We start from the raw sequence: 144,179 nt of genomic DNA, 5'->3' as shown, positions 1-144,179 counted from the left end.
TTGTTAAGAAAAGGTAAAGGAGTTTTTTAGATTTTTACTCAAAGTTATATGCTAGTGAAAGTATACAAGTTTCTGATATAGAAAAGTATTTACAGGCAGCACACTTTCCTAGACTTTCAAATGATCAACGAGATGAGATGAATTGTTCAATTACTTCTGAGGAGATCATTTGGGCAATTAAGCAATTAAAGGTTGGCAAGGCTCTGGGTACAGATGGATTAACAGCAATTTATTATAAAATGTTACCTGAAGAAATGATAGAACCATTGAAGGAACTTTTTAGCAGTATTTTGTTGGGAGCAGAGGTACCTCTGTCTTGGAGAAGGACTTTTATATTGTTGATTCCAAAGAAGGATCAAGATTTGACTCAACCTAAAAATTATAGACCTATATCTCTTTTGAATACAGATTATAAGATTTTCTCTAAGATATTGGCAAATAGATTAATGCAGGTTTTGAAGCAATTGATTCATAGTGATCAATCTGGATTTATAACTGGAAGATATATGAAATATAATGTAAGACAAATTGTTAATTTAATTGAGTATTTGGACAATAATAATCAAATCCCTGCGGCTTTGATATTTTTGGATGCTGAAAAAGCTTTTGATCAATTAGATTGGCAATTTTTATTGAGAGTTGTAGAGAAAATGAATTTTGGGGATAAAATTTTGTATGCTCTTAAGGCTATATATCAACAACAATCGGCACAAATTATAATTAATGGGGGATTAAGAGAAACATTTAATATTGAAAAGGGTACTAGACAGGGATTCCTTTATCCCCATTGTTATTTGTTTTAAAAATGGAGATTTTACTTATTAAAATTTGAGAATCATCTAGAATAAAAGGAATAAAAATAAATAAGGATGACTACAGGTTGAGAGCTTTTGCTGATGATTTGGTTGTGACATTATCTCAACCGACAGAGTCGGTAAGGAATTTGGTTGAAATTATAACTCAGTATGGGAAAGTTTTTGGTTTTAAGGTAAATAACAATAAGACTAAACTATTATCGAAAAATATGTCTATGAAGGAAAAGGATATTTTGGCTAAATTAACAGGTTTTGAAATAGTGAGAAAGGTTAAATATTTGGGAGTGTATATTACAGCTTCTAATGTCAAATTGTATAAAAATAATTATGAGACATTATGGGCAAAAGTGCAAAAGGATTTAAATGATTGGAAAAAATAACAGTTATCTTTGCTGGGAAGAATCTCAGCAGTAAAAATGAATATACTTCCAAAGTTTCTTTTTTTGTTCCAAATGATACCTATTTTGAAAAAAGATGCCAACTTGGAGGAATGGCAGAAGGGATTAATAAGTTTATTTGGGCAGGGAAAAACCAAGAGTTAAGTTTAAGATTATACAAGATGTAAGGGAAAGAGGAGGACTTAAGGCGCCTAATTTAAAATTGTATTATGATGCAGTGACTTTAACATTGATTAGTGATTGGCTTAATTTAACAAATAAAAATATCCTTTCTCTTGAGGGATGGGATTTATTATATGGATGGCATGCATATTTAATTTATAATAAAAAGGTAGATCAGGTTTTTAAATCTCATATTTTAAGAAATGCTTTATTACGTGTCTGGAAGAAGTATTATTATAGGTTAAATTATAAAATCCCAATTTGGGGGATTCCTGGTCACGCGATAGAGGGAGTATCTAGGGGAGTGAATTTGGATAGGATTTCTTATAAGGAATTACTTAGTTTGGTAGGGCAGAATTGGCAATTAAAGTCTTTAGCTGAGCTGAAGCAAAAAATATTGTATATTCTTGGTTTCAGTACAATCAATTGTTAGTGAGGTGGAGTATAGATCAAAAGTTTGGTATTACTTTAGAGGATGTGAATTTGGTAAACAGATTAAAGATCAAACTCGAGCCCATATAAAAATAATTTATAATGTTCTAATAGAATTGGATTCTGAAACGGAGTTAGTTAAAGATTGTATGGTAAAATGGGCTCAGAATATTCAAGAGCCGATTCTATTGGATACTTGGGAGACAATTTGGGTTAGAAATGTAAAATTTACTCAAGCTCAAAATTTAAGAGAAAATTTTTATAAGATGTTTTATAGGTGGCATTTGGATCCTCAAAAGGTGTTCTGTATGTATCCTAATTTACAGCCTAAATGTTGGAGATGTGGAAGCTTACAGTAGATGCAACCTATTTTCATATTTGGTGGACTTGTAAAGATATAAAAGCTTTTTGGATTAAGATTTGGTGGAATATTCAAAATATTTTTAAGAGAAAGATAAAGTTCACGCCGCAATTATTTTTGTTGGGTGTTATTGTAGATTTTGATGTTAAAGAAATTAATTTGATGTTGAATCGTATAACAGCTGCAAGATTACTGGTGGGGCAATATTGGAAGAAAAATATTTTGCCTAGTATGGAAAAATGGATACTTAAGGTGTCTAATTTAGCAGAAATGACAAAAATCTCCCCTTATTTAAAGGACCATTCACAAGAAAAATATATTTCGGTTTGGAGAAGATGGATTGATTATATTCAAAAGAAATATCAGACTGAAAAATATTATCTTGCTTATGAGTAATTTTTAGATTATTATTAATAGTTTAATATGATTGAATTTATATTACTTTATTTTATGTAATATTTTATATTATGTTATTTGTAGTATTATGGTTTAATTATATAATCTTAGAATCATATAATTATTTTTGTTTTCAATTTGTTAATATTTATTTTGAAGAGGAGTTAAAGTATGTTATGGATTTGATTAATAGTATAGTTGGGTAATGTTATTTAGATTATGTTTGTTTATTTGTAACCCTGTAATCAGCTCTGGGAAGTGGGGGGGAGGGGTGGGAGGGATTGGGGATATATATTGTGTGAAATTTTTAAAACTTTTAATAATAAAAAAAGAAAAGGTAGGAGGGATCCTAAGTTGTTAGACTTCTCCAGGGCTTAAGACTAACATTGAACAATGTATATATTGACCCAAATGTCATCAGAAATATGTTGCATGTCCCATTTCTCCTTCTTGTTTTTTCTAAATTAGTTGAAATCACTCTGATGTTCATAGACAGAAGATTCACGTATTTGTGAATTTTGGGATAATTAATCAGTAGGAGGAAAAAATGTTTTAAAATTAAAATCTGGCACATGTCTAAAGAAAAAACTGATTAATGAAGCAGCAGGGCACTAAGACCTCCTGCTAGTATTAATAAATTTAAGTTTCTGTAGCTATCACCATTCTGAGAGGCAAACTGATCATATGCTGTCGTCTTGTGAACACTTTAATTTGAAACTAAGGATTCATTAAATATTTATGGAAATTTAGAATAGTCCTGAGTGGAAACCTTCCTTCATAATAAAAAAAGAACATGCAAATTGACTTTGTTTATAACCAGATATAGGAGGTACAGCAGTGGAAGGAGACAGATTTATAACAGTAGGACAGTGTGTTAATACTAGTTTTCTTATCAAAATAACAGCCCAATAATTTCTTAAAATAAAGGTAGAAACTGACTATCTGATTTTAGGAAGAAAAGCAGGTAATCTATTAATTCATTTGAAACATTTATTTACATTTAATTTTCAATTTATTCTGCACAAGTTCCCAAGGGCTCCATAAGGACAGGTTTATGAATTTAATTTTGACTAGCTACCAGCAGTTGGCATATATTTGCAACAGTAAATAAGGAAGTATAGTCATCTAGTCCTATCAGCATTCTTATAAAATCAACTAAAAACCTCTTTCACCATTCAAGGTTCTCTGCATTTGTTACCATCTTATTAAAGGTTCCCTTGTGAGAATTGGAAAATGGTAAACTATTAATCAGAAAACTCCTATGATAACAAAGGAGAAATTGAGGATATAACAAATGTAACTGCAGCATGCTAATATTCACAGGAGACCCATTCCCCTCCACAAAAAAGGACTCTAGGTCCATATGACACTGGTGATAGTTGGAGAATTGTTAGAAACAACAAAAAGTTTAAACAGAAGCTTTTTATCATAGAAGTGTAATTCCGTAAAAGGTTGCCTCCAATACATTTTTGCATATTTTCTTCAAGCAGGAGTGGAGAACTCTTGGCCCTCTAGCTGTTGCTGAGCTATAAGCAATTCTGCATTATAGGGAGGATGCTGAAAGTGGTTTAGAAACATTTGGAAAGCCACAATTCCCTATCCTATTTGAAAGATGAAGTTAATGGCCTCCATCTTGGATCCCATAATCAAAACATAAGGTGACCAACTCCTTTTGTAAGTTCTGTCCTCCCTCAAAAAGTGTCCTCCTTCATGTCCTCCTTTTCGATATTTGAAGACTAATTTGCATGGCTTTTTTTCCCCTCATAGAGTGCTCAGAACGGCATTCTGGTACCTTTTTTTAAATTTTTATTAAATAACAAAAGAAAAGAAAAAGTTTAAAAACATTGAACATGGTAAACCAGACTTGACCAACATCTCAGTTCATTCCTATTCATAATTAATTAAACTCTATACAAAAACATCACTCTAAACTCAATCTTAACTTATCTCATCACAGTGACCTCCAAATTTTTTCCCCTACCATTTATAAAATTTATTCCATATTTGGTAAAAATCCATAACATCCTGATTTTTGAGTCTTTTAGTTAACCTATCTAATTCTGCGCAATGCATAATTTTATAAATTAAAATTTCCTCACTAGGTACAGCTGTATTTTTCCAATTCTGAGCGAATACTATTCTTGCCACTGTAACCACATGAATAAATAAATACATATCCTCTTTACTAACATTTTATTTATTTATTTATTTATTTATGAGACTTATATACCGCTTTAAGTGCAAGCACTCTCTAAGCGGTGTACACCAGTAAGCAATGTGTGTATATATATATATATATATATATATATATATATATTTACATTGCCCCCAACAATCTGGGTTCTCATTTTACCTACCCCGGAAGGATGGAAGGCTGAGTCAACCTTGAGCCGGTGAGATTTGAACCACTGACCTGCTGAACACAGTCAGCTAAAGTGGCCTGCAGTACTGCACTTTAACTGCTGCGCCACCTCGGCTCATTTTCTTCAACAATTCCTAACAAAAATATCTCAGGCTTATATTGAATATTTTGTATGCTCATTTCTGTTACCCATTTCCAAACCATACGCCAATACCCCTGTGTTTCCTTACATGACCACCACACGTGAAAAAAAGTGCCCCTTTCTTTTTTACATTTCCAACATAAGGCTGAGTATCCTTTATATATTTTGGCTAGTCTTGCTGGAGGGAGATGCCATCTATAAATCATCTTACATGAATTTTCTTTATAGGATGATGCCAATGTAATTTTATTGTTTCGCATCCATACCTGTTGCCATTGATCCAAATTAATATTATGTCCTAAATCCATTGCCCATGTCACCATTGTTTCTTTAACTTGTTCTTCAAATAACCTATATTCCAATAAATGTTTATAAATATTCTTTATTTGTTTTTTCTTCGGACCAAGCAAAATTTTATCTAGTCCCGTATCTTGTCTATAAATACCCCAATCATGTTTATCTTTCGAATATCTTGCTTGGATCTGGAGATAAGACCACCACTCTATCTCTATTCTTTGTTGTCTTAACTCTTGTCTAGATTTTAAAAGACCCTCTTCCATCAAAATATCTTTGTATCTAATAACCTTATCTTTCCTAAGCAAGTTGGGGTGTATAACTGCCTCTGATGGAGAAAACCAAATCGGGATCTTTGTATAGTATTGTGATTTAACTGTATTCCAACTTTTAATTAACCCTTGCCGCACTTTGTGCTTTAAAAAAAATTGATAGTTTCTGCTTTGCTGAGCATGCTTTGATGAGCATGCCACCCCTGTTGAAGATCAAAACCCTCTAGCTGTATACATCTATGATTCTCTAAAGTTATCCAATCACTAGTCCAAGATAAGGCCGCAGCTAGGTAATATAATTCCCAGTCAGGGAAGTCTAGACCTCCCCTTTCCTTAGTGTCTTGTAGTGCCTTCAATTTTATTCTAGCCTTCTGACCAGACCATACAAATTCTAAAGTTATTTTATTTAACTCTTTAAAAAATTTCTTATCCAAATAAATTGGAATATTCTGGAACAGAAATATAATTTAGGTAGAATATTCGTTTTTATAGCAGCAATTCTCCCCAGTAATGAAAGATGTAAATTTCTCCAACACTCTAAATCAACTTTAATTTTTTGTATTAATTTAACATAATTATCTTCTTTGATTGAAGAGCAACGTGCAGAAATAACTATCCCTAAATATTTAAATTTAGAAACTATTTGTATATCTAATTTATTCTCGAGAGATCCTTTTTGTATATTAGTCATATTTTTAGTAATAATCTTTGTTTTATTTTTATTTATTTTTAAACCTGCATATTCTCCATAAACTTCCAAAATTTCAAATAATTTCTGCCCGGAATATTCTGGGTCTTCCATAATAAATACTAGATCATCTGCATAAGCCTGAAGTTTATATGTTTCTCTCTTAATCTTAAATCCTCTAATCTGTTCTTCTTGCCTTACTGCTCTAGCAAGAATTTCTAGAGTATAAATAAACAGCAATGGCGAGAGGGGACACCCCTGTCTAGTACCTTTCTGTATATTAAATCTATCAGTGGCCACCCCGTTCACTATAATCTGCATGTGTTGTTCGAAATTTATTGCATTTATTACATTTAAAAAATTCCCTCTGGCTTCCATTATTTTTAATTGTTGTATCATAAATTGCCAATTAACATTATCAAAAGCCTTCTGTGCATCAAGGAACAGTAGTGCCACTTGCCGATCATTGTGAAATTCATAAAATTCAAAGATATCTAAGATTGTTCTCATATTCTGTTTAATTTGCCTGTTTGGTAAAAAGCCATTTTGATCCGGGTGCATAAAATCAATTAGATACTTTTTGAATCTCTCCACCATTATTGAAGCAAAAATTTTATAATCCGAATTCAATAAAGATATGGGTCTATAATTTTGTACCCATATTTTTTCTGCGTCTGCCTTGGGGATCAATATTATATTTGCTTCTAACCAAGATTTAGGTATTTTAGCTTCAGTAAGTATTGCATTAAAGATCTCTAACAGGTATTGATTAAACACATTTTGTAACTCTTTATATAATTCTGCAGGTATTCCATCTGGACCTGTCGCCTTATTAGTTTTTTGTCTATTTATAGCCTTAGTTAATTCAAGCATGCTTATTTCCTCATTTAGCTTAGATTTTATTTCCTCCTGTATCTTTGGCAACTCTGCCTTTGCTAAATATTCTATTATCTGTTCCATGCTTTTTCCCTCATTACTTTTATATAAATTTTCATAGTATCATTGAGTGGGATACCCCTTTTTATGGTCTCCTCCTCCTGAATTTCTCCATTTTCATCTACCAAGTTTGTAATCCATGATTTCTCTTTCTTTTTTCTTAATTTGTATGCTAACCACCGTCCCGATTTGTTTGCATGCTCAAAGTAATTTTGATTTGCTGCTTTTAATTTTTGTGCATATTTCTCGATTCTTCTAGATTAAGTTTATGTTTAATTAAATCCATTTTTATTTTCAATCTTTTATTTCCAGGGTCTCTCTGAAGCAATCTTTCAGCCTGTTTATAATTTGTCCCGAGTCTCATCTTATATTGCTGTTTCTCTTTATTTGTCTTAGCCGTATACGCAATAACAACCCCCCTTAGATATACCTTAGCTGTGTCCCAAAGGTTCTGCAAGGATGTATCCTCATTATCATTCAATTGGAAGAACAAAAACATTTCTTTCTCTATGCTTTCTCTAAATTCTTTATCTTTAAGAATCCCTCTTTGGAAAGTCCATCTTGGCCTATATCTTTGGCCTTTCAAGCTAAAACTTATCGGATTATGATCGGCCCAAAGACTAGGTTCTATATCTATTTCGTTTATTTCTGAGGCTAATTCTTTAGAGCACCAAAGCATATCTATCCTAGTCCATGATCTGTGTCTGCCAGAATAATACGTATATTCCCTCTTTTCCAAATTCCTCTCCCTCCAAACATCCTGTAAGCTAAAATCTGTACACATCTCGAAAAAAAATTTTGGAAGTATTTTTTTTATGTACTTTCCTTACCTCTGTACATTTATGGTCCTTAGTTTTATCTACAATCGCACTGAAATCTCCGATTATACAGAAACCATCTCCCTCCATATCAGCCTGCTGTATAAGTTTTTTTAAAAGGATACTTGAGCGTCATTTGGAGCATATATTACAACAAAAATTATATTTTTTTTGTTAAGCTTAACTTCAACAATCAAAATTCTACTCTCTTTATCATTATAAATTTGGTTCAAAACTATCTTCTGGTTAACATACAAAGCCACACCTCTTTTTTTTCCGATCGAGTAAAACATATAGTCGACCTAATTTAGGTCTTTCTAATAGAAATTCCTGGCCAAGTTTTATATGAACTTCCTGTAAAGCTATGATATCCACATTCAATTTAAGAAGATTACTAAAAACCTTCCTACGTTTTGCTGGAGCATTCAACCCTCTAATATTTGTTGACCAAATCTTATACTCCTCTCCCGTTATTCAGTTTCTGCCGTGCCTTTGTACTTCTGGTAATTCTTATTTCTTTCGCTTCAACTAAACTTCTCCCCAGTTCTAACCTATCTTGACCATTACCCATGTTTATTTCTTCCCTACTCTGTTATATCCCTCTTTTCTCCAATGTTTGTTCAACCTCTCTTCTTTTTACATCCATAACTCTTCCTTCTCCAGAATCTCTCAAGTCTTCCTCTGAGGTACAATATTGCCAATAAAAATCTTCCACTTTCTCAACTGTATCTAACCTGAACCTCTTCTCTTGCCATGTCACAATAATCCCTTCAGGTGTTAACAACTTAAAATTAACATTGCTTTGGTGCAACCTAGATGTCAAAAAGAGGTAATTTTTCTGTAGGTCTCTCATCCTCTTAGATACCTGCTTTAATACAATAATTTGTTTCCCTCCATATTCTATCTGATCATCACGTGTTCTGTATAATAATTCATCCCTAATCTTCCTTCTTAAAAATTTAACATGGACCTCTCTAGGAAGGTTATGGCGTCTTCCATAATATGTCTGCACTCTATAAGTTTCATCTATTTCAGCAATCATATCTTCTTTTTCCATCTCTAAAGCTCCTGCTAACAATCCAGCCATCTTATCTGGAAGATCTTCTCCTCTTTCTTCAGTAACATTTTGGAACCTAAGATATTGTGATGCCTTCTCCACTTCCAATAATATCACTGCTATCATTAACTCTTTGTCAGCTTCCATTAAAATTTTCCCCATCTCTTCCACTTTCTTTTCTTCATCCTTCAATCTTTCCTCCACCGCCACCAATTTCTGTTCATTTTTAATGATTTGCTGTTGAAAAACTTCAAGCCTACCATCCATCGCCTGGATCTTCTCTCTCATTTCTCCAGTAACATTCCTGACTGCTTCCAGTTCCGTTTTTATTTCTTCATGATTCTTCATCATGACTTCCTGGATAGCCTGCATCATTGCTTTCAGTTCCTTAAGTGGATTAGAGGATTCTTTTTGAAGCATAACATCCAATGGTCTTTGAATCATAGGACTGGAGCCTTGAACTGTATTTTTTTCCCTCCTCCAATCTTAGCTAAGTTTGGGTTACTTGCCATGCTAAATAAACTCTCTCACCACCTATTCTTCTCCCAAAATGTCCACTTCCCGCTTCCTTCTTTTCATTCTTCCACTTTCCCCCCCCCTTTACGTTATTTTCTTTCCAAGTATTTAACCATCTATAAAATACTATCAATATAATCAATATAATATTAAACAAATACAAACTCTGGCAAATACATTGAAAGAGTTACCATCAATCAAATCAGTAACGTTTCCAAAAGCTAAAAGTCTTTGTAGCATTCCCATTGCATTCTATCATGGAGTTCTATTTCTTTCCGGGGGGGGGGGGAGGAAGCTTCAGACAGGAGATTGTCCCTTTTAAATCAATTAAACCACTCAGCGGGTAGATCAAAGCCCAAAGACAAACAGAGTTCTTAATTAATAAAAGTTAGTTCCAGTTCTTTTTGGTGGTTTAAAGTGCCAAGTCTTTTAATCCACGGCAGCCTGGCTCCTTCATGTCAAGCCCTTCTGGGCATTCTTCACTCACCGCTGTCTTTTCACTCCTTCAGCTTTCTCTCTTTCCAGGCTTTCCCTTTCCGCTGTTCTCTTTTATCGCGTCTAAGATACACAAATCGCCAAATTCTGGGAAATCAATTGAATCAAGTCCGATTTACCGTTGTTCAGCTATTTCCTCGCTTATTTTGTCCAGCTGGCAACTTCAGCGGCCATTAAGGCCGTCTTCTTCCCAATCCGCTTGGTGCTGAGTTTTCTCCAGCGCCTCTTGCCAATCGCCACTGACGAGAGAGCAACAGATCACTCAAACCTTTCGTCACCTCAACAAGGCTTCTTTGGCTCAGACGAGCCCTGCAGACCAAGGACAAGTGTTCGACGGCTGGCACCTTTTTTTGATAGTTTTTTTTTTCAACTTTTGCATGAGCTGTGCTACTCCCACTATTGGCTTTCGAAAGCCAATAGGAATGGCTGCTGAGCATGCCAAAAACCTGACTGGCAAACTTTGCACATGCAAGTTGTCTGTATTATTGTTGCAATGAATAAAATGTTTCTTTTATATACGATATTTTTTTCTTCAATTTATTTGTGTCCTCCTTTTCATTGTAAAAAAGTTGGTCACCTTACAAAACAGGGAGAACACATTCAAACCTCTTATATACGGAATAACAAGGATAACCCTCTGCCTTCTATTCAAGTCAAAATCTATATTGGTAAGGGCGACAGGAGAGAAAGGTATGATACTTGCCTTGGCCAAAACGAATACATTTATTTCAATGAAATTCTTATTGGCATGCCAGTTGTCGGCACAAAGGATTTGTTGTGTTTGAAAATGCCAAAGGTCAGTGTCTTCACTGCTGCACTCTATCTTTGATTCAGAATGGAAATGTTGCATTTACCTCTGTGAACAGGGACTGCAGAGGGAAAAAAAGCTGCTGTTTTTATTTATTTTTCTTTAAAGTAGCAGGTAGTTGACTATAATGTCTTCACTGCTTTTGGTAATGTCCCCAAGGAGCTGGTGCATTTCTTAGGGAAAATCTTCAGGTAAAAAAGAGAAAATACTAAGTTGAGAACTTGTGCAGTTTTCCAACCTCCTAAGTTATGAAAACAGAGGGCTTGTCTCAATATAGATTTCATCAGAAATTGAAATTATTCTTTCTATTTTTCTGTTTCCTATGAAAATGCTTTTATAATGCTACTCCAGGGGACACCAAGAAGTCAATTTCATAGGTAATGGACATGGAACATAGAGAGATGAAAATTCATTTTTTAAAAAAACATTTTTCTAAATTAAGACTTCTGTTTTTTGCATTTCATCAAATAGTTTCATCTCTTTGTTATGATTAAAAAATGAAACTGATTTTAAAAAGAAATTGTTTATCCCCTTGAATAATTTTTATGTTGCTCAAAGGAGGCATATTTTCTTTTAAAAGAAAATTATATTTTTAAAATTAAAATCCTTTTTCCGGTGTATTTTTCCATATATTCTCAAAGAGAATTTTTTTAAAAAATAAATCTAATTACTCTCTTTATTCTTTTTTTCCTGTTCCTATTGTATTTTATTGTTGTTATATTGTGAACTGTTGGAGTCATCAGGATATAGGGAGTGTCTAAATTGAATAAATTAAATGTGTTATATATTCTGCAATATATTAATTTAATGATCAGCAATCAATAGGTTACTAGATATGCCAGAGTAAACTATATATTATACCTGTGAAGCATGCATCTTCAGCCCTTGATATATTTTTACACATGACACTGAGATATTTTGTTCTGAACTTATACCTCCAGGCCATATATTAAGCCATCTCTCTGAGTTACAAACAACCATTAGCAGCCCCTTATAGCTTTGTCAGATATTGGAAGATTTCAGTAGTTGTATTGTTTACCATTATTTCACAGCCATTAGGCTTAACAGTTCACTCCCCACATAATATTCTTCTCTTTTCAGGTGATACCTAGGAATGAATATTTCCAAAAGTGGTGATTTTATTACTTTTTTTAAAAAAAAATGTGTTAAACTGTTAATGATTTAGATTCTGCCATTAAAGATAATAAGAAACTACCTACCTGTTTTCTGATGGCCACCTGATCATATTAATAAACTGCTCAGTAGGCAAAGTCTGCAGGATCCCTGCGATTCTGTGTGTTAAACTTTTGTGGCCTAGGTTTTTATATGGCTTCGGCCTGCAAGGTTTCCCTGAATACTATAAATATCCATTCATTGATATGAGCATGTCTAGTTGGTCTATGACTTTGTCTTAAGCTGAGAGACACACATCATTCTACGATAAATGAGGAACATTGAGACAAGACAAAGTCAATAGTCAGGGGTGAAAATAAGTAAAAAGCAAACCCAGAAATCATGATCAAATAGGTCTCATGACTGAAACTTACAGAATATTCTCTTCTTTTGTTCCACTGTTATCTGAAGTTCATGAGAACAATAAGGTTTGAAAGAAGGCTAACCAATTTTCTTCTCCCTCTCTCCACAATTCAGAATTTAAAATCAACTAGGAGTAAGCTGATTTTAATACTGAATCTATTATATTAATTTTAAATTTTAGGACTGCCCCAATTTGGTCAGTTAAAAAAATGGATTGTGCTATGTGATTGGAACATATATTAAAACAGCTTTGTCCATTCTATTGGCTACAATAAGAGGGGGGAGTTGTAACTGTTGTGTCCTGGGCCTGCTAAGAAAACTCAGCAGGCCCAGAAATGTTGCAAATGGTCCCGGGCAACCTAAAAGCTGCTCGGAACCAGACTGGTTGGTGCAAGGCACGAATAAAGGGGATTTATGATTGGATGTTGGGAAAACTATAAATGGCCTGCGAGCCTGTTGGGTTATTGAGTGGTAATGTGGAACGAATAAAGAAGAACTTGGTTAACAACTTGTGTGTCGCTTCAATGCCACGAACCCCAATACATAAAAGTGGCGACGAGGGTGGGATCACTGCAAAGAAGAAGACAACTCAAAGAATCTAGCCTCTACAAAAAAGAGCTGGAAGATGGGAAGTCGGCACCCAGATCTGCACTCACCTGCCAGTACGCAAATGCTGGAGGTGGGCTTGGCAAACGGGCCTCTTCCCAGCCTGAGTTGCAGCGAGGCTAAGAGAAGCTAGCAACGTCGAAGATCAGCCAGCTGTTGAATTCAACGTATCTCACCCAGAGTGTTGGAATTCTTACGTGGCCCAGGTGGAAAACTACCTGCGAGTTAACCAGGTTCGAGAAGACAGTTTGAAGGCAGCAACCCTGCTGTGCGTCTGCGGGCAGGACACTTTTGATGTGGCCAAAAATTTAGTAGCTCCTGCACCGCTCAAGAAGTGCAGGACCTGGATCCAGAAGAAGAGGTGGACAGACTTCACCAGCCTGAAGTACAAAGGCCGTGAGAGAAGCAAGTCAAGACCTTGGCAGCCTTTCAGTGCCTCGAATGTGGAAGACGCCACAAGCGCTCAGACTGCCGGTTCTGCTCCGCCATTTGTCGGGCGTGTGGTAGGCAAGGTCACATTGCCATTGTCTATTTGGGTTGCCAGCAGGTGTAACCTCGAGAAGAATTGCTTCAGAAAGATACCAGGGTCCCCAGCCAACACAGGGTGAGTTTCTGCACATCACGCAAGAGTATTCTGAGGACAGGGGCACACAAACCCCTTAAGAAAAAACTTCACATTGACATGAAGTAGCAAGGGGTTCCCTTATCGATGGAGTTGGACACAGGGTCCGCTCTATCAATCATTTCACTTGACATCTTCAAACGATTTGCAGTAGTAGTGGCCTTCGAGTCAGACTCAGGCCATCGAATTTAATCCTCACTGACTTCCAGAATTCCAAAGCCAGTGTGAAAGAGGAGGCTACACTCAAGGTGCAGCATAAGGCTTTTGAGGGATTCCTAGATGTGGTGGTAGTTGGGGGTGAACGCACGAGTCTTATTGGACTCGATTGGTTGAGGCCCATGGAATCCAAGTAACTGGGCTTCACAGCTTGCAGATGTTGGGTCTTGCAGAAGTTTGCAAGGAGTTTGCTGATGTGTTCAGCTCAGAGTTTGGCTCCTACAAGGGGCCTTCCATTGCATTACGTTTAGACCCAACTATCACGCCCATCAGGATCAAGCCTAGAAGGGTGCCTTTTGCCCTCAAAAGCAAGGTAGATGCAGACCTGGACAAACTGCTCTAGCAGGGCATCTTAGAACCTGTGGACCAGTGGTTCTCAACCTTTTTAATGCTGTGACCCCCAACCGGTCGTAAGTCGAGGACTACTCAACTGGTGCAGCACCATTAGCAGAATGGGACTTTTGGCGGGCTCAGCAGGGCAGAGACAGCCTGGACAATTTCTATTGGCTTTTGAAAGCCAATAGAATTAGACTCTATTCAAGAGAGTCTATTCTATTGGCTTTCAAAAGCCAATAGAATAAAAGGGAGTAGCACAGCTAAGGAAAAGGGGGAAAAAATGGCGGACTGTGTTGTTTGGCGACCCCCGTGAAATGGTCGTTCGACCCCAAATGGGGTCCCGACCCACAGGTTGAGAACCACTGCTGTGGACTCTAGTCCATGGGAAACCCCCATAGTAACACCTTTAAAGGCTAATGGAGAAGTCCGCATATGCGCAGACTATAAGTGTACACTGAATAAAGTGTTGCAACAGCACGCATATCCAGTGCCTGTGGTGAGCCACATTCTGGCCTCCCTCAAAGGGGGCACCTTTTTGCAAAACTTGATTTGGCACAGGCCTATCAACAGCTACCTGTTGATGAAGCAACTGCAGAGGCCCAAATGATTGTAACACGTAGAGGGGCCTTTAAGGTTAAAAGACTGCAGTTTGGGGTTAATGTAGTCCCTGGCATATTTCAAAGTGTCATGGAATGCACACTTCGTGGTATTCCTGGGGTCTATCCCTACTTCGATGATGTCCTCATTGCTGGAAAGTCATCTCAAAATCTAGCATAAAGATTAAGGGTTGTCTTGCTTCATTTCTGCCAAGCAGGACTTAAATTGAAGCAAGACAAATACAAAATAGGAGTCACTTCCACTGATTTCCTCAGGATTCAGGATTGATGCTCAAGGCATCCACCCTGTTGAATCCAAGTTTCAAGCGATTCAGTAGGCCCCAAGTCCCAAGTCCAAAAGTGAGCTGCAAGCTTTCTTGGGGCTCCTAAATTTCTATCACACATTTCTACCACATAAGGCACAGTGGCAGAGCCGTTACACAGGCTCTTAGACAAGCAGGCTCCATGGCAGTGGACCTCATTGAAAGGAGTTTCAATGAGGTTAAGGCCTTGCTCTCTTCAAATGCTGTTTTAACACATTTCAATGAGCAACTGCCTGTGTGCATCGCATGCGATGCATCTCCTTATGGGGTGGGAGCAGTACTTAGCCACCTGAAGGCTGATGGGACACAAGTCCCTGTAGCCTACTATTCAAGGACTCTGTCATCTGCAGAGCGGAATTACGCTCAGATTGACAAGGAAACTTTGGCCATAGTGGCTGGCATAAAGAAATTCCATGATTTCTTATATGGTCACCATTTCACGGTCTACACAGATCACAAGCCTCTACTGGGGTTGTTTACTACTAACAAACAGACACCACACATTATTTCCCCACGTATGCTGAAATTGTTGATTTTCCTATCAGCATATGATTATACACTCATTCACAAACCTGGAAAAGAGATGGGCCATGCAGACGGCCTCAGCAGGTTACCTCTCAAACAAATAGAGGCAGATCCTGCTCCTACTATTCACATTCTCTCCATTCAGGAGTTACCTGAATCTCCCCTCAATGCTAGGGACGTGACTGCAGAAACTGCCATTGATCACACGCTCACATGCTTGCTGACATGGGTCTTGTCAGGATGGCCTGACACTGTGTCCAGATGCTGTGTTTCAAAGTTTCTGGCAAAGAGGCATGAACTGTCTACATTTAAGGGATGCCTGTTATGGGGTAGTCAAGTAATTATCCTAGCCAAACTGAGGTATAGAATCTTGTCCTCTCTGCATGAGGGACATCTGAGCATTGTGCGCATGAAAGCGCTTGCACACAGCCATATTTGGTGGCCTGGGCTTGATAAAAATATCGAGGCCCAGGTGCACGGGTGCCAACAGTCATGGCATGAAATGCCTCAGGCCCCTATACACAGGTGGGAGGAGACACAAACTCCTTGGTCAAGGGTACATTTAGATTATGCTGGGCCCTTTCAGGGGCAATTCTTCTGTATCCTGGTGGATAGTCATTCTAAGTGGCTAGAGGTTGTACCTGTCTCCTCCACTACCACTGCTAGGACCATCCAGGTGTTGAGAATGTTAGTTCAAGATATCCATTTGCAGACCTTCTGGTGGAAAAATAATATTTTTCAGCTGAGACACCTTCTTTTAGTTTTATCTCTTTTAAGCAGCAACCATGGTACTCAGTGGTCATCTACACCAGTGGTTCTCAACCTTTCTAATGCTGCGACCCCATAATACAGTTCCCCATGTTGTGGTGACCCCCAACCACTTATACATCACCGGGTGCCAGGGGCGTGGCCAAAGAAAAGGGGGAAAAAATGGCAGACAGCCTTGTTTGGCGACCCCCATGAAATGGTCGTTCGACCCCAAATGGGGTCCCGACCCACAAGTTGAGAACCACTGATCTACACAATTGACCAGTATATAAATTCTAATGTTTAACTTATTTGTACAATTAATCATAGTGGATGTCACTGCAAAACTAAGAAACATTTGCTCTTCATGCTCATGTACGTCATGTTTAAATATTGAATTCTGCCCAGAACAAAATTCTCTCCATTAAGGTTCCCCTTTAGTTTATACAGAGACATTAATTACGAGTTTGTTTGCTATAGTTCTATCAGCTGTGGCTCCAACTACTAGTATTAGGAGCTATGGTGATGCAGTGGTTATTACAGGCTAACTCTGCCCATAGCAGAGGAATTCAATCCTGACCGCTCAAGGTTGATTCAGCCTTCCATCCTTCTGAAGTCAATAAAATGAAGATCCAGGTTGTTAAGAGCAATATGTTGGCATTTGTAAACCGCTCAGAAAGTGCTTAAAGAACTTGGGATGGTATATAAGTCTAAGTGCTATTGCTATTTTCTATGCTCCCCAAAAAGGAATACTGTATATGCTGGCATACAAGGCGACCCGGCGTATAAGACAATCCCCGTCTTTGTCGCCGAGCTGCATTCCTAGAACCTTGTCTTATACGCCGGAAACTACCAGTATTTCTGGCGTATAAGACGACTTGGCTTATAAGACAACCCCCGTCTTTGGTGCCAATTTTAGCGCTTGTGGAAGTCGCCTTATACGCCGGCATATACGGTATATGGAATTCCTGCAAGGCAATTAAATAGATTGACATGGCATGATTTTTTTTCTTCATAAATTATGACTAGCTTCTAGTATTTAAAACATTCTTTTTCAGATGCTTAGAGAAAAAATTACAACTGATCAACTGTTTTTCAAAAATTATTTTCACTCTAATAAGGACTAAACCTAATTGAATATTTATGTACCTAAGCCATACCTGATGACTACTCAAATAACTCTAATATCTATAACATCCTTCAGTATTTTGAGATGCAATTCACCTGGTCTTCCAATACCCTGGAGTATAATTTATCTATTATCATCAATACATTTACAGTTTGTTTAATTATGTTTTGCTTTACCTGCATTTGATGTATAGTCTTCCTTATATTGTACGTTATTTTTCACATTTTCAAACTAAAAATAGCTCTTCTTATACCAAACAATTAAGACTAAATATGAGTTTGAGAAATTCTGCTTTCAGTTTGCTCCATAGTCCATTAAAAATTTATCACATTCTTCAAGTAGTGAGCAACTTATTCTTGTCTTTCATAAAGACTCAATTCACTCTTCTAACCAAATCTTTATTGGTTGCAACCAGGGCTACCTCAGTCTGGTGTGCAAACTATGTACCACATGAAGGCACTGCATGAGAGGCATCATTGCAGGTAAAAAAAAAGATAGAAAAGGAGATGCAATATCATAATACAGGTTCATTGACTTGCACGTACACCTATGTGACTCAATAGGTTATTTTTCTTATCTAATTATATTTAGTATATTTTTAATATTAAAATATTATTTTGTTGGAACTAAGTGGAATTCTGCATCCTTGTATGACAGTAACAGCCCTATTAGCAATTTGTCATTTCTGGTTGTATACTTCATTTTTTATCATAAATATATTTTGAAGAGGTAATTTATAAGAATACAGTGGTAGCCACAATGGTTTCTTCTGAAATTTTCCATTTGACATCCTCAATGGCAAGTTTTGCAGCTGTCTGTTCAGTATTTCTTTTGCCAGAATCTTCTATTTCTTTAATTCCTCTTTTTTTATAATCTTGTCCAACTTTTGAGACATTCTGAAAATGACTTTCCTAAAGTGCAGGTTAGATGTTCAATCATGACCATTTTCATGTTCCTGAAATTTTTTACTTCAGCAATTAGTTCTTAGCAGTTTGATGGGAGTCATTATTCCTTCTTCTGACAGATAAACTAAACAGAAAATAAACAAAACATAAAACATGATTTAATTTCTTATTCTTATCAGAGATGTATCTGAAAAAAGCTTACCCTTTGAAAATATTATGGTGTGCTACAAGAAGCAATAATCTATTCCAGGGAACTGTAGATCTGTAGTGCAATGCCAGTTTTATGGGACTTGAACTGCTGCCATTATCTAAATACTGTATGGTCAAGTCCCTACAATGTTTTGCTGCTTCCTTTATCAAGCACAGTCCTGTCTTAAATATTTGACTTAGTACTTAGTTCTACAGTTTTGTTTTCCTTCCTGCAACCTACAGGATTTAAATTAAAGCCTTTCTTGATTAGATTTGCAAGGCACCTTCACTGTTATAAAAAGTTTGCCTTATCTCTTTCTCAAAAGTCTGTTGAATTTGTAACAAAGAAAGGTACCAAGGCAAAAAGTTAGAAAATTATCTGGGATTATTGCCAGATCTAGCCATCAAGACAGATTGGTGAAAAATGCTCTTTTTGTTAATATGCCCCAAACTATGGTTTCTTGTGATGACATCTGATGAAAGTCAGAAAGGACAAGTTTACTTTTAAATGTAATGAGCTGTGTTACCAAAAAATTAATTATAGATTTCAGAGACTCAGAAGTGTGACACAATTTAATACAATATTCCAGCTAGTGTATTGCTGATTTGTGCATTAATATGATATATTAGCCACTAGTGAGCACAATGATTCAAAAAATTACAGGTCTCTACTGGAGTAGCTAAAATCAAGGCAGAAATATACATCATATTTAGGAAATGATTATTGCAATATGTCAGTTTATCAGAAAATCTAACTCATTGTACATAGTTTTAAGAATTGCAATAATCAGAAAAATGATGTCACAAAGAGGTGTGCTACCATTACTAACAAGATACTGCCAAATGGATTTGCAGATAATTAACAAAATATTCAGGAAAAAACCATCATTGGCTTCCACACTTAACAAGTAAAGCAGGACTAATCTTTTTATAATAAAAATGTTTCTTCAGAACTTCAAAGACAATAATTTGTACTTCACAACACAACACTGGAATTCATGATTATCTTAACTGGATGAAGAACTAACATGATACATCAAATGTCCAAGATTTCCTATTTGCCCACATTATTTATAAATTTGATGCAACAACTCATCTTGTTCTTCTTCAGAATTCGCGATCTGCTAGTGCTGAGATATTGAACGTTTCAGCTATTGAAATTGGGTGTCTGATAGAAAATACTTTTTTGGTAATTTGAATGAAAAGTTTCCTTGTCTATATTCAGAAATCTCTTGGAAAGGCAAAAACATATATTGCCTCCTCCGATGGATTTTCTTTGACTGAAGCACATACCCTAATCAATAGTTCAATACAACCATTAGAACACAGGTGTCAACTCGATCGTGTCACACGACACATCGTGATGTATCATGATGTTTTTTGCCTTTGTAGAGCTGGGGTGGACGTGGCCTGCGTATGATGCATCCGCCCTGCGGCCCGCCATTTTGACACCCCTGCATTAAAGCAAAGGGGAAAAAACCCTCTGCTAAAGTTCCTTCATTTTAATTAAGCATCCAATTTATATATTATATAGTGCATAACAGAATTATAATTTTAATCAATTGAATCAATAAAGTTTTAATTGATTCATTGGAGGGGCAAATTTTACCAGTGAAAAAAAGCACTGAAGATAAATTTTACATCTACAGGTACTTTTGGTTCCTGGTATATTACTGAAATAGGGAATGAATTTTAAAAGTTCCCTTTAAAAATTAACTGTAGCTTTTGCTTATTGCACAGCTAACTTCTGTCACACTTCAGTCTCTCAAAAGGACATTATTACCAAGGTTTAGGAAATATGCAAATATGCTCAAATGTAATTCAGAGATCAATTAATGAATCAAATGACAGGTGATTAATCAACTGAAATTATTTAATCAGTTGACAGCTCTAAGATAATAATATGAAATAGTGTATTCTCTTGCAGTCCCCAGGTTTTCCCATGAATGCCTTCATTTAAATTGAAAAGTTTTTGTAGGGAGTTTAAGGTATTAAATCATGCCTGTAAACCTCAAATGAGAATTTTGAAGCAGGGTCAATTTGTAAGGTTGTATTGGGGGGGGGCTAGCATCTATTGTTAGCTTCCTTATGACTTATCTGCTTTGTTGTGATTACAGTAAACTGATTTATACTAACCATGATAGTTAAAGTTTGGCCCAGCCAACAATTCTACCTACTAAATCAGGGGTTCTCAATCTTGGCAACTTTAAGACTTGTGGACTTCAACTCCCAGAATTCCTCAGGCAGCTTTGCTGGCTAAGAAATTCTGGGAATTGAAGTCCACAAGTCTTAAAGTTGCCAAGGTTGAGAATCCCTGTAACTAGTTAAGCAAATAAATTAGACTAAATCATAACGTGCAGATAAAAGCAATATTAATGATCTATCTACAGGAATATATCTATACAGAGACAGCTGACAGAATACACTTAAAATGGCAGCATCTTGTTTTGATATACTGTTCATCTAGTCCCCTTTGGTGACATGTTAGCATGAATGAGGGCAGGTTGTATGGAATAGGGTCTTTCCATTAAAGGAACACAAGACAGCCCCCCCCCATTTTGCTAGACACCTATTCTTCTCATCAATGATAGAGTAGGATGGGATTTCCAGGTAAATCAAGAGTAGGAAGTCTCCATTCCCCCCCCCCCCGACTGGTTTCTGACAAATACCTAAATCAACCATTCTAGCCATTGGTCAAAAACCCATGTCCCACATAAGGAGAGTTATTGATGGAAGTTTGCCCACAAATCATGAAATCCTGGCTCTTCTCCCAAGCCTTAGAGCAAATTGGTGGTTTGTTGTTGATAAGAAAGGTTTGCCTTCAAGACATGTCTGTTTCCTTTTTTATTGATCGTACTTTTTAAAATTTAAATATCCAGCATTATCTCGAGTTCAGTTTAACAGTCTGTAAATTGTATTAAATAAATAAATAAAATTCATCCATCACAATCCTTCATCTTTTCCCTTAGTAAATTCTTAGAAGGGTTTCATTCTCCAGCCTCACTGCAGAGTAGAGGGTAGAAAATAAAGATGAGCTATGAAGACAGAGCAACTGTCAGGTGTGCCCTCTGAAAGAGATTTTTCCTCACTGGATTGGTCACTATCTTTGGTCCTACAATTTCTATGTATGCTGTCTAAAGGCTTCCTACCTAGGTACCTTTCTAGATGAGAGCTCTCACACTACTTTCTAATGTACTCTATTGTGATAAAATATTTGGCTGATGAGTTGCTAGGTGAATAGCACTAATAAAGTCACTTCTGTCTGCACTAGCTTGAGCTGATGTTTTAGAAAGCACTCTGGCATTCTTGTGACTCTGCCCATTGCCAAGAGTTCAATCCTGACCGGCTCAAGATTGACTCAGCCTTCCATCCTTCTGAGGTTGGTAAAATGAGGATCCAGATTGTTGGGGCAATAGGCAGACTCTGTAAACCACTTAGAGAACACTGTAAAGCACTATGAAATGGTATATAAGTCTATGTGCTATTGCTATTAGTCATGCATTAATGTTGAGTTAATGTCACTATTCTCTTGAGTTGAACCAGCAAGAGAATGGGAAAATGGCTCATTTAGCAACATCTAATACATCTTCTATGCTTGTGTGTTGTGTTTTCACAGCATATTGATAATATTCCTGGTTCAAGTTGAGTATGGAATTGTTCTGTTCTGGATGAAAACAAAGATTATCAATTCTTGGACATTTAAAAATATTACTTAAGGGCTCAGTATTTTTACATTTAAATGTTCTCATTTAATATAAATTAAAATTGTTACTTGGAATATTTTAGATTAACATGATAACTTGATTACTGCCACTTAACTAGTTTTCATCATGATTTTTCAGCTGCTTGATGGGTGATCTAATATTCCAGCCTTGAGAACAATGGAATGCCTACAATTCAGTTTTAAATAATCCATGATTTGTAAGGCTGTTGTATTTGACAAGAAGGAAAAAAGTACATGCAGTACACCATTAATAAGACTATTCTCTAATTAACCATTAAAATTTAAGTAATGCTCTTATACCCTAAACAGTAGTATACATACATCCCCTTTTATGAATACAGCCAGCATGTGTATAAAAACTTCTAGTCAAGAATGAGAAAGAATGAACTCATCCCAAAATATGAACCAGGATTTTATAATATCCCCAGGAATAACAACCAGATGTATTCCTAGAACCCATTAAATTCTCAGAACTTTCTTCTAGACTGTAGTAAGTCTTGAAGTATTTAGAGGATGCATTCTTTTGTTTCAATAAAGGAAAGCAAGAAAGAAAGATAGAAGCTACAATTGTCTGTAAACCACTGAGAGGAGTGATAGGTTTAATGCAACAAAAAATAAGTAGAAGAGTACGTTTGGTGTAGTGGTTAAGATGTTGGCCTAGAAACCATGGGACTATGAGTTATAGTCCCCCCCCCAAGCATAAAAATCAAACTGAGTGACTTTGGGCCAGTCACACTATCACAGCCCTACTCTCCTCACAGGGTTGTTGTTGTGTGAAAATAGGAGGAGGAAGAGGAAGAATATTGGCATGTTTGAATGAACTGTATATGAAAAAAGGCAGGGTTAGGGTTCAAATTAAAAAAAATGTTGTAAGCATTTATAGCAGGATAAGAAAAGAACTGCCACAAAGCAAAGAACAGGGTAGTGAAAATGCTGCTCAGTGGCCTAAGCACTTAAAATCAAACCAAAATTAAGCCAAAACTAGACAATCAAATATTCAAATAATGGAATCAGAGATCAGATGAACAGACAGTGGAGGACTGCCTGTTGTTATTATTACATAGTTGCTTATATTGGATTGAGGAAAAAACAGAAGAGCTAAAGTGCTCTACAACACCAGAATGAACTTAATATTAAGATTTCTATGCTGATTTTAGTATTCTTAGCTTGAGATTCAAACTAAAAATGACATCAGAAATGTATTCCTATCTCTCATACACTGTGTAATAACATGAGAATTTCCTCTCCTCCAAGAAAGGATATGTAGAAATCATGTAAAACCTTGTATATGGGGCATGACATAATGTAACATCTGTAACATTGTCTCTGAAAGCTTAAGTTTAAGAATCTTTCTGATAGATTCTATATCATGTCAACAATTTTTAACAAGAGTAAAAAAGTGGCCTTAGGGGAGGGTTATTAAAATAATGGAATGGAATGGAATGGAACGGAACAAAATGAATAGAATAGAATAGAATAGAATAGAATAGAATAGAATAGAATAGAATAGAATAGAATAGAATAGAATAGAATAGAGTAGAGTAGAGTAGAGTAGAGTAGAGTAGAGTAGAGTAGAATAGAATAGAATAGAATAGAATAGAATAGAATAGAATAGAATAGAATAGAATAGAATAGAATAGAATAGAATAGAATAGCAGAATTTGAAGGGATCTTGGAGGTCTTCTGGTCCAACCCCTGCTCAGGCAGGAAACCCTATACCATTTCAGACAAATAGCAGTCCAGGCTCTTCTTAAAAACTTCCAGTGTTGGAACATTCACAACTTCTGGAGGCAGGTTGTTCCACTGATTGCTTCTTGTCTTGCCTTCAGGTGCTTTGGAGAATAGCTTGACTCCCTCTTCTCAGTGGCAACCCCTGAGATATTGGAACACTGCTATTGTGTCATCTTAGTCCTTCTCTTCATTAACTAGACATACCCACCTCCAGCAAACATTCTTTATATGTTTTAGCCTCCATTCCCCTGATCATCTTTGTTTATTTATTTATTCAATCATTCATTTCAAACATTTGTATACTGCCCATCACAAAAACTCCAAGTGGTTTGCAAGAACAAAATATTAACAATATCAGATTACAACATCTCTTAATCATAAACATCTTAAACATCCATATCATTCATTAACTTAAAAGCATATACCTTGAATTAAAATCCAACCAAATCAATACTGCCACTAGTCCAATAGAACTATTTTTATGTTTTTATAAAAAGCCACCAGGATCAAACTAACTGACTGTTGGGGAAAACTTTTCTGCAGTGTCAGGATCTTTACAGAAAAGTTTTCCTCCGAGCCTCCATCCCTTAAGCATTCACTTCCAGGAGGATCACATAGGCTGGTTAGGTTTGGACCAGCTGGGTTTCCAGGGGGTCTTCAAAGACAGCTCTGTATAAAACGTGGGAGTAATCTAGTTGCATGATAAGAACATGAGCCACTGTCACAAGGGCAGTAGATATTTGGCAGGAACTCTTTTGCTATATTCCCCTTTCATTTTGAAAGTCTCAACTCAGCGAGCTAGCACTAACTATATGCTGCCATTTTCCACAGCTAGCACTGCTGCTGATTTCTCTCAGAGAATTAACACATAAACATAATAACCCCTTTGTCTTCATTATTTCCCTTCCCTGTTGCTTTTAGCAACCACTAGAAGACATTGGGAGATCCATTTTCACATCTCTAATGCCATGTCTCTGACTCTGAATGTGACTATTAAGCTAAAATCAATGCCTGCAAATTTCCTTGAATATATTAAGCTTCCTTCTATTGTTTCTCCCTCCTCCCCCCAATATCCCCACCCCCCACCATCTACACACCAATTCCATAGATTTATGTAATCATTAATCATCTTGACAAATAAGAGTTTGGTCACCCGCATTCTTCCTGTTGGGTCCCCGAGGCAGTAACAAATTGACCAAGCTTGTACAAGAACCATAAACAATAAGCTGCCATCTCCCACAGCAGGAGAGTAATTTAATAGTTTCTTCATATAAGATAATTTTAGAAGTGACCTGCATGGAAGTTCATGATGGGAGAAATGGGAGCTAGGAGCTGAAACTGAAAGCAATGTATCTACAATAGTTTAAAATTACATGAGAATACAATGTTTTTATGTAGAAAATATCCAGACTTAAAGTATCTATTTGAAGGAATGTTTCAGATAAGCTTTGGAAATGAAGCAGAGAGATAGAATCGAGATGACCTGAAGTGTTAGTAGCACTGTATAATGCCTTGGTAAGACCACACTTGAAATATTGCATCCAGTTTGGGTCACCATGATATAAAAAAGATGTTCTGGAAAGAGTGCAGAGAAGAGCAACAAAGGTGATTAGAAGACTGGAGGCTAAAGACTGGAGGTATAAAGAACTGTTGCAGAAATTGGATATGTCTAGTTTAAGATAGAAAAGGACTAGAGGTGACATGACAGGAGTATTCCAATATCTAAGGGGCTGCCACAAAGAAGAGGCTGATCAACCTTTTCTCCAAAGCACCACAGTGCTGGACAAGAAGCAATTGATGGAAACTAATCAAACAGAGAACCAACCTAGAACTACAGAGAAATTTCTTGACAGAATAATTAATCAGTGGAATGACTTGCCTCCAGAAGTTGTGGGTGCTCTAGCAATGGAGGTTTTTAAGAAGAGTTTGGACAGATATTTATCTGAAATGGTATAGGGTCTCCTGCTTGAGCAGAGGGTTGGACTAGAAGATCTCCAAGGTCCCTTCAAATTCTGTTTATTCTGTTATTCTAATGACCTCAGACTGAATCAGGCTGATCTAATGCAATGACAGAATCCAAAGTAAGATTTAGAAAGCAGAGCATCATTCCCTCCCTTCACTTCTCACATGGAAATGCACAACCAACTCTAAACCTTTTGACTTTGTAACTCATCTAAATAATTCTTTTTAGATTAGACATTTGTGAAGGAATGAAGCCATGTAATTTCATCTGAAGAGATGTAAGAGCTTTCAAAATCCATATACTTATTTATTCTGATTTTTCTTTAACTTTCACAAAGGGAGGTATCTGTCATTTTACTCTTTGAGAACCAAATTCAATTAAAAAACAGTAGTAACCCCTTCTGTTGGAGACAGCCACAGTCCATTCCAGACAGAGAAGCAGAGAGTTTTTAGAATAAAGGAAGTACATCCTAACTGCAGCAGAAAAGGAGAGAAGAATTCCCTGAAGAGACAATAGTCAACTTAAAAAAAAGAAAAGTTGAACAGAAAAGGGATCAAACAAACAATTAGTCTAAATGTTTAAATGGTGAAGTTGTAGAAAAGACTAAAGGAGTAAATACAAATATCATAAAGTATTCAGTTAAGATGCAGTCACAAGCTAAAAGCTATGAACACAAACTTAGGAAGTATTAATGATAAAATATATTAATGAAGAATATATCTTAAATTTAAAAATTCCATTTGAAGCAAATGATAATAATCTCATCCAACTCACGAATTCCAGTGACTAACAGGTTATGATGACATAATAGCTCAGGATGTTTTGTTTTTAAAAAGCCTTGCTATCAATACATTTCTTTTGTTCATTGTATCTCTAATTTGGCATTTTCCAAAGGAATAAAAGTTTTTTTTTTAATTGACACAACTGTTTAAGCAGTCAAGATGCCCAAGCTATGTTAAGTATACAAATTTCACTTCTTCAGGGATTTTGTCCACATATTCAGAATAAAAAAATCTGACAGATTTATGAAAGCCTAACCAGAAAGATTTAATCTCTGACCTGGAAATGTTCATTTATAGCATTCTTGAAAAACGATGCCAGTCAGGGAAGAAATTGTTTTATTAGTTTCCCCATTTTTGCAGTTTTGCAGTTGCAATTGCAATTTTGCAGATTACTGTACTTTTCTTCAATTCTGACATCTCTGCCAAGTGTTGCGAAGCAAATATGATCTTCAAATTTATTATCATCATTAACAGAGTACCAGAGTACTAATATGGACCATTGTGGAGAGTTATCACCTTAAGTCTTCCATCACTTGGACTCTTCATTCCTAGCTTCTCAAAAGGCTACAGAAACAACCACATTATAATCTTGCTCTATTGCTTGTTCTAAAATTTAAAAGACCTACAGGGTTAGGGTTAGAGTTAAGATTCAGATACTTCAAATCTACCCAGATCTAAAACCTTTGAGAGATGGTGACCAATTGAAATAATCTTTAAATTATAGGGAGAATATCTGATGCCATGAAGTTAAGCATGGCCATAAAATGTTCTATTTCTAACACTAGAAGGCCATTTCATTTGGCCCAGCTTTTTTTTCTGTATTTTGCAGCGGAAAGAAAACTCACATCCTTAAAATATGTATGCCATTTTGAAGTTCAAAACTTTTGTGGTCAATTTGACTGCACTTACTTCAACCAATCCATAGTGATAGCATTGCATTACAAAGCAATATAATTTTAAACTGAATATATACCACTCAGTCCTTTTGGATCATAGTTGATACTTCAGATCAACCATTTTATTTCTTGGAATTGCCAGTCAACATTATTTGATCCTTAGTGCCCTCATAACTGAAAAAAAAAGAGAAAGAACAACTGGTAGAATCTGCAGGCTTAGTTGGGGGGGGGGGGGGTGAGGACCCTACTGGATTCTTTTACTACATTTCACCCTTTGACTAATCCATAGCTTTCTTTGCTGCTCTTGGACCAACTGCACTATTAAATTTGCATTAATTTTGGCTGCTGCTTCTGTTGAATCATTTCTGCTTTATTGCTTTTATTGCTGGCTGCTTTTCTGACTTGTTGAAATACTTGTTTTAGTTTTGCATTTAAGGTATTTTGTTTCTATAGAAATGCTTCATTTTCTTTAACTAAAATGAAGATCTAATACAAGAAACAAAAAAAGTATATTGTAAGACAGAAACAATAATGGAAAAAAAGCTGATGGAAAGTTACTGGTAGGAAGTTACCCTTGGGTTTTTTTTTCTGCAAAAGTGAATGCATAATTTTTTTTACTGTTTATGTATCTATTAATTCTACTTGTTTAAAAATCTCCTTTTTTACAACCCTGTAATCTCTTAATTTGGGATAGAGTCAGGGCAATTGAATGGAAGTGAGCTTTTACTAGCTGAATGCCCTTCCTGATGCCAATGCAGAGTTCACAGCAGAAATTTTTTCTTTGCACTCTAGGAGAGAAATATCTGCCGCTATCTAGGACTGAACCCTCAACCTTCTGAGTGGGAGGAGAGCATCTTCGCTACTAGGCCACAATGCCACTCTAATTTATTCTACTAGTTATATTTAGTAATTATGTGTGCTTGTTTATCTATTCAAAATAAAAAAAACAGTATGCACACTATGTGGAATTTACATCACTAGAAATAATTGAATTAGAAACACAGAATAAATATTAATATATAATTAAAGTACTAAATAATAATAATAATAATAATAATAATAGTAATAATAATAATAGTAATAATAAAGTTGGAAGGGACCTTGGAGGTCATCAAGTCCAACCCCCTGCTCAGGCAGGTAACCCTATACCATTTTGGACAAATGGCTGTCCAGTTTCTTCTTAAAAACTTCCAGTGTTGGAGCATTCACCACTTCTGGAGGCAGGTTGTTCCACTGGTTAATTGTTCTAACTGCCAGGAAGTTTCTCCTTAGTTCTAGGTTGCTTTTCTCCTTGCTTAGTTTCCATCTGTTGCTTCTTGTCCTGCCTTCAGGCGCTTTGGAAAATAGCTTGACTCCCTCTTCTTTGTGGCAGCCCCTGAGATATTTCTTCCTGATTAATGGCCATTTTGTCTGTGATTAAATGTTACCTTTATTCCACCACAATAATTACTATCTGCAAAAATGTTACACTTAAAATGTCATGTTATGTAATAGTTGATGGAATGAGCATTTTATACCTATTCTAAGTGGGGATAGCAATATCATGTTATAACTATGATTATGATTATTAGTTCTATGTTTTATTAACAGTGACACCTGCAGGATCTTTCTTCCTTGCAATGCTACACTGCTGCTTTCATTATGAGCCCTCCCTCCAGAGGTGATTCTTCCTGGTACCGGATGGAAGAATGCAAATTTTTCACAGATTAGAAATAAAAAAAGTAATAGATTGCTTGTAAAATACATTCTTCTACTCTGCCAACATAATAGGTTCCTTTGTGCTGGTAAGAGAGAACCACTTATTTATTGCAGGCTGCCTCAATCACCAGAATAACTGCAGAAGGCTTAGGCAATAGGGTTTCCAAAGAGAAAAATAAGAATAATTAAAGAAAGCAAGAACCAAAGAAGCAATCTTGCATACAGCACACCGAAGAAAGAGCAAACCAAATTCAATCACAAGGTGCTTCCACAGGCCTATTCTTGTGAGTAATAATAGTACCATAATGCATATTCATTGTATTTTGAAATGATTTCTTGGAAGGCATTACATAAAAACATAGTTGACATCCAACCAGCATATTTTTTCAGGGATATTCTAAGGATAGATTCCTCAAATAACTCTTCAGAATCTCTCAAGCAAGCATGTTTTCATATTCCAGCATTGGAGGGAAGAATAGACCTCTTCAAAGGAGTGAAGCCTGCTCTGGAATTGTGTTGAAGCTGAATATCTGGGGGAGAATATCTTCATCCCTGAGTGAGTGTTAAATAGCTACAAATGGTACAATAGCAAAAACAAATTCATCAACATTTATTTTTAATAGTATCTGCTTCAAGAGAAACAAACATAGGGCTATATGGGAAGGTATGGAGTACGTGGTGACTTATTTATTGTGTACCACAGATAGTTCTCAACTTATGACCACAATTGAGCCTAAAATTCCTGTTCCTGAGTGAGATAGTTGTTAAGTGAATTTTGCCTCATTTTATGACCTGTTTTGCCACAGATGTTAAATGAATCACTGCAGTTGTTAAGTTAGTAAGGACTTCCGGTTTGCCAGGTGGCCGCCATGGATGGCTGGGAGACTTGCTCTCTCTCCCCCATTCAGTTTCGCATCACTGGGGGGCCCTGAAAAGGGCTGAAAGTCACCCCAAAGAGGCGACCAGCAAGAAGGGGATCGCGGGAGAGCAGCAATTCTCCCGTTAGAACAGGTGATCCCTCCAAACCGGCAGACAAAAGGACCAGCCATAGAAATATGGCTTGTCCCTAGGCTGCTAACAGCCAAAGTCACACTTACCATCTAGCAACTTCAAAGCAGCATGGGAAGGACTGGGTAAGAACTACCTCTCTTACATCCTAATTACTTAATTACCAGCATAAGCTACTAAAATACTTTCCCCCTGTGGAGAGGGAAGGGGGATTTTAGCCCTCCCTCCAGAAACAGCGGCAATTGAATACACAGGGGAGCTTTTTTGAAAACGTTGAAAAAATAAATGGATCTCAATTGGAACTTTATTTCCTAAAGCTTGTGGATTAAAAGATTTTTGATTATCTACTTTTTACTTTTAATTTTTATTCGAAAGTCTGGGTTTTCCTCTTAAAATAGAAGAACCCCCCCCCCAAAAAAAGGATTACAATAACTTTGAGATTTAAAGGAATTCCTTAAACAGTGGGGTGACATCTTGTGGCTAAACCTGAAATTGCAATTTATTATTCTTAAAGAAAAGAGACCTGGCTGACAGTTTAGAAAAGAAGATAAGATTTATCTGGTAAGCTTGAACACCAGCTGTGAGAGTTTTAGCTCTGTTTCTTATTTACTGGGAGGGGGGGGGAACTGTGAAAGTTTTCAATTCAACTCATCACTATGGAAGTCCAGGAACAGACTTTTCCTATGGAAGAAATGCAAAAACATTTTTTTTTGCTATGTTGGAAATAACTTACCAAACTTACCAAAGTCTTCTTAAAGCTGGTGATGAAATAAGAGCTTTCTGGAAAAAACCAGAAAGTGTCTTAGATATGCAAACTCAAACTTTGACTATAACTAAAAACCTATCTATACAGAATACAATAGGAAAAATCAAACAATTAAATACTATGACAGAAGACCTAACTGTCCAACAAATAAAGACAATAGAAATTTCAGAAAAAAAATCTGACAATATGGATGGAGGAAAAAAACCTGCTATATAAATCAGAAGGAATTTGAAGATCAAGAAGAGAAACAGATGGAAGAAAAGATAAGCAATTCAGGACAACTATGTCAAGAGGAGAAAATAAAGAGATGATCTGGTAGTCCTGCCAGATCCCTCAGCCTTCCAAAAATGGCGACTGGATGGTCATCTCAATATGATATAATATATACAATAATACAAGAAATCTTTGAGGATCCTGAAGCAAGGACATGGAAGATGATTTGGAAAAGAAAAAAAGCCAGAATAAGATTGAAGAAGAACAGAGTATGGGCATATTTAGGAGGTTTGAAATAGAATATACTTAAGTAGACAAGACCCGTATTTTGAATATGAGATATTGTTATGATGTGAAGATAAAGAAAAAAGTTGGCTAATTAAAACCTATATGCATAAATATCAACAGTTAAATTGAAATATTGAATTGTTTATAAAGGTTAGATAAAGATGATTAAGACATATATATGTTAAGAGTGATATAACGTAATTAACATGTTTTGATGTAGTGATAAGAATAAAAATTATAAGCTTAAATATGAGAAAGCGGATATAAGGAAGAATGCTGAAATGGGAGAAATTTTGGTTATTGAATTTATAATATTTGGAAATTATAATGAAAATAAGAATGTTATATTGTATTACTAATTTGTTGATATAGAAGTGAGATAGATAAGATATATATTTGGAATATTTGATGTTGGGGGGAATTGTGACAAAGGGAATTGGGGTCATTTAAAAATTTGGAAATAATAAATATTAAATGTTTAATTTAAATATCAACACAAAATTAAAGCTGGGAAAATTCATAAGGTTATTGATGGTCCAAAATATGGAATGTTAAAATAAATATTGATAAAATAAAATAAAATTATTGATAAATGTAAGAAAGCTATTAAGTAGCTGATGGATAGAATAAGAAGTATACTAATTTAAACAAGAGACAGTATGTATTAAGGGAAAAAAGAGAGGAAATATTGGCTATAATAGTTGGAGATTTGTATTAATAATACTTGTATGTAATGGAACTATTGTAACTCAGACACCACGTTGCTTTTCAAAGATATAATTGTAACATTGGAAAATTAATAAAAAGTTTTTTAAAAAGATGGTTGTTAAGTAAATCTGTCTTCCCCATTGGTTTTGCTTGTCAGAAGGTCGCAAAAGGTGATCACATGACCCCGGGATACTACAACTGCAGTTGACAAGCATCCAAATTTTGATCATATGACCAAAAGGATGCTGCAATGGTCTTAAGTGTGATAAATGGTCATAAGTCACATTTTCAGTGCCATTGTAACTTTGAATGGCCATTAAATGAACTGTTGTAAGTAGAGGACCACCTGTACTAATAAATTCAGAAGTATGGTATTTTTTTATAGAATCAGAAAAGTTTCTTCCTACTTTTCTTTAAAGACCAGTACTCCCTTGTGACTATTTATATTAATTTCTATCATATATTGCTAACAGAAGCCCCATACAAATGTTGCCAAAATAAAAAATTCATTCCAATTCCTTGTAGGCCCTTTACATACTTGAAATGAAATTCACTTTTCTGAGACACAAAATAACATTCTGATATATTAGAACAGTTACACTTACATGATTGACAGCTCAGTGATTTTTTTATCATAAAACAAATCAAGTTGTTCATAGATTTAATTTGTGTATTCTGTTTTTATATTAAGGTATGAAATTTAAGAGGTTTTGCCTATTTTTATGTGCCTGTCATTGACAGCATCCTCTTTAGCCCAGTGGGGGAAAAACCATAATGAAAAATGTGAAAAAAATGTAAGCTGACAGGATAAAAAGCTCAACAAGTTGCAATTAGCAACAACTGAGTCATAATATTTATTTTGTAACACTGATCATACTGTATTTGTTCCTGAGGCATTGAGTTACAGAACTGAATCAAAGAGGTAGCTGACTATTTTCAATACCAGCAATTGGAAAGTTATCCTCTATGCACTTGAAAACAGAAAACTAGCTTAGTTAAGGTATTATGTCATGAACACTCTTTTTTATTGAAAATTTTCAAATTTTACAAAGCAATTCCCTTCCCCAACCCCCCCCAGCCCTCCCATACCCTCCCCCACCTCCCCAAACCTCCCATACCCTCCCCCAACATTCCCAGAGCTGAGTACAGGCTTAATTAAATTTTTTCAAAAAAACTTAAAAGACATATAAATCCTAAGCAAATCTAAATACATTAAATTAAACAAGTTATCTTCTCTTAAAAATAATAATTACAATCATTAAACATATTGTAATATACTCTAAACATTTTCTAATATCATACTTATATTATTATCCATCATTCTTTATAAACTCCCTCCAAGACACAAATTTAAACATTACTTAGAACATTAAAATTCCCTTATACGTATTTAAAGCAAAATGTTCCTTTAAATACTCCTTAGATATCTATATATACAATATAAAATCTAATCTCTCCCTCTTTCTTTATCCTAAGACACAAAAATAAACATATAAACATTCATTATACCATTAAGACTAAATACTCTTTTGAATAGTCCTTAAGTTGCTAAACTTAAACTTCTTATCTAAAATTTTTCATTCGATCTCCATAATCTTCTCTCCTATCAAAAAAAAACTTAAAACACATATAAATCCTAAACAAATCTAAATACATTAAATTAAACAAGTTATCTTCTCTTAAAAATAATAATAATATAAAAAAACCAAAAAAATGTTTTTATAATTACAATCATTAAACACATTGTAATATACTCTAAACATTTTCTAATATCATAGTTATATTATTATCCATCATTCTTTATAAACTCCCTCCAAAACACAAATTTAAACATTACTTAAAACATTAAAATTCCCTTATACATATTTAAATCTTTACCAATAACCAATTCCATCCACAATAATCAATCTCTCTTATCCATAAACCTCGAAAGAAGTGCTTTAAAATCTGCCCTTAAAGGTTGCTCCAAAAAGTTTATAAATCTTGCTTCTCCCACAGACTCAGGAACCAATACTTGTGAAGCTTTCTTAACCTCCTTCTTCTGTTGCTCCTTTTCTTTACGTTTATATGTTGCACGAGTTGTCCTCTGCTCCTTCATCTCAGCTTGTTGAGGCCCTTCTCCCACAGCTTCAGAAACCAATACTTGTGAGGCTTCCTTAACCTCCTTCTTCTGTTGCTCCTTTTCTTTACAGTTATATGTTGCACAGGTTATCCTCTGCTCCACCATCTCAACTTGTTGAGGCCCCTCAAACTGAGATTTCCCAATTTTCATAAGTATAGGCTCTTCAGACTGCAATTCTACCTTCTTCTCTTCCAAAGCTTTAAACGTAATAGATGGCGATGAACATACTCCCAGGACCGAAGTGTAAAAGTCTTTTGCTTTAAAAACAGTATTAAGTCTATAACGTATCCCCAGGTAACTCACCACCATTCCAGTCGGAGCATCCCATCTGAACAAGATTCGTCTCTTTTTAAGTTCATCTGCTAAAAAAGCAAACTCCTTTCTTCTTCTTAAAATTTTAGATGGGATCTCCTTTAAAATTATAACATCTTGTGAAGCAATTTGAAACTTCTTCTTATAAAAAGCTTGTATAATTTCATTGCGCAGGGATCTTTTCCCAAAGTAAATTACCACATCTCTTGGCAAATTCTTCTTGTTTACTCTACAGTCTATTCTATTTTTTTTCCTAGATAGAAATGCTGTCTTCCTATAGATTTTAAATAGATTAGACTATATATTCAACCATTAAATTGATTTTTGATTCCCAATGAATGGGAATATGCATTACAGTTTAGAATAGATTAGATAAAGAGTTATTGTTAGTTATGGGCATAAACCTAAATTAGATTACAAATAGAGCTTTATTACTAAGCAATATTTCTGATTCTGTTATCCTAAACTCAGCCATACTTAATAAGCTGTTCAGTTTGTTTGAAATGGATTTAAGCTATCTTTTCGGTCTGAAACTTATATATCATTCTATGGGATGGTTGCTGGATGATTGCTTCAAGCAGGAGTGTAGATTGTTTATAATTCTGAATTCTCAGTACTGTTTAGGAAATAACCTATAGTAAATCTTTTAGGCTACTATGTTTCAGTGACTCATTCCAAGAACATAATGCTTAGAAAACTACTTTTTCTCCCCATTATTATTGGCTTATCGAACATCACAGAAACAATCAAATAAAATGATCTAAGCAAAAATAACATTAGTGTGTTAATGAAATACTTGTTTTCTTCTAATTCTAGGGAGATAATGGAAAATGAAGTGTTCAGATGAAGAAATAGGAGGTTTATATGTAAAAACAATAACAAACCAAAATAAGTAAAAATACTGTAATATGGAGGGTGAAGATGCAATTTATCTGAAAGCCCAACATGTTTAGTATCAATGATCTAGCACTAATTTTAAATGTACTATTTATGCCGTTTCATAAGGAAAGTAGCCACAATGAATCACTAACATTTCAGATTAGATTTTTGTACTCTGGTTTAGATGTGTCTGGGCTTTAAAGCATTCACATGCCACCAAAATGCATAATATCAGCTTTAATTGAATTATTCTGGTCAGATATTTTTACTCAGACTTACATTTAAAATGTAGTAATTTTAATGTGCTATAAAATCTAAGATTTGTGTTTCCCAGGACTATAAAATGCTGTTCAGATTCTTCCACCACAAAAGTGTTAGGACTGTAAGCCTTAATCTGGTATTAGTTAAGAGCAAACTGAGAGTTAGAAATAAAGATTAGATAGTGTTGTTGAGCAATCCTATATATGTAGTCTTTGATTTACAATAGTTCATTTAGTGATTGTTTGAAGTTACATTTGTACTGAAAAAAGTGACTTATGACTGTTTTTCACACTTACAACTGTTGCTGCATCCCCATAGTCATGTGATCAAAATTTGGATGCTTGGCAACTGACTCATATTTATGATGGTTGCAGTATCCTGAGGTCATGTGGTCACCTTTTACAACTTTCTGACAAGCAAAGTTAATGGTGAAGCAAGGTTCACTTTACAACCGTGTTACTAACTTAACAACTTCAATGATTTATTTAACAGCTATGGCAAGAGAGGCCATATAATGAAGGGCAAAACTCATTTAAAAAATGTCTCATTTAGCAACAGAAATTTTAGATCAATTGTGGTCATACTCGAGGACTAGCTGTATATCACTCTTGTAATACATCAATATTCTTATTCAGAATTCAGAGTGATGTTTTTGTCTATTTGTAATTATAATTTACAATTATAAATTAATTAGATTGTAATTGTGAGAGCTGAGTGCAAGATAAGAAGTAACAGAAGAATCTAATCTAAAACTAAGGACAAATTTCCTGACAGTGAGAACAATTAATCAGTGAAAAGGCTTACCTCTGGAAGCTGTGGGAGCTCCATCACTGGAGGTTATCATGAAGAGATTAGACAACCATTTGTCTGGTATAAGGTCTCCTCTAAGGTCTCTTCCTATTATTCTATGTACTACTGTGTTTCCCCGGTGGGCCTAATATAAGCACTATCGCAAAAATAAGCCCTAGTTTTGAGGTGAAGTGCACACCTAAAAATCAAGCTAGGGTGGGGTTGGGGGTATGGAGCTGTCCCATATGCCCCGCACCCACTTACCTTGCAGCCAGGCCTCTCCTCACCGGCCCACTTCTTCTGCTGCATCTTCTGCAGCCAGGCCCGCATTTCTCAGTCACAGGCCTTTGCAGAAGGCCACTGCAGCTGAGAACTGAGCTATGGATTGAATCCATAGCGCTGTACTCAGCTGCATAGGCCTTTTGGAAAGACCTGACTGTGAAATGCAGGCCAGAATGCAGTTGCAGAACTTGAAGCTGTTTCTTCACCCAGAAGAAGTAGACCAGCTGAGCAGGGCTGTCAGTGCCAGAGGTGAGTATAAAAGACATCCCCTGAAAATAAGACCTGGTGCCTGTTTTGGAGGGGGGGAAAAAAGACCTGGTCTTATTTTCAAGAAAATAAGTTCTCTCATAGTATAATATCAGCAGTATGTTGCCCAATATGTTTAATTTCTCAAGTGGATAATCATTCGTATGTATGAAGCATCAATTGCAAATCAGCAATGGCTTTGCTGGAAATATATCAAACTGAGATCAAGCAGCTGTTTATTGTTAAAAACTGCTAGATATTGGTTGAATATGTTGTACTTCCTGCAAGGAACTAGACATTAGTTAAGAATAACACCCACTTCCTTGGACCAGATGGGAGAAAGAAATGTTAGAGCAAGAGAGCTTTGTAAAAGCTTTACTTAAATAAAATTCACAGTTGGTTTAGAGTTTGTCTGAAGCTATAATTAATGCCACAGTATCTATATGTGTATATGTGGGTTATATATGTGTATGATTAGATATATACTTTCTTTTGAGAGCATATAACAAAATCTCATTTTTAATGTGGGGCTCACAGTAAAAAATGACAATTAAGGTTGCCTTGTCTTGTCTTGTCTTCACTTATTTAGTTTACCTTAGCTTAGCTTAGTTTAATTAAAAAAAGAAAGAAAACTTCAAAATTGCTTTGGATCTTCTAATTAAAGATGGAAAATTACAGATTTCCAGTACCAACCATGTAGTTTACTAACAGTGATTTTTAAAACAGAAACACTATTTTTGTACATATTTTATTAATTTTCTAATTTTAACAATCATGAGTATTTAATAAATAATGTGTTGTCTAGGTCCATTGGTAATTCAGTGGTACATATTAACTTTCTCAGTCTAGTTCCAATACTACACCATCCAGTGCTTCCTTGATCCTCTTTTTTTCCAGTGGTATGCATTTTTCACACTGGGCAAATACAATTCTTGTTACTGTTAATATATATACAATTAAATATAGAAATCTTTATCACATTTTTCTGTATTATACATAATATCGATAGTGTCCGTTTATAATATCTTTTCTAGCCAGAACATATCTCAATTGCATTTGCACTTAAAATCCATTTGTTCAATCAATATCCTGTTTTTCCTGCTTTTTTTAAAAAAATTAATTTCCCATCAATGTTCAAAATATCTTTATTGCTTATAATTTTCTCATAATAAACTATATTTGGGTAACCAAAAGCTTCCCTTATTCAAACCCTTTTAGAATTTTCATATTTCCCATCTCATAACAAAGTATAATATTCTAGTTACAAATCCTATCCTTCTAATTATAATAATACTTTTATTTCTAATAGTTATCTATTTTCTTGATGATATTCAAACATCTGTTTAATAGTATAATGTCCCATCTAATAGGTCAAAACCTCTATTTTCTTCAGTTTTACTCTAGCTTTATTTCTTTGCCAAATAACTTTCCAGGTCAGTGCATTTGAATCATCAGGTAATTCTTCCTCTGTTTTTTGTATATATTGTTTGGAATGAGGAAGAAAATTTGATTGAAGTATTTTTGGAAGAATGCTCAACCCATTTATATTCATTAAGCACCCTCCATCCTTCTACTTCAGTTTTTCTTTTCATTTCTTGTTTGTCAATATTCAGCATTTCTCCTAACAGCTTTTTCATCCATTCAATCAGCTCTTCTTCCTTATCCTCAAATGTGCTTTGAGATCTTGACAAGTAAGGTATCTTTTCCATTTCTGGAGTTATCACTGCATCTTTTAATTTTTCATTTGTCTGTATCTGTCTATTAATTCCTTCCTTAGGTCCTCCATCTTTAGTTCTGTTTCTTCTAATTTTCCTTCTGTTTTCTGAGTTACTAGTTCCTTCTTTGTAGTCATTGTCTGAATTTGTAAATTTAGGTTAGAAAGTTGTTCTTTTATCTCATTTGCATTATTTTTAGTCTTATCCTGAAATAAAACAATTGTCTCTTGGATTGATTTCAACATAGAAAGAATTTCTTTTTGAGATTCATTAACATTTTCTTGTTGGTATATCAACCTGGGGACTTCAGAGACAAGTGTTAAATATATTTTTTTACCATTTGAGGCTAAGTATAAAACACCCATTTTTGTTTCTGTATGTAGTCTTTATAGTCCAATAGGGTCACCAACACAGATAAGAAGCCCAAAAGCTTTTTTTCCCCTTTTCCCAGCTGCAATCTGCAAAAGTGAAAATTTCCAGGAACAACAAAGAGTCTTATCTAAGTGCAGGTTTCAAGCCAAGTTTCCTTTAAGCATAATAAATTGTAGTGCCATGTTTCGCCACTAGATGTCATTGACATCATCTTCCAGCTTTCCAAATCCAAGCCTATTTTACAGACTTTCAAATATCTTTTCTAAAAAAAAATTCTCAAAGATATTTTAGTCTCCAAATTTCAAAGCTATATATCTGTATTAATTCCAAATTGATCTTGTAGTTTTTTCTATTTCCCCCAAGCAATTAATTCACAGCTTTGCTTTTCTCAGGGAGCAGGACAAAAATTTCCTTTCCCTCTCTCATAGGGAGGATTTTTTGCTTTGGGCACTTTTTTTCCAGGACAGTAGTATTAAGGTCATAAAAAGAGGATAAAGTCTCACCCAGTTCCATCCACTTTGCTCAAAAATTGCTAGTTAGTGCTTATCTTCAGTTGTCAGCACCTTCTGACTGGCCACACAAATGTAGCCAGTCTTTTCCCTGCCGGTTTGGAGGGCTTCCTTATATCCAGAGGAAGGGCTTCCACCACTCCGTGATCGATGAGGGTCCCCTCCTTCTTTGTTGCCTCTCTGGGGTGACTTTTGACCCTTTTTAGGGTCCTTAGCAGGGCAAAATTGAATGTGGAAGACAGAGCCCCGTCTTTCTGAGCCCATTACGCTGCAACACCTAACCAGAAGTTAGAAACACTATTTTTTTGAAGCTCAGAAGTCTGAAAAAAGTCAGGCATGAGTAAGAGAGAACAGCTATATTTGCATTCATGCAACATCTAAAGCACATCTTCTGAACCATTTCCAGAGTCTGCACACTCCTGCTATGCCATGCCTTGCAAATCATTATTTCCAACCTCTAATTTCCTGATATGAAAGGAAGTGTTTTAGAAAATGGATTCAGATTAGAAAAGTCCAGATTCAAACCCACACGCAGTTCTGAAATTGCACAGAATGTCTTTGAATCAATCAAAATTGCTTGATTGAAATAGATCAGTCTCTGAGTGGGTCTGTAAAACCTCATAAGCTGCAGTGGGATTGGCTACTTCGTAGTTCAATATACATTACAGTCCAAATTCATACAACTGAATTAATTCACTAAAACATATTTGTCATGCATTAGCATTTTATGAACACATCCACAATTTTACAAGACTATTTCAGAGAAACTTGCAGGATAATAGCACTTTGTTCCTGAAGGAAAAAAGCAATATAATTTGAATGTCTGTATGTATAAATGATATTGCTATCATCATCATCATCATCATCATCATCAAAAATTAATAATGCTTAATCCTTTCAATCAACATCGATTCTATTTTCAAAAAGCTGTCTCCAAACTCATTTACCTTAGAAATAAGCTGGTGGGTGAGTGGGTGGAGAATTAATAATAATTGTTAAAAACCTAGAAGCTCTGTTAGGAAAACTGGTGATCCATGTAATAATTGTTTGGGAATAGTTAAAATATTTCTGTGTTGCAAAAAGAAATTGAAATTACTTGTAAAGTTTATAAAGCTAAATATCTACCGTAATTAGAGAACTTGGTAGGAAATAATTGCTTATTAATATCTACTGTATCTTGTGAAATTTTAGATTTAGTTTTACCATTAAAAAAAAATAAAATTTATTACTTATACTGTAAGAATATTAAATGCAGGACAGTACTGCAGCACCTAAGACTCCTACCAAACAAGTGAAGTTAATCTTCTCTACAATTTCTGTACAAACGTACATTTACGCAGCACTTTCTAAATGGTATGTGGTGACAATATGGAAATATGTTGCATGATTAATTAGTGATAACAGAAAAATTTCAGACTCAAGTTCAAGAACTAACACTTCACAAAGCTGAAATAAGACACTTTTCAAATTTGGGTTTCAAGAAAGCTGGACTACCATCTAGTATTGCAAAAATCTACAAGACCACTAGATGGGAGCATGGGTCAAGATTTCTTGCAACCCATTGGTTACCATCTAGTAATCATCTCTATTTCTGCAGCCCAGAACTCTTGTAGGCTATATGTGGCTAAAGTCTCTCCTCTCTCTCTCTCTCTCTCTCTCTCTCTCTCTGTGTGTGTGTGTGTGTGTTTGTGTGTGTGTTTGTGTGTGTGTGTGTGTGTAAGATATATATATCTTATAGGCCCAATTAAAATAACTGAATACAAGTGGGTTTTAATCAATGATCTTGGGTTAGTACTCACTAATATAATAATGCTAAGCAACATTGCTGTATTAGCGGGAATACCAACCTTGTAGAATCAAATCACATTTTTAATAAGATTTTTTTTTTTTTTTTAGATTAGCACACAATGTCAATAAAATCATTTGTGGGAAGGATGCCTTTAAGTCAGTCTCAGTTCCTGATGACCACTTAGACAAATCCCTGCTGTTTTCTTGGAAAGATTTCAGAAGCAGTTTGACACTGTTTACTAGGACTAAAAGAATATTAATGGTCCAAGGTCACCTAGCTGGCTTTGTACCTATAACAGAACTAGAACTTACTGGTATCTAGCCTGATACCTTAACCACTACACTAAACTGAATCTCCATAGCTTCACAGACAATGGTAAATGTCATCATGTTATTTACATAGCCTGAATATTCATCCATTTTCTTCTCAACAGGCTTCAGGATTGATGAAATTAGATGGTGGTGTCTTCTGTCTTGTAGGACCTTTCCCTATGTATAGAGGTTATGCCATATGCAACTAATTAATAAGGAAGTAATTTACATTAAAATTACTAATGAAGGTCACCCTCTTTAGAGAGATTGAAACCCATTAGTGATGTCATTGTCTTCATTTTATGGATTTTTTTTCTTCCAAGCATTACAGTTTCATCCCTCATTTCTTTTGTTTCATTTCACATCTCCTCTTATGGCTGCTGCAATATGCTTAATCTCCAATATCTCACTTGAATAGCTCCAGTTCACTTAATATAGCAGTTAGCTCAGAGTTTCTAAGACTCTGTCACCTGTAGCGGAGACTTTTAACATAGTTTGTGTGAATATGCAAGGAATGGCAATGGACATATCAACGGAGAACATAATATGGTAATTGTACTGCAAGTGAACAGATAACATTATTTGTTGGCTTTGATCTTAACCCCAAAACCACAATTGTTTCACATATAGTTCATGAATTATTAAACAATGGCTTATTTTAACTATGATTTGCTGAATAATTCATAATTTATAGATTCACATAATTCCTTAAACCAAAAGCAAACTGAACCAAATTTGATTCAATGGAGTAATGGTTTAGGGCAAGGGTATCAAACTGCCGGCACACAGGCCGGTTTCATCATACCGAAGCCACACCTACCCCATTGCCGGCAAAAAGAGTCACGATACGTCACGACACAATACATCGCAACACGTCACGTAACATGGTGAGTTTGACACCGTGGCTTAGGGTGTATATGCTCAGAGTCACAGTCAGATTATTTGACCACTTTGAGTTTTTGGTATTGTCTCTCAAAAAGGAGTCTTTTTTAGCCATATTTTAAAATGCTAGGTGCTGAATCTGACATTGATTGTGCATACAAAATATACTACTTCCATTCTTGCATCCATTTTGTGGCCTTCTATGTCTTCTTTTGACACAAAATATAGCAAATAATTCAAATCATTTATTATTTTTCATAAACGTCTTTGATCCATCTTTGGGCCTGTCCTTACATCCATTCTCATCTGTTAGAGGGCTTGTATTACCTTGTTCCTTACATAAACATTATATCCAGTGGTGGGATTCAAATATGTGAACAACCGGTTCTCTGGGTAGATGCTGCTTCCAGAAGTCCATTTTGGGCCTGGAAAAACAAAAAATTAGCTACTGGTTCTGCCGAAGTGGTGCGAACCATCTGAATCCCACCACTGATTATATCACCTTTTGTCTTTTTTTTTTTTTTTTTGAAAAGATAAAAAGAAAAAAGCATTCACAAAATAGCAGCACCAGAAGAGAAAACTCCTTCATCCACGCACCATAGTACTAATGTCATTATGACAGCCAACTAGAATTGGATAGAGAAAAGTGATTTGTATGGGTGGCTTTTCTGAAAGTTGAAACCTTTCAAAAAAATCCATGCATAAATGCTTTATTAACAAATTCAGTTTACCACTTCAGATCCTCCTTCAGACAATTTAAGTGAGCCCACTGTCCTTCCTTCTAACTCAGGGTCCCCAGTCCCTGGGTGGCAGTCCACTACCAGACTGTGTCTTATTCAGAACCAGGCCGCACAAGCAGCAGGCAAATGTACACAGTGGATGCTTGTGCTCGCGCACCCAGCTCCACTTTCCCAAATGTGCATAAAGCTCCATTTACACAAAGGGAGCTACGAGTGGTTGTATATGTGCCTGCCATTCACACAGAGCCATTCCCTCTTCCCTCTACTGGGCTGCCAAGCCAGAAAGGTTGGGGAACCACTGTTCTAATTGCACAATTTGTTAATGTGATTTTTTTTCTCTCTCTCTCTCAGTAAAAAGAAAAAATAATTAAATATGAATGTGCACTCCTCTATTTTTAAAGAATCTATACTTGCAATCAGAAGATATATATTAAGATTTTAAGAATTATTTCTACAATGAAAAGACAAAGACACTGGATTCTTTTGCAGTATATGATTTTGTTATCCTTTCTGCATACGGCAGCTTCCTCTTTTCTTATTTTAACAACCTGTATAAACATTTGTGAAATTAAATGTGTTCATCCTTTATTAATTGCACTCAGGTAATGTCAAGATTACCCATTTTTCTATCCATCCTGATATCAAATTGTGATGTCGATTTTTTTAAATTATTTTTTAATTCTCTAAATATTCCATTCTGTTTAGAAAATGATATATACACTTTGGCAACAAATCTACTGCTTGTAATCTATTTTTAATGAAAAATCGTTAGGAGGTTGCATTTTTTCTTAGATAATTTGAAACAAGGAGCATTAAGAAAAGACAAGCAGCTTTGGAACAAAAGCAAAAGCAGTCAATAATGTCTAACACAAGTGTTATTTTTCACAAATGCCCCCCCCCCACATTCCAAAAAGTCTTTTCTCATTAAAATGGTTACAGCTCACAGAAAAAAATACAGAGAAGTTGACATTTGCAGGGAAAGGAATAAAAAGGGTCTAGACAATCTTCTGAAGAATAGTCCTTGATGTACAACAGTTCATTTAGTGACCATTCAAAGTTACAATGGCACTGAAGACAGTGACTTATGACAAGTTTTCACACTTACAACCATTACAGCATCCCCATGGTCACATGATCAAAATTCAGATGCTTGAAAACAGGTTCATATTTATGACGGTCACAGTATTCCAGGGTCACCTGATCTCCTTTTGCGACCTTCTGACAAGCAAAGTCAATGGGGAAGCCAGATTCACTTAATAACCGTCTTACTAACTTAACTGCAGTGATTTACTTACAACTGTGGCAAGAAAGGTTGTAAAATGGGGCAAAACTCATTTAACAATTGTTTTGTTTAGCAACAGAAATATTGGGCTGAATTGTGGTCATAAATCAAGGACTACCTGTATGCCATCCCTTGACATGCATTACTATAGCAATTAGAGGAGGAAGTTTGGAGTTAAGAACATACAATATCTCATTCTTGCCTTACTTGAGTGTGTTCGGGCCAGCCGGATTATAGGTTTCTACCCAAATTAAAAACACTATGCAAGGCCCACTTGAACCATGAAAGAAAATCTAACTTCAGAAGCATTCAGTGGAACAGAAGCATCACTGCTAATTGTTGCCAGAAGTGATTAGGAAATCTGTCTCTCTTTGTCTCTCTCTGGGCTTTTCCTCCACACTGAGTTCAACATACAACATTTGCTGTCACCATTGCCCATCCCAATCATGCCTGTGGTGCAGCTGGTCTGAGTCACTGTTGAATGGGTTTATACCGATTGGCTGTGTCATTTGTTAAAGGCACCGTAACTAGATTTCTCCTCTGGCTCTGATGCTTTCCTCCTTCAGTATTTTACCAAGCTAGAAGGGGGAAATGGACACCTATCATGGCTTTGCAGCATGGAGAGCTGGAATTTCACCTCAAACATCTTCTGGGCTTCTCTATGCTGGTTTGTCTGCTTCTCCTCCCATGCTCCCTTTGACACTTCCAAATTAAAACAATATGGAATAAAGAAACATAAGGCACATGTCAGAGAAGAAATAGCCACACAGAGGACAGAAGCAGCCAGTGGCATGGCCGTGTATTGTTTTTGTCCTCTGAGTGGATAATGAAATTGACTAGCTAGTAAGGAACCAGATCTCCTCTTTCCAATGGAAAGTCCCTTGAGAGAGGAGAGAGGGTAATTGAAACTGAACATATGAAGAAGGTGGTGAATAAACAATAAAAGCTTTTCAATATATCCCTCGTTATTTTCCAGATTAAGAAAATCTGAAAGAACTATTCATAATGTCAAAGTGGCAGGTAGGTCTGGATGATCAAAGCCATGCCCCAATTTTGTTCATGGGTGCTTCCATCTGCCATTTGCATCTGCCGTTTTGATGTTCTTGACTAATGCCACAGATATTGTAACAAGGAAAATAAGTTTATCAAAAGACAAAGGTACAGTTCAGAATATTATCCAAGTGCAATAGTGCTAGAACAGTGTTTCTCAACCTTGACAATTTTAAGGCATGTGGACTTCAACTCCCAGAATTCTACAGCCAGCATTGCTGGCTGTGGAATTCTGGGATTTGAAGTCCATATGCCTTAAAATTGTCAAGGTTGAGAAACACTGTGCTAGAAGAATCCTAATTCTTCATACAAAACAGTGGAATTCTGCTCTTCTATCTTCTCCCTTGCTGGAAGCCTGAAAAAAAGTTAGCTCTAAGGGAAAATGTGATAAGAATTAGGAAGAAACCAATTTCCAATGGATAGGGAGATAAATGGTTGTGCCAAGCATGGCTAGAGAATACAGAATACAGGGGAAGATCACTCATCTCTGTTTAACATATGTTACAGTTTTAACATATGTTAAAATCAGAATGGAGGAAAGGGAAGGGGAGATTACTTTTATATCAGCACAGCTCAGTGGTGGGATTCAGCCAGTTCATACCATTATCGCAGAACCAGTAGCTACTTTTTTTGTTGCCCAGGCCCAGAATGGACTTCCAGAAGCGGCTTATTAACATATTTGAATCCCACCACTGGCACAGCTAATAACGTTAGGCTACTTCACACATGGACCAAGAATGAGAACAGGCAGTGCTGTAGGGTCAAGAAGAAATATTGATGTTGTAACATTGTTAAGTATAAGAGGGAGAGTGTTACTTCTTTTCCTTCACAGACTTCGATAATTTTTCAACATCTTTCATTTCTCAACACCTTCCCCCCTCCAAAAGCAAACCTGGTCCCATTCTTTTCAGTTTTTGGATCATTATGATGTTGATGGATAGACTTCTGAGCTTCATTTTATTTAATTCTTTTCATTAGATTGCAAAGAATTAACAGTTAGGGAAAGCAGGCAGAACATGGCTTCTGAAATTTGGAAAAATTCCATATCACTTAATAGCAGATCACGCTGAGTCATGTGACCTCAATTTTTTACCAGTCCTCTTGGTTTCATAGAGTTATCTTGGTAATGGATAAAATCCCAGATCTGTCTAGGTCAGCGGTTCTCAACCTATGGGTCGCGACCATTTTACGGGGGTCGTGAAACAACGCGATCCGCCATTTTCCCCCCTCAGGGGGCAGCGCCGCACATGCGCGCTGTGCATGGGGGCAGCGCCACGCATGCACGCTGCGCATGGGGGCGGCGCGCATGCGCGGTGCGCATGGGGGGACGGCGCGCATGCGCGGCGCATCTGTGTGACAGGGGTCGCCGTCACACGAAGATTGAGAACCGCTGGTCTAGGTGATTGATTTCCAAACATTTTTGTAGGGTTGTACAAAATAGCAACATCTGACAAAAATGCAACAACATTCCTTGTTTTTAGGATCCATGCTCTCCCTCTTAGTGCAAAATTCAGAAGTGGTTTTGTTTATTTTTGTGATTTGTTTGCTTTCAGCTAATGAGTCAACAGTTACTTCTGCTGCTGCATGCTGAGATCCCAAGAGATACTAACAATAGTAACTGCAACAGCAGCAACTATTGTTTCTTTTGCTGAGCTTAGCCCTTTCCTCCTCATCTTTTGAGTGCAGAGCTGAAGTTGAGCAGGTAACCTGTTTTTCAGTTATACTAAAAGTGATCTGGGGGTTTATTTTTAAAGAGAAAAGTTTCCATTAAAAAAAAATGATAGGAGCTTTCATGAAAAAGTATTACATGTACTACAAGGTATTTGCTAGGATTTTTTGCAAATGAACAAACCCTAAATACTTAGTTACCAAGTATTATAAGAGGCAATAGCACCACCTGTTGACCAGTAATGGCAAACAGCATGTTCGTTATTTACTTTGTAGGAAGTTTTGCAAAATTCAAAGCAGTGCTTCTCTGCTATGATATTTCAAGCAAAGCAGCTCCTCAAATCTACAGTGCAAAGCAAGGTGGGAGTTCCATTTCTCAAAAGTGCAGCACAAGTCAAAATGCAACTCTTTTGCTTTGTGATTTGAGGTTTGCTTTCCAGTTGCCATTGCATAGGAATTGGGTAAAATAATAATAATAATCATCATCATCATCATCATCATCATCATCATCATCATCATCATCATCATCATCATCATCCCCCAGTGAGGCACTACCTTGACGTGGTTGTGGGGCTTGTGTACTCTGAGGAAGATGAGAGCTATGCCAGAGGTTCAACCATACTGGACAGGTCTCATCAGAGGAGTCAGACAAAGAGTTTCTCTCCCATAAAAAATATGGTGAGACGTAAATTTCAGAATGCCATACCGGCTCGGACGTCGCCCGGGTTAACAAGGTCCGCACTAGATATTGGAGTTCCTGGATATCTGGTGAAAAATGGGTTACAGGACTCAGGACTGTTGGCTGAGCAACCAGGGCCAGCAGCTGCAGAATTACTGGAAGAAAAGGTGTTTACCCGTCGCAGATACACAGTGATGGAAAACAAAGAAATAATGATCTGTTACTACAGATCAAGTCCAACAAGAAGAGGATATCTAAAACGAATGCACCAATTCTGGAAAGAACAACATCCAGAATCAGAAATAACAGAACAGAGACTAGCAGATCAACGCCGATTTATAACACGAAATAAAGTATTCACAGAAACAGAATTGGACGAACTGCAAAGGTTTACCCAGGGCAAAGAAATCAAAGCCTTACCAGAAGTAATTCAGAATGTAGAGGCAAACCAGGGGGAGTTGGCAGTGAAGGAATCTAGCAGAGATATACAACTGTTCTCATTTGGAAACCAGGCACCTCTTCCTCAGGAAGAACAAAACCCTCTAACTAAAGAAATAAAAGAATTGAAACAAAGAATAACTGAGCATCTAGAACAGCACAAAAACAACAGAATAAGGCTACCTGCATTGAAGCTTGTTCCAAAGAAACAGCTAGCACAAGCATTAAAAGATGCAAATACTGCAATATCAAGTATAAGCACCAATTCACTGCAAGAAACAAACCAACTAATGTACAGCACAGCTGCAGTTATAACAGAATACCTGGGATGCAAAATCAACAAAGAAGAAAAACAAACAAACAGTGCACCAGAAAAATGGAAGGTTAGACTAGAAAATAAGATCAGCAAGTTAAGATCACATGCAAGCAAGCTAGAACAGATGAAAGAAAAGAAGCTGAAGAACAAGAAGACCAAAGAATACCTAATCAAGAAATACCACTTAGAAACAAGGAAGATCAAGGAAACACTGGAAATAATAAAGCAACAAATAACAGCTATAGCCAGGAAAATCAGTAGATATGAAGCTCGAATTGCAAACTATAGGCAGAACCTCCAATTTCAATCCAATCAGAAACGTTTCTACCAATCCATCAATGGAGAAACTGCAAGGAATCAGTCAGTACCTGACAAGGAAGAAACAGTGCAGTTCTGGAAGCAGATATGGGATAACCCAAAGAAATACAACAAGGATGCGGCTTGGTTAAAAGAGGTGGATGCAAATAAAACAGAAGTTGAAATGAAAGAACTAGTAATAACAACAAAAATGGTAGAAAAAAGAGCAAAGAAAATCAAAAATTGGTCAGCACCAGGTGAAGATGAACTGCATGGGTTTTGGTTGAAACATCTAACTGTTATACACCCACTCATTGCCAAGCAGTTCAACAATATACTACAAGGAGGAGAAATTGAAAAGTGGCTAACAACTGGGAAAACCTACCTAATAATGAAAAATCCAGCAAAAGGGGCAACACCAGGTAACTACAGGCCAATTACCTGCTTACCAACAACTTTCAAATTACTAACTGGTGTAGTAGCTGATGCAGTGCAACAGCATCTAGTTGAAAACAATCTCTTTCCACCTGAGCAGAAAGGAAACCGCCCCAATAGCAGAGGAACAAAAGATCAACTCCTAATAGACAAAATGATCTTGGAAAACTGCAAGAGAAGGAAGACCAACCTGAATGTGGCATGGATTGACTACAAAAAGGCATTTGACTCTCTGCCACATGATTGGATAATAAAGTGCCTAGAAATAACAGGAGTCAGTAGAAACATCAGAAAATTTGTGCAAAGATCGATGGCACAATGGAAGACACAGTTGCAGATCAATGGTGAGAGGCTGGGAGAGGTTAATATCAAGAGAGGAATATTTCAAGGAGATTCATTATCACCATTACTATTTGTTATTGCACTGTTTCCTCTGTCAACAATACTGAATAACTCAGGACATGGCTATCAAACATCAAAAACATCTGCCAGACTATCCCACCTCCTTTATATGGATGATCTGAAGCTGTATGGAAAAACATCATCTGAAATAGAATCGCTGCTCAACACTGTCCGTATATATAGCCAAGATATTGTAATGGAGTTTGGCTTGGACAAATGTGCCACACTTACTATCAAACAAGGAAAAATAGTGAAAACTGAAGGAATCAAGATGCCCCACGAAAATAACATTAAGAGTCTGGATGAGGAAGAGTACTACAAATACTTGGGTATCCTTCAAGCTGACAACATCAAGCACACTGAAGTCAAGAAAAAGATTAGAGGTGAATACATCAAGAGAGTGAAGAAGATCTTAAAATCCAAACTCAATGGAGGAAATACCATAAAGGCAATCAACACCTGGGCAATCCCAGTCATTAGGTACACAGCTGGAATAGTGGACTGGACTCAAGCAGAACTAAAAGCAATGGATAGGCAGACCAGAAAAATAATGACAATGAATCATGCCCTTCATCCACGCAGTGACATTGATAGACTTTATCTACCAAGGCAAATAGGTGGGCGTGGAATGCTACAAGTACATCAGATGGTTGAAGAAGAAAAAATGGCTTTGGAAGAATATCTGAAGAACAATGATGAAGATGCACTGAAATTAGTATATCAGGAAGGCTTACTAACTACTGGAGAGACCAAACTGGCCTACAAGAAAGACCAAATGAAGAACAGAATAGAGGCATGGGAAGACAAAGCACTACATGGCCAATACATGAAAAAAATAGCTGGGAAAGCAGATAATAATAAAACCTGGCAATGGCTAAGAGCAGGAAAATTGAAGAAAGAGACCGAGGGACTAATTCTGGCTGCACAAGACCAAGCCTTAAGGACAAATGCATACAAAGTCAAAATTGAGAAGACAGCAACAGACAGTAAGTGCCGCCTATGCAAAGAAGCTGAAGAAACAGTGGACCACTTGGTAAGCTGTTGCAAGAAGATTGCACAGACTGATTACAAGCAGCGGCATGACAAAGTAGCAACAATGGTGCATTGGAAGATCTGCAAAAAATATCATTTGCCTGTAAGCAAAAACTGGTGGGATCATAAAATAGAGAAAGTCATAGAAAATGATAAAATTAAACTGCTCTGGGACTTCAGAATTCAAACAGACAAGCACCTGCAACATAACACCCCAGACTTAACAATTGTCGATAAGAAAGACAAAAAAGTCTGGATAGTGGACGTGGCAGTGCCTGGAGACAGCAGAATAGAAGAGAAAGAACTGGAGAAGATAACAAAATACAAAGACCTACAAATAGAAATAGAAAGACTGTGGCAAAAGCAAGCAAGGGTAGTACCAATAGTCATAGGCTCCTTGGGTGCAATCCCAAAACAACTGGAGCACCACTTGAACACCATTGGCATTGACAAATTCGCTATTAGTCAATTGCAAAAGGCAGCCTTATTAGGAACTGCTTCCATCCTGCGACGATATCTGTAATACCATCAAACATCCACATCTGCCTATCCCAGGTCCTGGGTAAGGACTCGATAGGTAGACAAAATGCCAAATCCAGTCTGAACATCTGGCTGACTGTGCGATGATCGATAATAATAATAATAATAATAATAATAATAATAATAATAATAATAATAATAATAATAATAATAATAAAGTTGGAAGAGACCTTGGAGGTCATCGAGTCCAACCCCCTGCTCAGGCAGGAAACCCTACACCATTTCGGACAAATGTCTGTCCAGTCTCTTCTTAAAAACTTCCAGTGTTGGAGCATTCACTGCTTCTGGAGGCAGATTGTTCCATTAGTTAATTGTTCTAACTGTCAGGAAATTTCTCCTTAGTTCTAGGTTGCTTCTCTCCTTGATTAGTTTCCATCCGTTGCTTCTCGTCCTGCCTTCAGAATGAAACAGAATGACATCTCATGGAAGTGCCCTTCTTTTGGCTAAAACAAGCATATGTAAAGGCATATTTACTTCTGTTGATGTTCCAAGGTGCTTTTAATCCAATTGCTTGTTTCTTGTTAGATGAAAAAGATGTCCCAAGTAAAATTGAATGTATATTAATTGATGGATGAAATAATTCCTTTGATTCTTCCCCAATCCTGCCCCAAATACATACACCGGCCTTGCTTATTTAATCTTTCTAATCATTTTCTTAGAATAATACATTTGGTCACATTTTTTTTTATTTCTTCATTGAAAAGTATCTAACTGGTGTCTATAAGTCTCACTTTTAATTTTTAATTGGAACTTGGGTCTTCTTAAAAGTAAAAACGTAAAATAAAAATCAAAGGCAAGTGGGCAGCATATCAAGATTATAATTGTAGGACTGATTCTATTTCATTTGAATCAACTACTATCAATTCATGGCAAATAAATATGACCAATCCAAGGACAACAATTAGACTTTTCAGAGGTAGTGTAATGGTGAAGTGTTGGACTTGAGTTAAGGTGGCCAAGAGGATGTGGGTATGTTTTTTTTAAAAAAAAGCTGAATGATGATCTTGATGATACAATCAAAGTCATGCCTGTTTTGTGTGTGTTGCACATGACAACATTAGGCAGGGCTTTGATTACTCTGTTGTGGCTGCCATTTGAATTTTTTTCTACACTCCATGGACACCACTGAAGGTAACTTAAGTTTAAATCAACACGTAGTCATAGAAACTCAGTGGTCATTTTGGATAAGCAGACACTTCTTCAAAGCACTAAGCTGCACTTACCCCTTATTTTTATTATATGTAAAAGTCAAAGACAGATATAGATATAGCTGATATATCTATATATCAGCTGCAAGTAGCTTCTCATTCTTTAGAATTTGAAATGCATATATTTTTAAAAGTCATGGGGTATAGAGCCTGGAAGTGGCAAAAAAAAACCATCAACACATGGGTATCCACACATACTCCATTGCCTACATTGTATTTCCATTGTTAGTCATTTGCAAGGATAACAGAGTCCATAAAACAACAATGGTTGTTTAGGTGCCACAGTGCCAGGACTGGGCCCCAGACATCATGTGTGGTGTCCACATATATTCTTATGCCTCCATTTTATCTCCATGGTTAGTTATTTGCAAGAATAACAGAGTCCACAATACAAATGCAGTAATATCAACTTTGAAAAGTGCTTTACTCAATATAAATAAATTACATAGGTTCTCACTGAACAAAGTAAATTTTCATAATCATTTACATTGTACAATTATCTAAAATAAATGTCTCTTTCATTTAAAATATTGTGCAAAAGTATTTAGACACAACTGAATGCTGTCAGTTCAGATTATTTGCATAAAATATTGCCTTTTATGTCTTGTTTCAAAAATATATATTCCTGACATGCTTACATGCCGGCATTCAGCAGAAGCCTAGGAGTTGCATCCTGGAAACTTATTGACTGCAGCTAGAAAAGTTTCCTATGGAAGACAGAATGTCTTCATATTCACAGATGATTTTCTGGCAATACAATCTGATTATTTTGTAAAGGAAACCTTTATTGGGCTATGGTGACAAAAATCAGGAGTTTGGTAGCACCTTTTCCAACTAAAACATTTTATTAAAAGGAAGAAGCTTTCTTGGCTGCAACTCAATTTATCAAATGTGCAGAGTGGCTAAATTGATATATAAATTGGGGTAAGGCAAGCCAAAATATATTACAGTATTCCTTCTATTCACAGTAGTTGAGAGTTGGGCAGCATGTGAGTTTAATCAATTATTATCTATGTATTTATAACTAAACTTCCGTACATTTATGAAATTTAAATATTCTGAAATAAAGTTGTTTAAAACACAGACAAAAATAGTCTCTATAGAAAAATGTGCATAACAAGATTAATAATGAACTGTCTGCTGCTTTCAAGTAAGCAATTTTAAAAAGAACAATTTTGAAACAAAATAAAGTACCTTTTCTAAATCATAAGGGGGAGCTCCAAAGCAGTTTGAAAAGTACAGTATCACATTTATATGCAGAAGTCAAATGCAAATCTCTGAAATTTAAGAATCTGGAGCAGCCACCAACTACATACCCCAAAGTTCAAATATTGAAGGCACTTCCACATATTTTAAGTGGCTTAAAATGAGGTTAGATGGTTTTCTTTCTCCATCTTTTCATTTTTCAATGATGTTACAAAACTATCCACAGAGTTAACTGTTAATATAATAAACCCATATTCTCAAAAAAATATTGAGAACATATGTAACCATTACAAAATCACTTATCACACTACAGTGACTAGTATTCATTGAGCACTGGAAAAGGAAATTCTTTTTATAAATTTTCTTTAAAGTAATAAACCATTTTGTCACATACACACATACACATACTTACACACATGAAGAGAGAGAGTGGGGTTGATTAAGTTATAGCTGCTTTCCCTGATTTATTATCTTGCTTACATGTTGCAATTAGAACTCCCAATAGCTGATTTGCTACTGACAATCCAAACAATTCTCAGGTAACAGTATGAAACAGAACAAATAGATGAGCACTATAGCAGTGTAGTATGTACTCCATGCTTCATAAATGTAAATAACAATGGTCTCTCATGATACCTGCATCCAGAGATTTCTTATAAATATAGGCCAAAATGTCACTTAGCATTTATGAATCAAGGAAATACTTGAAATGCTATGAGTGCTGAATTAATATGTCAGTGCTGAAAGTCTTAGTCACAGCCCATCAAGTCCTTGGAAATGGCCCAAGACCCACTTTGAATAGAGCTGGTGAATGCAGTATCAATTGCTGAGTGTGGTGGAACAGTAACTGGCTCAATGTGGGCTACTTCCATTGTTCTTAGTGAGTCGAGTTGATTAGATCTGTCTTAGTTTTAATACCAGCTTTAGTACAAGTCTTAGGGCTGTAACCTAGCAATAGCTTAATCTGTTATTTGTACCTCCAGATGATTAAATTGACCATAATAATCCTTGACTTCTTCTTGATTGATTAAATGGATCAATCCTTAGAGGAAGTGATCTGTATCTCTTTGCAAGAGGAAGTAATAATGCTTTTATTAATAAAAACATTCCTTGACATGAGAGATCTGTACAATTATAGATCATTCTTAAATATTCTAGTTTCAGGAAAGGTGATCAAGAAAATAGCAGCCTTGCAATTTCAGACAAATGTGAATGGTACTAATTTTCTACATCTGTATGAATTAGTCTTTCAGTTGGTCATAATAAGGAAACTATACTAGTTCCCTTGGTAGATGACTCATGTCAGAAGCTGAAAGAAAACAGTATAAACTCTGCCAGAGTTCTTGGATCTCCTGATATCCTTTTAGCTGCCTGGCAGAACTGGCCATGAAGGCATCACTTTATAATAGCTCTAATACTATCAGGCCATGAACAGAATCTAGTGTTGGGGGACTACTGTTCAGTACCAGGGCTGACAATCTTTGATAATCCTCAGGATTCTATCTTGGAGAAATTCAGGTGAAATTTTCGAAGAGGTGTCATGCTGATTAACCTAAAACATCCTCACCTATCTCACTCAACTCCAAGAATACAAGACAGTTGGATGAGGAAAAATATGCTGAAATAAAACTTAAGAGGACATGGTGATATTGTTGGTAAGTAGGAAAATTTACGTGGGAGTTGAGATTCAGCATCTTTCAGATGGAATTCACTTCCCATAGGGGGGAAAATTGTTTTCTATTTGAGAATGGTCCTTGATTCTCAGCTATCATTGGATTCATACATCGTAGCTGAGGTAAATAGCATTTCTGAATAATTACACCTAAATATCAGCTGGAACTTGTTTTGAACCAGTCAGATTTAATGATGACTACCCATGCCTTGATTATATCCTATCGTGACTATCCCCATATACTTAATGTGGGCCTACCTCTGAAAAATATGCAGAAATTGCATTTGGAGCAAAAAAGCTCTGACAACTAAGCTATTCTGGTATATGCTTCAAGCTTTATATGATACCTATACCAAAATATCTGTACAGGGCCAGTTGTTTGTTACTAGAAACAATTTAAAGTAACAGAATAACAGAATTGAAAGGGACCTTGGGGGTCTTCTAATCCAACACCCCAAAGTGTTGGCATTGATCCCCCAAATCCTAAAGAACTTAGGATCTCACTATCTGAAGGACTGCTCTTCTGAAAATGAGCTTTAAAAGACCAATTTTTATAGCTTGTAAAATTGGATCTCCCTTCTGTGTCGTTCCCACATTATACAGTGTATTTTCTTGGGAATAATACCTGGTCTCCACTCTTTCAGTATTTAGAAAATTAATTGTTCAATGGTTTAAGTGCACAAGCTAAGGTTAATTTTAGCAAATGTTTTTAATCTTGGGCAAGCTGGTATTTTGTGGTGGGGACATTAATTTTGAAAGCTGCCTTTGCGTACGTACCAGAGTAGAAATAGGAAAGTAAATAAAATACACAAAAGCATAATTTTAAAATGTATTAATGTGAAAAAAATATTAACTACTTGATTAGTAATCCTGTTAACAGATTTAATTTTATTTCATTTTGTTTTTATCCTGGCCCATAATCTTCTCAGAGTCCTCAATCCTAACAGGTAAAGATAGTGGCACTCAGACTGAAAAACTGAGCTTGCCCATTACAGGCCAAAATTGAAGACACCATTTCTTATCAAAGTACTTTCATATCCCATGGAAATCTTTATTTTCCTACAACCAATTAAATGAGTTGCTAAAGATGACTTTTTGGTTAAAACATTTACACATTCTACACCAGAGGTCCCCAATATTTTGGGCACCAGGGACTGGTTCCGTGGAGAGAGGTTTTTCCACGGACTGGAGGGTGTGTGATTTTGTGTGCTGCCTGCATCTCATGGATGAGGCTTTGCTTGTTTGTGTGGACTGGTTGCTGGCTGCAAAAATCATACTATTCTCTTGAGAGAGAAAAAAGTCTCATGTGACTGAGGTGCACTTGAAGTAAAATGGATTTAAAGTAAAAGTGTATTTATTTTTTTAAAAAGAATTAAATGACTTGCTCAGAGTCCTCCAGTGCTGGTACTCAGAAGTTACAGCTGCCATTGGACATCACTTAGATTTTTTCTTTGACTGTCTCTTGAAAGAATAGTTGTTCCTCATTTAAAGACGTACTGAAGTGCTTGTTTGATCTTGTGTTTTCGAATCTGCAATAATATCTGGGGGAGGCTTATATAACACACATGCTATGATAGTAAAAATTAAAGAAACTGCTTTGGAACATGCACCTGCAAAAATAAATTAAGCAAAAATTAAATTAAACATTGCTATTTATTTATCATCTTGCTTTAAAAGGAAACAAATACAAACTTATAAGCAGTAATTATACAGCAACAATAGATTTCTATATGTATCATTATAACATGACAATAGGGTTGGCCCTGCACTACTTAAAAGTCTGAAAAAACAAAATTTGCACATTATATAGGAGCTCCCATGTTCTGATCTCTGCCAGTTAACACTTTTCTTTGATTAAAACTGCTGAACTGATGTTTGATCCATTCAGCCTGTAATTAATTATTAGATTGGTTCAATATAAGTTTCAAATAACTTTGGTTATAGGCTTGAATTGGTTCACCTACTATAAATAGCTCTCAACTTATTACTATAATGGAGCCTGCCCATTACAGTCATAAGTAAATGTAGTCATTAAGTGAGGTGCCCACCTTGCTCAATGATCACTAATGTGGCCTTCCCAAGTGCGATCATTAAGTCACTGTGCAGGTCATTAAATCAATGGAGCAAAAAAGGGTAGGCAGCTCTGTTCCATGCACAGAATGAAATTACTTCTCCTCTCCATGCATGGTTGGCTGGGGAATTTTGGGAATTGAAGTCCACATATCTTAATGTTGGCAAGGTTGAGAAACACTGTTTTAGACATTGAAGATCAAAAAAACACTGACTATTTTAACACATATTTTGTTTATATACCAAATCAAAGAAATGAGAGAATGAAGTAAATTATAAAAGTATAAGCTGATCCCTTCAGCATATTTGCATCATTTTTAAGGAAAACAAATATACTTACTTATACCAAATAGCAAATATGCCATTTTGTTGTTGTTATAGGTCCAACATGCTCCTTTACGTCCACATTTATCTACAGACCAGAGAGTGCAAGAATCATCTATTGAGATACCAAAAAGGATTGGGCCAGGAATAGTGCCTGCAAAAGATGGAGTGATACAAAACTATATGAAAATACCAGCTACAGATGACTGAAACTATAAAATAGAAAATAAGGATCTAGAGACATTTAGAAATGTTAATGTGCAAATGAACTCAACAAGAAGGCCCTTGCTAAAACTGCAGACAAATCATTTAGTTCATTTTTGAATAAATCTTTAGCCCTTTAAGTTAGCTAGTTTTAGTTCTACCCCCACAGGATTTCATAAGAGCTAAAATCTATGAAAAGTCTTCAAAGTGGCTAAATCTTTAAGATGTTGGCGATCTCATTCCTAGGTTTTGCAAATTTACATCAACAAATAGTAACTTTTCATGTGGTCTCACATAAAATTGTCAAGATCGCAAGTAAGAAGATGATTTTGTGGATACTTGGACATTTCTTTATAGTTTTAAAGCTCATTATTTGGGAATGGAGTCTAGGGATTAATTAGGGTTGAATGAATCCTTGATGCTTCCTTAGCCACTGATGTTCCTCAGGAATTACCTATACAGGTTTTCTGATGCAGTCTCTTTTTATGGAAAGCAGGTTTTCCTGAATTGTGAAATGTGTTTTCCTGGCTGCAGTTTGTTTCATAAAAGCTTTGTAACTACCAGTGATTGCTTACTTGACCTTTTCAATCCTATTCAGAAAATAGATCAGTTTCCTTTTAGAAAATGCTATCTTTTTCAGTTAAGTCAAGATCTAGAATCTGTTCTCCTGTTTAACTTTCTCTTCTTCTTCAAGAAAATGTGACAGAAATGATGCCAGCAATCCCTTGCAGCCTCTGTGCATAGTTTCATTTAACCCAGTTTTTTGGCCAAGAAATAAGTTAATATAGCAACATGATTTTGGGGAGGTTAGAGAAAGCTGTAAAGGCTTTTGTGACTTGCTTTGGAGAAGGAGAGGATGTGATTAAGACCACTTACAAAAAGAGGTCTTTGAAAATAAAGAATGCATGCTATCAGATTATTTTGCAGTAAATTGTATTGTATAGCTTGACATTTTATTAAAAGAGCAAAATGAGTAGCAAAATCTATTTGGGGGATGAGAAAAACTATTTTTCTGTTTTTAGAGGTCTTGTATAAAGTAATGCATAGGAAAAAAATGGAAACTTGAGCTGAAAGTTCTCAATGAAGAATTTTTAGTCAAATTTATGATGGTCAAATCAACCAGGAGGGGATGGATTTCCAATAATAATAGTGCAAAACTGGAATAGTTTTCTCTCTGCTATAATCCTCATAGTACCTAATAGATCAGAACAATGATAGTATTGTAATACACTACTACTCATGTGTACTTTGAAGAAAAAAAATGACAGCCAACGGCCTTTGGAAGAACTGTCTAGTTTAATGAAGAGAAGGACAAGGGGGGACATGATAGCAGTGTTCCAATATCTCAGGGGCTGCCACAAAAAAAGAGGGAGTAAAGCTATTTTCCAAGGCGCCTGAAGGCAGGACAAGAAGCAACGGGTGGAAACTAAGCAAGGAGAGAAGCAACCTAGAACTAAGGAGAAATTTCCTGACAGTTAGAACAGCCTGCCTCCAGAAGTGGTGAATGCTCCAACACTGGAAGTTTTTAAGAAGAGACTGGACAGCCATTTGTCCAAAATGATATAGAGTTTCCTGCCTGAGCAGGGGGTTGGACTAGATGACCTCCAAGGTCCCTTCCAACTTTACTATTATTATTATTATAACTCTCAGGTTTTGGGTCAAATTTGTCTGCCCCTTAAATCTATAGTCCTTAGACTGACAATATTATTCCTACCATGAAATTTCTTTTGTCAAGTTTTAAACTTACCTAATATTCGTAGAAAGAGCATATGAACACCCAAAGCAAATGATCTGTGATTTTCTGGCACACATCTGTAAATAAAAGTTCACCATTTAATATGATATATACCACCCTTCAACAGATACTATGATATGATTGCTATTCTTTTAACCGTGCAGTGTATTTCTTGAAAAGACAAGGTTAAAACAGAAGACAAAACTAATACTGTAAGTTATTAAACATATAAATAGTAATTCAAGAAAATGTTAACATAGTGACTTTCCAGTCATTGTTCTTCTGTTCACTGTCATTGGAAATCATTTTTCTATTTACTTCTTTATACTTAAATTTTAAAAATGCTTTTAAAAAAACAATAAACAATTTTCATACTACACAAGAGTTCTGTAAAACAACACATGGACACAGACATCTAGGGATATATGAATAGGCCCAGAGGAAATGGTAGAATAAAAATTAGAAATAACAAATTGACTAAATGTGCACCATGATGTATATCATGACACAAATTTTACCCACTATGAATGTGCATAAGATGCTGTAGTACAATTATAAAAGGTAGGACAGGATGTCTGTCGTAACAGTGCAACATATATTGTTTTGCCATCACTTGTGGTAAGAAATGGATGTCTCCTGTGAGGTGGCTTTGACTATTTAGGCTGCCAGCATGAATTCCAAGCAGAAATTCATTATAATTGTTCAACCAATAATTGTTGAATACATCCATGTAACAAGAAAGAAGAAAACCATTGCATCTACTCTGTTTCAAAATCTCCATCTCAATGGATTAAAAGAAAAACTGTCTTCAGGGGAAATCATCATAGAGATAATATGTAAGAAATATTATCCTGGCAGTTGGAACAATTAATCAGTGTAACAACTTGCCTCCACAAGTTGTGGGTGCTCCAACACTGAAGGTTTTTAAGAAGAGATTGGACAACCATTTGTCTCAAATGGCATTGTGTTTCCTGCTTGAGCAGGGTGTTGGACTAGAAGACCTCCAAGGTCTCTTCCAATACTATTATTCTGTTATTTTATTATTCTTTTTGGTTACATTTTAACTCTTAGCTGTAGTCAGAAATTAGTATCTTGTTTGAATATATTCAGCTGAATATTTCAAACAACTGGACATCCCAGGACTTTTGTGGAGATCTACTGCTGATTCCTGCACCCCTGAATACTTTCCTCAGTGCTAGGATGCCAATTTAATTTCCCAGAATGCCCTAGCACCAGGAATCATATACATATTATGGAAATCATTTATATTCTCATATGCATATTACGGAAATCATTTTCTCACTGTACAAATAGTTTGGTGTATTTGCAAAATGATGGTGGAAAAAACAAGTTCATTTTTTTTAAAACAAATTCCTATACTGTATTGCATTTTACAATATTTAACACAGGATAAAAGCAGCATTATAACTACCTGAGAATGGCCACAGTTGTTGGTGTAACTGCCATAAAAGTAAAAACAACCGCAAAAAAGAAGAAGCTAAGGAACCAAGGTAGGACTTTGCATTTAGATTTACATTTTCCAGAAGTGGCCCCGTGGAAGGTATTCTGAATTTCAACTATGGGATTCATAACACAGGAACAATTGCTGTAGTGCTATAAATAGTACATTCAAAAATATAAATAAACAAAATAAGTAACTAATTTGTCCAAAATTAATTGAAAATTCATCTGACAGCAAAATAGTTTTTGAAAAGTTAGATATACACAGACAAATATAGCAAGACTGAATAACCAACGATTCAGCCAGTTGTAAAATAAAAATTGTTCTTATAGCAACAGAATTCTATTTCTAAATGTAAGTGGAACATTTGGTGATCATGGATCTACCTTCATATCAAAATATATTCAGCCAGTTCAATGGCCCTTAAATAAACCAATTGTACCACATCCAAATTTTAGCCATAATATCCATTTCCAAATGGATCTTATCTTTAAAATCCAAATAAGTATTCTTCTGTTCTCTACTTTGCATTTACTTAAAAAGAGAATATTAAGACTATATTAAGTTCCTGGTGTTTTCTGAGCTTGGTTGTTTTCCTGCAGATATTTTGTTACCAGGTTACAGGAAAACAATTAAGTTTTGATAACACCAAGAAGCCAGCAGTTCAGCACTGAGTTATGGATTATTCTCAGCTATTGGAATTAAGAATATAGTAGGTAAGAAGTGAAATAAAATGTTGCAGCTCTTAATAATTGTTCTTATTCAATGTTTAGTCCAGCTAGTCATGCCATTACTGAGGATAGATATTTCATTTGTCTTCCTATGTTTTCTTCTTATTGTCTGGGTTTCCTGTCTGTTTGTTTTATTTTTCCAAGTAGTCAAATTTAATTACTGACTTGCCCAAAGTTCAATGGACTGCTAATGATACATTTTAAACAAGATACATGTCTAAAGCATTTTTAACATTCATAACTTAGATCTGCTGTAGAGTGAGCATCCTCTTTTATAACATAACATGGTCATACCTTCGTTCCATGCTTCTGAGGAACAATAGCAGTACATCCTGCATAACATGGAGAAAAATACTGGACTTCATCTGCACCACAGATGGGCAAAAAATCTGAACGCAAACATCTACAATGGGCATTGCAGGGTGCTGTTAAGTTTGATAACATGCCTGTCCTGAAACAGAGAAATAATATATACATGACATAAAAAATAAACTTTCCATAATAGCATGTTTTTATTTATTAATAACCATGAACAATTGGAGCTAAATATTTCTAAATGTCCGTGCAAGGATTTTTTAAAAATAAAAAAAATCTTATATTCTTCATTTTGTAAAGAAATGGGAGACCACTGAAGTTCATGGAAGTGGTTTCTAGATAGCCCTTGAGTTATGATGCCAATTGAGACTGGAATTTTCATTGATAAGCAATGCGGTCATAAAACAATGTCACATGACTATACCACTTAGCCATGACCATACCTATGGTTGAATTATTAAATGACCATCTCTCACAATTTCCTACTGGCTTCCAACCAGTGGACTTCCAGAAGCAGCATCCATACAGAGAACCGGTTGTTCACATATTTGAATCCCATCACTGCTTCCAACAACCAACTTCAGTGAAGAAACCACCAGGAAGCTGCAAGTCTCAGGCAGTTAGCAAGCAGGCCAGCAAGTAGCTGGTGGTTGCTGCAACGTGGGCTTGAGAGGATGAATTGATGGCTGGGAAGGTATGACCCTACTGAGGCAGAGCCTGGGATGGCTAGAGTTGGGTGGAAGAGGGTGCATAAGGATGTGCAAGTGAACAGAGGGAGACAGTACAAGCACAGCAAAGTTCATGGAGAGGCTTAAGAGTGTGTGGGTTACAGGGGAGTCATGACCTGAGGACAGTGGAGGTTCTTCTGGATGGAGTAGAGGGTGTGAAGGTGGACGAGTGGCTAGGGAGGTTCAGAGTGAGTGCAGCAAGGCTCAGGGAGAGGGTGTGGATAGGAGAGACTTACCTGAGCAATTTGCAACCCTTCCTTTTTCCAATAGGAAGGCTGGCAAGGAAAGTTGCAAATGGTGATCATATGATCACAGACCACTGCAACTGTCATAAGTATAAGCCAGTTGCCAAGTGCCCAGATTGTGATCACATGACTGTGGGTCTACAGGTAGTCCTCGACTTACAACAGTTCATTTAGTGACCGTTCAAGGTTACAACAGCACTGAAAAAAGTGACTTATGACCATTTTTCACACTTATGACCATTTCAACATCCCCATGGTCATATGATCAAAACTCAGATGCTTGACAACTGACTCATATTTATGATGGCTGCAATGTCCCAAGGTCATATCGTTACCTTTTCTGACCTGCTGACAAGAAAAGTCAATAGGGAAGCCAGGTTCACTTCACAACTGTGTTACTAACTTAACAACTGCAGTGATTCACTGAACAGCTGTGGCAAAAAAGGTCACAAAATGGGGCAAAAATCACTTAACAAATGTTTCACTTAGCAACATAAATTTTCGGCTCTAATGTGATTGTAGGTTGAAGACTACCTGTATTGAGACAGCCTTTGAAGACTTTGAGGACTGATGATAATTACCACCTGTTCAGCTTAGAATGGATGCTGAACAAGGAATTGTTAACTGAGCAACACCTGTAGTGTCACTGGGAGAATGAATGAGGACTAATTTACAAAACAAGCATGTGAATGAAAAGTGAAGGATTCACAAAGACAATAAGGTCTGATGATGTACAATGAATAGTTGTATTGTTTTATTTGTCTTATAACTTGCCCTGCTTTTTCTTATTTGTTTTCCATGCTTTGAATAATATCACTTTTACTAGAAAGACAATGTGATGAAAACATATTATGTATACTGTTTTCATCAACATCAATATGGGCAATTTTGATTTTATGTTTCATTATCTCTGAGATGTATAAAAATATAAAACACAAAATGAATTCTGAAGAATGTTTAATCAGCATCTTGTGTCCTATTATATATTTTAACATATACTTTTAATCATATACTTACCCATTATAAGTTTCAGAAACACCAGCAAATGGTTCATTCCCACATTTAGCAATTGCAAACACCAAGTTTAATAGCAGTGCTATAGTACAAGTAACAATAATAAACTTGATTATAGTTTTGCAATTCATTTGGAGCTTAGAAACTAAGGTACCACTAATGATTTGGCCAAGTGCTGCTCCTGGGATTAAGACAAGTCCTAAAAACAAAATAAAGGAAAATAATCAAAGTAATAATTTCACTTAAAATAAAACAATAAATATATTCACTACTAAAAAGAGAACTAAGCATGGTTATTTTATTGTTATGGTAAACAGTCATTCTTTTACTTTTCTCTCTCTTTGCATGTTTTATTTTTATGAAATTATTATGAATTTAAAAAAAGAAATGGGTTTGGAATGCTAATCTGTGAAAAAAATACATTTTACTACAGTTACTTATATAGCTCTGGTCACACGAACAAGAGGACTTTTAATTACATGTGGAATTAGATGTTAAGAGGAATAAAAATACATGCACCAATATCTTCACTGTTAAATAATCTTTAAATACTTATTAAATTTATATTTCAGAGTTTATGAGTTTTATTACCACAAATAAATTTTATTTTTGCTCTCCATGTCCTTGGCTACTAAAGTTTCATTTCATATAATGATGCCAATTCACTTAACTGGTTGTGTCATGAGATATACATGTGTAAATCAGCTTTCAGACATAAAATGCCAAAGGTTGTACAACTCTGATCCTCTGTGATCACGTCTGTACTTGTTCCCTGCCTGGTATGTTCTCTCACTCAATAACATGTTCCTGATTTTAAGTACAACAAAGCAGGTGGAAACAGCAGCTGGAGGCAATTCCAGGCTCTTTACCTTCCATTCAAGATGGCATCCTAGTAAAGCAATTATTAATCAAAGATCTCAAACGATGAACACAGCACTGAAATTCCATTTTACAGAAAGCTTTTTGGTTTGTTCAGGTACTCAAAAAAGATCAGCTGGTGGTTCACAAAACCAGATATGAAAAGATGGGTTATTGTCATCAATAACCATTTGTTTTATTCAATATTATTATTTTGCAGATGGAAATACCTATAGTGGATTTATGCATCCTAATTACTACCAAACCTGGTTTTTCTTAAATCTACAGTTCTTATCTTATCAACCTTATCAGAGGTATGTTATTCATTTGTACATTGTAACCTGATGTGCAAAATAAGTGTACTAAATCTTGCACGTTTTGCTTTACAATGCTAAAAATCATTTGCAAAAATAAATGTACACGCTCCCAAATTTTGTCAATAATAATAATAACAACAACAACAGCAGCAGCAGCGTATGGTGTTGTCACATTAGCTAGGAGACCACAGTACTGTTGTAAAGTAGTAGTCTGGTTACCACCACCAGAAAGAAAGACAAGTGGCTCTTCCTACAGAGTCACCAAAGGCCCCCTTCCCTTCCCTGGAGCCCCCTTTCAAACAGTCATCACAACCAGGAAGTTTCAAGAGCCAGCAAGAATCTGACTGTCTGCATGGAGCACCAACTCTTCTCCCCACTGAAGTGATAAAGTGAGATGTACTTCTTTGTGGGAAGCCAATCCAAATAGAAGCCACAACAATTTATGTTGCATTCTAAGAGACACTACCTTTCTTTCTATTTTATACTGATTTGAGTTGATCTGCTTAGCAGTTTCTGACTTTTTTTTTTTATAAGAAACTGTATCCTTTTCCCAATTTGATTATCATAAATGGAAAGGCAAGCTTGGAAATAAATATTTAAACTAATTCAGAAAAATTGTTACACCATAAAACAAAAACAAATCTGAAATTGTTAAGTCCTACTTAAAACATTCTATCAACTGAGGATCCAGGTTTCTTTCACTCCCCACCCTGAGTCAGTGCCCCTCAGAGGACAATAACCTAAAGAACAGAAAATATTGCTTGGATTCCCAAATTATTCTGATTAATTTATTAAAGAAAACAAATTTTACCATACATAAAATTCACGGAATTCAATAAGATATTTTCTAGTAAAACTCTTAAAACTCCAGCCTTTCTTTTCATGGTCTAGTTTTCCTTTTTTCCAAGTATTAAATCCCATCATCAACCAAATTAAAAGGGTGTTTGTGTATAATGAAGCAAATACATTACCTCCTAAGGTAGCTGAATAGCTAGATGTAAATCCAAACTGATTTTCTATAAATTTAGGCAAGAAAGTTGCAAAACCAGTAGCGACTAAAGCTTCTAACGCAGCTGCTATTACAAGATACATCAACACGGGATTCCTCAGCAGCATCTAGAAGAGGAGGTTTGGTTAAGTTCTCCCTACATATTTTAGTTAGACTTCTTAAATCAATATTATGTTGCATACATAGTACCTGCTCAGATTATTCCACAAAGAAATTTATCTAGTTTTTCAGAATAAATGTTCATTATAACATTAGTTTTGCTGTTTTTTCAATCTCTTATTTAAAAACTGTTAGAATTGTTTATTCCCTTCTCCATCTCTTCAATGAAAAAGAAGGGCACATTAAGAAGAAGAAAAAACGTTCTTAGTGGACTTTTTTGGCCAGAAGACTCCAGATCTAGCTATTATAATGCTGATTTATCCAATTATTTGAATCTATATCCTGAGCTTCAGCTAGTCAAATTTGGTTTGAGATTTGGAATTCATTTAAACCAATTGGAAAAGCTTCCTAGAACTAATATTTACCCCATTTTCATGACTACCTTGGAAATATTTCTAAGCCTGAATAAACTTTAGAAACATTCTATTCTTTTTTTTAAAAAAAAAAAATCCCTCCTGCTAATCAACTACCCTTTTTGTTGATTTTTGGCATATCTGAGTCATTATTTTGGCTTCCGTTATCCTGTCAAGAGATAAAGATGCCAAGATACAAATGAATAATGCCTAATCTTGGCTTTTGAACAACTTAGCACAGGGTGGCCAAATAGAGGCAGAAAAAGACAGGGTTTCTGACTGAAACACTACAGAGACAGCACCAACCCTCAACCAACCCACGCAAGTCCCCCACAAAACAGTAGTTCACCTCCTAATGACCCTGATCTGATGTAATCTTCCTATCACAACACCCATCACAAGATTCTCACTGATGATTCACACCTGACCCATCACAAGACCCATCACAAGACACTCACTTGACACACCCACATCTGAAACCCTTGTAAACAGAAGAACACTGACATTGACATCCCCTAAACTCTGCTGAAGATGTTACCTAGCCTGGTGGTAATGAAATGTTCACAAATCAACCCAAAAGCTCAGAAAACGGAACCTTCACTCTCATCCTACACCCGAACTACAGATATTTGCCACTATTGCAAACACTATAGTTTAGCCAAGTTTTTCTTAGCATCCATGACAATAATTCCGCACAAATGCACAGACATACATATATATAAAGAATTGCATTAGCTCAATATTTTGCTATTCTTCCTTCCTTTTCTGTTTGGTTTTAAAAATTCAGCAGGTCATGGGTTTTAGATTTATCACAGTCCTGACAAATCTCTTAGAACAGTGTCAACTGTTTCATCAAACAAAGTGTTTGCTTCAGAATTCAAATATTGAAATGTGTAGAAATCTAGTTCATAGGCCACAAATATGTTGTAGAAGGTTTCTTTTTATAAGCATACAAAGTGTTTGGCTGGATTGACACCAGTGCATGCATGAAAACAAAGAAAAATGTTGGTTATTCCCTCATCTAGTCACAGCATACAGACTGAGCCAGGATATCATATTAGGTGGAATTACCCCCTTGTAATAACTTAGTAAGATTAAGATATCATTGCCTGGTTTTCTTGAACAGAAGCTTTAACTGGCATCTGTTGCAGTAAGAAATCATCATGATGGTGTCAACTTCTTTCTGCTTGTGCTGAAGAAAACAGCCAACACAGCAAATGGCTATGATTTCTCTCAAGGTTTACAGGGGCATGGAAGGGAATGAGATGAAACTGTCAACCTCATCCCTTAGCTGGTACTTAATTTTAAAATCATTTAATTTAGTATCTAACTGGCCCTCAAAAAGTTGTGAAAACAAACATTATTAGCTACTGATGAGTGGCCATAAACTGGAAAATAGGATAGTGACAGACAATTAGAGCTGTTAATGTAATCTGCAAAGATATACTGGGTATTAAAAGTTATTATTCATGGTTAATATGTTTATCCTTTTTTATTATACTTTGTTTTCAAATAATGTGTCTTGGTGATCAAATGCCCATTTAAAATAAAAGAATAATTGAATTTTAGAGCTGCAAGACATCTTGCGGGGGGGGGGGGAGATATTTAGTTTTGTCTTTGGCTTAAAGCAATCTTGCAACATGCCATCCTTAAATAAAGATGGACTTTATTTAAATGCCTTGCAACTTTCTGAGGCAATTTATTACTCTCCAACTAGATCTTTCCATTAGGAATGTGCTCTAATGAAGAACAACTATATTCTTAATGCTGACTCCTCTGGAATATGCCAGAAGTTTGGCCTCATGTTTGATTTGGTTTCAGATCCTTTATTTTTTTTTTTTTAAAAAAAAAAGAGGAACAAATTATATCTGCAAGTAAGTTCTAGGTTCTAGCATCATTTTGATTTCCAAAAATACTTCTCGACCTCGTATTAGCCCTATAGGCATGCTTAGGAAATAAGAATGGATGACTGCAGTGCTTTGTTTGGAAGTGTGACTACTTCCCAGAATATATATATATATATATATATATATATATATATATATATATATATATATATATATATATATATATATATATGTTTTGAGTTGATAGGGTTTGATCTGTGGGATGACAGATAATGGGAAACAATCTCACCAGAGCTTTGTTCTTTTTCTTTCTTTTTCTTTTTTGTAGTTAATGAGTATTTTGTGATGGGACACATCACTGTGGCAGCTGTTTTTTATAGCATACATATATTGCTGAAAATCCAAACATCTATCACCTCAAAAGAAGTGTCTGTCCCTAGGCAGGAAACTTGTGCTTAAACCTTTCAAACAGAAGGAATTTGCATCCTCCTCAATAATCCGTGCGACAAATAGGCTTTGCTGTTGGAAATTTCTTCTTAAGATTTTGCCAAATCTGCTTCCCTATTAATTCCATTCATTGGTTCTAGAGCTCACTCCTGGAATCATATAAACAACTCTTTTCCATCTTCAGACATTTGAAGGTCACTATCATGTATCCCTTAATCTTCTCTATTTAAGTTTCACCAGTTCATCATATATCTCATTATTCTATTCAGCAATCACTTTTGCCTAAACCTCAGTTACACATGAAATATGACTGTGGGCTTGAATTATATACACACATATACAAAGCTGTCTTAAGACCTGAAGAAGCTTAGGAGCAGCATGTTCATTTCTTTCTCAAAGCATCTTACACTAATATAATTCTCCTTTCAGTCATTGCTCTTTGGCTACTAAAAATCAATATTCAAATAAGAGATAGTAGCATAGGTGAGGAAATCTATGCTACTGAAATTGATGTTTGATTCCGATGTTCGATTGTTCGTTTGCAGCTGGGGAAGGCAGAATTAATAATTATGTCTAGTTTAATGAAAAGAAGGACTGGGGGTGACATTATAATGTTCTAATATCTGAGGGGCTCCAGAAAGAAAAGGGGGGTCAATTTATTTTCCAAAGCACCTGAACACAAGACAAGAAGCAATGGATGGAAATTAATCAAGGAGAGAAACAAATTAGAACTAAGGAGAACAATGGATCAGTGGAACAGGGTTTTCTCCAGAAGTTGTCAATGGTCCAACATTGGAAGTTTTTAAGAAGACAACATAGAATGTTATAGAGTCTCCTATAGGGTTGGACTGGAAGACCTCCAAGGTCTCTTTCAACCCTGTTATTCTATGTTTTATGAGATTATATAATCGTATTGGTTTGAATGTAAAGTACTGACTGATCTAACCATTTCAGACATTGAATAATGCTATTAAGCTTGTTGCATTCTGTTAATGAGGACTTGCAAGTATTATTGACACCATGACACCCAAATGTGGTCAGATTTAAATTAACTACAGATATTGATTTGAATGTGTTGTTTTTGTTACCCAAAGAATCATAAGAAAGTCCTTAATACTCTTCCCAGTATATTCACACATCTGTTTTCCGTTATGATGTGCTTCAGAAATCTTCTCTGCTCGTATTTTGCTTGTACCTAGAAGAAGAAATAATTTACTTTTGACAAAAGACAATTGTAATTGCAAGACGTACACACATTTTGTGGAAATCAGCTGTAATTTTAACTTCAGTAAATTTGTCTGCTTGGACACAAATCTGTATTCTTTATGATTTCAAAATCATTGTTCTGTCAGATATTTTTCACTTAAAATAGTTTCATCCTCTTGAAGAGGATGCAATAACAGGGTTACCAGACTTCTAGCAAAATAGTTACCATGGGGCAAGCTGGGCAGCTAAACAAAAGGAAGACATTCCTCCTTTTTGTCTTCATGTCCTTTGTCGGACAGGCATAGCCTTAAAATTAAACAATGTCAGGCTTTTTAAGTATCTCTTCCATAGCAACTTTTCTCCATGGCACGGTGCTTCCTTAATAAGTGCTAAGGGCAAGTTAAAAAGCTCTGTTCTGTGACCTTAATTAATTGAAGAGTACTTTCGAGCAAGCTTGCTCTGCTGCCAGAAATTGACAAGACTTTAATTATATACTGAAGGCTTTTGCCTACTAACTGACTCTGGTACATTTCTGCCATTGGAAAACCTGATACTGGAAAAAGTAAGATCCTATACATATACAATTAGGGGGTGTTATTTTATATTATTATTTTATTTTTTGTAGATTTGCATTGCAATTTTTGTTTACAGATGGTAAGAAAATTAAGCAGTTAGTGTGTCCTCCTTTTCACCCATTTGTCTTTCTTTCCAATTGTCTAGGTCCTCCTTTGCCTGTTCAGATCTCTAGTATGTTAAGGACAAATAGTTTCAGAAAATCAGTCTGTGGCATGAAGGTAAAAAGATATATAAGAAGATATTTAAGTTTGTTGAAAGCAGATTTTAGATTGGAATCATCATAAGTCATTATTATAAATGTTATAATAACGTTCATTCATACCAGCTGTAATGAAGTAGGATTGGCTAATATCCAAAAATGGATTGAATTTCTCTCTCCCTGTTCAACCGGTTTTATCTATTGAAAAGTAGAAATGGGGATTTCGAAACAAAGCTTTGCCTTTAAGAACTTTGATTTCGTGCCACAGTAAAATTCTCCCTTGGCTCAAGACATTATGAAAGGACTTTTTCTCAGATCTTTTTGAAAGACTGATTCTTGTGATTTCTTTTTTTCAAACATTGATTAAAGAATAAGATATTTAAAAAGGATCTTTTCCTCAAAGATTGAAAGACTACCAAGTTTTTCCTCATATATCCTTATTTTTATTGCTATTCAATACAATCAGTTTTTTCATCTTTGTTTTAGAAATAAGTCCACATCCAAATGATCAAAGTGTTCCTCTTAGCAATCATCTTCTCTTTTTTCTTTTTTCCCAATGTCCCTCATAAAATTACACTACTGCAGTAAGAATAATTTAAAACTGTGATGAGCTATATGAAAGTTGCAAATTCTAGAATATTTATTGCAGTAATCATATTTATTTATCAGAATATTTATTGAAATACAATTCAGCTATTCATTCATTCTGTACTGTTTTAGACTATAACTTTAGGAATCCAAACAACTTATCTAATGCTCAATGTTACAGTATTCTAGTATTACACTAGTTCCTTATTTTAGAATACTTATTTACCTGGCAAATGCTTTGGGAAATATGAAAATGGTGCTACTAAAAGGCACGTAGAGAAGCTGCATATCACAAAGGCTATCCACCAAGCTCCAACCCAGCGTGGATCTTCTGGAGTGAGGTCTACACTAGAATAATATTATTTAATGAACACATATTTAAAGAAGGTATTATGAACTAAACAACAATACCTTTTGCAAAGCCATTCTGTATGATAAAATATACATTTTAGCTTATTTATTACAACTATGCTGCCTTCTTCCCACATTTATGCAGTTATACAAAAATAATTATTACTGTTTTACTAAATAGAAAATTGAATGTATTTCAGGTAGTAATGAGTTCAATCAAGTATTATTGTTCAGGATTATAGAAAGCTTGAAAGAGTGTTTTGTTTCAAGGAAGATTCAAAAGTAGCACCACTTTATAACCTATGCATAGTAATATGAGCACCCTACTTATGAACGTAAAGCAAAAGAGAACAGCATCTTTGCTCTCTTTTTCTTCCTCAGAGCTCAACGTACAAGAAAAGGCTTTGAGAAATCTACAACACTGACTGAAGTGCCTTTAGAATATGTAGCTTTACCACAAGTTGTGGGGTTGATTACAGTGCACATTGATGCTGCCCAGTCTGGAGCTACCTTAACATGTGTGAAAGGTCTTCCTTTCCCAGCCTAGAAGGACCTTAGCCAACAGTGGAGAAAAGAAAGCTAAGAGGATCCTTCTCCCACAGCAGAGGCCCAAAGAGGCCTCAAGCAACCAGACTGCTTCAATGAAGTAAATTGGTTGGCCTTTCACAGCACAAATGGCTTCATGCATATCTCTTCACATAAACCCCTTCTAAAGATAAAACAATCAAAATCTACATCTATCAAATTGACTAAAAATTGCTCATTACTCATTACTGCTCTGGTGTTCTAATCCAGGTTTCCCAAATACAAATCAGTGATTATTTTTTTAAAAAAACCCTCAACCCCCCCCCCAACCAAACAAACCCATTAAAATTATTATAGGTAACTACAATATATGTATTTCTGTAGTAACTATTAAGAAAAGGCTTTTCGAAAAATGTATACTCTTATTTATGTAGATGAAAAACAAAATATCCTTGCCTTATATTACGATTGAAATCAACATAGATATTCAGCAACTGTCCTCCTAAAACATAGCCAATGGCAGGACCCAGCAATGACATGGCATATCCAATTCCTGAAGGGAAGATAATAGTTTGCATTTTGGAAATTGAGCACAAAAATACATGTTGGATCCCATATCCACGGTATAAATGTGTAAGGTAATAAAAGACTAAGAATGTTAAGTTCATGCATCCTAAGTAGGTTACCCTAGGGAAGATACTGTTTAGAGTCAGAGGAGGATGGCCCAGCTTCCAGATGGTTCTTCTTCCCAGCATACCGTCTCATTTAAAATGCATTAAACATATAGCTAAAGACAAATGATGCAACTTATCTTCATCACATAAATGTTATTATGGTACATTCCAGACACTGAGCTCAACCTAATTCTAGTCTGAACCCTGGTATATGGTCTCCTGCTTGAGCAAGGGGTTGGATCTCCAAGATATCTTCCAACTCTATTATTCTGTATTCTGTAGTCATTAGGAAAATGTTTGGAGACTGAAAGGTGGGATATAAATATCTCAGATTAAACCTATCAATTCTTAATGAATCATCAGGGGAATGCTTCTCCATTTATCAATTGTGTCATGAGCTCTTGTTGACACCTGATCCTCATCTGAAGGATAACTCCAAAAATTCCAGATACTGTTCAGGGGAAAGAGATGATTTGGGTTAATAAACTTCTTTCAGATTCTGTGCATCCTTTGCCAGAAGGAGATAAAAATGCAGAAAGACTTCCTTCAGTTCACCTGCTGGGGTGGAATGCACAATATTCTTAGTGAAGAAGAATGGACTTCCCAAAGCTTCCAACTTCCTCTAGAAGGCAATAACTCAGAATATACTGAAGGAACTGAGACTTCCTTCTCTTTCACAATTTTTTCCACCTTTTCTGACTGCCTTAATGGACCACCAAAAATTTGCTTTCTGCCACATAGGAAATTTTCCATGGGTCCGCATTAATGAATGATGGGTCTAGTTGTCACAGTTGATACATTTGTTATTCTTGCTGGTTATTCATTTGTAGTATTCACATGCTGTTATTCTGTGTTTAAAATGATTATGAGGCTGGTTGCGGCTAGGCAAGAGAAAGGGAAACCAAGGTCAACACTGCAGGAGCACAGTATCTGGTTTTTATCTACTGATTTGCACAGATGAGAAGGAGCAACTGAAATATGACAAGGAATTCTTCCAGGCTCCCAAAATAGGAACTAAGTGCCACCCCACTGACCAGAAACTATAATCCCGGTGCAAGTATTAAACTAAATGCTTGTGGTTTGAAGTGGGTAAGCAGCATCCTCAAATTCCTTGCATATTGAGCATATAACGGTATGAAGTGGGAAGGTGTGCATAGATGAATGTTCAAATCACTTAGATGAGCATTTGGTTGGGAAGTTCCCAATGTGGGTAGGTACTGACTTTTAAGTGTATTCAGTATAACATACTTACAAAGCCTCTTCAGGTCTTTGTGCTGATCATGAAAAGGGCTGAAACTCCCTTTCATGGGAACTAAGACCTTAAGAATAAGGTCATACCTCCAAATACTATAAGCAACTGTAAGCAAAAATACATCCTGTAGGCCAACCAACTAAAAATCTTACAAGCAGTTAAATAAGCAAATAGAAAATACAAAAAGATATTACCAAACTTGCTAGATGCTGAAGGTAAATTTGGCATTTCAAGAAATCAAAATTAATGTAACTTACCTATATAGACTGAAGCTTGGTGCTTTGGGACACTATCATCGATGAAAGTTGTGCCCAGTGTGTACAGAGGAGTTCCACCTGCTCCTAAGAGGAACTGACCCAGCAAGAAAACGTAGAAGTAGTTGGAAAGTTTTGATCTGCTGCCAGGGCGGCAGGAGATGGTTTGGCCTCCAGAAAGAGGTACTGGACAGATGTCTGGAAATACAGGAGCAGTAAGTTAGTAGAACTTTTTTATTTGTTAGGAGAAACTGTCGTCTGTTTGCAATTGTTTGAAATAAGTCTACTGGGCCTAGGTTGTAAAAATCTAGCTAACAGTAACAAAGAGTTAAAAGTTTGTTATCTCTTTGCTGCCATCTAGTAGCTATCCAGATTGTCCAGAGTAATTATATAACCCACAATCAGAACAGTCATAAGATTTCAAAACTGCTCCAAAGTTTGAAAACTATATAGAGACATTATTCAGACAATATGGGAAAAACCAACATATAATAAGTTCATTTTCTGAGTAAGTCTTCTTTAATCTAGTGCTTCCAAATACACTGGGATTTCAAGTCCCCAAATTCTCAGAATGCTTAAGGACTGCTTGGGAATTTGGGAAAGACTGGTCATCCCTGAAGAATGATACTCAGAAGCCACTTCACTGAAACTACTGAGAATCTAACTTAGTTATATTCTGTTTTCATATAACTTAGGCAGCGATGGTATGTTTAAGTATAATTCATTAATAAATCATAACTGACCAGATTCACTCAACTTGCTAAATTATAATCCATGATTTACAAGCCACAAAGCTTGTAAATCATGTTTCCCTGTCATTTTAAATCAAAATCAATCAAAACATATTATGGCCTAACAATCCCAGTCGTGGGATTCAAATATGTGAACAACCGGTTCTCCGTGTGGATATCGCTTCCGGAAGTCCATTCTGGGCCTGGGCAACAAAAAATTAGCTACCGGTTCTGCCAAAGTGGTGCGAACCGGCTGAATCCCACCATTGAACATAAGAGATAAGAGCAGTAACTAAATATAGCAAAACATGCTGTCACTTTAAAAGAAGCATCCCAGTTAGGATTCTACCCCACCATTTCCTTCTAATCTCAACATCCCACTCCTCAGATTTCCTGAATTCCATGTTTTTCCAACTCTCTGCATTACTGAATATGTACAGACCTAATATGAAAATTGTTTTATATTATTGTTGTCTGGTTGCTGTACTGAAAATTTTGGAGTATCCTAAATGATGCTGATAATCCTTTGAGTTTTTCAGTGGTCCTGTGGTTACTTTAGTGTCATTCAGTTTCCTCTTAGAGTTGCAATAATGACATACAGTAGAGGGTGCTGCTATTTAATATATCTGGAGAATGAAACTCATTCCTAAAACAAGGTGGGCCTAGCTAGATATTTTGTGACATTGTCTGGTTTTTGTTTTCTTTTTTTAAGAAAGGAGAATGGTAATCAATTTTCAACTTGATCTTTGTTGCCAGATGCTTCATTATAATCAATAAACAATGCATACAATGGTAACCATGTTAACATAATGATGCCACATATTGTTTTTTCAAATAACAGATCTATTATTATGGTGCACAAAATATCCATGGACCCTTATATTGTAAGAATCATCTATTGCAGAAGATAAGACACTTCTCATTTTTCTTGCTCACATATTCATACCACCAGGGAATAAATCGCTTAAAATCCAGGAAGAGCAACTGCTTTTATAGCTTTTGATTACTATACTTCCTCCCATATCTATGGCAAAATGTTTCTATCTGTATAAGAATAAAAAAATTGACTGTCTTTGTCTTTCAAGTTCAGCTTATAAACAGGCTTATGTCTTCCCTCCAGTCCTGTCTGCTGGAATTTATTTATATTGTCTCTTTCTGATAATGTGTTTATATTATTGTGGCTCTACCTCATTTCCAAAATTTCATATTTTTCCCCGTAACCTTTTCCAACCACCTTCTATCTCATTCGATTAGCTACATAAATCTAAAATACGAAAAAAAAAGCTGTCTGGAGACATATGAGCATTTTTCCAGGCTAGTTTTTATATAACAGCAACTCAGGAGATTTTTAACCATAGTTTTTAACAAGCTACAGTGGATTGAATTATATACTGTGAAAAACTAAACCATGTTGCCCAAATCACAGGGTCTAGGTGGTTTAGTGTAATTTATGAAGCTAGCTTTAATCTTTCTCTTGCTGAAAGTCTTTTAAAAGTTAATTATACTTCATTTTTTTCTATTTGGGTGCTTACTAACAGATCACCTTTAAACACTGAAATGTAATCAGCAACCTGATGCTTATTGTATAAAATGGAAGAGAACAATTCAGCTCAGGGTTGAGCCCTGGAGTCCTTGGTGCACTCCAAGTCACTCTGGAGTCCTTGGTACTGATGATATTACCTAGTTGGGCAATGAAATGTCTGCAAACAAACAAACTCAGAGTGCACCCAAATACTTCTAAGGATGAACCAGTATTCCCAAGTCTTGCATAATAGCTCTTAGTTTATTTATTTATTTCAATTTAATTCAAGTATTTCACAGTGCTTCAGCAGACAAGGTTCTGAAAGCAAGGACCTCATTTAAAACCCAGCATGATATCCTTTCAAAGGGCATAATGATCATGGAACTATTTGGCTAATGCTCTTTTCAACACCTATGCATCATCTTTTTCAGTACTCATTAACTCTCATTGCAATAAAGAGAAACAAGATTATGTTTACCATTAACAAAATCTTAGAAGGTAAGATTAGACATGATATCTTTAGCAATCTATTTGTAATAAAAACCAACAAAACCAATAAGAGCTATAATATTCAATGGACTTTTACTTTCCATAGTCAGCTTTCATTGTAATAGAAAATAAAAATACATAGTTCTCAACTTACAACCACTTATTGGAACAAGAATTTCCATTATTATGCAGGGCAGTTGTTAAGTGAGTCACACTCAATGTTACAATCTTTAATGCTATGGTAATTAAGCTAATCACTGCACTTGTTAAATGAATCAGTTAGTCGTTAGGCAAATACATTTTTACCAATTGACTTTGCTTGTCAGAAGCCAGCTGAACCAGCTGAGGTCATAAATGGCAGCTATTAGACGTGTGTTTTGAGTAACCCCAATTTAAACAGTAGATAATTATTACATACAGACTTTTCCTTTGTATGTTATCAGATCCCCATGGCTGTAGTTCAAGTGACAGTTCTGATTATGTAGTACTCTAATACAATTCAACATGAATCTTATGTGACACTAAGATGTTAGTAAATGGTTAACATTAAACATAAAACCAACAAGATAAGAGCTATATACCTTGGAACAGTCCATAAAATCCATATTAATGGATGGAAACTAATCAAGGAGAGAAGCAACCTAGAACAAAGGAGAAATTTCCTAACGGCGAGAACATTTAACCAGTGGAAGGCAAGTAGTTTTAAAACATTTCTAATCAGTATCCTCAACAGAAACCATTTTTCAGCAAACCACCCTCTCAGTTTTCCTTCTGAGAAGAAAATAGAATGAAGCACTCTAGTTAATGTATTTTTTTATTTTTTAAAACAGCTTCACTATTTGTTTTTTTTCAAATCAGCAATGACAGTGTGTTAACCATACTTCTTAAGGATGAGAGTAATGAGGACACACCTCTTTGTTGCATAACTGCTATTTCCCTTCAAGACAGTTTCACTGGAAACAAATAAAACAATAGAAAGCATTGGGTAATAACAGTTTCGCCCTTTCAAGAATTGCTCAGCAACTGGATGCTACAGCACTGCATTCCCCGATAACCTCTTCTGAAGTCCTTTGATGAATTCAGTGTGCCAAGCCAAATTTCATTAGCAGGATGAAAAATAGATTTCAACTTACATTTCAAAAAGGGGCCAGTTAGGCAACTACTTATATAACTTGAACCACTACAGTGCTACTAGCAATATGCTAGGCAGATGACAACAGCCATTGCGGAGAATTCATTCAGTTGCTCATGGTACCTGCTTGCTTAATTTTTGTATCACCTTATATTTCACAAAAATAAAGGCTGTCAGATTCAAAAGTTATGCCCTTGGTATGTGGAAGCTGACATTTACAAAGAATTGAACATACGCACATTGTAGGAAGCAATATCGTATTCCATTCTAAAATCTGTTTTATTCCCGATCAGAATTGAATCCAAGCTGATTGTAATAAATATGCTAAAATTACATGATGTCGTTGTTCCTCATAAATGAACAATACACATTCTCAGAACTGCAAGTGAAATCTTGTGGAAGCAATGAGAATATACTGAGATGCAAGGATGACTCCAAAGAAAAAGAAATAAATTAGGTTGTTAAAAGAGTAAAATGTGAGTGTTACTGTACTTAAATCACAGAGTCTGTGGATGGAGAAACTGCTGGGCTGTAAAAAAGGCAGTTGAATATAAATAAAACTGCAGGTGGTTATTTATTTGTGATGTAATTTAACTAATTAAAGAAAAATAATTATGAAATTATCATGCAAATGAACCTAAGAGCTTCCTCATTAAAGAAAATGGAGAATAGAGAATCATCATAATTAATATACTGCCTATGAAAAGGAAAAATACAGAGAGTCCTTGACTTACAAGAGTTTTTTAGTGACCGTTCAAAGTTACAACGGCACTGAAAAATGTGACTTATAACCATTTTTCACACTTATGACCATTGTAGCATCCCAAGGGTTAGATGATTAATATTTGGACACTTGGCATCTGGCTCCCATTTGTGATGGTTGCAGTGGTTCACTTAACTGTGGCAAGAAAGGTCATAAAATGGAGCAAAACTCACTTAACAAATGTCTCACTTAACAACAGAAATTTTGAGGTGAATTGTGGCCGTAAATCGAGGACTAGCTGTATTATGGCTAGACCTCGCTACTGCATAGCAGATTGATAAGTCTACTTAGCAATTTAATGTTCATCATTACTAAAAAATTGTCCAAATAGTTCAGTAAATAACAAAAGTTATGAAAATACGCAGATGATAATAGCTATCATGTCAATAAAGTTTAATAAGCCACTATATATATAAAATCTCTTCTTTTTTTTCCCCAAGCAGACAAGAATCAAGTTGTGTGATCAGAAGGGATCAGCATTCTGTTGTTCTAACATTTTCTGCAACCTTTCACCTAATTTCAGGTGACCTTTTTTAAAAAAAATTCAGATCCCTTCTGATAGATCCAATAAGGCCACTGACAAAAGTGCATTCACACAGACACTTTCCCTCACCCCAGCAATGAGGGGAAAAAGGGAATATTAAAAAGAGAGAAAAATATATGGGAGAGAAAATGACTGACATCTTGGAGCAGTCTATATGTTGCTACAATCTACCTACCATATAATCTCTGGCAGATTACCTCCAAAGGAATACAACATTTGATTTAAAAGAAGAGAAAAATTCTCTTGCTCAAGATCTAATATTAATTTTTAACCCTCAAAAGCCCTTATTTTTCCTTTCAGGGCTTAACTTTAAACCTCTGCCTTTTGATGAAAAAGAAAAAAAAAACCTCTCTTATTCATTGAGTATTTAATGATTAATACTGGGTGAGTAATATGCAGTGTGACAGTTCTTTAAGAAAAGTGGCTAATTACTTCACTCCTCTAAACACATTTGCAACAATGCATTTAATGGAATTACCATTGTTAGTTCCTTTTCCATAGGAAAAGGGGAATATAGTTTAACGAAGAGAAGGACGAGGGGGGACATGATAGCTGTGTTCCAATATCTCAGGGGCTGCCACAAAGAAGAGGGAGTCAAGCTATTTTCCAAGGCGCCTGAAAGCAGGACAAGAAGCAATGGGTGGAAACTAACCAAGGAGAGAAGCAACCTAGAACTAAGGAGAAACTTCCTGACAGTTAGAACAATTAACCAGTGGAACAACCTGCCTCCAGAAGCGGTGAATGCTCCAACACTGAAAATTTTTAAGAAGAAACTGGACAGCCATTTGTTCAAAATGATATAGAGTTTCCTGCCTGAGCAGGGGGTTGGACTAGATGACCTCCAAGGCCCCTTCCAACTTTATCATCATCATCATTATATTATTATTATTATTATTATCAATCATCGCACAGTCAGCCAGATGTTCAGACTGGATTTGGCATTTTGTCTACCTATCGAGTCCTTACCCAGGACCTGGGATAGGCAGATGTAGATGTTTGATGGTATTACAGGTATCGTCGCAGGATGGAAGCAGTTCCTAATAAGGCCGCCTTTTGCAATTGACTAATAGCGAATTTGTCAATGCCAATGGTGTTCAAGTGGTGCTCCAGTTGTTTTGGGATTGCACCCAAGGAGCCTATGACTATTGGTACTACCCTTGCTTGCTTTTGCCACAGTCTTTCTATTTCTATTTGTAGGTCTTTGTATTTTGTTATCTTCTCCAGTTCTTTCTCTTCTATTCTGCTGTCTCCAGGCACTGCCACGTCCACTATCCAGACTTTTTTGTCTTTCTTATCGACAATTGTTAAGTCTGGGGTGTTATGTTGCAGGTGCTTGTCTGTTTGAATTCTGAAGTCCCAGAGCAGTTTAATTTTATCATTTTCTATGACTTTCTCTATTTTATGATCCCACCAGTTTTTGCTTACAGGCAAATGATATTTTTTGCAGATCTTCCAATGCACCATTGTTGCTACTTTGTCATGCCGCTGCTTGTAATCAGTCTGTGCAATCTTCTTGCAACAGCTTACCAAGTGGTCCACTGTTTCTTCAGCTTCTTTGCATAGGCGGCACTTACTGTCTGTTGCTGTCTTCTCAATTTTGACTTTGTATGCATTTGTCCTTAAGGCTTGGTCTTGTGCAGCCAGAATTAGTCCCTCGGTCTCTTTCTTCAATTTTCCTGCTCTTAGCCATTGCCAGGTTTTATTATTATCTGCTTTCCCAGCTATTTTTTTAATGTATTGGCCATGTAGTGCTTTGTCTTCCCATGCCTCTATTCTGTTCTTCATTTGGTCTTTCTTGTAGGCCAGTTTGGTCTCTCCAGTAGTTAGTAAGCCTTCCTGATATACTAATTTCAGTGCATCTTCATCATTGTTCTTCAGATATTCTTCCAAAGCCATTTTTTCTTCTTCAACCATCTGATGTACTTGTAGCATTCCACGCCCACCTATTTGCCTTGGTAGATAAAGTCTATCAATGTCACTGCGTGGATGAAGGGCATGATTCATTGTCATTATTTTTCTGGTCTGCCTATCCATTGCTTTTAGTTCTGCTTGAGTCCAGTCCACTATTCCAGCTGTGTACCTAATGACTGGGATTGCCCAGGTGTTGATTGCCTTTATGGTATTTCCTCCATTGAGTTTGGATTTTAAGATCTTCTTCACTCTCTTGATGTATTCACCTCTAATCTTTTTCTTGACTTCAGTGTGCTTGATGTTGTCAGCTTGAAGGATACCCAAGTATTTGTAGTACTCTTCCTCATCCAGACTCTTAATGTTATTTTCGTGGGGCATCTTGATTCCTTCAGTTTTCACTATTTTTCCTTGTTTGATAGTAAGTGTGGCACATTTGTCCAAGCCAAACTCCATTACAATATCTTGGCTATATATACGGACAGTGTTGAGCAGCGATTCTATTTCAGATGATGTTTTTCCATACAGCTTCAGATCATCCATGTAAAGGAGGTGGGATAGTCTAGCAGATGTTTTTGATGTTTGATAACCATGTCCTGAGTTATTCAGTATTGTTGACAGAGGAAACAGTGCAATAACAAATAGTAATGGTGATAATGAATCTCCTTGAAATATTCCTCTCTTGATATTAACCTCTCCCAGCTTCTCACCATTGATCTGCAACTGTGTCTTCCATTGTGCCATCGATCTTTGCACAAATTTTCTGATGTTTCTACTGACTCCTGTTATTTCTAGGCACTTGATTATCCATCATGTGGCAGAGAGTCAAATGCCTTTTTGTAGTCAATCCATGCCACATTCAGGTTGGTCTTCCTTCTCTTGCAGTTTTCCAAGATCATTTTGTCTATTAGGAGTTGATCTTTTGTTCCTCTGCTATTGGGGCGGTTTCCTTTCTGCTCAGGTGGAAAGAGATTGTTTTCAACTAGATGCTGTTGTACTGCATCAGCTACCACACCAGTTAGTAATTTGAAAGTTGTTGGTAAGCAGGTAATTGGCCTGTAGTTACCTGGTGTTGCCCCTTTTGCTGGATTTTTCATTATTAGGTAGGTTTTCCCAGTTGTTAGCCACTTTTCAATTTCTCCTCCTTGTAGTATATTGTTGAACTGCTTGGCAATGAGTGGGTGTATAACAGTTAGATGTTTCAACCAAAACCCATGCAGTTCATCTTCACCTGGTGCTGACCAATTTTTGATTTTCTTTGCTCTTTTTTCTACCATTTTTGTTGTTATTACTAGTTCTTTCATTTCAACTTCTGTTTTATTTGCATCCACCTCTTTTAACCAAGCCGCATCCTTGTTGTATTTCTTTGGGTTATCCCATATCTGCTTCCAGAACTGCACTGTTTCTTCCTTGTCAGGTACTGACTGATTCCTTGCAGTTTCTCCATTGATGGATTGGTAGAAACGTTTCTGATTGGATTGAAATTGGAGGTTCTGCCTATAGTTTGCAATTCGAGCTTCATATCTACTGATTTTCCTGGCTATAGCTGTTATTTGTTGCTTTATTATTTCCAGTGCTTCCTTGATCTTCCTTGTTTCTAAGTGGTATTTCTTGATTAGGTATTCTTTGGTCTTCTTGTTCTTCAGCTTCTTTTCTTTCATCTGTTCTAGCTTGCTTGCATGTGATCTTAACTTGCTGATCTTATTTTCTAGTCTAACCTTCCATTTTTTGTGGTGCACTGTTTGTTTGTTTTTCTTTTTTGTTGATTTTACATCCCAGGTATTCTGTTATAACTGCAGCTGTGCTGTACATTAATTGGTTTGTTTCTTGCAGTGAATTGGTGCTTATACTTGCTATTGCAGTATTTGCATCTTTTAATGCTTGTGCTAGCTGTTTCTTTGGAACAAGCTTCAATGCAGGCAGCCTTATTCTGTTGTTTTTGTGCTGTTCTAGATGCTCAGTTATTCTTTGTTTCAATTCTTTTATTTCTTTAGTTAGAGGGTTTTGTTCTTCCTGAGGAAGAGGTGCCTGGTTTCCAAATGAGAACAGTTGTATATCTCTACTGGATTCTTTCACTGCCAACTCCCCCTGGTTTGCCTCTACATTCTGAATTACTTCTTGTAAGGCTTTGATTTCTTTGCCCTGGGTAAACCTTTGCAGTTCGTCCAATTCTGTTTCTGTGAATACTTTATTTCGTGTTATAAATCGGCGTTGATCTGCTAGTCTCTGTTCTGTTATTTCTGATTCTGGATGTTGTTCTTTCCAGAACTGGTGCATTCGTTTTAGATATCCTCGTCTTGTTGGACTTGATCTGTAGTAACAGATCATTATTTCTTTGTTTTCCATCACTGTGTATCTGCGACGGGTAAACACCTTTTCTTCCAGTAGTTCTGCAGCTGCTGGCCCTGGTTGCTCAGCCAACAGTCCTGAGTCCTGTAACCCATTTTTCACCAGATATCCAGGAACTCCAATATCTAGTGCGGACCTTGTTAACCCGGGCGACGTCCGAGCCGGTATGGCATTCTGAAATTTACGTCTCACCATATTTTTTATGGGAGAGACACTCTTTGTCTGACTCCTCTGATGAGACCTGTCCAGTATGGTTGAACCTCTGGCATAGCTCTCATCTTCCTCAGAGTACACAAGCCCCACAACCACGTCAAGGTAGTGCCTCACTGGGGGGTTATTATTATTATTATTATTATTATTATTATCGATTATCGCACAGTCAGCCAGATGTTCAGACTGGATTTGGCATTTTGTCTACCTATCGAGTCCTTACCCAGGACCTGGGATAGGCAGATGTGGATGTTTGATGGTATTACAGATATCGTCGCAGGATGGAAGCAGTTCCTAATAAGGCCGCCTTTTGCAATTGACTAATAGCGAATTTGTCAATGCCAATGGTGTTCAAGTGGTGCTCCAGTTGTTTTGGGATTGCACCCAAGGAGCCTATTACTATTGGTACTACCCTTGCTTGCTTTTGCCACAGTCTTTCTATTTCTATTTGTAGGTCTTTGTATTTTGTTATCTTCTCCAGTTCTTTCTCTTCTATTCTGCTGTCTCCAGGCACTGCCACGTCCACTATCCAGACTTTTTTGTCTTTCTTATCGACAATTGTTAAGTCTGGGGTGTTATGTTGCAGGTGCTTGTCTGTTTGAATTCTGAAGTCCCAGAGCAGTTTAATTTTATCATTTTCTATGACTTTCTCTATTTTATGATCCCACCAGTTTTTGCTTACAGGCAAATGATATTTTTTGCAGATCTTCCAATGCACCATTGTTGCTACTTTGTCATGCCGCTGCTTGTAATCAGTTGTGCAATCTTCTTGCAACAGCTTACCAAGTGGTCCACTGTTTCTTCAGCTTCTTTGCATAGGCGGCACTTACTGTCTGTTGCTGTCTTCTCAATTTTGACTTTGTATGCATTTGTCCTTAAGGCTTGGTCTTGTGCAGCCAGAATTAGTCCCTCGGTCTCTTTCTTCAATTTTCCTGCTCTTAGCCATTGCCAGGTTTTATTATTATCTGCTTTCCCAGCTATTTTTTTAATGTATTGGCCATGTAGTGCTTTGTCTTCCCATGCCTCTATTCTGTTCTTCATTTGGTCTTTCTTGTAGGCCAGTTTGGTCTCTCCAGTAGTTAGTAAGCCTTCCTGATATACTAATTTCAGTGCATCTTCATCATTGTTCTTCAGATATTCTTCCAAAGCCATTTTTTCTTCTTCAACCATCTGATGTACTTGTAGCATTCCACGCCCACCTATTTGCCTTGGTAGATAAAGTCTATCAATGTCACTGCGTGGATGAAGGGCGTGATTCATTGTCATTATTTTTCTGGTCTGCCTATCCATTGCTTTTAGTTCTGCTTGAGTCCAGTCTACTATTCCAGCTGTGTACCTAATGACTGGGATTGCCCAGGTGTTGATTGCCTTTATGGTATTTCCTCCATTGAGTTTGGATTTTAAGATCTTCTTCACTCTCTTGATGTATTCACCTCTAATCTTTTTCTTGACTTCAGTGTGCTTGATGTTGTCAGCTTGAAGGATACCCAAGTATTTGTAGTACTCTTCCTCATCCAGACTCTTAATGTTATTTTCGTGGGGCATCTTGATTCCTTCAGTTTTCACTATTTTTCCTTGTTTGATAGTAAGTGTGGCACATTTGTCCAAGCCAAACTCCATTACAATATCTTGGCTATATATACGGACAGTGTTGAGCAGCGATTCTATTTCAGATGATGTTTTTCCATACAGCTTCAGATCATCCATGTAAAGGAGGTGGGATAGTCTAGCAGATGTTTTTGATGTTTGATAACCATGTCCTGAGTTATTCAGTATTGTTGACAGAGGAAACAGTGCAATAACAAATAGTAATGGTGATAATGAATCTCCTTGAAATATTCCTCTCTTGATATTAACCTCTCCCAGCTTCTCACCATTGATCTGCAACTGTGTCTTCCATTGTGCCATCGATCTTTGCACAAATTTTCTGATGTTTCTACTGACTCCTGTTATTTCTAGGCACTTGATTATCCAATCATGTGGCAGAGAGTCAAATGCCTTTTTGTAGTCAATCCATGCCACATTCAGGTTGGCCTCCTTCTCTTGCAGTTTTCCAAGATCATTTTGTCTATTAGGAGTTGATCTTTTGTTCCTCTGCTATTGGGGCGATTTCCTTTCTGCTCAGGTGGAAAGAGATTGTTTTCAACTAGATGCTGTTGTACTGCATCAGCTACCACACCAGTTAGTAATTTGAAAGTTGTTGGTAAGCAGGTAATTGGCCTCTAGTTATCTGGTGTTGCCCCTTTTGCTGGATTTTTCATTATTATTATTATTATTATTATCATCATCATCATTATTATCATTATTATAGTATCATTATCCATTGCAGTATTTTAGTCTGTAACTAGAGCTGGAGCCATGTACAGTATACGGAATAACAAAAGTGGATTTAAAAAATATTCTTTTGATAGCACTTCAGGCTTACAGAGCCAGGCCCATCTAGATTATAGAGGAATGGGGCAACATTAACTTTACAATGAAATTAAAATATCTTGCAGCTCTTCAACTGATAGTAATTGAGATATCAGAGTCATAAGACCTTGCAAATAATTAGCTACGTCTGTGCATCCATAGCGGATGGGTTTAAGCAAGCAATGGGCATAGTAAAAAGTCACCATTATCTCAATAGTTCATTTTTCTTTGACATCCATCTTCATTCTCTTTTCTTTGGCACATTCTCTTACTGTATTTTCTTTACTCAACTCAACATAATAGGTTGCCAAAAGAGGACTGGTCATTTTCACAACAATATGAATGGATTACTTTTGGTTCTCCATGTTTGCAGCAAAAGGGAATTTTGATGTATACAAAGAATGGGAGCCTAATAATGCATGGTAATAATAATAATAATGCTCACAGGGAAGTTTTCACATAGACATGGAGGTTTCCCACTGAAGATAACTGTGCAACTATGGTAAATTGGACTTCAAAATAATCAGATAAATGACATTCTAAAAGTCAGTTACAAAAGAGATTTAGCTTATCAGACACTGAACTGGAGATGTTACTCCCACATAGTCTTTTGCAAAGAGCAGTCATTTGTAAAGATAGCAGCTGAGATTATCTTCTTTGTTCTGATTAAAAACATTAATGGTTCTGTCATTGGAACCACTACTTTCCATTTGATTTTGAAAAAGCTAATTCCACTGGTAATTATTATTTCTTAGTTTCATTATAGTTAGAAAAATATGAAAAGAAAGAGAAAAGTGCAAAGGAAGAAGAAAAAAATAATGACTTCCAATTTTCTTCAGTGCAGTAGATTATGAAAATAATTCAACATCAACAGTTTGCTTTACGTTTCACAACACCTCAAGCCATTTCTATAATTACAAAATATTTCTAATCATCAAAACCTAAAATCAAATTCTCATTTTTTTCAGTTTTGAACAAAACTTTCAGAAGTGGTTTCCAAGTAGAAACAAGATTAGACTATTTTTTTCTTTAATTAAAACAGACAACTTCACGATTCCTAACTCCATCACATTTACCATCCACTCTTCGATTAAGAAAGAAAATGCTAATTCTATTTGGTCTGTTGTACTGAGGTCTCTTCCAAGATTGTGTTGTCAATTCCCAATAAGCAACAGAGGAAAAACAAATGCTTGTATTGCATAAGTACATGCTGGGTATATAGAGCAGCAATAAAAGAAATAATGACCAGCTTAAGATATATGAACTTACCTTCTGCTTTTTCTCCATATGTGTATGGTTCAGAAGTAAAATGTGGCAAAGAAAATACTAATGCTCCTAAAGCGATCAGAAAAGAGGACAAAGCCAGCCATCTTGGTTTGTGACCTCTTTCACCATAGAAGGATATAAAAAGGCATAACACGGAGAATGAAATGTCATAACCAGCAGAGATTACGCCAGTGAGGGAACTGCTCAAATCATAACGCTTCTCAATGGTAGAAATGCTCACATTTATCAATCCATTTACAATAATCCCTAGAAGAAAAAGAGAGATGTGTTAGTTTATTTATTCATGTTTTTAATCTGTCAAATTTGTAGGCCATCCAACTCCAAAACAATTCTTAGTAGCATCACAAATGAAAAAGCATAAGGAAAACAACACTGGAAAAAGAGGCATAATCACCCCAAGAGAATAAGCAAAACATACTCCTTACAATACATCATCATCAACTTAAAGTGGTCCATCAAACACCCTAAATCAAAGCTTGGAGAAAAAGCTAGGTTTTCAGAACCTGTTTGAAAATGGGCCCAATTAATCAGATTACATATGTTTTGTTTCAGACCACCCTTTTCTGACTCTTGGTTAAACAGTGATAAAAAAAATATTGTCCATTTAAGAAAGAAATACATACAATACTTTAGCCAGAATTTCCTTCAAAGAGAACTCTTAGGTTTCTTAACCTGATGGCCAAAACTAGAGACATCCAAGGAATATCTCAGACTCTACAATTTATATTTACAGTCTCCATTTTCCTTTCCTATGTCTTCCCCACTTATTTTCATCTACATTAATGGAATGGTTTTCCTTTTCCCCAGATACATAGCTCCTTGAAATATTATACATCAGTCTGAATATATCTAATTAATGCAGAAGAAATGTTGTGTTTTCAAATAATTGTGTCTAAGGTTACAGTGTTTGCTACCGGATATTCACCATCTAATTGATTCATTGATTTCTAAGTTTTTAATTCTGATTCCAGCCTATAGAATCCAAAGAAGGATAGCTTGCTATCTTTAAGAAGCACCTATTTCCATATTTAATTAGAATATTTCCATAAGTAGTTCTAGCTCTATCTTACTCAAGTCAGTATTATTTCAACTGCAATGTTTGTACAACTTTATACAAAATCATAGGCATTGGCAACCATAACCTTCAATCTCAGTTATGGTTGATTGAATCCAAATTGCCACCATGAAAGATTTAGATGGATCAGAAAACTAGGACTGCAATTGCTTAGTTTTGGTCAAATGCCAACTGTAAATATCACTTCTGAATCATAAAGCTAAAGTTTATGTTTCAGGTCCTCCACCCATTGCTTCCTCACATATCATGTGGCAAGAGAGCTGAGGCACCATTTGACACATTGCTGAACAAGTTTCTTGTTGGAATAAAAACCTCATTTATGAATTGAAGCATATTAGGGAACCATTGAACTTTGTGGGAGTCCACAGCTGAATTTAATTTGTCCCTTTGATTTCTATCTAATCACACACGGATCCTATATGCATAAGCCATCCACCCATGTAATCTGTACACTGTACACAGTGGTGGGAGTCAGCCAATTCGCAGAACTGGTAGCTAATTTGGCAGAACCGGTAGCTAATTTTTTATTGCCCAGGGCCAGAATGGACTTCCAGAAGCGGCATCCACACAGAGAAATGGTTGTTCACATATTTGAATCCAACCACTGACTGTACAGATTGTTTAATTGACCCCCATGTTCATCAGAATCAATGTAGATAAGTCATTGGGCACATTTTAACAAACTATGGCAAGTTGACATAGGGTATAAAAATTCCCCTTGCTGTAGTGACATTTTCTCTTCATGTCAAGGAAACAAAAACTTTTGCACAGGAGTTAAGAGACTAGAAAAACAAGGAGACCAATAAGAGTTTCTGTTTTATTACCTCTAGGGCATGGGTTCTCAACCTTTCTAATGCCGCGACCCCATAATATAGTTCCCCATGTTGTGGTGACCCCCAACCACTTATACATCACTGGGTGCCAGGGGCATGGCCAAAGAAAAGAGGAAAAAATGGCGGACAGTCTTGTTTGGCAACCCCCGTGAAATAGTTGTTTGACCCCAAATGGGATCCCGACCCACAGGTTGAGAACCACTGCTCTAGGGGTTCTTTGGATCAAAGAAAATCTATCACCTTTGTTTGTTCCAATCAGATGTTATCATCAAAATAGCTGCTTTTAAACAGTTGGGAAATTTATAAAAAAACTTTTTTTTCAAAATCTTATACCTAACCCTTTCCTGGCTATGAATCCGTAGTCTTAAAAAAAACTAAAATTCAGAATGATGGAACATACATGCTATGTTGCAAAACAATTAGATGCCGAGTTTTATTATTTCACTGAAATGAAATGTTTGACCATTGTAAGCTCCCTAGATAATCTGGCTATGAAGCAGTTTGTGACATTTTTTTAAAGTGTGATACAAAACTGAGTAAAGCAGCACTCAGATCTGAAACTCTTTTTATGAAACACACCTCTCAGTCTACCCCATGACACAGGAATGCTTGGTATCAGAAGCCATTACCCAAAGACAAGAAACATATCCTTATTGCCAGAGAAATAAGATGGGAGACGCCTGATGAAGAAGATGATCAAGCATTCAACCTCACTTTACATGTAGATAAAGGAATCAAGGGAGACTTCAGGGGCCTCCACTCCATCCCAACACAAAGTTAATTATTTTCTGGTTTCTCTTCCAAAAGACAATGTTCCACTTGTAAGGTGATTGCCACACATCACCAACCTATTCTAGTTTCATCACATCTGCATATGAAAACCAGAGAAAACCAGTGAACACATCTCTCCAGTGTGATTTTATCTTTTGTTCTAATATACAAGGGCTTGTAAAATAATCATGTAATATAATATAGCCAAGATCACTTTACATTGTGAACTGGTCAAGGTCAAGGGATGTAGAAGTACTACAGAGGTTTGGGGTGCTTTTTTGAGTATGGAAAGCTTTCTGTTACTCATATTTCTGAATAAGAAACAATTGTATACTTCACATTAGCACCACAGCTTAAATCCACTTGCATTGAATAAGCACTTGGTAATTATGAAACAAAGTTCTATTAAACAGGATTGTAACATCCATCATGTTTCTTTTTCTATAAAATTGCAGAACTGGGACAATGAGGCCACCAATCTCTGCTTCGGTATAAGAAATGCTTTAATTTTTCTTATACTTAAGTAGAGATTGGTGGCCTTATGGCATTCTGTTGAAGACAAATGTTTTACAATAGTTCCAGTCCTTGGGTTATGTCCAGAGAGTAGGGTAGAAAGGCGACTTGTCAGGTTCTTTAACAATTGTCTCAAACTGACAGTAATTATTTGCAATTATTTCTTGTTAATGCATAAACAAAATTATTTTCAATTTTTTTTTATCAAAATGCATTGAGAGAAAAGTGATGGGGTTATAAAAATGGAGCAACTGGATTTTTCCATTTAGGACCAATTTATCTCTTATTACATAAAGGAAGAGACTTGTTTTTGTTTTTTCTAAAGATAATCTGGGAGTTTCTTTTCTCTCTCTCATCATTACTAGAAAAACCTGCAGCTGGCTATTTACCTAACAGTCTCCTAAAGATGTATTAATCTGATCTGGTGGTTAAGGCACCAGGATAGAAACCAGGAGACTGTGAGTTCTAGTCCCACCTTAGGCATGAAATTCAATTAGTAACCTTGAGCCACTCTCTCTCTCTCACCTCAACCCACTTCACAGGGTCGTTGTTGTGGAGAAACTAGGAGGAGATATTAGGTATGTTTATTATGCATATTAATTAATTAATTAATATTATGTATATTAGGTATATATTATTAGGTATGTTTTCTGTCTAGAATTATTTATAAAAATAATAAAGGCAGGATAAAAATAAATAAACTCGCCATTATACTACCCTTGGAGACTTAGGCCATTGATTTATGGTGTCCCACAAGATTTCCTGGAGATGTTCAATATTTATATGAAATTGCAGCTAAGAGATAATACCAAGTTCTGGAGTGCCCTGTCATTACAATGCTTTATTGTTTCTTGCCTTCCAACTGCAAGGGAATGATCAGTACAGGTAGTCCTCATCTTACAACAGTTCATTTAGTGACCATTCAAAGTTACAATGGCATTGAAAAAAGTGATGACCATTTTTCACACGAACATTGCGGCAATGGGGAAGCCACAGAAAGGTCGTAAAATGGGGCAAAACTCAAGTGTTTCACGTAGCAACATAAATGTTGGGCTCAATTGTGGTCATAACTCAAGGGCTACCTGTACTACTCTTAATGCTGTTGCTTTACAGAGTGGGTTGGATTAGGAAGAACACGCTGAAGTTAAATCCAGTCAGGGCTGCCTCACAAAAAGTTGGATTTAGAGATTAAGGTTCAGAGGTTTTAGATCAGGGGTCTTCAAACTTGGCCCTTTTATGACTTGTGGACTTCAGCTCCCAGAATTCCTCAGCCAGCTTGCTTGGCTGAGGAATTCTGGGAGTTGAAGTCCACAAGTCATAAAAGGGCCAAGTTTGAAGACCCCTGTTTTAGATGGAATTGCACTTCCTGGAGAAAATGAAACCTGAAGCCTGGGACCCTCGTTGACTTTCACCTGCCACTGGATTCTCAGATGGCAGTGGTGAGTAGTGGTAGTGGTAGTGAGTACCTGGACTATTACAATTGGTGGAGCAAGCTGCAGCTGTCCAAATTCATTCAATAGTCATCTGTGACTTTTCATGTATATCCATGCTACTTAGTTTACTGCTGTGGGTTCTACACCAAGTTAACCTTGAAAAGTATCCCTAAGTTACAAAGGAATGGCAAATAAGTTGCCAAAAGTCCAAAGTGCCAAACTGCAAAGTGCAAGGAATGCACGACCCTTGTGCTGAATGACCTGTATTGATTAACCAATTGTTTAACAGACACAATTTAACGTTTGGGCTAATCCTTAAATCTATAAGTGGCTTAGGACCAAAGAAACTCTTCTTCCCTTTCAGACATGTCAGGTTGATGGTCTCCCTGCCCCCCAGTCAGAGGCTGGTTATGTGACACACAGGATGAGGGCCTTTTCTTGCTCCCCCCTCCCCATGCAAGAAGTTTGCCTTGTGTGAGGAACGCCTGTAAAGATGAACCTCTTCCCAGGACTTTAATTCCTGGTAAATTTTAGCCTTGGATTTCATTTTCTTCTAACCTTTATATTTCTATTACTGCTAATTGCTTTGACAGCCGCGCCGAAATCATCGTCACAGATGGGAAGGCATCAAGTTAGGGAACTATCTACCCGCAGCAGAAATGATCGCTAAAGCCTGTGGCATTCGCTCAGGGGCGCAGCGTCCCGGAAGTGGGTTTCCTCCGTTCTTCATCCTCCCTTTCGATGGGACAGGGAACTGGAGATGAGAGGGAGGGAGGGAGGGAGGGAGGGCGAGCGGAACGCTAAAGTCTCCAAAGTAACTCAATAGTCCACATGAAAAGTCCCGCTTACCTTGGAAGACGGAGAGGAGGCTGTAGAAGACCAAATAGCCTTTGACGTTGTTGCAGACCTGCAGGGCGCGAGGGGTGCACCGGCCGATCCCGCAGAGTTGGTCGTCCGGATCAAAACTCTGCGACTGCAAGATACTCGGGGAGACCGAGGGGAGTTGCGGGTCGAGAAGATCCGGGTTGGAGGTCTGGAAAGCCGGGTTGTCCAAGCCAGCCTTTTTCATGGCGAGAGGGGCCGGGAGATGCTCAGCCGCCAAGCCCGCCGCAGCGTCCGAAGCACCTGTGTCCAAGCGCCTGCCCGCCTACATAGGCAGAGAAAGGAGAGGCGATTCAAGGCGGGACCTCGCTGTCGAGAACCGGCAAAGTGAAAATTAGGAAGAAGAAGAAGAAGAAGAAAAAACAAGGGCAATGAAGAAAGCCAGCCCTCTTGAGAGAGGATGAAGGTGGAACCCTCGGCGTGGGACGAACAGTTTTGTGACTTGAGGTTTCTCCTTACTGGAATGACCAGTTTGCTCGTATGCCCAAGGAGACGCGCCACCTTTGCTCCCATCAGTGTGTGAAATCAGCCCAGCGGGGAGAAAGGCGAGCTGCGAGCGGGACAGCCGCCAGGAAGACCAAGCCCAACCTCTCCCCACGCTCCCCTTTGCTTCCCCGCTCACCTTTCAATAGCAGCCACCGGAGAGGAAAGAATAAGCGCATGAATTCGTAAAGAAGAGTGAGCCGGTAGATGTCACCAGTGTCCGTATTAAATCTGGAGTTGCCTTCTTGTTTCTCCTCCGGACTCTGAGCTAAGCTGAGCTGAGTTGGCTTCTTAATATTTGCAGTTTCGGAGTTTGGGCGATTCCGCTCCCATGCCCGCTCGCCACGCTTTCCTGAGTATCAAGACATTCCAGTTTATGGTCTTAATAAATGGCGATTCCAGATCATTGTTACAGCTCATGGCAAAAACATTGGGTCAACTTAGCCAGTCACGTTAATTGCAGAACATCCAACCCATCTGGAATGTTGAAGACAGTCTGCTTTGTGACAGTTAAAAATGACAGTTGTCAATGACACCACTGAAGGCATGACATCACTCTGCCAAAAGTACACATTCTTTCTGAACTGGACCTGTAGACATTAACACTAGGTGTCCCCAAGTTTAGAAAAAAGTGAATATTTTATACTTCAGACATATTTGGGGATTTCACAGGAGTTCATTAAAGCCAGTGGCAGGATGAATAAATGACTAATTGAAAGGATTAAGAATGATAGGTGAGTTTTCCTTTTCAGTTTAAAGTATTGATAAGATTTGAACTTAAACTTAAATCTTTCCAATCCCACCAAGAATGGCAAAGTAACATTCCTGTCTGGTGTAAGTATGATTTTCTATTGTGATTAACAAGAATTTGTCAATACTTTATTCAAGAGGGGGGTATTATGTCTCCCTGTCACCCACTGATGAAAGATGATAAAAGTGAGTATGTTTGACCTTTATGTAAAAAAAAAAAACCTACTACTTTGCCTTTTTAAACTCAAGTCAGACACATCTGGCTACAACTCTCCGTGGGCTGATGGGAGCACTTGCTTCTTTTATTTTCAAGATGATAGTAGTTCTCCTGTTATAATGAAGCCAGCGGAGTTGTAATTACCCCCCCCCCCTTCATGAGTTAGTTAGGAGATCAACATCTACTTTTTTTATCCAGGCCCTTTTATTCTTTCAGGAGTTTTGTTTTAACTGCTTTAATATTTTTAATTGCTTTAAAAGGTACTGTGATATTGTTTTTATAGTGTTTGAAAGCTTGCTTTCTTTGTATTCTTGGATGCAATCCTGAGCCATTATTAGAGTGGGCAGCTTACTAAAACTCCAAGAAAACAAATAAACAAAAACAGTTTTTGGAGGTACTAGCAAAGTAGGACTATTATCTTTTTTCTATACCCAAAGCACGGGAATTGAATATCTCTTCAGGGTACACTAAGAGGTGTAGGAGCAAATGAGTTTCCCCCAACTAATCACTGGGAGCAAGAAGTATTCTGTAGAGCAATGTTTTTCAGTCTTGACATCTTTAAGATACCAGTATCTGGACTTGAACTCCTAGAATTCTGGGGATTAAAGTCCATACATCTTAAAATTATCAAAGTTGAAAAACATTGCTTTAGAGAGAAAGAACATGACAATTATAGGTTCCCCACAACAGCAAAAGCAGTATGACATTTCCTCAACAACCCACAATCACTACATAATAATCCATTGCTACATATTATGCTACATATGTTATGCAATGGAAACTAACTCAGATGACCAAAATAAGAATAATGGTGTTCATGATTCCTTTTAGTGCACAAATTTAAAACAGTGAACAGCAGGAAAAAAAAAATCTCTCTTTGGACTTTGATTAATTGAAACCATGTTTATCAGACTTTTTAGGCAATTTGAAATATTTAAAAAATAAAATTCTTTTTTTAAAAAAATAAAAGTAGAGCAACAACATAGTACAATTAATGTAAGTACATATGTAAACATTGTGCAAATGAACAAATGAAGCATCAATTCATTTAATAGTTTATTAGGAATATCCAAAACTTCACTGCCTGTTTATAAAACATTCATGAAGTGAAGAACAAAATAGGCAACATGCATGTATTGCAACACAAATTCTGCCCCAGATATACCTGTATCTGCAACTCATGTATCCAAGAGTGAAGTTTACATCCTGATTTTACAATGCATATTTCATCATTCTGACATTACAGTCGCTAGCAAAGAAGACACCATCCACAGATAGCTGGATATTTTACAAGGACTGCTGCTACCGTAGAAAAGACCCTATCTCATATGTAATTATCCTGGTAAATTTTCCTAATAGATTCAAGTGTAGGAATTCCAATCTTAGTGTCCAGTTTCTACAGAGATGGAAAGTACCAAATTATTTAGTTGTTACACCCTGTCACCAATGAGATAATAACCTCACTTTGGTCCATCTATGTTCCAGATGTCTTGGCAGATTTTAATACCCTAAAAGAGTATAAATCCACCACAGGAAAAGTACCATGAGATGATTAGGTGGAACACTAGTGATACACAAGTCTGTTTTTGTCAAGATGATGATATTTATTATAAAATGAAGTCAGGATATTTTGCAGGATGAGGAAAGAGAACATCATCTTGTTGATTTTCTGATCCAACATGGAACAGGCATCTCACCATTAAAAATGTCTCAGAGCTGATGTAGAGGTGCAAAGTTGACCAACTGTTACTTTGGATTATCTATGTTTCTTCTTTTTCTCAAATCTTTTTTAATCTATTAATACACAGGAGAAACATGCTCCTGTCTGTAAAAAAAAAAAAAATCTCTTGCATGAGTAACCTAAGAATGAAAATAAATATTTCATGTTCTTCCTGTTTTTTTTTTAATCTATGTACTTTGATTTGCTGTACAGTCTATGCCCACAGACAAAGTTCAACTGTACAGGGACTTTGGTCTACCATATCATTTCCTTATTTGCTCAAGAAGTGACTGAAATTTAATATAACTTCATTAGAGATGATATTACATCTCTAAATGACATTGTATACAATTACTATCTGAAGCCTACAGAAAGCAAATCTATTTGGCAAAGAGTATACTATTTTCCATTGTACTGTATATTGGAAATAAAAATATATTGATTATCCTGGCCTAGAAGCATAAGAACCAGGAAATGCATGCCAGCTAATGTTGAATGGGAAAGGTGTGTTATTTGTTTATATCTATGAGCTATTCCAGTAATGTAAATATAGCCAAAATTGGGGAGAGAGTTGCCTTGGATTGTATAGACAGAGGAATATGTGCCTGGGCAAACATCTTTTAAATATTAACCGCCCCATCCCATCAGGAAGTCTAATATGAGCAAGATGGCCCATTGGTAAAGTGGTATGGCAACTATACTGATGGAGCAAACCAGAAGGGAAAAAAATCAATACAAGAAGTAAAAGAAGTTAACTGAAAATCAGGAAACACCTCAAACACACACACACACACACACACACACACACACACATTTTCTAGTTTCTTAGATTGTGAATATGTGACAGTAGTAAATGTCTATGGAGATTCTCAATCATCCAAATCATGAGTGTCCCAAAGGTGCTGTTCAAAATGCAACTGGACTTTTTTGTGGTTTTTTTTCTTGAAAATATTTCACTTCTCATCTAAGAAGCTTCTTCAGTTCTGAAGAACTGAACTGAAGAAGCTTCTTGGGTGAGAAGTGAAATATTTTCAAGGAAAAAAAATAAAGTCCAGTTGTCTTTTGAACAGCACCTTTTTGATAGTACTAGTAACTGCATTTGTACAATACTTTTTACAATTGCATGTTACAGATAAATAGAAACTCATTAAGAATAAATTCTAGTGTCAACACAGAAATGCTATTATTTGTTTACAAGAGACTCATATTATTTCTAAAGATCAAAAATATTTGTTTAATCCCCAGTTGGGGATACATTTTATAGCTCTTGCTTTGCAGAAAAAAGGAGGAGGAGTTATCTATGTGAGAAAGGAGCTTTCACTGAAGTTAATTGATTTTGACTTACAAGGAAGATATGTTATTATTGATTTACTAATAAATGATAAGAGAACCCTTCTTGTTGGTTTATATGCTCCCAATCAACAACAAAAACATTTTTATAAGTTGATTCATCAGAAATTAACTTCTTTGGATTATAAGTCAGTTATTATGATGGGAGATTGGAATGGTGTTTTAGACTCAAGTAAAGATAAGTAGGGTCCCTTTAAAGTTTCTAACCATGCAAGACTTCCTAAAGTTTTTTTTTTTACTTAAAGGATGATTTGGAACTTAGAGATATTTGGAGGGAATGGAATACTGAGGAAAAAGACTTTACCTTTTTTCGGATAGACACCAATCTTATTCTAGAATTGATTTTTTCTTGGTTACTAGTGATTTCCTTTCTAGGGTGAAGAATATCAAGATATTTCCTAAAATAATTTCAGACCACAGTCTGGTATGGTTGGAAATTTCATCAGAAGAAAAAACTAGAAGGTCTTGGAGGTTGAATGAGAATTTATTTAGATATGAAGAGAAGATACAGCAATGTAAAGGTTATTTAAAGGAATTTTTTGCTTGGAATATGAATAAGGGTACTTCGATGCCAATGGTATAGGATTCTTGTAAAGCATATATGAGAAGGGTTTTGATTTCTATGAACAATGCTCACAGATGTAAACAGACCCAGAAACGTAAAGACCTTGAAGATGAGATTAAATGTAAGGAAAAGATTTTAATATCAAATCCAATGGACAATAAGTTAAAAGTTTCTATTACTTTGCTGAAGGAGCAATTTAATATGTTATTAGCAGATCAAATGGCAACTAATTTGAGGTATGTGAGACATAATATATTTTGTAATGCAAATAAACCTGGTAGATGGTTGGCTTATCAATTATGTAAGAAACAAAAATCGAGGATTATAGATAAAATAATTTATAAAGGTAAAGAAGTCTACCAACAAAATTTGATTAAAAAGTCTTTTTTAGATTTTTATTCTAAATTATATGCTAGTGAAAGTATACAAATTTCAGATATAGAAAAATATTTACAGGGAGCATATTTTCCTAGATTTACGAGTGATCAATGTGAGGGGATTAATGGTTTAATTATTTCTGAAGAGATTATTTTTGCAATTAAACAATTGAAGGTTGGTAAGACCCCAGGTATTGATGGGTTAACAGCGATTTATTACAAGATGTTATCTGAAGAAATGATAGAACCATTAAAGGTACTTTTTAATGATATTTTATCTGGAGCAGAATTACCTCCATCTTGGAGAACGGCCTTCATATCATTAATTCCAAAGGATGACCAGGATCTGTCCCAACCTAGAAATTATAGGCCTATGTCTCTTTTAAATACAGATTATAAGATTTTTGCAAAGATACTGGCAAATAGATTAATGCAGGTTTTGAAACAATTGATTCATACTGACCAATTTGGATTTATAATGGGGAGATATATGAAAAACAATGTAAGACAAATTGTTAATTTAATAGAGTATTTGGATAAGAACAACCAAATCCCTGCTGCTTTAATATTTATAGACGCTGAGAAAGCTTTTGATCAATTAGATTGGAATTTTCTATTGAAAGTTGTAGAGGAATTGAATTTTGGAGATAAATCCTTGTCTGCTCTCAAGGCCATTTATCAACAACAATTGGCACAAATTACAATTAATGGGGGATTAACAGACGTATTTAAAATAGGAAAAGGTACAAGACAGGGTTGTCCTTTATCCCCCTTGTTATTTGGAGATTAATGGAGATTTTACTTATTAAAATTCGAGATTCATCTAGATTAAAAGGAATAAAAATAAGTAAAATTGATTCATCTAGATTAAATCTAGATTAAAAGGAATAAAAATAAGTAAGATTGATTATAGGCTGAGAGCTTTTGCTGATGATTTGGTTGTGACATTATCCCATCCAACAGATTCGGTCAAAGATTTGGTTGAAATTTTAGCACAGTATGGACAGGTCTCTGGTTTTAAGGTAAATAAGAATAAAACTAAAATATTATTGAAAGATATGTCTAGGAAGGGAAAATATTTTATAGCTGAAACAACCGGTTATGAAATAGTTAATAAGGTTAAGTATTTAGGAGTTTATATTACAACATCTAATGGAAAATTGTATAAGAATAATTATGAACGCTTATGGGTTAAAGTTCAAAAAGATTTAAATGATTGGCAAAAGCTACAACTATCGTTATTGGGGAGAATTTCAGTAGTGAAGATGAATGTTTTACCAAAGTTTCTTTTCTTGTTTCAGATGATACCCATTTTAAAGAAGGATGCTAATTTGGATGAGTGGCAGAAAGGTATTAATAAATTTATTTGGGGCGGGAAGAAATCAAGGGTAAAGTTTAAGATTTTACAAGATGCTCGAGAGAGAGGTGGACTTAAAGCACCTAATTTGAAATTATATTATGTTGCGGCCACTTTAACTTTAGTAAGTGACTGGCTTAATTTAACAAATAGAGATATTCTTGTTCTTGAAGGGTGGGATTTATTATATGGTTGGCATGCATATTTAATTTTTGATAAGAAAGTAGATTTGGTCTTTAAATCACATATTTTAAGATATCCTTTACTTCGAGTTTGGAAAAAATATTATTATAAGTTAAATTATAAAATACCTATTTGGGGGATCCCTGGACAAGCAATCCAGGGGGTTTCTAAGGGGGTGAATTTTGACAACATTTCGTATAAAGAGTTACTTATTTGGTCGGGCACTGATTGGCAATTAAAGTCTTCTGGTGTATTAAGGCAAGAAAACATTTTACAATCATGGTTTCAATATTTGCAAATCGTGCAGAGATGGACTTTGGATAAGAAAATGGGAATTACTTTAGTAGATGAAAATTTGGTAATTCAGATCAAGGATCAGAAATGTGCCCATATTAAAAGAATTTATAATGAGTTAATAAAATTGGATTCAGAAACAGAGTTAGTTAAAGATTGTATGATTAAATGGGCCCAGAATATTCAAGAACCAATCTCGTTGGATTTATGGGAGGTAATTTGGACTAGAAATGTTAAATTTATGCAGGCCCAGAATTTGAGGGAAAATTTTTATAAAATGTTTTATAGATGGCATCTGGATCCTAAAAAGCTGTCCTGTATGTACCTGAACCTGCAACCTAAATGTTGGAGATGTGGTTGCTTGGATGCAACCTATTTTCATGTTTGGTGGACTTGTAAAGTTATTAAAGCCTTCTGGATTATAATTTGGTGGAACATTCAAAAGATTTTTAAAAGGAAGATTAAGTTTACTCCCCAACTGTTTCTTTTGGGAATTTTTGTGGATTTTAATATTAAAGAAACTATTTTAATGTTGAATTTAATAACAGCAGCAAGATTACTGGTGGGTCAATATTTATTTATTTATTTATTTATGAGACTTATATACCGCTTTAAGTGCAAGCACTCTCTAGGTGGTGTACCAGTAAGCAATGTATAAATATATTTACATTGCCCCCAATAATCTGGGTCCTCATTTTACCTACCTCGGAAGGATGGAAGGCTGAGTCAACCTTGAGCCGGTGAGATTTGAACCGCTGACCTGCTGAACACAGTCAGCTAAAGTGGCTTGCAGTACTGCACCCTAACTGCTGCGCCACCTCGGCTCATATTGGAAGAAGGATACTCTGCCTTCTTTAGAAGAATGGGTATTTAAGGTTTCTAATTTAGCAGAAATGGCTAAAATTTCTGCTTATTTAAAGGACCATTCACAAGAGAGATATTTTAACGTATGGAGAAGATGGATAGAATATGATTTGATAAAGTAGATCACAACCTACTACTTGACAAGATAGAAAAATGTGGGGTAGACAGAACCACCACCAGATGGATCCGTAGCTGGCTGACCGGCCTGTACTCAGCGAGTGGTCCTCAATGGAACTGCATCTATATGGAGGGAAGTGTGTAGTGGGGTGCCCCAGGGCTCTGTTCTGGGCCCAGTACTCTTCAACATCTTCATCAACGATTTGGATGAAGGGATAGATGGGGAACTCATCAAATTTGCAGACGACACCAAGCTGGCAGGAATAGCCAACACTCCAGAAGACAGGCTTCAGATACAGAAGGATCTGGACAGACTTGAACACTGGGCACTAACTAACAAAATGAAATTCAATGGTGAAAAAAGCAAGGTTCTACATTTAGGCAAGAAAAACCAAATGCACAAGTACAGCATAGGTGGCACCATGCTCAATAGTAGTAACTGTGAGAGGGACCTCGGAGTCCTACTAGACAATCACTTAAATATGAGCCAGCAGTGTGCGGCAGCTGCCAAAAAGGCCAACACAGTGCTAGGCTGCATTAACAGAGGGATAGAATCAAGATCACGTGAAGTATTAATACCACTCTTCAATGCCTTGGTAAGGCCACACTTGGAATACTGCATCCAGTTTTGGTCACCACGATGTAAAAAAGATGTTGAGACTCTAGAAAGAGTACAGAGAAGAGCAACAAAGATGATTAGGGGACTGGAGGCTAAAACATATAAGGAACGGTTGCGAGAATTGGGTATGTCTAGTTTAACGAAGAGAAGGACAAGGGGGGACATGATAGCAGTATTCCAATATCTCAGGGGCTGCCATAAAGAAGAGGGAATCAAGCTATTTTCAAAAGCACCTGAAGGCAGGACAAGAAGCAACGGGTGGAAACTAATCAAGGAGAGAAGCAACCTAGAACTAAGGAGAAACTTCCTGACAGTGAGAACAATTAATCAGTGGAACAGCTTGCCTCCAGAAGCAGTAAATGCTCAACTGGGTTGAAGTTTAAGTAGTTCAGATAAAGTAGAAATAGTTTTATTGTATATAATATTAATGTTTTAATTTTGAGAGAGGAACTGCTCGGGCATTTCCCCTGGACCGCATCAAGAGGGAGAAGAAGAAGGTGAGAAGTAAGTAGGAAGGTGGAGGTGAAGGAGGAGAGGAGGTGAGTGAAGAAAAAGAGGGAAAGAAGTAAGTTGGTTTGAGGTGGGATTTATTTTATTTTTAAAATTTATAAGCCGCCCCACTCCCGGAGGACTCTGGGCGGCTAACAATAAAAACACATAAAACATAACAAAACAAACAGTACAAGAACAGTCATCCAGGGGTCAGATTTTATAAACCCCAGGCCTGCCGGAAAAGCCAGGTCTTAAGCAACTTACGGAAAACCAACAGGGTGGGAGCGGTCCTAATCTCCGGGGGGAGCTGGTTCCAAAACATGGGCACCATCACAGAGAAAGCCCTCCTCCGCGGCCCAGCCAAATGGCACTGCTTGGCCGATGGGACCTGAAGGAGGCCCAGCCTGTGGGATCTAACTGGACGAAGGAAACTATGAGGGATGCGGTTTGGGGGAAAATGGGCGGGCAAGACCGAATGTGGTTTGTATCAATTTGTTTTATTTTTTATCTGAAGTATTTGTAAGATCGTTATGTATTGTAAAATTGAAAATAAAAATTTTTACAAAAAAAAAAAATTCTAGTGTATATAGGTAGGCCTCAGAACTGACAATGCATCCTATGAAATGCTTGTATTATTTGAATTTACACTATAACTTTCTAGTTAGTAGAAAACAATTATATGTATATATTATTCCTATCTATCTCCTAGATTAGTGTTTCTGATTCATGGCAACTGGAAGGTATGTGGACTTCCAGTTCCACAATTCTGTGAGTTGAAATGTATATATCAGTGGTGGCGAACCTATGGCACGTGTGCCAGAGGTGGCACTCAGAGCCCTCTCTGTGGGCACGCACACCATCACCACAGCATAGTTCGCCAGAGTAGCGAGCACGTGACATTTGGAAGCAATGGGGCAGGAAGTGAGGAAGCAAGTGGCATTGGCCCCCTGAGGATGGCCCAGAGATGGCAAGGGACTGGTCCCCGCCACCCTGGTCTCAGCCCACCCACCCCGGCCATGCCCACCCAGTCTGCCATGAACACTGCAGCTGTGACCACCACAGCTATGCCCACCCAGTGGCTATGCCCACACAGAGGCCATGCCCACCCAGTGGGCCATGCTCCCCCACTCTGCCTGAGAGTACCACAGTGCTGATGCAGCCCTGGCACTTTGCAATAAATAAGTGGGTTTTGGGTTGCAGTTTGGGCACTCAGTCTCTAAAAGGTTCGCCATCACTGGTATATATATCGTCCAAATGCCAATGCTGAAAAACACTGTTCTAGATAAGTAGATCTCATAAATATTTAAAATAAATCAAGTGAACAAAGGATAAGCTGGAGAATAAATCCATTTCTGCAAGGGCATTTCAGCTGAAATTGGCAGCTAGATTTGAGGTTCAGGCTGCCAAAATTCTCTCTGGGAGAGAAAGAAAACTGGAGATTGTCTATATGTACTTCAAGCAGCTGATTTTTGTGAGCAGATAGCATAAACTATTATTTTTACATGTGATCAGCTGGAAGTTGCAGATTGCATAATTCTCTGAGGTATAAATTCAGCCTTTTAGACTGAAGATTCATGTAATCACTTCAAAGTTTTACTTTTCTTATTGCTCTTCTAAGATTGAAAAACCTTTAAAGCAACAAGTTTAACAGTTGTGGGTGGGATTCTTTTTAGTCTGTTTAACATGAAAGAAAATCACATCTTTCCAGCTTTTGTAAGATCTTTTGTAATTGTTCGTAATATACAACAAAGAGGTGATTTTAAAGTTGCTTTTAGAAAGCTTTATAAATACTAAGGTTTGGTGAAATTATTTTAAAGGCTGTGAAGTTAATTATAAAGAGCCTCTTGGGTGAGAAAGCTGTCTTGTTTTCATATTAATTCTAAAACAAAACCATGAAGGTCAGTTATCAGAGCACAAGATGGCTACTTTAAAGGAAGTGTTTGATTTATAGATCTGCGAAGTATTTAAACTTTTTAATTCTTTATTGGAACGAGAAGTTACTCATGAAGATGAACAAATCCCTCTTGAGAAAACTGAGATGGAGTCACTGGATTTGTAAAAACAGTTGGATGATCATTTAAAAATTGGAAAAAAAAGTTATGAATCAACCCTTTTATATTGAAATACAGGAGATTTTAACTGACAACTTGTTTTGCACATAAGATTAATGAAGGCTTAGCATTATGGTTATAGAAACTTTCTAAACTATGGTAGTTCTTGTCATGGATGTGACACGGTAGAACACAGCATACCTACCTATTGTCAGCTTCAGGGAACATTGCACAATTTCTGTAAATATTTACATTTATAAAGCTGGAACTGATCATACTGGTTTTCAGCTCCTCTCACTTCGGACTTCTATTTACTGTATATATAGCGATGTTTCTCAGCCTTAGCAATTTGAATATGTGTGGACTTCAACTACCAGAATTCCCAGAGAGCTATACCCAAAATTTACTTTACAAACAGAAGGCATCTTCTCTCAAAATGTTCTGAAACTTAAGTAATTAATTTTTTTTTAAAATTCACTTTATAAACAACCTGTACACATACTGGATTTTTATGGATTTCTCCAATATTGCTTAACTGAGTGAAGCAGTTTCTGGCCTAGAATCATAAGTTTTGCCAACAAGTCTTCCTAGCAAGTGAGAAATCATAGAAATGAAAAAATGGACTAAATTCCAAAAATTAGGTCTGCTAAAATTGTCAAATGAAGTAAACTGCTGCTTCAGACTACTTTTTTTTCCCAAACAGACCATTCTAGCAATTAATATGAGCTAAAATGTCATGAAGACATGACATCTTTTCACCTCAGTATAGTTCTAGCAAATAACCTGGTATATTTTGCTTCTGCACAATAAGTCCTTAGTATTCTTATAATTGGTAATAAATTGTTAACATCTGACATACTAATATCTGGATTGCCAGCTGATTCTTCATACATTCCCATGCACACTTTGAAGGACATTTCCCATTTGAATATGACGTATTGAATAGCACAATTACAAAGTCTCAGACCTTGTTGCACCTATTTCCATTTAGGGGCAAAAGAGGGGAGGGCAGTTGAATAATGCCTTGGGCTTTCTGATATTAATGAGTAGTTGGTCTATACTTTTATCAGCTGTGCAAACATGGCTTATCAGCACTTAGGGAATGCTACTCAGCTACTTATGTCTCATCCTTCTGTTAGAATATGTTCAGGCAGGTTTATATAGAATGAAAGGTTAAGATTAATCTATTTTGTGCCAGAGAGGTTGTAGGAAAGCAAAGATGAGATGTTTGAACATTTATCTCAGAAGAGTCCAACTCTTTCAAGAAGAGTCCACCTTAGTTAACCCACCAAGGCTGAGAAATCTCTTAGAGTTTTTTCTATTTCTATATTTACCCTAGTCTGGCACTAATGATTCTTTCCTGAAAACCATGTTGTTCTTACTTCTTTGCTCTTGCCAACTATATGGGAATGGCCAGTGTGGGCCTGAGATATTGTAGTGTGCTTCCAATATAAAGCTTTTCCTCACATAATATTGTCTAATATATGCATTAGTAGTGCATATATTAAAATAAAATTATGCAGTGTTTAATACAACATTCACAGCAGAGGTTAGCCTTGGCAATGAGTCATGCTGACAAGTCTGTAATATTGTACAGTATTTATTTTGGTCTGCCAGCCCCAAAACATGTGATCCTACTATTCCTGCTACTTATGCCCTGGCAAAAAATTAAGCAACTGCAGGAGGTTTGATGCATTATCAATGAACTTTTTTTAATTAAACAAAATCTTGAATAATTAAAATATCATTGCCTTCAAATCGTGAATTATAAATTCAGACAGAACCATGATATCTTTGGATCTTAGAATTTTTAATTCAAATCAGCACTTGACTTCCTTCTATAGCCCAATTAAACAAGCCTCTTAACTACTTGCCACCAACTATTATAGAGCAGGTACAAGGAGTGTCCTTCATATTTTATCAGAAAATCACTTACCATTGCACAAAGTTCAATTCGCTGGACCATAGCTTCAGGGGAGGGAATAGTATTTTGAATCCAGTTATTCATCTAATGCCCTCGTAAAAAGAATTGAAGACTAAGCGTGGATGCAAATAACAAGTGATTACATCTCAATAATGTTATATGTTTTATGCAAGTGCCAAAAAAATGTCACCATCTGAATAATAAACCCAAGTCTAAATGTATTCTTGTAGGCAAATATGTAAGCAGTTGTTTGAACATTGTTTCTAATAGTAGTTATTAAATAAATGTCTATTTCATTTTTCTCCTTCCTTTCTCTGAACAGATTCCCTTTCTCCTGTTATCTTCACAAAATCCCTGTGGAGATGTTAGGCTAAGAGATTATGATTGTCTTACGGTCACCTGGTGAGCTTCATACCTGAGCAGATAATTGAATTGTTTTCTCCTACTCTTAGTCTGACATTCTAGGCACCAGACCATAATGGGAAGCCTGTGGCTGTTCAGCTATTGCTAAATTACAGTTCCCAGCAACCCTCATCATAGACTGTACTGACTGGGGCTGCTAAGACCCCAATTTCAAAACATCTGTAGTCTCACAGATTTCCTAGCCTCGCATGAGAACATATTGGTAAGTGGTTAAATGAGTTCTTTCATCTAAAAGCAACAACATTTTGCCAACAAAGCAAACACTGTCCATGTACTTATTTATAAATTATTACACATTAATCTTTTGTTGTTATCTGTTCTGGAAAATGGGAGTTATACAGAATGGCCATGCAATTCTGGACCTGATTTCATTCAAGCTGCAAGATTCTCTGTGTATTTTCTCAGGAAAACACCAAGAGTTTTAGTCCACTCTTACTTCAGATATTACCCAGTTATCTATAAAATGTTTGCATGTTCTCTCTTTCTATGTGATCATATATTCAATTTGAACTTTGATATAAAAGGATAGGACAAAATAGCTGCAGTAGCTCTTTCCAGACAGATACCGTGTTACTTTTAAAACATAATAAGCTGAAATACAGTATATCAGAATTTTCTTGTGCTAAGCATTTTTGTCAGGTTGCTGCACAACTACTATATGATAGCCAATGTTGGAATTGGATTAGATTGCTTTAACTATATGAATAGACATCTAGATTTGTACATGCAATACTTCATGTTGCAGTAATTGTCTGACTTCCATCAAGATCCTCCAACTTCCACATTGGTTTGTAGCTGGTTCTCCTTGGTAGAACTTGGGCAATCTAGCACAAGCTGATGACCCAACAACACACATCTTGGAAACTGTTACTCAAAGAAAACTGGGCTGGAAAAGATTGACCTAGCAGAGTAAATTGCACCTCCTTGATCTCTACTCATTTTTCTATATATGTACTAATAAAGTTTGTGAGAGTATTTCTTTAAGTTCAAATAAATTTGCCCTAGGTTTTTTACTCTAGAATTTACCTTTGCTTATTTTACTTTCTTATATTCATTTGGGGTTTATTTACAACTACTGTATATATAGACTATTTTTTCCCAACCTTTTACTTTCAGCTGCAAGTTCCACTGTGTAATCCTATTTCATTCTCACTTAATTTAAATCTGCCCCCCCCCCCAGACCTAAGCTACTGTTATTTTCAAGCACCTCTGCCTTTCACTTTACAAGAATCTTTGGTTTCTCTACAGAAAAGTTGTACTTCCTGAAGTCTGACAAATGGGCCATTGTTACCTGCTACTCCTGAGACTAATCTTTGTCAATCTCTGATGACTGCTTTTTAAATGTGTTGGATTATCATTCCCAAAATTTTCATTCTGCCTGGTTCCACAGGTTTAAGCTAAAAATGTTTTATTACTAATTAATTAACTAGACATCTTAGGCAGTCTGAATATCTTATTTCAAAGCTTTTAGGCTGATAACATTCTCATTCTCATTACAATTTAATTTTACTTTGCCCAATACTAAAATAATTCATAATGGTGCAATCCAGGCATGTCCAACCCATGGCCCATGGTCTATACGTAGCCCTAGACAGGTAGTAATGCATCTCCATAAGATCGTAAACATTTAATATTATTATGTGATTTATATACATTAACTATATTATATGTTTCATATGGAGCCCAAGACAATTCCTCTCCACTCAGTACAGCCCAGGCAAGCCAAAAGGTTAGACACCCAAGATGTAATCAATGGTTATTTCATTTGCATTCATTTTTATCTGGAATAATCACCAACATTTGTGGGCAAATGGCAAAAGCCCATCAATAAATGAAACCTACTGTTTCATTGCTTTCAGTAGTGAGTACAAATGATTGAATTCCAAAAGGTTTGGTTGCCAAGTAAGTTAATCAAGAAACAAAATAAATATATTTTTTATTTTATGAAATTTATTGACTGCGCATCTTACCATAAGGTAACTCTATAATATAAAGTTGTGAATTCCAGGTTACGCAAAACCACCAACAAGCTTAAAAATGATGATGATGAAGAAGGTAGATAGATAAATAGACAGATATAAGAGAGAGGGGGGAGGGAGATAGAGAGAGAAGCAAGCTAGCTGCCCCCCCCCCAAAGCTCTTCACATCAATGAATACCCCATTGAATTTGGAATAGGTCCAGTGGCCTCCAGCAGAGACAGCATTTTGTGTGACAAATGCAAAGTCAGTACTGACAAAATGTGTTGCCCTTTCTGATTTTTAACTTGAAGGAAAGCAAAGTTAATAACTCCTCATCACCTGAATAGGAAAAGTTCATCAAGGTGGAAAGAGCATATTGGATGTCCCAACTGCTCAAATATTTCCAATGATTAAGGACATGTTAGAAGGGAGAAGGGAAAAGGGAGAAAATCTGTCTTTAGTCACTAATCCTCTTTCTGTGCCTTCCCTGTAGAGAGATACATTTTGTGAAAAGATGCCTGAAGTGTTGAGTTCCAGGTTTGAATCACAGGATCATAAACAATAATAAAAATATTTTTATTTTCTTTCTAAGTGTTTTTGTATTGGTTGACTAATCAGTTACGTCTCACATGCTCTGGGCATAATACTTTGCTGCAGTTGGTGTCCTTCTTGGCCAGATTCCATTCAGTAAGTCATTAAATAAGTAATCATGTTAGAACAATTTAATTTCAACAAATAAAAACTAACCTAATGCCTATTATATGAATGTCTCTTAAAACTGCCTCCAAGTGATATTTTCATGAGGCTGGCAACTCAGCGAATGCTTCATCCTCCAACAAACACCCAAGCTATTATTAACTGTTATCATAATTGTTTCATATAATGAAATATGCATATGAGGATTGTTTGAAATGCCATTCAAATGGCAAGAAGTAATATATGATTTGTATATGTGGTGAAATGATATATAGACAGCTACTTTATTCTGAATTAGATCTTGTTTCATGTGACATCTGACTTTCAATTTCTTTGGCTTGTTCCACCCATCTCCCCTCTTGGTCTTCCTTTGTGAGCAAAAGTTTCCCATTCTTATTTTTAATAGGAACATCATGAATGCCTCTTGCGTTTGTTAGATTGGAAACAATACAGTATAATACCTTCATATCACTCCTATCTGCTGCTGCTTATGCCTCAATGCCCTTGCGTTCCAGCCACGTCCGCTTATCAACATGGCTACTCTGCTTAACCTGGCAGTCCAGACCTCTGTATTTGTCCTCTGCTGCTATTCTTTCAGTCAATGCCTTTGCCTGATTCCTTTCATGTTTCACAATCCTGCATTGCCGATGAGTTTCCAGGTACCATCTTGAATCCACCATTCTCTCCATGAACCTCGATGTGGCCCCACTGTTATGTCAGCACTGTGATAATGGCTTGTTTAAAATGTTTCCACTGGTTTTTGATATCTATGCTGTCTTGCAGTAGCTGTGGAAATCTGTTGGTCAATGTAAGTTGGAACTGTGCAACAACTGCAGCATTCTTCAGTTTCTCGACTGCAAAATGGTGTATAGTTTAGTGTTGGTGTATTTTCTTTAACCTGGGTTGGAGTGACGCCATAACCAGGTAATGGTCTGAATTCACATTTACAACTCAGTAGGTGCCTATATCAAGCAATATCAAGCTCCACCACTTACAAATACATATATAGTCAAATTCATTGCTTGTGGAACTGTCAGGGGAGCACCATGTTGCCTTGTGAATGTGCTTATGTGCAAAATAGGTGTTCTCAATACATTGTTCATACCACAGAATAAGGTAAGGCATTCACCATTATCATTCATTTGTAGAGCTGAACTGTGTTGCCCAATTACATGTTCTATATCTGTGTCCATCAATCTGGGCATTCAGGACTCTGATAAGCAATGTGATATCATGAAATTCCATGAAATATAGGAATTATATAATACAGATATTCATATAGGAATTTCCTAAGACTTCAAAAATGAATCTTCCTGAGCCTTAGCTTAGAAAGGTCAGGACTAACCTTGCTACAGTACCATGGAACTTGAGTATGACAGTCTACTTAGGAAGACCAAATAACTGAAAATAACAAACGTGGGATCCATACAAAGATGCTTTAATTGTGCAGGGGAATGATTCATAGTCTAGTCTATCCTTTTCTATGCCCAAAGCTGTCACTCTATCTCAGTGGAAAGGACAAAAGTGCAGTTGAGTGACTTTGAGTCATCTTTTAAAAAGAGGAATCTATATTTAAAAAATGTATTTAAGCATCCCCAGGCATGAAAATCCACTTGTGAGTGGGGAAGTAAATGATGAAATGTATATCATATCATTGTAATGAAAAACTCTGCCTACAACCTGCATGCAACATCATATCACAAATACAGAAAAGCAGAGCAATGTCACAATGTTCATTTTATGATTTTGATACCCTTATGTTAGCTGTAGATACTGACATCCACAGACTTAAATAACCCTTTCCTTTCAACTCCCATGCTTCTAATAGATTTCAATTCTGGAAACTCCTAAGCTAATTTGGAAACTCAAATAAATTGTCTGGGTAGATTTCTTTCTTTTTTCTTTTTTCGCTTGCTTTTATTTCTAAAAACTGAATAGGAAAAAAATGACTGCTATAGTTATTTTGAAAAGGAAGAAAATGTCTATAGTTTTGCCAGTTCCTGGCAGAGTTTGGTAGGTAGCAAAACTGCTTCCAATACAAACTAAATAAACTGACTTACACACAAACAAACAAACAAACAAACAAACGAATGAAAGCAATAGAGGAAGAAAGAATAAGAGCAAGAATGCTGGTCAGAACTAAAATGTCCTTCTCCACACTCAGGTAGTACCTGCTTTTGATCTAACACAATCACAAACCTTTTCTCATTTTTCAGCTCTTAGAATTGTATCAGATGACAAGCAGAGGAGAAATGCTGTTCAAGTCACAAGTCTATATTTAGTTGCTACCTGCAGCAAGTTAGGAGTATCACCTCATATTCTCCAGGAACGTAATCAGTCCATCATTCAATCTAACCTAACTCAAACTGAAACATCTGCTGCTCAGTAATAAACTTGGATTTATTTATTTGTATTGTGACACTTAAACTTATATACTGTCCCATAGTGCTTTACAGCAGGGGTCCCCAGCCCCTGGGCCATGACCTGGTAATGGCCCTCGACCCATTCAGAACCGGGTCGCACAAGCAGCAGGCGAACATGTGTGCACACACAGCTCTACTTGTGCAAGTGGCAGACGCTTGTGTGTGAAACTCCATTTACATGAGCAGCAGGCATGTATGTCCTCCCCCCACTTGCACAAATGGAGTTGTGTGTGCTTGTGCCTGCCACTAAAACAGAACCATGCCGTCTCTCCCCCCCCCCACCAGCACCAGTCTGCCAACTGGAAAGATTAGGAACTGCTGCTTTATAGCATTCTCTGGGCAGTTTACAATGTCAGCATATTGCCCCCAACAATCTGTATCCTCATTTTACCAACCTTGGAAGAATGGAAGGTTGAGACAATCTTGAGCCAGTCAGGATTGAACTTCTAACTGTGGGCAGAGTTAGTCTGCAATACTGAATTCTAACCAGGGTTCCCCATTTGTATCCCGCCTTTATTATTTTTAAAAATAACTCAAGGTGATGAATATATCCAAAATACCTTCCTCCTCTTATTTTCTCCATAGCAATGATCCTGTGAGGGGGGGGGGGCTGAGAGAAAATGACTAGCCCAAGGTGACCCAGCTGGCTTTCATGACTAAGATGGAACTAGAATTGATACTCTCCTGATTCCTTAACCACTAGACCACTAGATCAAACTGGCTCTGTCTCTCTCTCTTTCAAACAAGTAAATAAAGAAAAGAGAACAAAGCTATTATATATTTCAAATATAAGATCCCTATAGAGGGATCAATCCACTCCATGTTTTTCAATACTTGTTATGTCACATTGACTTGGGTAGAATCACCTATCTCGTAACTTATCCTGGATAATATGATTTTGCATCAAAACATTTAATCCTAAATGCAATCTTTGGAAAATACAATATGAAATTCAGCTCAGCAATTCCATTTTTTCTGTAATATTAAGATATTGCAACAACTATTTCTAAACTGAGACTATCAAGGTGTAAATAATTCTCTAATCATATTAATATACTTTTGAAATCAAATATATTTCATCTCCTACTTTAGTTGAATACATTTGGAATTTAAAGAGCACATACACACACAACTAATATTTTTGGATATTGAAATTCTTCATCTGATATGTAAGTAGATAGTGGCAACTAGTACATCAAAATATAAAAGACAATATTTTCTTAACCTATTCTTATCTTTCATAATCTGCTGACTTAAGTCAGAGATCCTCTGCAATATAAGACATGACTTTGTTATTGAAATACAATTTACCTTACAGGACATAGTGTTCTTTTTTATTGTTTTGTTTTCCTCATTCTTGGGATCCAATTTGATGTTGGTTCAAATGTTCAATTTCCAGGGAAGGTACTTGCAAGCAATTTTTAAATATTGCTTCTCTTTCTTACAGCAAATAATGTGACATAACTAGTACTAAAGTACTTCACAAGAACCCGCTTGAACAGCAACCGAAAGAGCAGGATTGTTTTTTCATTAAAAAAAAAATCAGACATGCTTGGCTCCTGCACAGCACTTTTTTTGGTGCCAGGTTATTTGCCTGAACACTATAATTAATTTTAATATCTTGGTTTGCTCTGTCATGTGTGAATGTTTTTCTGAGGATGGGGGGGCTGTCTTTCATTACTGCTACTAATGCCGCATTACTATTCTATTACATATTACTTATGCTTTATTATTAAACCATCAAAAATCCAACCAGGATGAAAGTTGCTAATGAAATAATTTCTATCTATCGCAATTAAAAGCAGAATTTTCCAGCACTACTTTAAAACTATGGTGCAAGATGTTTAATATCAAGACAATATATCTATACCAAAGTTGAATCTCAATAACCTGCTCTCTGGAAAACATTCAATGTATTTATTGCCTCAATCTTCTTTTTGTTCAGTCCCAAGGGATTCACATTAACAGGTAAACATACTAGCAAGACAATAATAACTGTAGTTTTCTCTTATCTGATTGCTCTACATAACAAGTTTACCATTATCCAGCAACTATAACTTGATTCATTTTAAATAAAGCTCTTAAACTTTTATGACCACATGCATTCACCTTGCCTTGATCCCACCCAAAGGAAAGAAGATGTACAAGATGATAACTATGAGTAGCTCTCAGGAATGCAATTTTTTCTGAAGTAACCCCAGATTTTTTTTTCTATAGAACATTTGTGTGCTAAATAAATATAAATAAAATTAAATAAATAAATAAATACTTGAGTGAGTATTGGGGGGAAACTATTTTAAACTTGATATGTAGAATTAATCCTGACACAGAGTGGACTGGCTATCTCAGGTGTTAGATTTTAGGGTAATATTAGGGCTCAGTGATATATTATAAATGATTTTTTTATTTTATTATTTTATTTTCATTACAATCATAAGAAAAAAAATTCAGATGCATAACAAGTTAAAATACAACACACAAATTCCAACATTGCTCACCCATTTCCCCCCAAACCGCATCCCCCTCTCATCTCTTCACTTCCCCCTTCCTTCTACTTCCTCACTCTCCTCCTCTCCTCTCTCTCTCCTCCATCTTTCTACTTGCTTATCCTCGTTTATAGATGAATTTTGAAGTTCATCTTTGCTGTTCAAACAAAATGCCTGCCCTTAGATGTAGCAGAAGAGATTAAAGATTTTTCCCTTTCCATTTCAATATTGAATGGAAGAAGACTTTTAAGTTTTATTATTTCTGCATTCAAAGGCCACCTGTGTAATGTAAGTAGATATGAAGTTAGGTTACTTAAATTCTGCTGCCATCTGGAGGTATGATTAAGAATCAAGGTGTATGTTGATTGAAAAAAGTATAAGTTTTAACTATTCGAAATCCCAGTGTTCATTGATTCAAAAGGATCTAAAAGCAACTTATCTTAGGAGTATGTGTGTGTGTGTGTGTGTGTGTGTGTGTGTGTTGCTAATTTTGTTAAAATTAAATGAATTTTTAATAATTTTTAAATTATATTATTAAACATGCATACATACATACATACATACATACATACGTACGTACATATATATTCTGATTTCCTAGAGAAGACCTATCTGTAAGATCATCAAGAGTTGACACTAATTTGATGGCATATAATTATCAATAAAGTAACATAAATCAAGTCATAAATAAATGTTTAATTTGGGATTAAAATGTTGATGCAAAAGGCCTTTAAAAATGGAGGGAAGGTGCAAATGTTTTTATATTTACAATCTTGCATATCACTCCCTCTTCTTTGTGGCAGCCCCTGAGATATTGGAACACTGCTATCATGTCACCCCTCATCCTTCTCTTCATTAAACTAGACATACCCAATTCCAGCAACCGTTCCTTATATGTTTTAGCTTCCAGTACCCTGTTCATCTTTGTTGCTCTTCTCTGTACTCTTTCTAGAGCAGAGGTGTCAAACTGCCAGCCTATGGGCCAGACGCGTCACATGAAAGCCGTGCCCATCCCATTGCTGGCAATGGCAAAACAGTCCCAATATGTCGTGCAACATCACATGATGTCACGAGTTTGACATTTCTGTTCTAGAGTCCCAACATCTCTTTTACATCATGGTGACCAAAACTGGATGCAGTATTCCAAATGTGGCCTTACCAAGGCATTATAAAGTGGTATTAACACTTCATTTGATCTTGACTCTATCCTTTTTTTAATGCAGCCTAGCAGTGTGTTGGCTTTTTTTGGCAGCTGCAGCACACTGCTGGCTCATATTTAAGTGATTGTCCACTAGGACTCCAAGATCCCTCTCACAGTTGCTACTATACTACACTAACTACACTATACTATACTATACTATACTATACTATACTATACTATACTATACTATACTATACTATACTATACTATACTATACTATACCTGTGCATTTGGTTTTTCTTGCCTAAATGTAGAACCTTACTTTTTTCACTATACTATACTATACTATACTATACTATACTATACTATACTATACTATACTATACTATACTATATTATACTATACCTGTGCATTTGGTTTTTCTTGCCTAAATGTAGAACCTTACTTTTTTCACTATTGAATTTCATTTTGTTAGATAGCACCCAATGTTCAAGTCTGCTGAATCTTCAGCTTGTAACCACTCTTTCAGTGATTGTTCATAGTTACAACAGCATTGAACACATAGTACTTACAACCAGTCCTCAAGGTTCTATGTGTTGTGGCACCTCATGATCATGTGATCACAATTCAGGCACTTGGCAACTGGCTCACAATAGTTTCAGTCAGATAATCACCATTTGTGACCTTCCCTGCTAGCTTCCCATGAACAAAGTCAATAGGGAAGCCAGCAGGGAAGGTTGCAAGACACTCCTGTGGTTTTTTCTCCAGAGGTTTCCCACTGTGGAATACAAGATCCTAGGAAACTCATACTTTGCAACATACCATGCCCTGCCTGGACTCCAGAACATGCCCCCTCCCATAATAGCCCCCCACCCACCCACAACATCTTCCTATGGCCTCACAACTTCTGCTGGCTTGCCCATGCTCTTTAAGACAAAAACCTAGGTAAGTGTTTTGTTTAATTGAGCAGTCCCCACATTTTTCCAAATGTGGTCCATGATTTCAAAAATGTTGGAAAGCAATGTCTTGTCTATTATTGGCACCCATACTATGCTCATGTCTCTGAGATCTCACTTAATTATACTATGCTGTATTTTATTTGGTTGAAATCCAAGAACAGCTCAGAAAACTTCCTCAAATAGAGTGATGATAATGACAAAATTGTCCTTCTTTTCCTATTCTATAAGCTGCTGCTGCTATAAGAGGTTGAACATGCAATAAAAATAGCAAAAACAAGAAAAGCCACAGGACCTGATGATATCCCAGTGGAAATTTTAACATTGTTGGAAGACAATGGGAAGAATTTTTTACTGCAGCTCTTCAATCAGATATATGAAACAGGAAAGATACCAAATGATTGGCTAAAATCAACCTTTGTGACAATCTCCAAAAAATAAATGCAAAGAAGTGTACTGAATACAGAACAATAAGCTTAATGAGTCATGCCCAAAAATATTCTTGAGAATAATTCACACAAGAATATACAAAAAAACTGAAGAGCATCTAGGTAACACACAATTTGGTTTCAGAAACAATCTTGGTACACAAGATGCTCTGTTCAGCATTCAGGTTCTTGTACAGCATTGTAGAGATGTCAATCACAGTGTTTACATGTGCTTCCTTGATTTCAAAAAAGCTTTTGATAAAATAAGACACAGCAAACTATTAGAAATCCTGAAACAAGGGGGACTAGATGACAAAGACATCCAAATAATAAAGAATCTGTATTGGCATCAGGTAGCAAATGTGAGACTAGACCAAAAATACTCAGCTGATGCAGAAATAAGAAGAGGGGTCAGACAAGGATGTATTCTGTCTCCACTGTTGTTCAATATCTACTCTGAGTCAATCTTCAACAAGGCACTGGAGAACATCGATGCTGGCATCAAAGTAAATGGTGTTTGGATCAACAACTTAAGATATGCTGACAGTACAGTTCTGCTTGCCAGTAAGCATGAAGACCTTCAGCTCCTCATCAACAGAGTCACAGAAATATCTGAAAAATATGACTTGAAGCTTAACATCTCAAAAACCAAGATCATGGTCGTCAGCAAACAACCCATTAATTTACCACCAATAAACTCAGAAGGAATACCGCTAGAAAAAGTTGAAAGGATCACACACCTCAGTTCCAAATTACATGAAAACTGGGACACGACCGTTGAAGTAAAGACAAGGATAGAAAAATCTCGAACAGCATTCTGCAAAATGAAAAAGGTCTTCTGCAGTCACGACATAAGCCTAAGACTGAAAATCAGGCTTGTCAGATGCTATATTTTTCCTATCCTGCTCTATGGAGTAGAGAGTTGGTCTCTGACAGAAGGCCACCTGAGGAGACTAAAAGCATTTGAAATGTGGATTTACAGGCGGCTGTTACGTATAAGCTGGGTTGACAAGATCAGAAATGAAGAGGTGATAGGGAAAGCCAAGGGAAATCATCAAAACAATTAAAAAACAAAAATTAGAATATTTCAGACATGTGATGCGACACCCAGAAAAATATGGCATACTCCATTTAATCCTCCACGGAAAGATTGAAGGCAAATGAGGCAGAAGAAGAACATTGTGGCTTCAAAATCTAAGGGACTGGTTTGGACAAAATTCAGCAGCACTTTTTTGTGCTGCTGCCGATAAAAACAGGATCACCAACATGATCGCCAACATCCGATAACGGATATGGCACAAGAAGAAGAAGAAGATAAGCTGCTGATATTATACAGTCAGGTGTGCCAGATGAGCTTTGCTGGGCTAAACAAATGATCCAGATAACTTTGGGGTTCTGTTTGAATTTGATGTCTTTGGGACTGTTTGTTTGCTTTTTTTAGACTAATTGTTTACCATAAATTGGCCATACTTGCAGTTGGGATTCCCCTTTCTTTCCCTGACTTTTCTCAAATTAGCCCAAAGGCTAATTAACTAAACTCCTGAGAGCAAAATTAACTTCATAAGTAGTAAATGCAAGTATGAAATAGTTAAAATAAAAAAATGGATTTCCCTTCAGTACTACCGTAACTAAAACAGTACAAGGGAAAACAACATTTGAAAATAAACTTGCTATGGAAAATGATGCAACATAATATATTTCCTAATGCAAATAATTCTACCAAACAGCTACTTTTAAAAAAGAAATAAATAAACAGCTATTCTCACCAATAATATGGAAAATGAAACAATGAGAGTCATTCAAAATAATTGGCATGTCATTGATTAGCAAGGCCAGAATTTTAGAATTTCATGTAATACTTATGAAATCAGCCTGAAAAAAATGTATCATGCCCTGGGTCTGGTAAGTTCGAACACAAACAAATTTGTACCAAGTCTATTGTGACAATTGACTCCTTAAAATGTCCAGTACATATGCACAGGAAATCTGCTGCTGGTTATTGAAATTACTATTTGAAATAGAAAACACATTTTTTACATTTATTGCAAATGATCTTGTTCAAATATGCCTCTGAATTTTTTCTTCAACAAATATGCTTATGTGTCAAATTACATTACAAGTATTTGTGGTTGCAGTATTTCAGAACATTAAGTTTGAGAGATGGAGGAGAAGAAAACATTTTATCAAAAGAGAAAATTCTTCCTCAAAACATATATATTTCTTTTCACCTTTTCCATTTTTACTTACATCCATTGTTTAACAAGCTTTGTAACTACTACTAAAATCAAATGCAGAGTTTAAATTCTGCATTAATGATTATTTAGTCAGAGACCCTAAAATGTTCATTTAGGGAATTGTTTAGCTGAAGTTAAAGTTGAGATATTTCTATCGATTATAATAAAACCCTCTTTCAAGATGTTTTTATATCTAAAATTAAGAACACATATAGTTTTATGTTTTCACATAGATGAACAACTTTATAAATTAAATCAAATAAAAAATATCTAGTAGGGCAAGTGATAAGTATAAGTGAATTTTATACCATTTTTTATATAATTTGGTACTTAATTTTAGGAAACCTATCTGAAACATCTTTTCTTTCAAAGGAATTCCTCTTGTGATATGCATTTTATGGTTAAGTTCTTGCTCAAATTCTATTTGGTTTTGGCTTATGGATTTTAATTCATGTGTTGAAAAATTCAGTCACCTATAAATAAGCTGACTTAACCTATTGCTGTTTCAAAAATCAAAAATTGGCCTGGACTTTATGGATATTAAGGTTTGAACTTAAAGTAGTAGCTGTGCATAAGATTTATGTATTCCACATAGAATTACTTTTCTGCTAGTACATATTATCTTGTGGATATAAATATTGGATTTTAAGCTGTATGCTGTAGACTTTTCTCCAATGGCTGTAGAATATCTCAACACTATTATCATTCAATCTATTCAGGATGTTTCAGATTTCAAGAATTCAGATTTCAAGAATTACATTTTAGCAGAAAATGAGATCTATTTACCTCTTTGTTTAGGAATCTTAGATCACACTAATTTTCAACCTTTGTTTGAAGTTTAGGTGTGATATGATAAACAGAAGGGCATTTACGTTTACCCATTGTTGTTTTTAAAATATATTTTATTAGATTTTATATGGGTAGGGAAAAGGTGGGATTGGTGCGGGTACAGGGAAATCGGGATAAAGGGGACAGGGTGTGGATAACTACAGTAAATACGTAATTCAGCGAACAAGCTGTCATCCGGGTCTTCATATTGAGTATTATTGTTTATATAATATTAGACATTTATAAGAATAAATCGGTATAGTTAAAACTGACATTTGGTAATACAGTAATATTCCTTTAAATAATTAACATAATTGATATCATAACAATTATTTCCAATCATCAAGCTTAATACTTAATATAATAAAGCTCTAAAATCTCTTCTTATTCTAATGTGTTTCATCCCACTGATAAAATTTTCCCCAGGTTTTATAGAAGATTGAATCTTCTTTCTCCTTCATCTCTAATGTTAATCTGTCCATTTCTGCACAATCTAGGATTTTCAAAATTATAATCTGATCTGATGGTAGGTTTTCATTTTTCCAAAATTGGGCGAATACAATTCTTGCTGCTGTTAATACATGTAATATTAAATAATCATTTTCTTTACCATAATTAGGTCTTAATATACCAGTAACAGTTCTGGTTTAAATTCTATCTGGATTTTCATCATCTTTTCTAACCATCTATGAATTTTAGACCAATATTTTTTTGCAATAGAATATGTCCACCAGGCATGATAATAAGTACCCGGTTTTTGCTTACATTTCCAACATGTATCCGATAAATTTTTAAACATTTTCGCTAAGCGAACTGGTGTCATATGCCATCTATAAAACATTTTATATAAGTTTTATTTGTATGTTACTGCTTTAGTAAGTTTGATATTTTTGTCCCAGAATGGAAGCATTTCAGCAGGCGATGATAGATACACAACAAAGAATACATAAAATAGAAGACAAGTCAGCAGTGGTAGATGAGAAATTAGTAGCTCTACAAGAGGAAAACCAGAGATTGGCACAATCTAATGTGGAATTGGAAGGCAATATGGCAGTCATGGAGATGGAATGGACATCGTATTTCTTAAGATTTCAAAATGTGATAGAAGAGAAAGATGAGAACTTATTAGACTTGATGAGTGGACTACTGGTGGATTTACTTGGAATTGAAAAGGACCAAATGAATAGAGAATTGGACCAGGTTTTTAGAGTCAACTCTAACTACGCAAGAAGGAACAGAGTGCCCAGGGAAGTCCACGTCAGATTTCTTAAAAGAAATCGACGAGATGAAATTTTGAGAATTGTAAGGGACCAACCTATGAACTATAAAGATAAAGAGCTTGTAGTTCTTAAACAGATTCCTAGAAAAATAAGGGAAGCACGAAGAGATTATCAATTTTTAACAAGGAAACTGATTGATAGAGGAGTGAATTTTAGATGGTTGATTCCAGAAGGGCTACTGATTTTTTGGGATTTGAGATATAGACTGGACACTTCATTCCAAGCAGAGGAATTTTTCAATAAGCACAGAGCCTTTTTGGAGAAAAGTGATATGGAATTTAAGAGATCAGAGGGAACGCCTACTGCAGAGACTTCTAAGCAAACAGAGGAGGAGATACCAAAAAAGACGCAATCAGTGGAAGACGTCAGACCTAAAGATCAGAGACAGAAAAGCTCACCTAGAAGATTGAGATCCCGAAATAATTAAAATTATGGAGGAAATTGGAATATACTCAATAAATATAAATGGTCTCAATTCCCCATAAAAAAGGAGTAAAATATTTCATAGGCTACAGAAACTTAAAATGGACATAATTTGTTTACAAGAGACTCATATTAGAATTTTAGAACAGCCAAAACTAGGCAAACTTTATTTTTCTTCGGCATTACAAAAGAAAAGAGGGATAGTGATATATATATAAAAGAAAAGTTGAATCCAAAACAAATCTATTCTGATGAGGAAGGAAGAATAGTAATGGAATCAAAAACAAATATTGTTGGTGGCAATATATGCCCCCAATGAGAAACAAGAGCAATTTTTTCAACAACTATACGACAAACTTGTGGATTTAAACTATCATAGTATTTGTATATTGGGAGACTTTAATGCAATTGTGGACGCAGTTCGAGACTATAAAAGTCATAAACAAGGGAAGAAAGGAAGTAATATTTTATCTAAATCTTATTTAAAAATGAAAGATGAACTATGTTTGCAGGATATATGGCGAGAGATGAATCCAGGAAAGATACAATATACCTTTTACTCTAACAGGCATAAATCTTGGTCAAGAATAGACATGATATGGATCTCCCATGACCTGAAGACTATGATACAGGAAGTTGAAATAGAAACCAAATATTTGGGCAGATCATAACCCAATTAAAATGACATGGAAAGGATCTAAGAAAAGATTGAGATGGTCTCTGAATAAATCTATTTTGAAGGAAAAAGAATTTTTACAATTAGCAACAAAAGAAATGGAATTTTTTTTAAGATTAATAAAAAGGAAGATACTTCTGTTCAAAATGTTTGGGACACGGCAAAAGCATACTTAAGAGGTTTAGCTATAACCTATTTTGCTAAAAAGAACAAAGAAAAGAGAATCACACAGTCCAAATTGAAAAAAAACAGCTTGGTATATTGGAGCTGGAATTACAAACTGATCCACAAAAGAAAAATTTGAAGATACAAATGGACTTAATAAAACATAAATTAAATCTACTTGAGACTGATATTATGGCACAACAGATTAAACGAACCAAACAGAACTTTTTTGAAAATGCTAATAAACCTGGTAGATGGCTTGTATATAGACTGAAAAAAGAAGGAGAAAAAAGATTAATAAGTAAATTACTGGATGAAAAGGGTGAAATACACTGTCATAATGATGGTATCAAAAAAATCATTAAGGCCTTTTATGAACTACTTTATAAGGCTGAGACAATCTCTGAAAAGGCAATTCAGGACTATTTAAAAAAAGCAAATCTTCCCAAAACATCAGAAAATATGCGACAGAGGTTAAATGAGAAGATATCAATGATGGAGATCATAGACGCAAGAAGAACAAGTAAAAGAGACAATAGTAGTATGGGCGAAGAACTTTGGATATTCTATAGAAAAACGTTTATCCGTTTTAATGCCTTAATATAGTGCAGTTCTTGGTGAGAGGTTTGAAAAGGAACTTTATAGTAGCTGAGTCTGTATAAACAGTGGCAGTGAAGTATAGCCTTAAAGCTCTTAAAAATTGAAGACCACAGTCTCAATATGTGGATTATAAGCATTTTTGGGCTCATAACTTTATTGAATTTAATATTCCATAATAATAGTTTAGTGTAATATACTATATATAATATAGTATATATAATACACTATTATATACACTATATAATATAGTGTAATATTTGTATATAACAATAAAAGTAATTGTTTGCTAATTAGTATGGATAATTCTGTAAAGTGAATAAAGCATTGTTTTATTTAATTTTAGGCATTGTCAATGATCAGCAAAATGCATTGTCGATGGTGCTAAATCATCACAGCTGCTCTGGGCTGTGTTGGTGATAAACATTAGATTTCAAAGCAAAGACATCAGCAAACATCAGATTTGCGAATGACGCAGCACTCTTAGCCTGAATAAGTTCCTCCAGGATTTTGGCTGCTAGGAAACTAAAAGGAGAAATGATTGAATTGGGGAAACTAGGATTTCTCCAGCCGTCTGGGATAATCATTCTCAATTAAGATTTAAAATATTTTGTGATAACAACATTGACTAATTTCAAGCTGGATTCTTGTCATCACTTTGATTCTTCTAAAATCACTCAGCAACAAAAGAAGTAAAATTCTAAAATATTTAAATGTATATAAAATATAGTTATAAAAATATTAAACAATACCCCCAAACTTATCATATAAAAAGAATATAACATGGATACGTGATAATTTCTAAAATAGCAGTATTATTTTTTTTATTGAAAATTTTTAAAGTTTTACAATAAAATACTCCCCCCCTCCCACCCCCCATCACCCTCCCCCCTCCTTCCCAGAGCTGAATACAGGGTTAAAAAAAACAAAACATACAACTTAAATGAACATCAAACAATTATACATACATCCAAGAAACAAGATTTTAAATACATTAACTCCAATATATAAAAACAAAAATTCTAACCATTACCCTTAAACATAAGTTATTCAAAAGCTAAATAATACTTTCTAATCTCATATTTATTCTGTATAAAATTCACCCATCTTTTCCACACTGAAATATATCGATTAGAATCCTTATCAGATGTAAAGTAATTCACTCCTATAGTTTGGGGTCCTTATACTGTAGATGTGCACACTTAAACTGTCATCTGTGTAAGGGTAAATTTGAGGTTCTTGCCGATGGCTAATCTGCTCATAAGAGATCAATGCTGTGTCCTGATTTTTCAACTGTTGAAATAATAAATCAATTACTGAATCCTATCTAGCTGATACTTCTTGGGACTTTTCCACCACATAAGCCTGCTACTGAATGGGATCAGTGGATCTTTTCCCCAGAGATAGACATTGTGAACTATGTGGCCCTTTTCATATTACAGTAGTGACCAAAATTGTGGAAACCCCTTGGGAAAAGTGTATTTTTGAGGTTTGATGGCTAATAACACCACTTTTGTTTTGGAGTAGTACCATAAAATTGTATATCAATGGAAAGATAATTTAATCAAAAATGTAATGCAACAAAGTTTGTTCAATTATCTGTACCGTATTCTATGAAAAGTTATAGCCAAATAACCCCCCCCCCAAAAAAAGGAAGCACAACTTGCTTAGGTTGATATCAGGTAGCTTTCCTTCATCTGATTGTAGCCAATGAGCATAAGTGTTTAGAGAGCCAATCAGGTGTCATCTTGTTTTGGCCATGAGCCAATCAGATCACAGTAGGATTCAGTTATTGATGTCATGTATTGAAGCTGAGAGGAGGACATTTGTCAGTATGTTATGTGATCGCTATCAAGTTGGTTGGGGTTTTCTGTGTTCTTTCATTTAGTAAGCTTGTAAAATGTAATAAAATTAAAGTAATGGTGCAAAGAGTTGACTGGTTGCCCAGAAAGCAATGTAAAATAGTATTAGTAAGTGAACAGGGCTACAATTATAAAGAAATTAGAATAAAAATTGGTGGAAACTTAACCAAAGGTAGCATTTCTACTGTACACTTTTCCTAAAAGGTTTCCACAATTTTGGCCACTACTGTAAATATGCATTGTTGTAAAAATACCCTTTCATAATAAGGCACTGAGATCCTCAGCTTTCTTACCCATTTTCCTGATCTCTCATTTATTTCAACAGAAAAAAATTCTTGGGTACCAGCCCAATAACTTGCTTTGTGAGGCAACCCACTGTTGACTGAAATAGCAATGACTACTATGGTCAGGCAAATTACAAATGCTCTATGTAACATGTCACGGCCTTTCCACAGAGTTTTATAATGTAGAAATTCACCCACAGTAGTATTCAGAGCATCACTGTAAACCTGCCTTTTTGCATGATGGGATAGAACATATGTTATTATAATTGTTTCATAGGCTGACTGTATCACATGAAAAGCTAGAGTACAGACCAAAGAGACCAGCACTTCACCTTCCTTGATTCCTGAAGGACTGTGCAGAACCATTGATATTGATGCTGCTTGAACCTCTAGTCCACATCCTCATCTTTTAAACAGCTAATGAGCATTGGGCTCACTGTACCTTCAGTTTTTATGACCCCATCTTTTAAGCAGGCAACTGCAATAGAGTTTGCCATTGCTGGTTCCTTAACTCCATCCTTTAAGTAGCGAAGTGTATCAAGGCTTGTTGCAGTTTCAACATCCATGCTGTCATCCTGGTCATCTGCTATAGGGCTTTCTGGGGACTCTGGTTCCATGCCTTCATCCTTTAGGCAACCGATTATCGTAGAGTGTGCTGGAACTTCTTGATCTATGTCCTCATCCTTCACTGGCACTGAATGTTGTGGAGTTTCAAGCATCATCTTTGGGTCTTCAAGAATTTCTTCTTTCACTTGTACAGCAACAAAGGTTTCAGGCAGTAGTTTTGAAGAAGTCTTGGATTTAGCTTGCATTGCCTCAATTTTTGAAACAGTTGGTTTTCCCTCCTTTGATAAAATAGCAGTATTATTGAAAGCATTATATATACATCTGCATTCGGATTCTAACACTGTACCTCTGTTTACTTAAAAATGTGTCTCCTTATCTATCATAACCTCAAATTATCTATGTCAACCTTCTCCAACTTGATGCCTTCAGAAGAGTTGGAATTACATTGTGAAATTTGCAACAGCCATTGACTGTGCTGACTGGGAATTCTTGTAGTTGCCCTTTCTATAAATTAGTTTGGGGAAGACATATATCCTTATTACAATAAAAAAACCTGTCTTGTTTTTTTAAAGAATCTTAGAGAACTGTAGCCATTAGAATCAAATGTTAGAGCAAAACATAATGTGAATTCAATTCAATGCACAACTTGAATCTGCATGCACATTCATTTCACTACACAGAACATCTTTGAGGTTGCTAGTATTAGTGCCTAGTCTTCTCTTGCTTTGATTCTCAAGTTCTTAACAATTTTACAGTCCTTAATCTGATTTATGGAGCTCTGCTATCTATTGGTCTCAAGTGAGATTTAATAATCTGAGGCATTCCATAAATAATAACAACCAGATTGTTCAGGCATTCCTTTCTGTCCAAATGTATATTTGCAGATGGATAATCAGGACTGCACTTACCTAGCATGCAAAAATCTAGCCTTTCATGTTACAGATCCCAGCAACCCAACATAAAATGGTCACCAAAGGCAGAAAGCAGGGATTGGTGGGTTGTGCCAACAGACAACATACCAGCCAATTGCATTTGAGCAGAAATACAGCAGGTAGACCATTGCCCTGGAGAAGAAAAATCATTATGTAAAATAGGAAAATTCTTGCTTTCCCAGAAGCCAAGAGATGGACTTAAAACAATATAGGCCATTCCTACCTTCCTAAAATGGTGAGTGGCAAGTTATTATGTTGGGGCAAAAAGGAAACATTGATCAGCCCTCAGCAGAATAGGCTAGAAAGCTAGTTTCTGTGATGTGGACATTATGTTCCTGTTAATTCATTTCAAAAGAGCATTTGCCTTTTTAGCAGTTGAATTACATTATTGGGTGTTATTCAATTTGTGATCTACTGAAACATACAGATTCTTTTGATATGTGTTTCTGTCTAAATTGATTCCCCTATCCTTCCTTCTTAGCAAGAAATAGATAGAGAATTTTTGTTCAGTGTTCCAGCTGGCCAACCTTCAATCTATCATGCTATTTTTCTGGGATATTTCATTCTATTCCTCCTTCCTTCCTTCCTTCCTTCCTTCCTTCCTTCCTTCCTTCCTTCCTTCCTTCCTTCCTTCCTTCTTTCCTTCCTTCCTTCCTTCCTTCCTTCCTTCCTTCCTTCCTTCCTTCCATCCATCTCTGCCCTATAACTTGCTGCATTGGCTGTCTGATTATTACTGTCCTCTTTTCTACTCTTCTAAACACATTCTTCTGCTGAAAGTGCTTCTATATAATTGGAGCAAATTTGGCCTTTAAGGTTAGAAATATGTGCAAAAGCTTAATTAGAAATAAAATATCATATGGAAAGAAAAGACAGCTTTGGCAGAAGCAAGTTCACTTGCTACAATTTTCCTTACCTAGGTATAAAACAAGCTAGTGACTCAATTTCCACTATAGTCCTTTTGTCACAATGTGCAAATTGAAACTTCTTCCAGGCAGTCAATCTGGACCTTTGTGTCCCAGAGGCCCTTAAAGTGTCGATTTGTATAGCCAGGCAATAAAAAAAGCAGTAGCAGTTGGATGCACTGCTGGATTGCCTCTGGATTCAAGAGAAAAGGGAGGAGAAAAAAAAGAAATCAAGAAGCTTTATCTCTAATCATTTTCATGAATGCACTGAACCAGTTTCACTGGAAAAATGGATACTCTGAGTAAATTCAACAATGGATTTTCCAGTATGAAAGAAATTATGTGGACTCCATTACACCAGAGAGGGAGTGAAAGTGGGGTGAAGGCAGCCATTATTTTCCTGCAGTAACCTTGGTGATGCAACATCATAATATGGCCTCCTTGAAAGGCCCTGCATGTTGGTTTAGTAAAATAGATTGCTGCTATTTGTCACAGCAGAGGGGGAAAGCAGTGTATAAAAGAAAGAAAAGTCTCCTTTTTTTGGACATTAAGCCCCAATCATACAAATACAGATGGTATTTCCAGCTCAGCAGTTCCTTAACGTTGCACTGGAGAAAGAGGCTATGTTATAAGGGTAGTTATCAATCTGAGTCTCTATTATATATTTAAAAAGAAGATATGAAGCCTTTCTAAGTTTTGTTTGCCAAGTACAAATGCTTTTTTATTGTTACCAACATCCAATAAATCAGAAGTTACAATCGGGGATTAGAAATTCACTTTACTTTTCTGCTTTTTAAGGTCACAATGTCAGCATCTCTACTTCCATAACAGAGAAGAAGTGAATGCAAACTAAGGCCCAGAGAGATGAATCATAGAATTAATGGGTGAGTAGGCGTACATGTAGGCAGCTGAAATGAGGAGTGAATAACACAGCTTAAAATGTCTATAAGCCGTAGCAGACTGCCATTCACTCAGGATGTTTTGGAACAGAAGCTAAACAAACACAAGCTCTTTTTAAATCTCCCCAGCTACAATGAAAATTATCAGCTAGTTTGCTTTTAATGACAAGATTGGAAAGAGCTCCTTGGTAATAAAATCATGCCCAAAAAGAATTAAAGAAACACTCTGTTTCTACCCAAAGTAAATGCAATCAACTTGAATATAAAGGAAAGTCAGATTCATCACAACAATGAGACATACTTTAGTTTCCTATTCAGGAAAACAACCATCTGGCAATGATAGGATGGATGTTAAAACAAATAATAGGTAGATCAAGGAGAAGAAGACTGTGGTTGAAAAACACTTTGCTTAATTAGATCAGCTAATGTCATGTCAAAATAACCTACAGTTAGACAAAGGAAATGCCGTTTAATTTGAGAAAAGTTTCTGTGCTAAAGATTGTTACAGGCTTATAATGGGAGACTGAAAAAGAGAGAATCAGAATTTCTAATTTCTAATTTTGTTCTAACCTGAATATATATGTATGTATAGACACATACACACCTATATGATCTGTATGGAATCAACCTGATGGATTTTGTTTGGTTCTTAGGCTCAAGAGCTTTTTTTGTTTTTATTAGTATAGGATAGGCACAATTCTACACAAAGTGTTTTAAGACACATTCATGCAGTTGTGTTGGGAAATATTTAAGTTCTGCATTAAGGGTCAAATTAAGAATAATTTAAAAAACAAAACTAAATTATAACAAAATAAAAAGGGATCAAAAATTGTCAGAATTAACAAAAAGATATAATAATGCAATATGCAATGTTTCAACTACTACAGTCATTTTTTTTATTTTAATATATTGCAGTACCAGTTATGGTTCATATCTATGGATGCATACACAGAAAATGCACAAGTGTGTAATAGTGATAGATACATAAATATTTATCAAGGGTTTTATTATTGGCAGCCTATATAAATGGACAGTTGACAATCTGTCATGACTGGCAGAATATTGATCTTTTTGTTTTTTCTTTGGATCTTTTCTTTCTCTCTGGCGAATTAGGCATGATCTCTCAAAGTCTGGTTCTTCACCATCTTTGAGGATTTTTATTGGCCTTCATTGGTTTTCCTATTATTCTAGAACTAGCAGATCTTTTTCAGTACAGGTTGTCTGAGTCCATCTTGGTTTGCTAGCGATCATTTTTTTCTCCTTCTTAAAGAACTCCAACAACAGTTCTCCTGTCAGTTTTGAAAATGAGCATGGCTGTGGCCATTTTCCCTATTCATTTTCTGTTGACACATTGAAGGGGATGCTTGGCTAGCCAAAATAATCTTTTGTCCCATGGGAACCAAGGTCATTGGCTGCTCCTGAGACTGCTGGCTGGGTGTTTTGTGGCAAAGCCCACCAAGAAGCTTTATTGGGGAATGTAGTTGCTTGCAAAACTTTATAGGTGGGATTTCTTAACTTCGTATTGGGGAATTGTTACGTGTGTCTTCATACTTGGTTTCACTTTTGATGTGCTGATACTTTGTAACTAAGAAATATGTTCTTTGAGGAATTTCCAAGCCTCGGAGTTCTGCTTTATTTGTCTCTGTCTGTTGGAACCATGACAGAATTCCTGGGAATTCTATATGTGTGAATGTATTTATCTATTTCATGCACAGATGTAACAGATGTACCACAGATGTAATTTTCTCAGTCTGAGCTTTTCATCTTAATGTACATTTTATGTTCCATAGAGATCACGTGGCAGACGGTGCTTAGCTGCACCATTCTATTATACACACTTTATACCACATTTATAGACATCCTAATTTTCCCCTTGATGAAATACTGCAGTATCTATTTTGTAGCAGAATCTGTCCTATTTAGGAAGGTTTCTCCCCTGTAATAAATTAAAATGAAATAGATGCTAAGGTATAATCTTTATACCTTAGCATAGAGAGTTGATCATAACACACACGTGTGGAGCTAGGTTTGGAGAAATATTAAACTTTCTTCAATTTTACTTGGTACTCTATCTGCACATACTCTACAGTTTTCCTATGTTTCCTCCATCCAAATTGTAAAAATTATTCTTGCACATTGCATGATACAGTAATATTTGCAGCAATGATGGTCGGTAGGGACTCAAATGAGGATTTGGAGAGTGTGTGGCTTGGGTAGAAAGCATCTAGGCTGAACAAACTATAATCAATTTTTTGTTTTGTTTTGTTTTTTTTATTTTGTGCAGGCGGAAGTAAAAAGCAACAAAGTGTCTTTCCTTAACTGCCAGCTAAAAAATATGTGTTCTTGATTATTTGTTTTTAATCCTTTGGATTCATTCTGCAAGCTTCAGTCCTTCACTTTCAGCTGGAGGGTAACTTATAAAAGAATTGCTGTCAATTCTTTTTGAAAATAAAGAAAGCTCCATGTTACATTCGACACAGACTCTGACATAATTTCCATTCTTTCACATTGCTTTATCTTGTTTGGCAGATGCGGAACAGTTTGCGAGACTTTTGAAGCACTACCAGATACACACAGAGAGATTTCTATTGAAGTACCATTTTCCCATGATTTTCTCTCACCTTCCTGCTGTATCTTGATAGAGACACCTGCTCTTTTTAGAGTAGCACTGTGGATTTGGACTTTCAAATACATAATCTATACATTTAATGAAGTTTTTCAAGATACAGTCTGACAGAAATCAAAGCTCACAGATCTAATTAAATCGCTGGTTCACTGATGCAATGGCACCAGAAACTTAATCTTTGGTCTTGTAGTCTGTATTATAAATTCAGAAAAATAATGTCATGACTTATTAATTCACAGTTCACGACAATACCCAGACTCTACTGATAACAAAAGCCATTTAACAATTTCTGTGAGAAGATTTATGTTTTTGCTGTTTCTCTTCTTTTAATCACCAATAGCTTTCTTCCAAATGTTGATTAGATATACCCCATTGGGATTTCATTGACATCAGTGGACTCTTGTTTGTTTGCTGCTTTTGCTAAAACTCAGCTTTGTCTAAGGACTTGCTGTGTATATTATTATATCAACTAAAATGTGCAAGCAACATATGTGGCTGAAGTTAAGAATGCAATCCTAGAATATTTTGTTAGAAATGAATACCTCTGACTTCAGTGGGACTTGCTTAGTAGAAAAGATTCTTAAAACAGAGCCTAAATTACAAAACGTACATCATAAAATTAATATCTCTATATTTGCTCCAAAATTTCTCTATCCACATCTATATGCATGCCTATCTATATTTATTCCTATATCTCCAGTAGGGACATTTAATGACTTTGAATAAAGTTTAGAAAATGTTTTAATTTCCTTTGAGATTAGATTTTAATTTAATGCTAACAAGATGGTTAGATACAACTGATTAGCATAGCAATGTTGGAAGATACTTTATTTAATACATAATGTTGGTTCAATCAGTTCAATATTCTTTATGTAAGTCTCTTCTAATTGTGTGCTGAACAAATATCTGGGAGTACAATTTATTTAATGTCTACCAGAATGGGAAATCATTTTTCCCAATTTTTTGAACTATTTTTATTGATATCACTTCAAATTGGAGTCTTTACTGACTTAACTATAGATTCCATGTATTAAATGCAATATCATGGACTCTTAACAGTATTTAACTTGTTACTAGCCTGCATGTTATGATCATTGCTTCAGTCATATCCAATTTCACTTTGGTCTTGCTTCTATTTGAACATCATCTATTTAATTTGGCTTCAAGCCACCGCCATTGATTTTGAGACAATAACCTACTAAAGAGAACATCTAAAGAGGACATTTAGCAATAGGGCTACATCTGCATTTGAAAAAAATTAAAAACAGACAGTAAACACAATGGCCTAAAATGACTACCGTATATGCCGGCGTATTAGGCGACCCGGCGTATAAGACGACCCCCGAGTTCGACGCCGGGTCGCAAGACGATCGACGCCAAGTCGCATATAAGATGACTTTCTAGGCATGCGACTCGGCGTCGATCATCTTATACGCCGGAAATGACGTCATTTCCGGCGTATAAGATGACTTTCTAGGCATGCGACTCGGTGTCGATCATCTTATACGCCGGAAATAACGTCATTTCCGGCGTATAAGATGATCGACACCGAGTCGCATGCCTAGAACGTCATCTTATACGCCGGAAATAATAAATAAATAAATAAACGTTATGACTCGGGGTATAAGACGACCCCCGAGTTCGGAGGCTGTTTCATCTCTCTCAAAAGTCGTCTTATACGCCGGAATATACGGTATAGTATTGCAGGCTTTGAGCAATGAAAGATGACATCTATCAATTATGCCAGTCTGATGATAAGTTAAATCACTGCACAGATTTGTATGTTTTTGAATTCCTTGTCACTGGTAAAACACCACAAAGCTAGTTTGACTTTTCCTTCAGTGTTCTCCCTATATAGTGAGCTTTATGGATCAATAAGGCTGTACATTGATTCTATTTGGATTCAGTTCAAATGCAGTTTGATTGAATTCCCAGACTGAATTGACTTTCCAAACTGACCATATTGATCTATTCCTCAAATTGAATTGGATGCCTCCTATTGATCTGACAATTCAGAAAATCAAATCAAACTGAATCAAGTGCTTCTTTTGCATTTCATCTTCACATTTAAAAATGTAGATAGTCTATCTGGAGGGATATCCATTAATAGGATAGAGGCAAGTGAGGAAAGGGAATTTAATTATTGGTTCTCATGCTAATTTTGTGAAAAAAAACCTCTCCTTTGAAGCTATTCTTTTCAGGAGGAGAAAATCTGCCATGATCCCAATCATTTTTTCACCATTCCAGGCTGTGTGGTTACCTCCATTTTCAAATGTGCAAATCAAATGGACATTAATTTATATATACACAAACTAAGGTTTTATCACAAATATTTGTATTGGTAGTCTCATGAGATTCCCAGTGTGCACTTTGATTTACAAGAAAATCAAAAAGCAATTTCATGCTAGAGTTTCATATTGACCCTTTCTCTGTGTACGATGATTGAGAATAATGCATTCTACACTTAGCAACATAGTGTGGAATCAATCCAATTAGAAAGGAAGACATTCCTGTCTTAGGAAATTGGAAGAAAGTGAAGAGTTCCTTGTCATTTGGTATGTAGAGCATCTATGTTTATATACAAATAAAACAGTTGTATGTGGGATATTGCAAAGTAATTTGAATTTCCACAACATGCCACAGGATGGCACCACACTATTAAGCCATAGATTTGATTAATTGATTTCTATCCTGCACTTTTAGATGGGATAAAATGTTTCAATTTTTAGTTTGTAATATTTTCTTAAATTCTGAAAAATAACTTGCTGAAAAGAATGAAGAACAGTAGAGACCACACAAACTGATATATTAAATAGGAGAAGCTACATATTGATAATTTACATACAAAAGAAATCAAGTCTACATATGAAGAGCCAGAAAATTTTATCCCGACATCCTAAATGTAATTACCCATATTTCATAATACTAATGAATCAACATTTTTAATATAGCCACATTTAAAAAGCAAAAGAAAACAAAATATAAAAAACCTTACATTCTCAAATAATGCTAGTGATATATAAATTAAGTTCAAAATGATTTCAAATCTGTTCTTTATGGCATGGGTGCAAACACAAGCAATAGAATATAATCCAACCAATGTCTCAAACTTTAAAAGAGCTGATTTTAACAAACTCAAAGAGACTGTAAGCAAAATTTTATGGATAAAAATCCTAAAGGGGAAAACAACTCAAGAAGCATGGGAAACACTGAAAAATATGGTCATAAAAGCCCACTCAATACAATACCACTAAATAAGAAAAACAAGAAATCCAAGAAGAAACCAGCACGGTTGCACAAAGATCTCTCTGATAAACTGAAAGACAAAAAGGATAAGAACAAAAAATGGAAAGAGGGACAAATAATTAAGGCAGAATATCAGAAGATAGCCCAAATCTCCAAAGGTGAAGTCAGGAAAGCAAAGGCTCAGAATGAACAAAGACTTGCAACAAAGTCAAATATAATAATAAAAAAGTTTCTTTCAACATATAAATAACAAGAAAAAAGTCAAGGAAACAGTTCACTAAAGAGTTAAAATGTCAAGGAAGTAACAGGCAGTAGAGAGAAATCAGTGCTGCTTAACTAATTCTTTGCATCAGTTTTCACACAAAAAGAATCTATAGCCCAACCTACCAAAAACCTAACTGTAAAAGATAAACTAGAAATAAAAAATAAAATAAGCAAGAAAATGGTAAGAGAACACTGTCTGACCTTGATGAATATAAATCACAGGGACCTGATGGATTACATCCCAGAACCCTGGAAGAGCTGGTAGATGTTATCTCAGAACCATTTTTATCATATCTTTAAAAAATCTTGGAGCACTGGGGAACTACCAGAGAATTGGAAAAAAGCTGATGTGGTTCCCATCTTTAAAAAAAGGAAAAAAAAACAGACCCAGGAAACTACAGACTAATCAACCTAACATCAATATCTGGGATTATATTTGAAAAAATAATTTAAAAAAACAGATCTGTGAACATCTAGAAACAAATAAAGTTATAATCAGAAGCCAGCACGGATTTGTTAAACACAGATCATGCCAAACCAATCTTATTTCATTCTTTGACAAAGTGACTAAATTAGTAGACCAGCAAAATGCTGTGGACATAGTATATTTAGACTTTAGCAAGGCATTTGACAAAGTAGATTACAACCTACTTCTTGGTAAGCTAGAAAAATGTGGGATAGACAGCAACACCACCAGATGGATTTGTAACTGGCTGACAAATTATATTCTACAAATAGTCCTTAATGGTACTATGTTTACATGGAAGGAAGGAAGCAGTGGGGTACCATAAGATTCTGTCTTAGACCCAGTACTCTTCAATATCTTTACAAATGACTTAAATGAGGGAATAGAAGGGGAACTCACCAAATTTACAGATGACACTAACCTGGCAGGAATAGCCATCACCCCAGGATCCAAAAAGATCTTGACAGTCTTGAACAAAGGGCACTATCCAACAAAATGAAATTTAATGTGGAGAAAAGCAAGGCTTTACTCCTGCGCAGGAAAAAACAATGGTACAAGTACAGATTAGATGAAACCTGTCTCAAAAACAGTAACTGTGAGAGGGACCTTGAAGTCCTAGTGGACTTATCTTAACTTAAACATGAGTCAGCAGTGTGCAGCAGTAGCCAAAAAAAGCGAATACAATTCTTGGTTGTATAAACAGAAGCATAGAATCAAAATCACATGAAGTATTAGTACTGCTTTATAAAGCCTTAGCAAGATCACCCCTGGAATACTGCATCAAGTTTTGGTCACCACATTACAAAAAAAGATGTTGAGAATTTGGAAAAAGTGCAAAGAAGAGCAACTAAAATTATTAAAGGCCTGGAGACTAAAGCATATGAAGAACAGTTGCAGGAATTGGGTTTGGCTAGTCTAGAGAAAAGGACTTGGGGGGGGGACATGATAGCAGTATTCCAGTATTTGAGAGGCTGCCACAAAGAGGAGGGGGTCAATTTATTTTCCAAAGCACCAGAAGGCAAGACAAGAAACAATGGATGGAAACTAACCAAAGAGAGAAGCAACCTGGAATTAAGGAGAAACTTCCTAACAACAAGGACAATTAATCAGTGGAACAGCTTGTGCTCAGATGTTGTGGATGATTCATCACTGGAGGTTTCTAAGAAAAGGCTGGACAGCCACTTGTCTGAAATGATACAGGGTCTCCTGCTTGAGCAGGGGGCTGGTCCCTTCCAGCTCTGTTCTGATTCTGATTCGGATTCTGATAATCAAGTGTTCCATTACCAAAGTAACAATTCAGCATCTCGCAAAAGGAGTTGTATAAGAATATTATTTAGACAAGCACAAACACATTGCAGCAACCTAAAACATCAGAAAAAAGAAACAGACCACCTATATATCATCTTTGACAAAAATGGATATCAGTGCAAATTTATCAAAAAGTGCTCTATCGCTACAGCACCACCAACACAAGCTATGAAAAGAATAAAACTGCCATACATAGAAAACCCTGCAGAAAAAGCCAACCGAGTTTTATAATCACATGACATCGCCATAGGACACAAATCAACCAAAGCTCTCCAACACATCTTAAGTAAATCAAAAGCCCAGTAACCCAGGAAGAAAGGAGCACCAACCAGCAGTCAGAAGATACAATGGAAACCTCATATTTTCACAATTCTTGGAAGACTGACCATAGTTTCAGCTGGAAACTGAGAGCATTCTAGACCAAACCAAATCCAAAATTGCTAGGGAATTCCTGGAAGCTTGCCATCAATAGATACATAAAAATAAACTATATTTACACAGCTTTCAAAAGATAAAAACAAAAAAGCTAAGAAAGGAAACAAAAAGACCAGAATACATCCTTGCCAGTATCCAACATCCAGAAAAATCAGGGATTAAGACCAGATGATCCAGCAGAAAACAATAACTAATCAAGGAACTACCAAGGAGAAAACATATTCTTCACGAACATTGGTAAGACAAGCTACAGTATGTAAACAGTGATCAAATCCTATACTCACTAGTCAGTAATGAAATCTCTGCAGGCAAACAACCAAACTCAGAGAGAACTGAGGACTCCATAGTTTATCTAGGCAGAGACTTGTCTATGCCACAACCCCTACATCAGGGGTCTTCAAACTTGCTGACTGAGGAATTCTGGGAGTTGAAGTCCACAAGTCATAAAAGGGCCAAGTTTGAAGACCCCTAACCTACATGGAGACCTCCTTCTGCCACATTAGTCACGGTAATAAGCCTTTGGGGATCTGGGTTTGATCACATTTCTAACTATTTTGCTTGTGAATCAGTGATTTAGCCTAACTTGACAAGGAAAGCCATATATCACTCCCTAGGGTATGTGTGTGTATGTGCGCATGTGTGTATAAAGTTTCAACAGCAGACATTAAAATACAAACTAACATAAAAGGAAAGACAATGACAAAACACATTAAAAGTGCCAAAAAATAATACATCTAACAAATATAGCAAAGGTAACATCCAACTTTCTTTTAGTACAGAGATGTTAATAATCCAACCATGTCTAAGTATAAAGAAATAATGCCAATTTATAAAATATTTTAAAATATTAACTAAAATGTGTTCATAAATGTTCTTTCCTTAATTTCATCTAAAAGATAGCAAGTTATCAAATGTAAATAGCCTTATGTTTAAAAAGCTATAATATTTTTCTAGTCAACTCCAATCTAATCTAAAACCCTATGTCAAAAGATTATTCTTTTTTATCCTGTAAGAAAATCTATCAATGGCCTCCATTGCATGAAATCAAATCAAATTACTGTCTCTAAGCCAAGCTAGAGTAGTAATTTTCAAGTGCAGAATTGCATTTATAATATAGTAGACAGATATTGTTTGTCCTATTTGTTTTGTTTTCTTCTAAACATGAATTCTCAGTAATAAATCTGTGGCAAGGTTTAAAAAAGGATAAATATGACATTCAGGGGAAGATGGGATATTCCTATGTAAATTGAAATCATTCACAAAGCAGAGTCCTTCACTTTTTCTCCACAATTCAGCGGCTATAAAAGGGTCAATTTATAATGAAAAAAGCAGCCACAAGAATCCAGTGGTATTCAGATGCAAATCAGAATCAAGGCCCTGTAGCCAAGAGACTTAATATGAGTGTGCAGCTAATTTAAGCAAGAAGCAGGTTGATGGAAAGAAGATGACATTATGTTTAAGGAATGTTGAGACTTTTATTCTTCCCCAGCCTCTTCTGCACTTCTGATTTTAAATTACCTCACACATCACTGCTGTGTTTGCTTTTCAGTTCCTTTGTTCTTTGTCTTTAAAATAGATAATTCTTTATGCAGAGTCCCAAACCAGCTCCTGTTGGCTTTTCAGAATACTGCAGTTTTGAAAAGAGGTACCAACTTTCATTAAAGATGAAAATTAGTAAGGCTTTTCCATTAAGAGTCAGGCTACAATTTTAACTACATCAAAAGGGCCTTACATTGACACCTTTGTATAAAGGTTTGGTGGCTTGCACTTCAAAATCAGGCTAACAGTAATCATTAGGTGCTAACCTGTTAAAAGAACATCATTCTCAATAAGCATAGTAGATCATCCCAGCCCTTCCCAGTCCTCTTTTTCTAGATTTAGCTACATCTGGAAAAGTGATATAGAGAAAACTATTTCCTTAAATCCTTCTCCTGTCAGAGAAGAGAGAGAGAGAGAGAGAGAGAGAACAAAAATCATATTTCCTCCTTCTTAGTCCACTTATAATAACGACAGCTGATACCTTCGAAGTATGTCCAAACAAAACTGCCCAATATATATCTTCCCTTAAAACAACTCCCTGAATGTTTAAATGAAAGCTGCTAGATTTGAAGTTTTGTTGTCCACACTGGAGATAGCACTTAAAAGGTTTTTGAGAGATGAGAGGCTGCAAAAGTTAGTGCAATGATGTCACAAGAATATATCTCTTCCTCCTTTTTGGAGTATGGGTATGAGGGGCAGTTATAATAAAACATTAAATTCTTTTAGGAGCTACAGTACAATATTTGTGAGTCTCTCCCATCTTCAAAGTATGAAAAGCTATGAGGCCATTCTGGTCATAAAGTACAGATAATCCTTGATTTACAACCAGTTGCTTAGTGACTGTTCAAAGTTATGATGGACATCCCCACCCAAAAGGTAATTACAAGCCAGTTCTAAAGTTCTCATAGCCACATAGGGTTGATCACGTGATGACCCACTTTACAACCATCACAATTTAATGACTATAATAGGCAGGCTTCATTGCAGTCATAAGTTGAGCACTAATTGTACTGATGCCGCAGAAACAAAAATCACAGGACCCATAGATACATTGACTTTTTTTCACCATGGTATAAATTAATGATTGTCTTCTGAAATGTGCTAAGCCAAGGAAAGGATTTCATGAAGTGAATCTATGAGGCTCACCGTGGTGCCATGGGATCTCCTGTTTTTATCACCACCATTTTGTAGATATGACTAGGCTGACAGAAAGGTAGTGGTCCAATTGGCTTCATAGCTAACTGGAGATTTAAACCAAGGTCCTAGCTTGATCCTTTAACCATCAGAGTGAACTGGATCCTTAGAGATGTCCAGAAATTGTTAAGAATAGAAGCTAGCAATATGAGGCAAAAATATATTCTCCAGAATGTTCCAAAGGATATAAATGTACTTTCTCCTCTATTTTTGTATCAACCCATCACTCCAAGATATGGGATGATCTCATTCCTGGCTACCTTTTATATTTACAATCTTTTTGCTCACTCTGACCTTTTCAAATCCTTACATCAATTGTCCCCAAGTTGATATTTCCCAAATATATTGATTATAACATTCATCATATTTGACTATGTGGATGGGATGATAGGAATAATTGCTTATCATACAATTGTAATCCAACACAAATCAAGAATAACAAATAGGAAAAGACTCTAATTTAAATTTTTGATTTAATGCTCCTTACCTTCCATTATTCTCATTTTCTCTTCTGTCCAATAAGTACATACTTATAACACATCCTCTGTATTAAAGCACATGCAGACATACGCTACCTCTGCTGACTAGTATAGAAGAAACTTTGAGTGCTAAGTGGGATTTTTTTTCCTTTTAGTCTTCCTTTTATCTTAATTTGTTTTTCTGCATATGTTTACTATTCCGGTATTCATTTTGACTGTTCTACAGTATAATTTCATATCTTTGTCATCAGTATCCTGGGAGGCTGCAAGCAGCGATCTGTTTCTCTTGTTATTTAGTGGAACATTTTGCACATTCATCAGCATTATATGAATATATATTGTTATTTGTTTGGACTTTTGCCCAGATTCATGTTGTTGTATATTAATCTGGGCAAATGACCAACTTGTGCTTGCATTCATAAGATAAAAAACATCATTATATCAAGGATTGCTTACAAAATGGTTCTCTATTTCTTGTAGAAGAATCCTGATCTCTTCACTACCTATCTAAGTGCTTTCAAGGTGAAAATGAATTCTGTCCCCAATCTTAACTACACTGAAAAAGCCAGAGTTTCAATGGAATAAATAGGATTTAGTGAATACTTACATGTAATGATAGCCATCGCTTTAAAATGTGTGTTAATGCAATAAAAAGAGGTACATCTATGATAAGAAATAACAGATAATATTTTTATCAAAACTCTTCAGCTATAACAGAGGAAGCAGTAAAGTCACTAACATTTTAAATATTCCTTCCTTTTCATTGGCAATGCCATAAATATTGTGTCACTTGATTTGCTTAACATAAAAGCAATATAATTCATAGTATTTGAAATCTCAGCAGGATCATACATAAAAACCCACTCCTAATTGCAATTCTCATAATCAAAGAGCTGCCAGAAGAAAATGTTTTTGTTCCCTCCTGATAAAGAAGATCAATAGATGGATGGTTATTCTTCCCTCAGACTATAATATATTATTCAAATTGAGTATTAAAATTAAATGCAAACTATCCCATTAAATACCCTTAAATGAATTGTGGTTTGCTTATATTGGGCTTGAGCATAATCCTGTTGTAGACTGCCATTTACTCTAATTGGAACTCTGAAATCTCTCTACATTTGTTCACCAGATAATGTGGAGTTTAATTCATGCTAAAGGAAAGTTTAAAAACCCTCCCACTGAAAAAAAAACTTCCAACAATTTTAATGACTTATGTGATTGAACATATCCTACCTTAATCACCTCCTAGCTGCACTTGGAGGGCATATCAACTACAGGCTACTATTATCCTTTAAAATGTTAAATCATAGCCTTATAAAGAGCTATGCCATTTATAGGGTTAAAGCAAGAATGTACAATATACAGTCCTGAAATTGTACTGAATCATACCTGGAGGAAGTGTTTAGGCCTTCAAGGCCATTCCATGCTCAAAACAGAAATCAAATGTAACTCAGCTCTGTCAGGTGGCTGTGCAGCTTCTATCTGAATACATCGAGTGATTGGGTCAAGCCACCACCTTCCTAGTACCAAAGAATTGCCTAGTGACAGGCAATCACTGTCAAATTGCCCTGTTAGGTACAGGTAGCTTTTCCTATCATTTAACCAAAAATTGACTTTTTTTCATTTTTCTAATTTTAGATCATTTTGTCTTTCAGATGAAAGAGAATAGAACATGCTGTTTTTCCAGGTGACACTGATTCAAAATCTTGAACAGGACTGGACAGATTATTGAAAACAGATGGCCATGTCACCATAACTACATCCTTTGATTTTTTTTTTTTTTTAGTGGCCACATCACATTGTTCATATTCAGCTTAATTCCAAGATCCTTTTTCCATGCATTGTTTTCAGGTGAAGCTTTTCTTCTTCAATATCTAGGCTTCTGCTCTTTTTTTTCTAGGTAATGAACATTGCATTTTCTCTAATAAATTTCTTTATCCTACACTGAGGTTTCTTCCTTATCCTGTCAAAATTTATTTAAAAAACGGTTTTGTTTTCTAGAAAATGCACTTTTATGAGGTCTACCATTTCTCAGTTGCAAAAATCTTTTCAAAAACTGGTGCATCTTTTTTATATGGCAGCAAAGAGAGTGAGAACAAAATTAGCTCTTTATTGCCATCCAAAATTTTTCCAGCTCAGACATTGCAGCCCTTTAAAAGAAGTTTCTCAAATCTAGAACCTGGATTGCAAAGAGTTTCAGGATGTCATTAGTTTGTTTTTCCCTGACACACCACAACGAATCAAGCACAGCTAACCTTTGCCCAAACATATTAAAAAATTACCAGAATGAAAGATTCTTCTTATCCTATCAGGCCAAAAGGACAGGATGGGGTTTCAGATGGTGGTTGCTTATTCAAGCTTCACTGAAACTGAGCTAAGAAAGCAAATAGCTGATTACGTTGTCTACAAGAAAGCTTGTGATGCTATGCAATTTTATAGAAACAGTTGAAAAAGAAAACTCTGATGGATACATAGCAGGCATATAAATATAAATACATTTTATACAACTGAATTATCACCATTCCCTAGGAACCTCCATCCAAATAAATTGAACTGATGGTACTCCTAAAGTTTCACACAACTCAGAAGGTGGGTACAAGTGCATAATAACATTCACATTCACTTATAGTGTGTTTAAATAAGCTGTATTCCTACTTCTTTTACTATTAGGATGATTTTATTAATTACTATTCAGTTGGTTTGTTTGATAGATGAAGCTGTCAGAAAGCTCAGAAAGCAAGTGCTTAGTGAATGGATTGGTGGGCATGAGTGTATCATAGCAACTGTTGTCTTGCCATCTCTAAATAATATTATTCATTATCTAGAGGCCCAGAGTAGCATTTACAGTCATTTTCACATAGGATTTTCATATCCAAATCCTGTGATCATAATTTGAGGAAAATG

At 36.0% G+C, this 144,179-nt stretch overlaps 1 protein-coding gene across 3 annotated transcripts; it reads right to left on the bottom strand.

Moving 5' to 3' along the window:
• Positions 1 to 53,410: 53,410 nt before the first annotated feature.
• On the bottom strand, positions 53,411 to 95,112 carry SLCO4C1 (solute carrier organic anion transporter family member 4C1). 3 transcript variants are annotated; one of them, XM_039338636.1, is made up of 14 exons: positions 94,813 to 95,101; positions 94,158 to 94,455; positions 88,666 to 88,929; positions 75,340 to 75,534; positions 73,613 to 73,709; positions 72,507 to 72,628; positions 70,800 to 70,906; positions 66,868 to 67,012; positions 64,725 to 64,920; positions 62,714 to 62,870; positions 61,659 to 61,840; positions 60,239 to 60,303; positions 58,304 to 58,441; positions 53,411 to 57,503 (listed from the first exon to the last, which is right to left on the bottom strand). In XM_039338636.1, the coding sequence occupies exons 2-14, from the start codon at positions 94,375 to 94,377 to the stop codon at positions 57,379 to 57,381; spliced, it is 2,013 nt and encodes a 670-aa protein (XP_039194570.1). In that variant the 5' UTR covers positions 94,378 to 94,455; positions 94,813 to 95,101; the 3' UTR covers positions 53,411 to 57,378. The 3 variants fall into 3 exon arrangements, 2 of the variants coding, with proteins under 2 accessions (XP_039194570.1, XP_039194571.1); XR_005556161.1 differs by lacking the exon at positions 61,659 to 61,840 and having other exon boundaries at positions 57,364 to 57,503; positions 94,813 to 95,112; XM_039338637.1 differs by lacking the exon at positions 53,411 to 57,503 and having other exon boundaries at positions 58,307 to 58,441; positions 61,659 to 61,803; positions 94,813 to 95,112.
• Between the last annotated feature and the right edge of the window lie 49,067 nt (positions 95,113 to 144,179).

This window comes from Crotalus tigris, unplaced genomic scaffold (assembly GCF_016545835.1).
Source record: "Crotalus tigris isolate CLP2741 ecotype Arizona unplaced genomic scaffold, ASM1654583v1 scf7180000017710.2780689, whole genome shotgun sequence".
In the NCBI taxonomy this organism is placed as follows: domain Eukaryota; kingdom Metazoa; phylum Chordata; class Lepidosauria; order Squamata; family Viperidae; genus Crotalus; species Crotalus tigris.
The sequence above is the reverse complement of the archived record's forward strand: the minus strand, read 5'-3'. Positions and strand labels throughout refer to the sequence as shown.

Coding starts and splice junctions, on each gene's coding strand:
- SLCO4C1 (XM_039338636.1), bottom strand. CDS start 94,377: ATGAAAAAGGCTGGCTTGGACAACCCGGCTTTCCAGACCTCCAACCCG. Junction 62,871..64,724: donor GTTTCTGAAACTTATAATGG/GTAAGTATATGA, acceptor TCTCTGTTTCAG/GACAGGCATGTTATCAAACT. Junction 60,304..61,658: donor ACAACTGTGGCCATTCTCAG/GTAGTTATAATG, acceptor TTTTATTTACAG/ATGTGTGCCAGAAAATCACA.